We start from the raw sequence: 114,180 nt of genomic DNA on the forward strand, positions 1-114,180 counted from the left end.
TCAGTATTTAACAATAAACCCATACATGTTTTGAAATATAATACAAAAACAGTTCTCAAAAATTTGGGACAATGTACATGATGCAGGTGATTGGTGATATAACACGGTTAACTCTCTGTACCATCAGGGCAAAGTGTACGTGGGACACGTGAACCACAATATCTGATGATTCTGAGTTTGTGGGGTTTAATAGTATCTTTGAATGCAAGCTGGGACGTGGAGATTCAGAGTTAACCCAATTGCAGCTTAAATATCAACTTTCCTTGCTGGCTGACTTACACTGGCTCCTGGTTTTGAGATCCCTGTGTAGCCTCCTCCTATCTCTGTAACTTCCTCCAGCTCGACCATATTCTGAGATCTCTACATTCCCCTTCTGCATCCCTGGCTTCCTTCAACCCTCTGGCAGTCCTGACTTCTCCTTCTGGGGGGTCTCAGCTCTGGAATTCCCTCTCTGAACCTCTCTGCCTTAGAGATGCACTCTTTAATGGGTTTGCAAACTGGAGTTTGTACTTCCAAAGTGAGACTAGTCAGGAATCCATCATGCAAACCAGCCTCCCATCCACTGACTCTGTCCATCATGCAAGCCAGCCTCCCATCCATTGACTCCGTCTGCACTTCCCGCTGCCTCGGGAAAGCAGCCAGCATAATCAAGGACCCCAGGCACTCCGGACATTCTCTCTTCCACCTTCTTCCATCGGGAACAAGATACAAAAGTCTGAGGTCATGTACCAACCCACTCAAGGACAGCTTCTTCCCTGCTGCCATCAGGTTTTTGAATGGACCTACCTTACATTAAACTGATCTTTCTCTACACCCTATCTGTAACTGAAATACTGTATTCTGCACCCTCTCCTTTCCTTCTCCCCTATTGTACACTATGCATGATATGCTGTCTGCATAGCGCACAAGAAACAATACTTCTCACTGTATCCCAGTGCATGTAACAATAATAAATCAAATCGAAATCCTGCAATCAATCTCAGTGAGGAAAACACAGTCACGTATTGGGTAGAAAAGTCATTTGTCCAGAGTAACATGCTACCTACATAATTGATCTGTTTTCAATGGTTGTCACATCCAGAAGGCGAGAGTGAGATGGTTGTTGATGGGTACCTTAGAACATAGAACATAGAACATTACAGCGCAGAACAGGCCCTTCGGCCCACGATGTTGCACCGACCAGTTAAAAAAAAAAACTGTGACCCTCCAACCTAAACCAATTTCTTTTCGTCCATGAACCTATCTACGGATCTCTTAAACGCCCCCAAACTAGGCGCATTTACTACTGATGCTGGCAGGGCATTCCAATCCCTCACCACCCTCTGGGTAAAGAACCTACCCCTGACATCGGTTCTATAACTACCCCCCCTCAATTTAAAGCCATGCCCCCTCGTGCTGGATTTCTCCATCAGAGGAAAAAGGCTATCACTATCCACCCTATCTAAACCTCTAATCATCTTATATGTTTCAATAAGATCCCCTCTTAGCCGCCGCCTTTCCAGCGAAAACAATCCCAAATCCCTCAGCCTCTCCTCATAGGATCTCCCCTCCATACCAGGCAACATCCTGGTAAACCTCCTCTGCACCCTCTCCAAAGCCTCCACATCCTTCCTGTAATGTGGGGACCAGAACTGCACACAGTACTCCAAGTGCGGCCGCACCAGAGTTGTGTACAGTTGCAACATAACGCTACGACTCCTAAATTCAATCCCCCTACCAATAAACGCCAAGACACCATATGCCTTCTTAACAACCTTATCTACTTGATTCCCAACTTTCAGGGATCTATGCACACATACACCTAGATCCCTCTGCTCCTCCACACTATTCAAAGTCCTCCCGTTAGCCCTATACTCAACACATCTGTTATTCCTACCAAAGTGAATTACCTCACACTTCTCCGCATTAAACTCCATCCGCCACCTCTCGGCCCAACTTTGCAACCTGTCTAAGTCTTCCTGCAAACTACGACACCCTTCCTCACTGTCTACCACACCACCGACTTTGGTGTCATCAGCAAATTTGCTAATCCACCCAACTATACCCTCATCCAGATCATTAATAAATATTACAAACAGCAGTGGCCCCAAAACAGATCCCTGAGGTACACCACTTGTAACCGCACTCCATGATGAATATTTACTATCAACCACCACCCTCTGTTTCCTATCCGCTAGCCAATTCCTGATCCAATTTCCTAGATCACCCCCAATCCCATACATCTGCATTTTCTGCAGAAGCCTACCATGGTGAACCTTATCAAACGCCTTACTAAAATCCATATATACCACGTCCACTGCCTTGCCCCCATCCACCTCCTTGGTCACTTTCTCAAAAAACTCAATAAGGTTAGTAAGGCACGACCTACCTGCCACAAAACCATGCTGACTATCACCTATCAATTCATTACTCTCCAAATAACTATAAATCCTATCCCTTATAATTTATAATCCCTTTGTACTTAAGTTTCTAGCTTGTGATGTACATCAGCCACTGCCCCCCCCCATGCCCCCCCCCCCCCCCCCCCCATGCAATTCTGCATTGTTCGAGATGCTGTGTTTCAGGCGAGTCATTTATCAGAGTATCTTTCAGCTCTTTCTACTGCACTGAGTTCATCAAATACTGCGTCACCGTTGGTTCAGCCATCGCAAGCTCATTTTGAATCATCAAGTAACACCTCCCAAATACTTGAGCACAAGATGGAGGCAGAGTTTTGGCGCAGCGCTGAGGGGTGCTGCATTGTCAGAGGGGGTACAACCTTTCAAATCAGACATCAAACCTCTCAGGAGGACGTCAAAGGCCCCACAACATCATTTCAAATATCAGCAGGGGAATTCTCCCTGGTGTAGTGGCCAATACTTATCATTCAATCAGCATAAACCTGTTGGACTTTAACCTGGTGTTGTGAAACTTCTTACTGTTCCTAAGTGTGAGAGATGGGAGACTGTGACTGAGTGCGTGTGAGGAGTGCGACCAGCCACGGTCAAAATGAAAGGTGGAGTAGGCTCAAGGGGCCGAATGGCCTCCATCTGCTTCTATTTCATAGAATCCCTAAAGTGCAGAAGGAGGCCATTCGGCCCATCAAGTCTACACCGACCACAATCCCATCCAGGCCCTATCCCCGTAACCCCATGTATTTACCCTGTTAGTCCCCTGGCACTAGGGTCAATTTAGCACGGCCAATCCACCTAACCCGCACACCTTTGGACTGAGAGGGGAAACCGGAGCACCCGGAGGAAACCCACGCAGGCATGGGGAGAACGTGCAGACTCCACACAGACAGTGACCCGAAGCCGGAATTGAACCCAGGTCCCTGGCGCTGTGAGGCAGCAGTGCTAACCACTGTGCTACCGTGATCAAAATGAATGGCAGGGTAGGCTCCAAGGGCCAAATGGCCTCCTCCTGCTTCTCCTTTCTACACCTCTGTGAAATAATATCTCCGCACAGCCTCTTATTTTCGTACTTTCTAAATTACAAAAATTCTGACATGGTTAAATGAATATATTAGCCAGAATGCATCAGCCATAAACTCCACTCTTAATTTACAGCAACACCAAGCTGGATAAATGTTTTACTACTCACTGTAAATTAAACACCTCGACATCTTATTTTACAAACCAACCACCTGTACGAACAGCTGTGGGTGTGTGTGCAAAGGAACAATCAGTCCCAGTTCTCTGTTAATAGACAGCTGGTAAGTTCTTTTGGGCTGCTTTTGACAGCGACTGGTCCTCCTTTCCAGTCTACCCGCACATCTTTGGACTGTGGGTGGAAACCAGAGCACCCGGAGGAAACCCATGCAGACACGGGGGAAACATGCTGACTCCACACAGGCAGTTTACTCAAGGCTGGAATTCAGCCTGGATCCCTGGTGCTGTGAGGCAGCAGTGCTAACCCACTGTGCCACCCAAAATTGTGGATAGCGACATAGAAGTTATATATTCAAATCAGAGGCTGACAAAATTAAGCCCATTTATTAGGCACAAGTATCTTACATTCACACTGCAATAAAGTTACTGTGAAAATCCCCTAGTCGCCACACTCCGGTGCCTATTCGGGTACACAGAGAGAATTTAGCACGGCCAACGCACCTAACCCGTACATTTTTTGGACTGCGGAAGGAAACTGGAGCAAACCCACACAGACACGGGGAGAATGTGCAAACTCCACACAGACAGTGACCCAAGCCGGGAATTGAACCCGGGTCTCTGGCGCTGTGAGGCAGCAGTGCTAACCACTGTGCCACCATGCACGCTAAAGGGAATTAAGAGATATGGGGATAGTGCAGGAAGATGGAGTTAAGATCAACTATTGAACGGCAGAGGACCAAATGGCCTCCTCTTATTCATAAGAATATGTTGGTCTTATGTTCTCATCTGCCGTAATTAGGCTCAACCTTGAGAACTGCGTCCAGTGCCAGTTAGAAAGACACAGAGGATGATTCAGACCCTTAGCAGGGGTGGAGAGAAGACCCACAAAGTTGATTTTTAGAGTCAGAGGAACAATGAGCAATATTCTTTCAGTCCTAAAAGGAGAGAGGTCCTTATAGAGATACTGAAAAAAATATATAGATTCTTAAAAAAAACTGGAGCAATTTTCCAACTTAAATAGTATTGGGAGCTATTTTGGACCTCGTATCTAAGGAAGGAAGTGCTGGAGAGGGTGCAGAGGAGGTTCACAAGAATGATCCTGGGAATGAAAGGCTTGACGTATGAGGAGCATTTGAGGTCTCTGGGTCTGTACTCGATGGAGTTCAGAAGGATGGTGGGGGGTGGGGGAACAGATATCACTGAAACTTACAGAGTACTGAAAGGCCTGGATAGAGTGGACGTGGGGAAGATGTCTCCATTAGTTGGAGAGACTGGGATCCGAGGGCACAGCCTCAGAGCAAAGTGACGACCCTTCAGAACCGAGATGAGGAGGAATTTCTCCAGCCAGAGGGTGGTGAATCTGTGGAACTCATTGCCACAGAGGAGGCCGGGTCATTGTGTCTTTACAACAGAGATAAGTTCTGGATTGGTAATGGGGAATCAAAGATTACGGGGAAAAGACAGAGAATGGGGTTGAGAAACATATCAGGCATGATAGAATGACGGAGCAGACTTGATGGGCCAAATGGCCTAAATCTGCTCCTATATCTTATGGTCTTAAATCATAAGTTGGCTAAAAGTGAGTTCAGGGCTGATAGCAAGAATCATAAGACCATAAGACATAGGAGTATTAGGCCATTCAGTCTGCTCCACCATTCAACATGGCTGATATTTTTCTCATCCCCATTCTCCTGCCTTTTCCCCATAACCCGATCCCCTTATTAATCGAGAATCTATCTATCTCTGTCTTAAAGACACTCAATGACCTGGCGTCCACAGCCTTCTGCGGCAAAGAGTTCCACAGATTCACCACTCTTTGGCTGAAGAAATTCCTCCTCATCTCTGTTTTAAAGGAACATCCCTTTAACCTGAGGTTGTACCCTCTGATTCTAATTTTTCCTACTAGTGGAAACATCCTCTCCATGTCCACTCTGTCCAGGTCTCGCAGTAGCCTGTAAGTTTCAATAAGATCCCCCTCATACTTCTAAACTCCAACGAGTACAGATCCAGAGTCCTCAACCGTTCCTCATATAACAAGCTTTTTATTCCAGGGATCATTCTTGTGAACCTCCTCTGGACCCTTTCCAAGGCCAGCACGTCCTTCCTTAGATACGGGTCCCAAAACTGCTCACAACACTCCAGGAAGGGAAGTGAAGGAGAAATTCAGGAATCACTGCCATGGAATTTAATGTCTAGGGAAAAGAGGATAACGGTCTTTACTACTGCAATAAATAGGAGAGGTGGGTACAGTTGCTTCCCTCATCACTGAGTCTGGTCCCAATGGGCATTCGGCACCCGGGACCCACCTGCCTGCAGGACTTTATGGTGGATGAAGGTGGAACAAATCAGCCAGGATCGAACTAATTGGTAGAACAGCTTTGAGGAGCTGAACTCCATGCTGCGGTAATAGAACCAAAACACTGTGGATGCTGGAATCAGAAACAAAAACAGATAATGCTGGAAAATCTCAGCACGTGTGACAGCATCAAGTTCTGATGAAGGGTCATCCAGACTCGAAAGGTAGGCTCGATTCTCTCTCCACAGATGATGTCAGACCCGCTGAGATTTTCCAGCATTTTCTGTTTTCGTTTCACACTGCAGTTCCAATATTCAGAGGAAACACGTCGATAAAGAGGCTCGATCAAAGATCAGTCACACACTTGGGTCAGCCCCTGACGATGAATGAAATATCAGAGATTCCCCAATAACTCACTAAAGACACTGCCTTAACCAAACAGTCCTTGCTTAATTACAGAACCGTTTACAGGGAAACTCCAATAGCCTCAAAACTAAAGAGGTGAATCAGTAACGATTCCTATAACAGCAAAATACTGCGGAGGCTGGAATCCGAAACAGAAACAGGAAATGCTGGAAAATCTCAGCAAGTCTGACAACATCTGTGGAGAGAGAATAGAGTGTTGGCTGAGATAGAATCATAGAATCCCTGCAGTGCAGAAGGAAGCCATTTGGCCCATCGGGTTTGCACCGACCACAAACGCACCCAGGCCCTATCCAGTGGTTCCCAAACTTTTTTCACTGGGCCGCACTTTCGGAATAAAAATTTGCTCGCGCCACACCGAATTTTTTTATTGATAAGAAATACATTCAAAAACAAAAAAAAAAACAACTCCTACCAGTGCTTGATTCACAACATAGAACACAACTACTTTATAATATCATGGGACATCCAGAAAGTATAAAACAATGCTTGTTTAAACCATGTTTAAATGTTTCTTTGATTGTCCTTGAATCTTCCCGCCACACTTGCCATCCTCTCTCGCCGCACCAGTGTGGCGCGCCGCACCCTTTGGGAACCACTGACATAATCCCATGCATTTACCCTACCTAGTCCCCCTGATACTAAGGAGCAATTTAGCACGGCCAATCCACCTCACTCACAAACCTTTGGACTGTAGGAGGAAACCCACGCAGACAAGGGGAGAATGTGCAAACTCCACCCAGACAGTGACCCAAGCCAGGGATCAAACCCGGCGGGGGTTCCCTGGCGCTGTGAGGCAACAGTGCTAACTACCGTGCCGCCCCAGGATTTTCTGTTTTTGCGTTCGGATTCCTACCCCTGACTGCTAGCCAATAATCCCTGCTGGATAAGTGTATGGGTGTCAGGTGAGGACACAATTATGACATTGTGCAGTCAAAAGCTTACTGACTCACACATAAAGAATGGTGACCTGCAGGTTTCTGGATAGATACCAATTCCTGGGAAATGACACACCTTCAAGAGGCAACATTTTCAGCAGAAGATTGGGACAGCAGTAAAGGGGGCTGGGAATATCAGCTTGCAACTTGAGCCTTTATTTGAAAAGCACAGGATCAAGTTCATCGGGTTCCCCTGCCATCCTCGGGTTTGTGAGTGAACCTCCAGGTCGTTCTGATCCAGCACCCTTTCAAGATTGGAGCCATTCTCTGCCTCACCTTTTTTTCTACCAAAATGTATCACTTCACGCTTACGCTTCATAAAACTTCATCTGCCTCTTGTTTGATTCCCTGTGGTGAAACTCCTTCGAACCGGAGCGTTCCCTACAGTGCAGAGAGAGGCCATTCAGCCCATTGAGTCTGCACCGACTCGCCGAAAGCGCATCCCACCCAGGCCCTACCCTGCGCACTATCCCCGTAACCCAGCGCATTTAGCATTGTCAATTCACCTAACCTGCACATCTTTGGACACTAAGGGGCAACTTAGCATGGCCAATCCACCTAACCTGTACATCTTTGGACACTAAGGGGCAATTTAGCATGGCCAATCCACCTAACCTACACATCTTTGGAGGAAACCACTCTGAAAGCTCCTGGGTTCCTCCTCCTCCCCCTCCCCTGGGGGAGTTCACTGATGCTGAGGCCTTGGTACCTTCAGCAGTGCAGCAGCTTCCTTCTCCCGTCGCCTGGAGACGGTAACCATGGCGCTGCAGTGACGCCACAACCAGAGGCGGGGCCCTCCATCTGGGAGCGGCGCGCTGACGTCACCCCGCCCGCCGGGCGAGACGGCGCCAGTGCGCATGCGCCCGGCGGCACTTCCCGCTCTTTGGTGGCTCCACCCTCCGGAAGAGCGCGCGCGCACGCGCGGGAGGGCCGCCCCGGCCGCTGCCTCACGGCCCCGGTACCAATCCCTTTCAGCCTCGGAGACCGAATTCGAAGCCACCGGCCGTCCCCATGAAGGTGATTATGAATAAACGTCCTCCCGCTCTCCTGCTGCACAGTGATTGGTTGAAGTGCCTGCCAGTCATTGTGTCCCCGGACAGTGATTGGCTCAGGGACCACGCAGTGGACCAATCAGAAAGCCCATGTACCGGGGTGGGCGGAGCTGATTGGCTCCGAGCCCGGCGGCGCTGGATTTGACTGGTGGGGAGAAGCATCCAATGGGGTGCCCGATCGTGAGCGGCGCTGCGATTGGCCGGTGCGGCAACCAATCGCCTGCCGAATCAGAGACCCAGTCCGGCCCCGATTGGCGGGTGTAGAAGGGGAGGGAGGGGCTAACTGAGGGGGACCAATGGCGGTGCCCGTTGGGTGGGCCTTGGGTGTGACGGCACAATGAGGGGGCGTGTCCGCGCGGCGGGGCGGCGCCCGGAGCGCGTGGCCAAGCAGATGGCGGGCGCGGGCAGCACGCTGGGCAAACCCAAGAAGGCGCCGGGCAAGAGCGCGCCGCCGGCCGCCTCGCAGGCGCGGGCGCCGCACTCGCCCAGCGAGGTGGGGCCATCGCGCGGCAAAAAGGCCATCGGGCCGCCGGGGGCCAGGGTCGAGGCGGCGGCGGCGGGTGCGGGGGCCTCCGCGCTGGACAAGAGCCGGCCGCGCCGGGAGTCGCTCAAGGCCTCGGAGAAGGGCACCCCGCCGCTGGCCGGCGCGCCGGTCAAGGCCGCCGAGGGCATCCCCCTCCGCACCATCAGCAGCAAGAGCCAGTTGGACAGGTTGGTCCGGGAGGCGGGCGAGCGGCTGGTGGTCATCTTCTTCTCGGGCACCTGGTGTGAGACCTGCCAGCTCCTCAAGCCCATCCTGCGGGAGATCGCCCACATCAACGCCCTGGTGCAGTTCTACGAGGTGAACGTGGACGACTCGGAGGACACGGCCGAGGCCTGCGACATCGTCCACATCCCCACCTTCCACTTCTACAAGATGGGCAAGAAGGTGGCCGAGGTCCTGGACGACAGCCGGGAGTCGGTGGAGGAGATGATCAAGGGACTCAAGTAGACCATCTGTCCCTTCCATCAGCACAGAGAGAAGAGGGAACCAAAACAGGACAACCAACCAAAACCCAAAACAGGACAACCAACCAAAACCCAAAGCAGGACAACCAACCAAAACCCAAAACAGGACAACCAACTAAAACCCAAAACAAACCAACCAAAACCCAAAGCAGGACAACCAACCAAAACCCAAAACAGGACAACCAACCAAAACCCAAAGCAGGACAACCAACCAAAAACCAAAGCAGGACAACCAACCAAAACCCAAAGCAGGACAACTAAACAGGACAACCAACCACAAACCCAAAACAGGAAAGACTCAGACGGAATGCAAACCTTTCCCAGTCCAAAACTGCCTTCAACCCTGATGTCCAAACTACCAAAAAAAACTTCACTTGGCCTCCTCCCCTTGTGTCCACATTTTGTTCTAATTGAATCCTCCCTTCTCTTACCCCTCACCCACACTATGGACATTGAACTACATTTTATGGGCAGTGAACCCACATTTTCTTTTAATGGATGCCCCTCCCTTCCCCATCCCACCCAGACCATGGACATTGAACAAAATTGTCGATATGATGTGGAGAAAAGTGTAGGTGGGCTTGGCCTCCCCTTCCTCTTGTGTCCACATTTTGTTCTGATTAAATCCTCCCCTCTCTTACCCCAGACCATGGACATTGAACCACATTTTGTGGACAGTGAACCCACATTTTCTTCTGATTGGTGTACCTCTCTCCCTTGCCCACCCTCCAACCCAGACCATGGACATTGAACAATATTGTCGGTGGAGAAGATCAAGGAACTCAAATAGACTTTTGTCCCTTCCACCAATATATAAAGCAAGAAAAACAACAAAAGAAGGAAAGATCCAGAAGGAATGCAAACCCTTCCCAGACCAAAACTGCCTTCAATCCAAACTACCAAAAAAAAAACTTAACTTGGCCTCCTCCTCCTCCCGTGCACATTTTGTTTTGATTGATGGCCCTTTCCCTCCCCCCCGCACCCCATGGACGTTGAACAAAATGGTAGGTTTACATCCTGCCAGCCATGCCCAGGCGACATCGCCCAAGTGGAGCCCGCGCACGATTGTTCTGTTTGCCCTCCTCTCCGCTGCTCCCCTTGAGAATGTGTCGGGAAGCAAGTGTGAGGAGGCAGAGCCACTCTCCAAACCTCCGACGCCGCGACGTAACCCCAAGTGTTTGATGCTGTGGATCTAATAGAGGTGACCCACCGCATTTGGGATCGTGGTCAATTGACTATTTCCTCCTATTGTGAATGTGGGGAATTGGCACCAACTTATTGGAAAATCCAATAAAATGCTTGTTATATTTCTTGTCTATACTCATGCTTCTCTCCAAATCATTTTTGCACCCTGCAGTGAGAGAAGACTCTCTCCCAAGAGCATTTGATTTCGATCTCAAAAGATGTGAGGTTGGCTTGTGATGCATCGGAAATAAGTGCGGGAGTAGGCCTTACAGCTCCCTGAACTGGCTCCGCCATTCAATAAAATCATGGCTGATGGGATCTTGGCTTCATCTCCACTCTTCTGCCTGTTCCCCATAATCCTCGATTTCCTCTAGTTCAAGAATCTGTCGATTTCATCCTTGAATTCACTCAACCATTGAGCATCCAGGACCCTCGCGGTTGCCATGGATTCACGTCCATCTGTGGGAAGAAAGTTATCCTCCATCTTGATTACTGAAACCATGCCTCATTAAATCTAGATTTGCAAGTTTTTCAGCATCCATTTTGAAACTCTCCCAAAATCTTGCGAATGGCTTTTGATTTTCCACTCGTCGCTGTGGAGGTGTTGCCTATTTGGGATGGCATGACCAACGCCAGGTATTCTCAGCCCGTCATTGTCCTGCTTAGTGTGTTAGATCATCATGACGGCAACTAATGTTAACCAAGCATGCACAGTATTTTATCTGGACCGCTAATATAACAGGGTTCTGCTAATTATTAAAGTACTGTTACATGGGTGAATGTGGAACTGCACATCTCCAAGTGAAGTATTTTATTAATCCCCAGAAAGTACATATTTACTGTGTACTCCACTCACTGGAGATAGATAAATAAATCAGTTTATTCCCGTCATATAGCACTGTTACCTAAATCTCTGCACGCCTTATCAGTGGCAGGATCTCTCGTTCTGTTCTGCCCATCAGTTTAGAGTATTAGTTCTTATAGTCAGGATCAAGAAAAGGTTAATGTTTATCTTTCTTCAACAAAACTCGACAGCAAGAATCCGTAGTGTGAGAAATTCCTGCTTATGTTGACCTGAATCTGGTGGCATGCTGGTTCGCACTGCTGCCTCACAGCTCCAGGGACCTGGGTTTGATTCCAGCAGCCTCGGGCGACTGTCCTCTGCGTTGATTTCCTCCCACACTCCAAAGATGTGCGGGTTGGGTGGATTGGCCATGCTAAATTGCCCCTTTAGTGTTCCAAGATGTGTGGGTTAGGTGCGTTGGCCATGCTAAATTGCTCCTTAGTGTCCCAAGATGTGTGGGTTAGGTGGATTGGCCATGCTAAATTGCTCCTTAGTGTTCCAAGATGTCTGGGTTAGGTCCATTGGCCATGCTAAATTGCCCCTTTAGTGTTCCAAGATGTGTGGGTTAGGTGCGTTGGCCATGCTAAATTGCCCCTTAGTGTCCAAAGATGTGCAGGTTAGGTGGATTGGCCATGCTAAATTGCCCCTTAGTGTCCCAAGATGTGTGGGTTAGGTGGATTGGCCATGCTAAATTGCTCCTTAGTGTTCCAAGATGTCTGGGTTAGGTCCATTGGCCATGCTAAATTGCCCCTTTAGTGTTCCAAGATGTGTGGGTTAGGTGCGTTGGCCATGCTAAATTGCCCCTTAGTGTCCAAAGATGTGCAGGTTAGGTGGATTGGCCATGCTAAATTGCCCCTTAGTGTCCAAAGATGTGCAGGTTAGGTGGATTGGCCATGCTAAATTGTCCCTTAATGTTCCAAGATGTGTTGATTAGGTGGATTGGCCATGGTAAATTGCCCCTTAGTGTCCAAAGATGTGTAGGTTAGGTGGATTGGCCATGCTAAATTGCCCCTTAGTGTCCAAAGATGTGTAGGTTAGGTGGATTGGCCATGCTAAATTGCCCTTTAGTGTTCCAAGATGTCTGGGTTAGGTGGATTGGCCATGCTAAATTGCCCCTTAGTGTTCCAAGATGTCTGGGTTAGGTGTATTGGCCATGCTAAATTGCCCCTTAGTGTTCCAAGATGTGTAGGTTAGGTGGATTGGCCATGCTAAATTGCTCCTTAGTGTCAGGGAGTTCAGCAGTCTAAATACGTTGTAGGGTTGTGGGGATAGGGCCTGGGTGGGATTGTTGTCGGTGCTGGCTCGATGGGCCGAATAGTCTCTTTCTGCAGTGCTTGGATTCTGTGATTTTATGATTCAATTTAAAGCTTTTATTCAGAACCTCTGTCGATGAATTTGAACAGTACTCTGCAAGCCTGGCTGTCTGCAGTCCACTTTTACTGATTGCTTGTAACTCAACGTTCAAACGAAGATTAATAAAATACTAGTGCCTGCCATGACCATTTATATAGTTGGACAGGAAGACATTGGGGGGGAACTTTCCTCTCCTACCCACCATGGGAATTGTAGAGGGCGGGGAGGGGCAGACCATGCAAAGGTCCGTTCACCTCGGGTGGGATTTTCCGGTTTTTGGTGGGGGGGGCGGGGGGTGTTAGTAGGGGGGGAAGAACGTGGCTGGTAAATCTTGCCGTTTGTGTGTTACTGTCCAACTTCCTGGTTTGCGATTGCCTCTTTCTGTCAAACTTTAACATTGAAACTGCCCATGTAAACATTCAAAATCCTCTTGGTGGAAAGTTACCCCATACCGTTCATAGAGTACATAGGGGAGAAGGCAAGGAGAGGGTGTAGAATGTAGTGTTACAGTCATAGCTGGGGTGTAGAGAAAGATCAACTTAATGCAAGGTAGGTCCATTCAAAAGTCTGATGGCAGCAGGGAAGAAGCTGTTCTTGAGTTGGTTGGTACGTGACCTCAGACTTTTGTATCTTTTTCCAATGGAAGAAGGTGGAAGAGAGAATGTCCGGGCGCGTGGGGTCCTTAATTACGCTGGCTGCTTTCCCGAGGCAGCGGGAAGTGTAGACAGAGTCACTGGAGATGGTGCTGGGATGAGGTGGAAGATGAGAATTTTAGTCATGGGGAAAGATGGGATAGGCTAATGATCCCTTTGAAATGTGGAGACCGAGGGGAGACTTAATTTAAATGTATAAAATTATGAGGTGTTTGGATAGAGTGGACAGGAAGGCCCTGTTCCCCTTGGGGTCTGCAATCAGGGTGGATAGATTTAGGGTAAGGGAAGTGTTTTCACTCGGGGTGGGGGGGGATAAGTTGTAGTCTGCAACTCGCTGCCTCCACATTTGAAAACTACTTGAATATGCACTTGAAGTTCCATAATCTACAAGGCTGTGGACCAAGAGCTGGACAGTGGGGTTAGGCTGGGTGGCTACTAATGAGCTGGTGCGGACATGATGGGCTGAATGGCCTTCTACTGTGATGTAAGTTTCTATGATCATTAACATCCAGCAAAAGAAGTTGGCAAGAAATCTCCCTGGAGCCTTTTTTTTTTGGATAATATCCTGGAGAACACAGCTGCTGTGGATAAAATAACGAAATACCACGTGGTTAGGGATGAATGTTGGCCAAGACACTGGAAACAAGTTATCAGAAATGTGAAGTGCATTGTGGCAGACATTGCTTACGGAAGGTGATGAGAGCTGACTCGTCAAAGTACTCGGGCAGTGTGGCCCAATGGGCCATTAGTGGAACAGCCTCGACCAGCTTGGATTCACTGAGAACTTTGAACTGATGGAGCAAGCTAAGTTAACAGCCGCTTCCCTTGGGAGATAGCGAAGTAAGGGCAGTGGTTGAATTGGAAGTGGGTTTGCATTGCATCAGCAGGATCCTCAGGGATGCGAGGATAGGCAAATACATTTCAAAAGAAGGTAAGGGAGGCTTGTTATTCTTTTTATGGATCGCTGGCAGGTCCAGCATTTGTTGCCCATCCCTAGTTGCCCTTGAACTGAGTTGTTTTCTTGGCCATTTCAGAGGGCAGTTGAGAGTCTACCACATTGCTGTGGGTCTGGAGTCACGTGTCGGCCAGACCGGGTAAGGACGGCAGATTTCCTTCCCTGAAGGGGGCATTAGTGAACCAGACGTGACTGTGTGGAGTTTGCACCTGTGCCTGAGTGCTGCCTCACAGCTCCAGGGACCTGGGTTCGATTGCAGCCTCGGGTGACTGTCTGTGTGGAGTTTGCATGTTCTCTGCGTGGGTTTCCCCTGGGTGCTCTGGTTTCCTCCCACGCTCCAAAGATGTGCAAGTCAGGCGGATTGGGGATAGTAAATTGCCCCTTAGTGTCCCAAGATGTGTAGGTTAGGGGGGATTAGTGGGGTAAGTATGCAGGGTTACGGGGATAGGGCCCGGGTGAGATGCTCTGTCAGAGAGTTGGTGCAGAGTCAATGGACCGAATGGCCTCCTTCTGCACTGTAGCGATTCTATGATTGTAGATGGGTTTTTAATAATGAGACATGCTTTCAATTCCAGATTTTATTAATTGAATTTTTTTTCACCAGCTGCTATGGTGGGAAGCATTTTGGGACGTCTTGGGGTTGTGAAATTCAAGACCGTCACTTCATTTCACTGTTAACATTTCTCATCTTTTTCCCCAGAATGAAAGCAAAACACTGCAGATGGCAGGAAATCAGAAATAATCTGAACCTGTCTTTATCCTGTGTTAGAACATAGAACAGTACAGCACAGAACAGGCCCTTCGGCCCACAATGTTGTGCCGAGCTTTATCTGAAACCAAGATCAAGCTATCCCACTCCCTATCATCCTGGTGTGCTCCATGTGCCTATCCAATACCCGCTTAAATGTTCCTAAAGTGTCCGACTCCACTATCACTGCAGGCAGTCCATTCCACACCCCAACCACTCTCTGAGTAAAGAACCTACCTCTGATATCCTTCCTGTATCTCCCACCATGAACCCTATAGTTATGCCCCCTTGTAATAGCTCCATCCACCCGAGGAAATAGTCTTTGAACATTCACTCTATCTATCCCCTTCATCATTTTATAAACCTCTATTAAGTCTCCCCTCAGCCTCCTCCGCTCCAGAGAGAACAGCCCTAGCTCCCTCAACCTTTCCTCATAAGACCTACCCTCCAAACCAGGCAGCATCCTGGTAAATCTCCTCTGCACTCTTTCCAACGCTTCCACATCCTTCTTATAGTGAGGTGAGCAGAACTGCACACAATATTCCAAATGTGGTCTCACCAAGGTCCTGTACAGTTGCAGCATAACCCCACGGCTCTTAAACTCCAACCCCCTGTTAATAAAAGCTTCACCTTGTCCCCAAGGTGCAGGTTTCCAAAAAGATCAAGTCCCTCCTGGTACCTCAAACCCTGACAAAAGGGGGGGGAGGCAGTAGTATTGTCTCTGAACTCGTAATCCAGGGTAATGCTCTGGAGACCTGGGTTCGAATCCGACCCCGGCAGATGGTGAAATGTGAATCCAATTTTTTAAGAAAAGCCTGGAATTGGAAATCAAACGAAGCCATTGTCGTTAAAAGCCCACCTGGTTGTGAGGGAGACACAAGCAGTTTACAAAGAGATACTATTGGGTTAAGCGGGCAAAATGTTAGTAATTTGGAGTATAATGTGGAAAAATGTGCAGTTGTTCATTTTGGAAAGGAGAACACAAGAACAGTGTGTTCTTAAATGGAGAAAGCTGCAGATAAAGGGACTCGGGGAAACTTGTGCATGAAACACAGCAAGCTAGCACACAGGTACAGCAGGTTATCAGGAAGGCTAATGGAATGTTGGCCCTTATTTCAAGGGGGTTGGAGTATAAGAGTTGAGAAGTCTTGCTGCAACTTGCTACAAGCTACTGGTGAGACCATATCTAGAGTACTGTGATCAGTTTTGGTTCCATTATTTGAGGATATATATTATTTCATTAGAGGCAGTTTCAGAGAAGGTTCACTGGGATGATCCCCTGTTTGGAGGGATTGTCTTATGAGGAAAGGTTAAACAGGTTGGGTCTCTACTCATTGGAATTAGAATGAGGGATGATCTCATTGAAACACACCAAATTCTTTAGGGGCTTGACAGGGTAAATGCTGAGAGGATGTTTCCCCGCGTGGGAGAGTGCAGGACCAGAGGGCACAGTCTCAGAACAAAGGGGCGCCAATTTCAGACTGAGATGAGGACGAATTTCTTCTCTCTGAAGGTTGAGAGTCTTTGGGACTCCTTGCCCCAAGGGGTAGAGTCCTTGTGTATATTTCAGGTGGAGATAGATTTTTGATTAGTAAGAGAATTGAGGATTACAGGGAAAGGGCAGGAAAGTGGACAAGAGGAATGCTGGATCAGCCATGATCCTATTGAATGGTGGAGCAGGCTCGAGGGGCCGAATGGCCTATTTGTTATGGTCTTATGGTTCACTAATGTCCAGCAATGTCCACAATGAATGAATTTTTTTTAAAAGCAGGATCTCCCTCCAAGAATAAAGTGTTGACCAGGGAGCTCCTCATAATCCATTCCCCATCTGAACTCCCAGTAGTGGTCACTGGATAGAGATCAGGAACAGGAGTAGCCATTCAGCCCCTCGAGCCTGCTCCGCCATTCAATAAGATCATGGCTGATCTGTGGCCTAACTCCATTACGTGCCCTAGGCTCCCTTGATAGCTCTGGTCAATAAAAAAATGATCTCAGACTTAAACCTAACAATTGAACCAACATTCACCGCTGTTTGAGGAAGAGAGTTCCGAACCCCCACCACTCTCTGCGTGTAGAAGTGTTTTCTAACATCTCTCAACGTCTTGGTCCTAATTTTTAGATTATGGCTCTTGGTTCTAGAGCGTTCAACCAGTGGAAACAGATTATTCTTATCCGCCCTGTCCTTCCCTGGAAATATTTGGTAGACTTCTATCAGATCACCCCTCAGCCTTCCGCATTCAAGAGAATAAAGGCCTAATTTGTCTGATCTCTCCTCGTAACCTAACCCCTGAACTCCAGGTATCATTCCTGTAAACCTGCGTTGAACATTCCTCCAGGGTTCACTAGGGGCCATACCTGCTCACAGTGCTCTGAGTGGGGTCTAGTAGGGTTTTGTACAACCGCAGCATAACATCTGTATCCCGATACTCCAGCTCTTTAGATATAAAGGACAGCATTCTGTTGGCCTTCTCGGCTATTTACAGGAGAAGGTTTAAAAAAAAACTGCCAAGTTCTCTTCCTGGTGTCTTACCCATTTATTCCTTAAAGTATGTCTATTTATTAGTGTCACAAGTCAGCTTACATTAACACCGCAATGAAGTCACTGTGAAAATCCCCTATTATTTATCACAAGTAAGATTATATTAACACTGCAATGAAGTTACTGTGAAAATCCTGGAGTTGCCACACTCCAATGCCTGTTCGGGTACACTGAGGGAGAATTTAGCATGGCTGCCCCCCGCTTGTCAGGGCTGGAATATTCCTGGTCTGTCCACGGTGAATTGATCATAGAAACCCTACAGTGCAGAAAGAGGCCATTCGGCCCATCGAGTCTGCACCGACCACAATTCCACCCAGGCCCTACTCCCATATCCCTACACATTTTACCCTCTAATCCCTTTAACCTACGCATCCCAGGACACTAAGGGGCAATTTTAGCATAGCCAATCAACCTAACCTGCACATCTTTGGACTGTGGGAGGAAACCAGAGCACCCGGAGGAAACCCACGCAGACACGAGGAGAATGTGCAGACTCCGCACAGACAGTGACCCTGAGCCGGGAATCGAACCCAGGTCCCTGGAGCTGTGAAGCAGCAGTACTAACCACTGTGCCACCGTGCCGCCCTTTTTAAATCACTGACCCACTTGTTCACCCAGGGCTACAGGAAGAGAGCCTGCGGATAGACATCATTTATTTTATTATCTCAACTCCTGGGAATTAGAGAGATAGTTAATGCGGAACAGTGCCGTCCGTTCCCCGCTGCCTTGTTGCTTTCATGGCTGCGTGTAGTTTCCTGACAGACAGACAAACTTCCCATTGTATTCCGAGGTCGTCAGGCACTTGAGGAAGAAATGACCTAGGTCGTGCTTGGAGATCACTCGGCCTCCCTTTTCGTTGACTGACACAGTGTAAGTGCCAGTCAGAGGATGTTCACCTGTGGAAGGAACAAAGACAGCTGGAGTGTGGGAGACACACACACGAGCACGAATACTGGGTGAGAGAAGGTTCAAACAGGAGAAAAGGAGGAGGACATTGACAGGAATATCGGGAGGGGAATAAAAAGGAACGGATCGGGAGGATTAAAAAAAGGAACATTGGGATAGAATGGACAGATGGGAAAACTGGGATAGGGAAGCTAAAAATAAACACTGGGATATGGAGGATTAAAACAAAACTGGGATGGGATGCAAACAGGAATTCCGATCGGCACACAATAATATCAGGATAGGGATGATACAAAGGGAGAATTTCCAGTCGGTCGTGTGGCCATGACTCCATCCATGGGGTGGCACAATGGTTAGCACTGCTGTCTCACAGCACCAGGGACCCCGGGTTCGATTCCCGGCTTGGGTCACTGTGCGGAGTCTGCACATTCTCCCCATGTCTGCGTGGGTTTCCTCCGGGTGCTCCGGTTTCCTCCCACAGTCCCAGAGATACGCGGGTTAGTTGGATTGGCCATGCTAAAGTGTCAAGGGGACTAGCAGATAAGTACGTAGGGTTACGGGGATAGGGCATAGATGGGATTGTTGTTGGTGCAGGTTCAATGGGCTGAATGGCCTCCCGCAGTGTAGGGATTCTGAACATTCGTGAAAAGCACACTGGAAAAGGCGCTACGTAAATGCAAGTTATTGTTGTTGACGGGAGATCATGAATGGACACTACAGCAGTGATGGGCAACCTAGGCTAGTGAGTGGGCCACGTGAAGGGTCATCCTTCATCTCAGTGGGACGTAAGCTTGTTCACTCACCGTGACCCCATGAATAAAATTAAACACATTTAATACACACCGAATATTTCAGAATCATAGAACTGCTTCAGTGCTGAAGGCCATTTGGCCCATGAAGCCTGCACTGATGACAATCCCATCCAGGCCCCATGCCCGTAACCCCATGTATTTACCCCACTAATCCCCCGACACTAAGGGGCAATCTAGCCAATCAGCCTAACCTGCACATCCTTTGAACATTAAGCGGCCAATCCACCTAACTTACACATCTTTGGAGTGTTGGAAGGAACCAGGGCACCTGAAGGAAACCCACGCAGTCACGGGGAGAATGTGCAGACTCCACACAGTCACCCGAGACCGGAATTGAACCCAGGTCCCTGGCACTGAGGCAGCAGTGCTAACCACTGTGTCACCCTGAAAATGCTTAATTATGTATGTTGTAATAGAACTCTCATCAACTTCAAATGGCAAAAACAAATTTGATTTGAGTTTTTTGTAGGGTTAACCAAGAAGGTAGATGAGGGCAGTGCAGTTGATGTTGTCTACATGGACTTTAGCAAGGCCTTTGACAAGGTACCAAATGGTAGGTTGTTGCATAAGGTTAAATCTCACGGGATCCAGGATGAGGTAGCTAAATGGATACAAAATTGGCTTGATGACAGAAGCCAGAGGGTGGTTGTAGAGGGTTGTTTTTCAAACTGGAGGCCTGTGACCAGCGGTGTGCCTTAGGGATCGGTGTTGGGTCCACTGTTATTTGTCATTTATATTAATGATTTGGATGAGAATATATGCGGCATGGCGAGTAAGTTTGCAGATGACACCAAGATTGGTGGCATAGTGGACAGTGAAGAAGGTTACCTCGGATTGCAATGGGATCTTGATCAATTGGGCCAGTGGGCTGACAAATGGCAGATGGAGTTTAATTTAGATGAATGTGAGGTGATGCATTTTGGTAGATTGAACCAGGGCAGGACTTACTCAGTTAATGGTAGGGCATTGGGGAGAGTTACAGAACAAAGAGATCTAGAGGTACAGGTTCATAGCTCCTTGAAAGTGGAGTCACAGGTGGACAGAGTGGTGAAGAAGGCATTCGGCAAGCTTGGTTTCATTGGTCAGATCATTGAATACAGGAGTTGGGATGTCTTGTTGAAGTTGTACAAGACTTTGGTAAGGCCACACTTGGAATACTGTGTACAGTTCTGGTTACCCTATTATAGAGAGGATAATATTGAACTAGAAAGAGTGCAGAAAAGATTTACTAGGATGCTACTGGGACTTGATGGTTTGAGTTATAAGGAGAGGCTGGATATACTGGGACTTTTTTCCTCTGGAGCATAGGAGGCTGAGGGGCAATCTTATAGAGGTCTATAAAATAATGAGGGGCATGGATCAGGTGGATAGTCAATATCTTTTCCCAAAGGTAGGGGAGTCTAAAACTAGAGGGCATAGGTTTAATGTGAGAGGGGAGAGATACAAAAGTGTCTAGAGGGGCAATTTTTTCACACAGAGGGTGGTGAGTGTCTGGAACAAGCTGCCAGAGGCAGTATTAGAGGTGGTACAATTTTGTCTTTTAAAAAGCATTTAGACAGTTATATGGGTACGATGGGTATAGAGGGATATGGGCCAAACGCGGGCAATTGGGACTAGCTTAGGGGTTTAAAAAAAAGGCGACATGAACAAGTTGGGCCGAAGGGCCTGTTTCCATGCTGTAAACCTCTGACTATAACAAAACAAACATTGACACTTTGGACACAGAAGGAGCGCAAGGCTCTCACAGTCAGTGTTGTGAGCAATCAGCACACACCTCACTTCACTCACCCTTGCTTTACGTGCGAATCGCTTCAGTCACACCGGTAGGAAAATAACTACACGGATGGAAATCAGCAGAATGTGGCAACCCTGCGTGTGGGTAGTTGTCAACAAAATGCACTCAAAACCCAGATGGGCCGCGTGTGACACCCGGGTCATAGGTTGCCCACTGCTGCTCTACAGGCTCACACGGTGGCACAGTGGTTAGCACTGCTGCTTCACAGCGCCAGGGACCCAGGTTCGATTCCAGCCTTGGATCACTGTGTGGAGTTTGCACGTTCTCCCCGTGTCTGCGTGGGTTTCCTCCGGGTGCTCCGGTTTCCTCCCACACTCCAAAAGATGTATGGGTTAGGTTGATTGGCCAAATTGCCCCTTCGTGTCGGAGATTAGCAGGGTAAATACAAGGGGTTACGGGGATGGGGCCTGGGTGGGATTGTTGTCGGTGCAGGCTCGATGGGCCAAATGGCCTCCTTCTGCACCATTCTATGACTTCCAGAATGGTCACCACGGGGAGATAACTAAGGATGACACACTCCACTCCCTCCCGCCCTCCCCAGCAAGGGCATAACCGTAAAATTAGAGCCGGTCTGTTGAGGGGGTATATCAGGAAGCATTTCATTTGCACGAAGGGTGGTGAAAATCCAGAACACACAGCCCCGAGGTTCAGAGGGGCAACTAAATTCTGTTTGGCAAAGGATTAAAAGTTACACAGAACCAAGGCGGGCAGATGGAAAACACAGAGCAGCCATGATCTCACTGAATGGTGGACAGGCTTGAGGCCTGAATGGCCTCCTCCTGTTCCAATGTAAGTGGAAGAATAGGTGATGCAACGGTCGAGTGGTATTATCACTCGGCTATTAGTCCAGAAACTCAGCTAATGTTCTGGGGACCCGGGTTCGAATCCCGCCACGGCAGATGGTGGAATTTGAATTCAGTAAAAAAATTAATCTGGAATTAAGAATCTACTGATGACCATGACACCATTGTCGGAAAAACCCATCTCGTTCACTAATGTCCCCTTGAGGGAAGGAAATCGGCCTACATGTGACTCACAGCAACGTGGTTGACTCTCAACTGAAATGGCCTAGCAAGCCCCTCAGTTCAAGGGCAACAAGGGATGGGCAATAAATGCTGATGCCGGCGTTAGAACATAGAACATAGAACATAGAACATTACAGCGCAGAACAGGCCCTTCGGCCCACGATGTTGCACCGACCAGTTAAAAAAAAAAACTGTGACCCTCCAACCTAAACCAATTTCTTTTCGTCCATGAACCTATCTACGGATCTCTTAAACGCCCCCAAACTAGGCGCATTTACTACTGATGCTGGCAGGGCATTCCAATCCCTCACCACCCTCTGGGTAAAGAACCTACCCCTGACATCGGTTCTATAACTGCCCCCCCTCAATTTAAAGCCATGCCCCCTCGTGCTGGATTTCTCCATCAGAGGAAAAAGGCTATCACTATCCACCCTATCTAAACCTCTAATCATCTTATATGTTTCAATAAGATCCCCTCTTAGCCGCCGCCTTTCCAGCGAAAACAATCCCAAATCCCTCAGCCTCTCCTCATAGGATCTCCCCTCCATACCAGGCAACATCCTGGTAAACCTCCTCTGCACCCTCTCCAAAGCCTCCACATCCTTCCTGTAATGTGGACTGGGGTAAACACAGTAAGAGTTTTAACAACACCAGGTTAAAGTCCAACAGGTTTATTTGGTAGCTGGTGTTGTTAAAACTCTTACAATAAATGCTGGCCCAGCCAGTGACGCCCATGTCCCACGAATGAATAAAAAAAGAGGCACTGGTCCTTCCACTGCTGTGACCTGAATTCAAAAACAAGAACTAATAGATTGGCCGAAATCTCTGTTGGCCTTGGGCAGGATTTTACGATCTCGTTCAAGTGAGGCCCAAATGGTCTCCTTACTTGAGAAAGGATATGCTGGCACAGGAGTGGGTGCAGGGGAGATTCATTAGGTTGAATATGGAGTTGAGAGGATTGGCTTATGAGGAGAGACTGAGTAGACTGGGGCTATACTCATTGGAATTCAGAAGAATGAGGGGAGATCTTATAAAAACATAAGATTATGAAGGGAATAGATAAGATAGAAGCAGAGAAGTTGTTTCCACTGACGGGTGAAACTAGAACTAGGGGGCATGGCCTCAAAATAAGGGGAAGCAGATTTAGGACTGAGTTGAGGAGGAACTTCTTCACTCAAAGGGTTGTGAATCTGTGGAATTCCCTGCCCAGTGAAGCAGTTGAGGCTCCCTCATTGAATGTTTTTAAGGCAAGGACAGATACATTTTTGAATAGTGAAGGAATTAAGGGTTATGGTGAGCGGGCGGGTAAGTGGAGCTGAGTCCACGAAAAGATCAGCCATGATCTTATTGAATGGCGGAGCAGGCTCGAGGGGCCAGATGGCCTACTCCTGCTCCTAGTTCTTATGTTCTTATTAAATCCCGCCTGTGATATCTATTGAGATTGCGGTACTTGCCTCTACAAAAGAAAAGGCTGACATTTGAGGTCTTTTAAAAAAACATTTGATAGGGTAAATGGAGGGAAGAGCGAGTGCCATGAATAGAAGATAGCTCAGTGGTGAATTCAGGGGAAACTTCTTCACTCAGAGTGGCGAGATGAGCATTTGGAATACTGCGCCCAGTTCTGGTCGCCACACTACCAGAAGGACGTGGAGGCTTTAGAGAGAGTACAGAGGAGGTTTACCAGGATGTTGCCTGGTATGGAAGGGCTTAGTTATGAGGAGAGATTGGGTAAACGGGGGTTGTTCTCACTGGAAAGACAGAGGATGAGGGGAGACTTAATAGAGGTGTATAAAATTATGAAAGGCATAGATAGAGTGAACGGTGGGAAGCTTTTTCCCAGGTCGGTGGTGACGTTCACGAGGGGTCATAGGTTCAAGGTGAGGGGGGGGGGAGGTTTAACACGGATATCAGAAGGACGTATTTTACACAGAGGGTGGTGGGGGCCTGGAATGCGCTGCCGGGCAAGGTGGTAGAGGCGGACACATTGGGAACGTTTAAGACTTATCTAGATAGCCACATGAATGGAGTGGGAATGGAGGGATACAAAAGAATGGTCTAGTTGGGACCAGGGAGCGGTGCGGGCTTGGAGGGCCAAAGGGCCTGTTCCTGTGCTGTATTGTTCTTTGAAGTGCCACAGCATATCAGACTGCAGATCAAGTGCTAGAAAATGGAGAATAGATGGGTGCTTGACGGCCAGCACAGACGCAATGGGCCGAAAGGCCTCTTTCTGTGCTGTATGACTCTATGAGAATGTGGAACTTGCTACCACAGGGAGTTAGGTGAATAATATTGATGCATTTAAGGAGAAGCTGGAAAAAGAATAGAAAGATGATTAATGAGTTAGGTGAAGAGGGCTGGGAGGAGATTTGTATGGAGCATAAACACCTTCATGAGTTTTTTTTAAAGTTTATTTATTAATGTCACAAGAAGGTTTACATTAACACCGCAATGAAGTTACTGTGAAAATCCCCTAGTCGCCACACTCCACGCCAGTTCGGGTTCACTGAGGGAGAATCTAGCACGGCCAATGCACCCTAACCAGCACGTCTTTCGGACTGCGGGAGGAAACCGGAGCACCCGGAGGAAACCCACCCAGACACGGGGAGAATGTGCAGACTCCGCACAGACAGTGACCCAAGCCCGGAATTGAACCTGGGGTCCCTGGCGCTGTGAGGCCGCAGTGCTAACCACTGTGCCACCCTAGTTAGTTGGGTCTAGTGGGGCTGTTTCTGTGCTGTAAATACTTTGTAAACCCAGTGCAGGCTGTCTGCTGTCGGGTCTGAAATATAGGGGTCTATGAGTCAGAAGAAGTGGAGTTGAAGTCCCATTCCTGAGCAGAAAGAACAGGCCGAGGTGTCATCTTCTGAAAGGGACATCAAACGAGGGCCAAATACCCTCTTGGGTGAATGTAAAAGGTGCCACAGTCCCAAATATCCGTAGGCTGCTTCGCCCCCGTTTGAGGGGGAGAGCTGACTGGTGGTGATTTTAACCTGAGGATCACCACGGCTGGGATTTTCCAGCTGTGCTCGCCCCAAAACCAAAAAATCCTTCCTGGGGTCAACAGACCATTGCATGTTCCAACCCCGACCTCCCTCCGCTACAATTCCTGTGGGCAGGTGGGATGGGAACAGATCCTCCCCCCCCCCACACCTCAGGCCAGGGGCAAGGTTGAGAAGATGGGGTCTTGGTGAATAACCTCAGCCTGTCGGGGAACTGAACCCAAGTCGTTGGCATCGCTTCGCACCATGAACCAGCCGTCCAGCCAACTGAGCTAAAACAGCTAAAGAATGGCAGGGGAGTTTTCCTGCTGTCCTGGCCAATACTTTTATCGACCAGTCAACATCAATAAATTCATCATTCCATTGCTGTATTGCGGCTTCCTGCAGGGAAGAGAAGCTGCTTCGTTGCCCCAAGTAACAACAGTGATCACATCCCAGCTGTGAAATAGTCTGGCGCATTCTGAAGGTGGTCTTAAAAACAAAATGCTGTCTTTGAAAAAAAGGGCAAAATTCAACCCAATTCGAGCATGTCTTTTTTTTTGAAGTAACATTTAAAGTAGCTCTTGAATAACACACTGAAAACAGGTATGACACTCACCCTCGCTACCTTCCATTGCCACTAGAGGTCTATAGCACACAGTTTAATCTACACTGTATTGACCTTAAACAGAGCCACCTGGTGACTGAAATTGGATTGTGCAACAACCTGCAGAATACAATCTCAGCCACCAGTGGGCACCAGTGAGTGGAAAGGCTTTGCTTAAGATGCCCAACATCATTCGCACCCTATGGCGCAGAAGGAGGCCGCCTGTTGGCCCATTGAATCTCTGCTGGCTCTTTGGAAGAGCAGTTGTGCCCAGTCCCCACCATCCCCCGTTCTGGCTCATGATCAAGTTCCTCATCCTCAAGTACCTAGAGTCATAGAACATAGAACATAGAACATTACAGCGCAGAACAGGCCCTTCGGCCCACGATGTTGCACCGACCAGTTTAAAAAAAAACTGTGACCCTCCAACCTAAACCAATTTCTTTTCGTCCATGAACCTATCTACGGATCTCTTAAACGCCCCCAAACTAGGCGCATTTACAACTGATGCTGGCAGGGCATTCCAATCCCTCACCACCCTCTGGGTAAAGAACCTACCCCTGACATCGGTTCTATAACTACCCCCCCTCAATTTAAAGCCATGCCCCCTCGTGCTGGATTTCTCCATCAGAGGAAAAAGGCTATCACTATCCACCCTATCTAAACCTCTAATCATCTTATATGTTTCAATAAGATCCCCTCTTAGCCGCCGCCTTTCCAGCGAAAACAATCCCAAATCCCTCAGCCTCTCCTCATAGGATTTCCCCTCCATACCAGGCAACATCCTGGTAAACCTCCTCTGCACCCTCTCCAAAGCCTCCACATCCTTCCTGTAATGTGGGGACCAGAACTGCACACAGTACTCCAAGTGCGGCCGCACCAGAGTTGTGTACAGTTGCAACATAACGCTACGACTCCTAAATTCAATCCCCCTACCAATAAACGCCAAGACACCATATGCCTTCTTAACAACCTTATCTACTTGATTCCCAACTTTCAGGGATCTATGCACACATACACCTAGATCCCTCTGCTCCTCCACACTATTCAAAGTCCTCCCGTTAGCCCTATACTCAACACATCTGTTATTCCTACCAAAGTGAATTACCTCACACTTCTCCGCATTAAACTCCATCCGCCACCTCTCGGCCCAACTTTGCAACCTGTCTAAGTCTTCCTGCAAACTACGACACCCTTCCTCACTGTCTACCACACCACCGACTTTGGTGTCATCAGCAAATTTGCTAATCCACCCAACTATACCCTCATCCAGATCATTAATAAATATTACAAACAGCAGTGGCCCCAAAACAGATCCCTGAGGTACACCACTTGTAACCGCACTCCATGATGAATATTTACTATCAACCACCACCCTCTGTTTCCTATCCGCTAGCCAATTCCTGATCCAATTTCCTAGATCACCCCCAATCCCATACATCTGCATTTTCTGTAGAAGCCTACCATGGTGAACCTTATCAAACGCCTTACTAAAATCCATATATACCACGTCCACTGCCTTGCCCCCATCCACCTCCTTGGTCACTTTCTCAAAAAACTCAATAAGGTTAGTAAGGCACGACCTACCTGCCACAAAACCATGCTGACTATCACCTATCAATTCATTACTCTCCAAATAACTATAAATCCTATCCCTTATAATTTTTTCCAACATCTTGCCGACAACAGAAGTGAGACTCACCGGTCTATAATTCCCGGGGAAGTCTCTGTTCCCCTTCTTAAACAATGGGACAACATTCGCTAACCTCCAATCTTCTGGTACTATACCAGAGGCCAACGACGACCTGAAGATCAGAGCCAGAGGCTCTGCAATCACTTCTCTTGCCTCCCAGAGAATCCTTGGATAAATCCCATCCGGACCAGGGGATTTATCTATTTTCAGACCCTCAGAATATCCTGCACATCCTCCTTATCAACTGTAATACTGTCTATTCTACTCCCCTGCAACCCAGTGTCCTCCTCAGCTATATTCATGTCCCCTTGCGTGAACACCGAAGAGAAATATTGGTTCAATGCTTCACCAATCTCCTCCGGTTCCACACATAACTTCCCTCTGCCATCTATAACTGGCCCTAAACTTGCCCTAACCAACCTTCTGTTCTTGACATACCTATAGAACGCCTTAGGATTCTCTTTAACCCTATCCGCCAAAGTCTTCTCATGTCCCCTTTTAGCCCTTCTAAGCTCGCTCTTCAACTCCCTCTTAGCCAATCTAAAGCTTTCTAGTGCACTACCCGAGTGCTCACGTCTCATCCGAACATAAGCCTCCTTTTTCTTTTTAACCAACAAAGAAACTTTTTTGGTGCACCACGGTTCCCTAGCCCTACCAATTCCTCCTTGCCTGACAGGGACATACCTATCACAGACTCGCAGTAGCTGCTCCTTGAAAAAACTCCACATGTCGGACGTTCCCAGTCCCTGTAATCTCCTAGTCCAACCTATGTTTCCTAATTCTCTCCTAATAGCCTCATAATTACCCTTCCCCCAGCTAAAACCACTGGCCCGAGGTTCATGCCTATCCCTTTCCATCACTAAGGCGAACGTAACCGAATTGTGGTCACTATCACCAAAATGCACACCAACTTCCAAGTCTAGCACCTGGTCTGGCTCATTTCCCAGCACCAGATCCAATATAGCCTCACCTCTAGTTGGCCTGTCTACATACTGAGTCAAAAAACCTTCCTGCACGCTTTGAACAAAAACTGACCCCTCTAACGAGCTAGAGCTATAACAATTCCAGTCAATATTAGTCAAGTTAAAATCCCCCATAACAATTGCCCTATTACTTTCACTCCTAAGCAGGATTGACTCCGCAATCCTTTCCTCAACCTCTCTAGAACTTTTAGGAGGTCTATAAAAGACTCCCAACAGGGTGACCTCTCCTCTCCTATTTCTAATCTCCGCCCATACTACCTCAACAGATAAGTCCTCATCAAACCTCCTCTCTGACACTGTGATACAATCTCTGACCAATAATGCTACCCCTCCCCCTCTTCTACCTCCTTCCCTACTTCGACTAAAACATTTGAACCCCGGGACCTGCAGCATCCATTCCTGCCCCTGCTCTATCCATGTCTCTGAAATAGCCACAACATCGAAGTCCCAGGTACTGATCCACGCTGCAAGTTCACCCACTTTATTGCGAATACTCCTGGCATTGAAGTATACACATTTCAAACCCTGCTCCACCCCACCTCTGCAATGCCGTGCATTGCAGTCCCCATCCATGCATCCCTCACTTTCAGCCCCACTACTCAGGATCCCTCCCCCCCCCCGAATCAGTTTAAACCTCCCTGCATGGCCTTAGCAAATTTACCCCCCAGGATATTGGTCCCCTTCTGATTAAGGTGTAGACCATCCTTCTCATAGAGGTCACACCTTCCCCAGTACGAGCCCCAATTGCTTAAGTATCTGAACCCCTCCCTCCTGCACCATCCCCTCAGCCATGAATTCAAACCTTCCCTCTCCCTATTCCTCTCTAAACTATCCCGTGGTACAGGCAAGAGTCCAGAGATAACCACTCTGTCAGTCTTGGCCTTTAGTTTCCACCCCAACTCCATAAATCCCTGCCTAATATCCCCTTCCCCTATCCTCCCTATGTCGTGTGTCCCCACATGTACAATAACTTGTGGTTTATCTCCCTCCCCCCTAAGAGTCCTGAATACCCTGTCAGACACATCCCGGACCCCAGCCCCTGGTAGGCAACACACCAACCCTGAGTCCCTACCTTTAGTTCCGACCCTCCTATCTGTCCCCTTAATTGTGGAGTCCCCAATCACAAGGCCCAGTCTTTTACAGCCCCTAACCACCTGAGCTTTCTCACTCGGCTCACCCCCAGAGATCTGCTCTCTATGCTCAGTTGATTCCTCCTCAACTGTAGCCTCCAGCACCGAAAACCTATTATGGAGGGGAAACGCCCCAGGGGATTGTCTTCCCGATTGCTTCTTACCCCTCCTCCTGGCATTGACCCAAGCCTCATTTCTAGGAGTTACTATTTCTCTATAACTCCTATCAACTTCCACCTCCGCCTCCCGAATTATGCGGAGTTCCTCTAACTCCCCCTCCATCTCCTTTACACGCTCCTCCAGAAGCTGCAATCTAATGCACTTCTTACAACTAAAATCTCCTGAAACACTACTGGATTTCCTCACCACATACATCCCACAGGAGATGCAGCATACTGCCTGAACTGCCATCCCTGAAGCCATTACCAGCAAGAAAAAAAGAAAACAAAAAAACTTCCCCACACTTATAATTAGGTTAGAGGAGGATGGAAGGGTGGGATCCTCTACCAGTGTAGAGGATCGGGTATCTCCTCTGCACCAATTTATAGGGCTAGGGGCCCGAGAGAAAAAAAAAACTACAGCTACCGGCAGGCTTCGCGATGCGGCCTTCCGGTTTCCGTTAATTACAAAAAACCTCCCGAAAATTAGACAAAAAAAACCCCAGAATTTACTCACAGTCCGCGCTCTCTCTCTCACCGCTCACAGTCTCCACCCCGCAGGTCCGCTCCCAGAGGAACACTGAGGCCGATACCCCGAGGCGAGTACTTATAAGGTAAGTGAGAGAAAAAAAAAAACTACAGCTACCGGCAGGCTTCGCGATGCGGCCTTCCGGTTTCCGTTAATTACAAAAAACCTCCCGAAAATTAGACAAAAAAAAACCCAGAATTTACTCACAGTCCGCGCTCTCTCTCTCACCGCTCACAGTCTCCACCCCGCAGGTCCGCTCCCAGAGGAACACTGAGGCCGATACCCCGAGGCGAGTACTTATAAGGTAAGTGAGAGAAAAAAAAAACTACAGCTACCGGCAGGCTTCGCGATGCGGCCTTCCGGTTTCCGTTAATTACAAAAAAAAGAGATAGAGATATATCATAGAGATATCCAGCACGGAAACAGGCCCTTCGGCCCAACTCATCCATGCCGACCCAGGTTTCCTAAACTGAACTATCCCCATTGGCCTGCATTTGGCCCCTATCCCTCTAAACCTTTCCCATCCATGTACCTGTCCCAATGTCTTTTCAATGTGGGAATTGTAACCGCCTCTGCCACCTCCTCTGGCAGCTCATTCCATACACGCACCACCCTATGTGTGGAAAAAGTTACCCCTCTGGTCCTTTTTAAATCTTTCCCCTCTCACCTTAAACCCAAGCCCTCTAGTTTTGGACTCCCCTACCCTGGGGAAAAGCCCCTGGCTATTCACCTTATCTCTGTCCCTCATGATTTTATAAGCCTCATCCTCCTACACCCCAGGGAAAAAAGTCCCAGCCTCTCAAGCCTCTGCTCAAACCTTCCAGTCCCGGTAACATCCTTGTCAATCTTTTTTGAACCCTTTCCAGTTTAATAACATCCGTTCTATAGCAGTGCAAATCCCTTTTAAAATTACCTTTTCAGGTAAAGCTCCTGACATCTCTCTGTGTGTGAAAATATTTTTCCCTATCTCCCCTCGAGATCTTTTGCCGATGACTTTGGATTCATGACCTCTGGTTTTATTTCCGCAGTGGGAATAATCTTCCTTTGTCTGCGCTCAGAACCTCCCGTTTATCAATATCATTATGCTTCATTTAGATTGGAATGCACCATGATCTGCAGTAATGTGAGCCTAACATAGTAAAGGGGGTCTAACCAGCAATGTGAGGTGGGAATACAGCCACATAGTCCAGCTCCGAAGTCTTCAGTACTTGATACATCCTCTGGTGGTCCTTTGTCACATCCAGCAATTGTGGTGGGATCTTGGCTTCATCCCAAATCAGGAACGCTGTGGAAATGGAAATATCACATCAATTGGCTGCACCTCCCCTTTGACCTCGCTGTGCTCTGATAGACCGTGAAGGACTTGGTGCCACCATCCCCACCAACATCGGAACTGGGGGCAGAAATAGGCAATTCAGCCCTTCGAACCTGCTCCGCCAGCAGTCATTCAATCCCTTACAGTACAGAAGGAGGCCATTCGGCCCATCAAGTCTGTACCGACCACAATCCCCCCCCAGGCCCTATTCCCGTAACTCTCATTTTCCCTGCTAATCCCCCTTACACTAGGGTCAATTTAGCATGGCCAATCAACCTAACCCGCACATCTTTGGACTGTGGGAGGAAACCCACGCAGACACGGGGAGAATGTGCAAACTCTGCACAGTCAGTGACCCGAGGCCAGAATTGAACCCAGGTCCCTGACACTGTGAGGCCATGGTGTGGAGATGCCGGTGTTGGACTGGGGTGGGCACAGCAAGAAGTCTCACAACACCAGGTTAAAGTCCAACAGGTTTATTTGGAACCACGAGCTTTCGGAGCGCTGCTCCTTTATCAGGTCACTCACCTGATGAAGGAGCAGTGCTCCGAAAGCTCGTGATTCCAAATAAACCTGTTGGACTTTAACCTGGTGTTGTGAGACTTCTTGCTGTGAGGCAGCAGTGCTAACCACTGTGCCACAGTGCCGTCCCTACCATGGCTGATTCCTCCCTGGTCTCAAATCCAGCTCCCCAACTGTTCCCCATATCCCTTTAACCCGTTTTTTAAAATCAGAAATATATCTATCTCCTCCTTGAAACCATTCAATGATTCAGACTCCACCGCGCGATGGGGCAGCGAGTTCCACAAATTCACCACCCTCTGCGAGAAGTAGTTCCTCCTCATCTCAGTTTTAAATCTACCGCCTCTCAACCTATACCTGTGACCTCTTGTTCCAGATTGCCCCATAAGAGGAAAGATTTGGTCTTTTTAAAAAAAATTCATTCATTCAACCCTGCCATTTTCCCAAGCGTGGTACACCGCGGTGCATGGCCCCACCATGCCACAGTGTCTCAACCTTTTAACCCGTGCTGTGCTGGGGTGCTTGGTCCTAGCTGGGCCATCAGTTATCTCTGGAACTGTATCCCAACAACAGTGAGGGACCCTTGGAGGAATCAGTGTCTCTGGAATTGTACCCTGGCGATGGGGTCAGCCCTTCCGTGACTGTGTCCCGGTAGATCACTTCCTGGAAGTTTCCCTCCGCTGGTCGGAGTCTTTTTCCCAGGGTGGAAATGTCAATTACTAGGGGACAATGATTTGAGGTAAAAGGGGGGGGAAGTTTAAAGGAGATGTGAGGGGCAAGTTTTTTTTTTTACACAGAGGATGGTAAGTGCCTGGAATTCGCTGCCCAGGAAGGTGGTGGAAGCAGATACAATTGCAACGTTTAAGAGGCATCTTGACAGACACCATGAATAGGCAGCGATAAGAGGGATATGGACTGTGTAGAGGCAAAAGGTCTTTAGAAAGGTGTCATGTGTCAGCACGGGCTTGGTGAGCTGAAGGGCCTGTTCCTGTTCTTTGTTCTAAGCCACTCACCATCCTGACTTGGAAACATATCAGCTGTTCCTTCACTGTCGCTGGGTCAAAATCCTGGTACTCCTTCCCTAACAGCACTGTGGGTGTACCTACACCACAAGGGACTGCAGTGGGTTCACCACCACCTTCTCAAGGGGCAATTAGGAATGGGCAGTGATACACCCTATGAGTGAATTTAAAAAAAAACTCATTCATTAAATTTAAAATGTCGATTATCTCTTGGATAATGAGTTAGGAGATGTCCCGTCTGTCTGTGAAACCCACTCAGTCCACCACCAGGGCTACTGAAACTGAGCACAGCTGTGTGATCCAAGTTTGAATCGGCCATGCTGTGATTAGATTGAATAATTCTTCCCTCGATGGCTCTCTAAATGTTTCACTGACGTGCAGAGCTTTCTGATTCTCCTTGTTAGCTTGTTAAGACGCTGGTTGGTCATTAGACTCGATATTAAGTACACTTGGTGCATTAGTCTGAGCAGTTTTCCATTGAGACAGCAGGGTAGAGAACACTCCCTGTTCAGACAGTTCAATGTGGAGTTGAGCACCACTGCATAGAAGGCAAAACCAGTGACTCAAGTGTCAGCGGTGGCTGTGTTTGTGGCGTTCTCAGCTCTGCATCGGAAGGCTTGACTATCGGATCGGACAGTCCCATTGGGATAGTGAGGGAGTGCTGCGCTGTCAGGACCACTATCTATTGGGCGAGAGGTTAAATCTACCCTCTCGGTTGGGCATCAATGATAAATCCCCCATAGCGCAAAAGGAGGCCACTCGGCCCATCGAGTCTGCACCAACTCTCCAACAGAGCATTTTACATAGGCCCACCCCACGCCCTATCCCCATAACCTCACATTTACTCCGCTAATCCACCTAACCTACACGTCTTCAGTCACTAAGGGGCAAATTTTCCCGTTCCGCCCACTATGGGAATCGAAGCGGGTCAGGAGCGGATCATGGAAAGGACCGTTGACCTTGGGGGGGATTTTCCGCTTTCGGGGCGAGAGCAGTCAGAGAAGCCGGCCCCAAGGGTCAATTTAGCACGGCCAATCCACCTAACCCACACATATTTGGACTGTGGGTAGAAACCGGAGCACCCGGAGGAAACCCACGCAGACACAGGGAGAGAACGTGCAGACTGCACAGACAGGCCAAAATCGAATCTGGGTCCCTGGCGCTGTGAGGCAGCAGTGCTAACCACTGTGCCACCTTGCCGTCCATGAGAGAATTGAAAAATCATTGCTAAGTGGGATCCCGCTGTGCACAATTTGGCTGCCATTTTTTTTACATTAGAGCAGTGGCTACACTTAGAATCACAGAAACCCTACAGTGCAGAAAGAGGCCATTTGGCCCATCGAGTCTGCACCGACCATAATCCCACCCAGGCCCTACCCCCATATCCCTACATATTTACCCACTAATCCCTCAACCTACACATCTTTGGATACTAAGGGGCAATTTAGCATGGCCAATCCACCTAACCTGCACATCTTTGGACACTAAGGGGCAATTTAGCATGGCCAATCCACGTAACCTACATTTCTTTCGGACTGTGGGAGGAATTTGGAGCACCCGGAGGAAAACCACGCAGACACGGGGAAAATGTGCAAACTCCACACAGACAGTGACCCAAGCTGGGAATCGAACCCAGGTCCCTGGCGCTGGGAAGCAGCAGTGCTAACCACTGTGCTACCCACTTAATTGAGTTTAAAGTGTTTTTGGATGTCCTAATATTGTGAAAGGTGCTATATAAATGCAACCTTTTCTTTCTTTGGTTAACAGCTTTAAGCTTACTTGACATACAGGCCACCACCTTCCTCACGTGGTGGGCCTTCATCGCTTCAACAATGTTCTTGGTTCCCTCGGACATCATGGTAGTGGGGCCTGTGGGAGGCAAAAGAGACATCAAAGAGTGAGTTTTTACCGTGGCAACCCAGGCCCAAGAGTCTTTTATCGGCTTTACTCGCCCAGAAGTTCAGAAATGCACAAGACTGCCCCCCCCCCCCCCGCAAGGAATGTAAAGCGACCAACTGACTACTAGGCCCAAGGCCTAACTGTACAACGTGGGGGGGGTGGGGGGGGTGAGGAAGAGAAGTCAAGTAGCCACAAGTGGATCAGGGGGTTACAGGGGCAGCCTCATAAAGCTTGGGGTGCCCCTCCCACCAAATCTCACAACCCCCCCCCCCCCCCCCCCCCCCGCTGCATTTTAAAACATTCAGAAAATTTCACCAGAAGAAAATCAGGCAAAGAAACAAAAGCACCGGGTTCGCCATGGCAACACACGCAACGTCTCAGAATCCCTACAGTGCAGAAGGCAGCCATTTGGCCCATCGAGTCTGAACGGACAAACAATCCCACCCTATCCCCATAATCCCATGTATTTACCCTGCTAATCCCCCTGACACGAAGAGGCAAGTGAGCATGACCAATCCACCTACCCCGCACATCTTTGGAGTGTGGGAGGAAACCCACGCAGACACGGGGAGAATGTGCAAACTCCACACAGACAGTGACCCGAGCTGGGAATTGAACCCGGGTCCCTGGCGCTGTGAGGCAGCAGTGCTAACCACTGTGCCACCCCGTGCTGCTCCCAGCACGTCTTTCAGACTGTAGGAGGAAACTGGAGCACCCGGAGGAAACCTACGCAGACTTTTAAAGTTAAAAGTTTTCATTTATTAGTCACAAGTAAGGCTTACACTAACATTGCAATGAAGTTACTATGAAATTCCCCTAGTCGCCACACTCCGGGGTCTGTTTGGCTCAATGCACCCTAACCAGCACGTCTTTCAGACAGTGGGAGGAAACTGGAGCACCCGGAGGAAACCCACACAGACACGGGGAGAATGTGCAGACTCCGCACGGACAGTGACCCAAGCCGGGAATCGAACCCGGGTCCCTGATGCTGTGAGGCAGCAGTGCGAACCATCCTGGCACCGTGCCCCACCCTTTTAATACATCATTGGACTGATTATTGCCAATTAGCGCTTCAGAAACCTGGATGAATTATGGACAGAAACAGCTTCATGCCGGTGTTATTGCTCTGCTCCAGCCCCTTGGATCATCTCACTTCATCGGGTTATCTTTCGACTCTTTCCTCCCTCCTACGTTTAACTTCTCCTGAATCTCATCTGTGCTAAATTCACCTCAGACACACACAGCGAGTTCCACATGGCTGTCTCAGCCTGGGCAAGACACTTACTCAGGTCGTTCCTGGTTCCCAGAATGATGATGACTCCGTCCTGACCTTTGACTGCCTGCTGGACATCTTCCTTATTCAGGACGTCGCCAACGATGACCTTTAACCCCTTGCATTCAGCGGGCAGTCTGGCTGGGTCACGCACCAGAACGGTGACCTCGTAACCTATGAGAAAACGGACACGCATAATGGACAGTGAATCTGACGGGAGAAACACACTGACTAAGGATAATAATCCACCCTGCATAATCTCTCCACATTTTATCTTGAACTCAGGTCTGCGATGTCTTCCTCTCTTGGCACCTTGTGGCAGGTATTGCAGATTATGCTGAGAGATTATGTTACTCCACCAATTTAACCACAGTGTGATGCAGAATGAAACCAACTGCATGGGTTCAATCCCCGCACAGGCTATGGTAATTCATGGAGACCTTGCTACCTCCCTTTGCTGAGCGGTGCCCCCAAGCTACAAGTAGCCAAGATGCCTCTCACTAATGTATAGAGATGCCTATGATCCTTTGGGATGATAGTCCGATTTGATTTATTATTGTCACGCGTATTGGGATACAGTGAAAAGTATTGTTTCTTGCGCGCTATACAGACAAAGCATACCGTTCATAGAGAAGGAAAGGAGAGAATGCAGAATGTAGTGTTACATTCGCAGCTAGGGTGTAGAGAAAGATCAACTTAATATAAGGTAGGGCCATTCAAAAGCCTGACAGCAGCAGGGAAGAAGCTGTTCTTGAGTAGGTTGGTACATGACCTCAGACTTTTGTATCTTTTTCCCGACGGAAGAAGGTGGAAGAGAGAATGTCCGGGGTGTGTGGGGTCCTTGATTATGCTGGCTGCTTTGCCGAGGCTGCAGGAAGTGTAGACGGAGTCGATGGATGGGAGGCTGGTTTGCGTGATGGACTGAGCTTCGTTTACAACCCTTCGTAGTTTCTTGTGGTCTTGGGCAGAGCAGGAGCCGTACCAAGCTGTGATGCATCGGAAAGGATGCTTTCTGTGGTGCATCCGTAAAAATTCGAAAGTCGTAGTGGACATGCCAAATTTCCTTTGCCTCCTGAGAAAGTAGAGGCGCTGGTGGGCTTTCCGAATTATAGCGTCGACATTGGGGGGACCAGGACAGGCTGTTTGGACAAGTGGCCCTTTGGGACAATGGTCTATTGGGACGATGGTGAGATACAATTTAACCCCTGGACATGACCTGTTCTCAACTGCAAGTGATGGGGGTTTAGGAAAGAGTGCAGTGTAACTGTGCTCAGACCCGAGTTTCGTTCTGCTTCCATGTTTCCTCTCAAGCTCTCCCGAAGGTGCAAAGTGTTAGAATTTGTCCATAGGAAACATCTATTGGCCTCTAACTATTCGGCAGGGTCTCTGGGCAGTCAGCAGTTGCTGAATGTATATCAAATGCAATGGATTAAATCCAGGCGGAGGGCACTAGTTCAGGTTTCACTTGAGTGAATAAAGAGACATGGATAGAAACAGAAGTGTGTTTGAGGTAGGAGGCATACGCTTGTAATGTCCCACTCTGTAAATAAATGTTATACCGAGTAAAAATTGACTCCAGTTCCAGCTTTCCCCAACTGGCTTTCTGGAATATAACAGCAATGTTTAACACAAGGCTCAGATTGAAGATGTGTCTTCTGGGGGCGGTTTGACTCACTGATTTGTCATTCATTTTTTTTTATTTGTTCATCACTTGCAAGGCCAACATTCATCCCTAATTGCCTCTTGAGAAGGTGGTGCCGAGCCGCTTTCTTGAACCCGCTGCAGTCCTTGTGATGTAGGTACACCCACTGTGTTGTTAGGGAGGGAGTTCCAGAATTTGGACCCAGCGACAATGAAGGAACGGCCGAGGTATTTCCAAGTCAGAATGGTGTGCGCCATGGAGGGGGTGGTATTCCAATGCAGCTGTTGCTCTAGTGGTCGAGATTGCGAGTTTGGAAGGTACTACAATCTTGTAAACGATATACATTTCGTTGTGTGGCTGGTGGAGGGAGTGAATGGTTAAGGCAGTAAATGGGTTAATCAGTTGGGCTACTTTGTTTTGAAGGGTGTTAGAATTGTACCCATCCAGGTAAGTGGGGAGTATTCCATCACACGCCTGACTTGTAGCTTGTCGATAGTGGACAGGCTTCAGGAAATCAGAAACATAAGAATGTAGGAGCAGGAGGAGGCCATTTGGCCCTTCGACCCTGCTGCTCCATTCATTATCATGGCTGATCACCCAATTAACAGCCTGATCCCCTGGAGTTTAAGTTTTAAAGTTTATTTATTAGTGTCACAAGTAGGCTTACATTAACACTGCAATGAAGCTACTGTGAAAATCCCCTAGTCGCCACACTGTTTGGGTACACTGAGGGAGAATTTAGCACGGCCAGTGCATCTAACCAGCACGTCTTTCGGACTGTGGGAGAAAACCGGAGCACCCGGAGGAAACTCACGCAGACACGGGGGAGAACGTGCAGACTTAGCACAGACAGTGACCCAAGCTGAGAATCGAACCGGGGTCCCTGGCGCTGTGAGGTGGCTCTGTGCCACCCACGTTACTCACCTCAGGCCTGCCTGTGTAGGCACAATATTTATATGGCTTATCCAGTAGCATTTCTCATCAATGGTGAATCCCCACTGAACGTGGCGGATTCAGCCATGGCAATGCTATCGAACATCAAGGGGAGATGATCAAACTTTCTCTGGTTGGAGATGGTTATCGCCTGACCCTTTCGAGGCCGGGATGTTACTGCTTAACAACCCAGGCCTGAGTGTTGTCCAGATCTTGCTGCATTTAGGCTCCAACTGAGAGTTGGAACTGGAACTGAAACGCTGCAATCATTAACAAACATCCCCCTGTCTGACCTGATGTTAATAACACCTCCCTTCCTGTTGCTGGGAGATAAGGAAGTGAACCCAGGAGCTGCTGCACTTATCTGCCAGTTACAGGCCGGCCTTGACAGCCCAGTGCTGTGTTGTGTGATCAACAACGCAAGGAACCAACCAATGACCCACAGAGCTTGTGAGAACGAGTCAGCAAAAAGCCTTCCCAGCACGTGAGCGTGACTCAGCACAGACAGAGGAACCAACAACTGGGTGCAAGGTTGTCGAAGGTTTGCCCTCTTTTTAGGTCAAACCAAATAAACAAACTCAGATTAAATCAGGACAAAGTAAAAGGGGCAGCTCCCCAAAAAGGAGGGGGAACAGCCCGAACAGAAATCCCAAGCAGTAAGTCTTCTTTCATCTTCGAGAAAAAAAAAGGGATTTTTGCATTTATACAGCACCTTGCACATCCCCAGAATGGTCCAAGGTGCTTTTCAGTCAATCGAGTGTTCCTGGAAATGTTGGAAGGAAAATAGGAGCAGGAGGAGGCCATTCAGCCCCTCAGGCCATTCAATGAGATCATGGCTAACCCACATCCCTTAAACATTCTTCAGTTAATAAAACTCTGATGATGAGGATGATAGTGAAAGCGACTTGACCCTCACGTACTATGTAAATGATGGTGTTTATGGATCATAAAACTCTCTCAAATTCCATTTTAGATCAGTTATCCTTCGCAAATTCCCAATTCCAATTCTCTTCCTGCACCTCGTGGTGCGCTAAGGCAGACTTGCTGTTTCCATAGCTAGTCATTCCCGAAACAGGTCACTAGTCCGTCACCAAGGGCTTATAGCTTGAGGGGCGCCACTCCACATAACGACAAAGGGTCGTGAACGTAGCCCAGTCCATCACGCAAACCAGCCTCCCATCCATTGGCTCTGTCTACACTTCCTGCTGCCTCAGGAAAGCAGCCAGCATAATTAAGGACCCCACGCACCCCGGATATTCTCTCTTCCACCTTCTTCCGTCGGGAAAAAGATACAAGAGTCTGAGGTCACGTACCGACCGACTCAAGAACAGCTTCTTCCCTGCTGCCGTCAGACTTTTGAATGGACCTACCATATTAAGCTGATCTTTCTCTACACCCTAGCTATGACTGTAACACAATGTTCTGCACCCTCTCCTCCCCTGCGAACGGTATGTTTTGTCTGTACAGCGCGCAAGAAACAATACTTCTCACTGTACCCAATTATGTGACAATAATAAATCAAATCAAGTGTGGCTGACCAGGAGTCTCTCCTGCTCACCGTTGGCATGTTTGGAAGGATTTTGCAGGTTGACACTCAACCTAACGTTTGGCCGCATTATGGACATACCTTCCTCGGCCGTCAAGTCCTGGAGTGGGACTTGAACCCGCAGCTTCTGGCTCAGAGTGAGGGACACTAACCCCACTGCGCCACAAGACTTCCATCCTTTGCAACAGTGTTTCAAACTTGATTCACCTTGTGTGTGCAGAACTATTTCCTAATGCCACACCTGAGAAGTCTGGCTCTAACGTTTAGAGCCCCCTCCCTTATCATTTCCTCCTAGACTCTAATCAGCTGAAATAATTTCTCTCTATCTAATCTACCGGTCCCCCGTAATATCCTGAAAATGTCAATCAAATTGCCCCTTAACTGCCTAAATTCCAGGGAATGCAACCCTAGTTTGTGGAATCTCTCCTCCGAGCTGGTTGCTAGCTCCCCATCTCTCTCTCCACATGATTACACTGGGTGTATAACTACCCAGACTAGTACCCATCACAAACCGAGCCTCAGGCCCCAGTGTGGTTAAAGCCATGTGGTCAATCCCCACGACTTCATCAGCCATGGCTTCTTCCGCCTTTCTCCCCCAATGCCCCCCACACCACCTCCCCCCCCCGCCCGCCAACCACCCCATATCTCCCCCACCCACCCAGCCCATTCATGGAATCATAGAATCCCTACAGTGCATAAGGAGGCCATTTGGCCCATTGAGTCTGCACCGACCACAATCCCACCCAGGCCCTATCCCCATAACCCCATGCATTTACCCTAGCTAGTCCCCCTGACACTAAGGGGCAATTTAGCACGGCCAAGCCACCTAACCCGCACATCTTTGGACTGTGGGAGAAAACCGGAGCACCCAGAGGAAACCCACGCAGACATGGGGAGAATGTGTACACTCCACACAGACAGTGACCCAAGCCGGGAATCGAACCTGGGCCCCGAGCGCTGTGAGGCAGCAGTGCTAACCACTGTGCCACCATGCCGCCCACTCCTCCTGGAAAGGGTGCAGGGGGAAAGAGGTAAAGGAGAATTAGGAAGGGAGCCAGTGGCAATCTCCTGGATTGAATGACCGACACTCCCAGGGCAGTACTGAGGGAGTGCTGCACTGTCAGAGGTGCCGACTTTCAGTTGGAAAGATAACTGAATCCCCGTCAAGTGGACATAATTTCAAATGAGAACCCCCACCCCCCCAAAAAAAATTCCAAGGCCAATAGTTATTCCCCCAAGCAAGATCACAATAAAGTTATCTCGTCGTTCACCTCACTGCTGTTTGTGGGATCTTCCTGTGCGCAGATTGGCTCCATCACAACAATAACCAGACGACAAAAGTCCCTCCTTGATTGTAAAGCACTTTGGGATGTCCTGGGGCTATTTAAATACAACTCAACACTTTAAACAAAAAGTTCATGAACTATAGCAAATATTGATGTGTTTTAATAAAGACAACTCAAACAGCAAGAGCAGAACTAGTTCTGTGTGACCCACCGTGAACTTAAAATTAGAATTGAATCTTGGAAATGAAATTCCAGCCAGCGTTGGCAGTGTAAAAGCCACACTGTAGCCGGTATATGTGAGCAATTTAATATTAAACAGAGACCAACCATCCCCCCAGAAATACCCGAATGTCCTTGACTCGCTCTCTGGTTGAGAACTGTTACACATTCCCCCCTCGCCAAGAGGAGCCAGAGAATGAGACAGAGACAAGTGACCGCTTAACTAACAGACCGAAATAGATTCCCAAACTGCAGCTGAACCAAGCTGCCCTCACAGCTCTGCTCAGTCTCACTGCTCAGCGTCCCGGGTCTCACTGCTCAGGGTCTGGTCAGTTTTCCAGCTCTCACTGGTCAGTATCCCGGGTTTCACTGGTCAGTTTCCCAGGTCAGTTTCCCAGCTCTCACTGGTCAGTTTCCCAGCTCTCACTGATCAGTGTCCTAGCTCTCACTGGTCAGTTTCCCAGCTCTCACTGGTCAGTGTCTGATCAGTTTCCCAGCTCTCACTGGTCAATTTCCCAGGTCAGTTTCCCAGCTCTCACTGGTCAGTTTCCCAGTTCTCACTGGTCAGTGTCCTAGCTCTCACTGGCCAGTGTCTGATCAGTTTCCCAGCTCTCACAGGTCAGTGTCTGGTCAGTTTCCCAGCTCTCACTGGTCAGTGTCTGGTCAGTTTCCCAGGTCAGTTTCCCAGCTCTCACTGGTCAGTTTTGCCCTTTCTCACCTGCAGCGATTGCCTGCGGCAGGGTAGCGAGTCCCGTCATCCCGGTGGATCCGAATATCGCCACCTTGATGCCCATGCTTGCTCCCCAGTCTCTCTCAGCTTGACTCTGTTTCAGTCTCTCTCTTGTTGTGTTTCAGTTTCTCCGCGATCTGTTACATTCCCTTCGGCTTCCGGGTGAGTCTCCGCCCCCGGCCACTCAGAACCAACCGAGTTCTCTCCCTCCCTCTGGACCCATTAGAGGCTCTTCCCGGCGAACAAGGTAGTTTTCCAATTCAACAGCCACGCATTATCAACATACTCTGCATCATAGAATCCCTACAGTGCAGAAGGAGGCCATTCAGCCCATCCAGTCTGCAGCGACTCTGATACACTGACAGAATATCTTGCCCAAGCCATCTCCCCACTCTATCCCCGTAACTCCACACATTTACCATGTCTAATCCATTTAACCTACACATCTTTTGGACTGTGAGAGGAAACCGGAGCACCCGGAGGAAACCCACGCAGACACAGGGAGAACCTGCAGACTCCACACAGACAGTGACCCAAGCTTGGAATTGAACCCGGGTCCCTGGCGCTGTGAGGCAGCAGTGCTGACCACTGTGCCACCCTTGGATCCCGGTCTGCCAATCCATGGACCTCATTTCTTGGCCATCACCCTGAACATGCAAACAACGCTTAGGCTTGCTGGTAGCTTTTCCTGCACTCCGCACATTGCAACCCTCCATTCACCAGACTTCTGGAATGTAGGCTGCCCGAGTTCCGATTCTAGAGGGAAAAGGAAGCTCAGTCACTCTCAGTATTGCTGCCTGCGCTGTACAATGGGTACATCGTACCAGGGCAAAATCACAAATGTCCCGGCACAGGCAGAGGTGGGCCACTGTGATGCCATATCTACTGGTCTAGCTGTGTACCCCTGGGTTGGAGTTGTTGCGGGTGAGGACACCATCGGTGGCATGAGGTTTTAACACAGTGGCCGAAATTTTACCGTCCCGCCCGTCCCACAGGAATCGGAGCGGGCGAGGGGAGGACAGTAGGAAGGTCCGTTGACCTCAGGCAGGATTTTACGGTTTCGGGACGAACGAGACTGTAAAACCCCACCCAATGAGCTGTTGTGTTCTGGAATGCACTAACTGAACTGGGTGATGGAAGAAGATTCAATATTAATCAAAGGAAATAAGTAAGTTTATTTATTAGTGTCACAAGTAAGGCTTATATTAACGCTGCAATGAAGTTACTGTGAAAATCCCCAAGTCGCCACACTCCGGCGCCTGTTCGGATACACTGAGGGAGAATTTAGCACGGCCAATGCATCTAACCGAATTTTACCTTGGGGGACGGGACGGTAAGATTCTGGCCACTGTGTTAAAACCTCATGCCACCAATGGTGTCCTCACCCGCAACAACTCCAACCCGGGGGTACACGGCTAGACCAGTAGATGACATCACAGCGCCCCCTCCCCCCCCGCCTCCCCCTCTGAGGCTGAGAATTGTTTAGGTAATCTCTGCCTGTGCCGGGACATTTGTGATTTTGCCCCTGGTACGATGTACCCATTGTACAATTCAGGCAGCAATACTGAGAGTTACTGAGCTTCCTTTTCCTCTTGGAACCCGGGCAGCCTACACGTCTTTCGCACTGTGGGAGGAAACCGGGAGCGCCCGGAGGAAACCCAGGCAGACACGGGGAGAACGTGCAGACTCCGCACAGGCAGTGACCCAAGGCCAGGAATTGAACCCGTTTCCCTGGCGCCGTGAGGCAGCTGTGCTAACCACTGGTGCCACCAAACCAATGGGACAATTACAGAGCCAAGGAGAATAGGGGACAGTGGAGAATTAGCATTCTCTAGGTTTAATACGATGGGCTGAATGGCCTCTTCCTTGGGCTGGATGACTTTTGATTGTCTTTGGGGCTCTCCCCCCCCGGGTCCGTTTAATTCCTGTCCCCCTGGTTGACAGGCTACTGTCCCAGGCTGACCTGGGTTAGACAGGGTTATTAGAACCATAGAAAATTACAGCTCAGAAACAGGCCCTTTGGCCCTTCTTGTCTGTGCCGAACCATTTTTTGCCTAGTCCCACTGACCTGCACTTGGACCATATCCCTCCACACCCCTCTCATCCATGAACCCGTCCAAGTTATTCTTAAATGTTAAAAGTGACCCCGCATTTACCACTTTATCCGGCAGCTCATTCCACACTCCCACCACTCTCTGCGTGAAGAAGCCCCCCCCCTAATATTCCCTTTAAACTTTTCTCCTTTCACCCTTAACCCATGCCCTCTGGTTTTTTTCTCCCCTAGCCTCAGCGGAAAAAGCCTGCTTGCATTCACTCTATCTATACCCATCAAAATCTTATACACCTTATTGTTTGGTGAACAGTTATGAAGGTTCCTTCCCCGCACATTCGAACCTCCCACAGCCGCCCCCTCCCTGGCCACAGCCCGGAGAAACTGACCTCTGCATCCCAGCAGCACTGGAGATTCTCCAGACCCCCCCAGGAGAGACCCACTGAGGGCCAAGCGGACCAGGGCCAAGCTCAGTCTGGTGAGCAAACTTTGGACCTTCTCTCCTTCTCTCTCCATCAAGCCATCATTTAACCTCATTCCCCCTCTACCCCTTTTAATCTCCCCCAATTCCTCCTTCCTTTCCCAAAGAGACAGATCCCTGGCTTCCATTCATTCTGTCTCATTCACTCTCACCGATTCTCTGATTCTCACTGACTCTCACAGATTCATTCTCACTTTGATTCATTCTCCCACAGCCTGGGACAGTAACCTGTCAACCAGGGGGACAGGAATTAAACAGACCCGGGGGGAGCCCCAAAGACAATCAAAAATCATCCAGCCCAAGGAAGAGGCCATTCAGCCCATTGTATTACACTTTGAGAATGCTAATTCTTCACTGCGCTGTTCCCCCATCCTCCTTGGCTCTGTAATTGTCCCATTAAGAAACTATACTGGCACGGTGGCACAGTGGTCAGCACTGCTGCCTCACAGTGTCAGGGATCCAGGTTTAATTCCCAGCTCGGGTCACTGTCTGTGTGGAGTCTGCACATTCTCCCCGTGTCTGCGTGGGTTTTCTCCGGGTGCTCCAGTTTCCTCCCACAGTCCAAAAGATGTGCAGGTTAGGTGGATTGGCCATGCTAAATTGCCCCTTAGTATCCAAAGATGTGTAGGTTAGGCGGATTGGCCATGCTAAATTGCCCATTAGTGTCCAAAGATGTGTAGGTTAGGGGGATTGGCCATGCTAAATTGCCCCTTCGTATCCAAAGATGTGTAGGTTAGGGGATTGGCCATGCTAAATTGCCCCTTAGTATCCAAAGACGTGTAGGTTAGGCAGATTGGCCATGCTAAATTGCCCCTTAGTGTCCAAAGAAGTGTAGGTTAGGGGGATTGGCCATGCTAAATTGCCCCTTAGTATCCAAAGATGTGTAGGTTAGGGGGATTGGCCATGCTAAATTGCCCCTTAGTATCCAAAGATGTGTAGGTTAGGGGGATTGGCCATGCTAAATTGCCACTTAGTGTCCAAAGGTGTGTAGGTTAGGGGGATTGGCCATGCCAAATTGCCCCTTAGTGTCCAAAGATGTGTAAGTTAGGGGGATTGGCCGTGCTAAATTGCCCCTTAGTATCCAAAGATGTGTAGGTTAGGGGGATTGGCCATGCTAAATTGCCACTTAGTGTCCAAAGGTGTGTAGGTTAGGGGGATTGGCCATGCCAAATTGCACCTTAGTGTCCAAAGATGTGTAGGTTAGGGGGATTGGCCATGCCAAATTGCACCTTAGTGTCCAAAGATGTGTAGGTTAGGGGGATTGGCCGTGCTAATTGGCCCTTCCTCTCCTGAAGAGACAGATCCCTGGCTCCCATTCATTCTTTCTCATTCACTCTCACTCTCACCCTGATTCTCATTAACTCTCACTGATTCATTCTCACTCTCATTCATCCTCACTCATTTATTCTCACTCACTGGTTCTCATTCACTCACTGATTTTAATGAATTTCCACTGTTTCTCAGAGTCACTTATTCTCACTGACTTTTATTGCTGATTCTCATTTACTGTTACTGACTTTCACGAATTTCCCCTGCTCTAACCGGGGGTCACTGATTCTCACTTATTCTCATTGAATCTTCTTTTCATTCTGACTGATACTTACTGTGATTCTCGCTCTTTTCCATTGACTGATTCTTATTTGATTCTCACTAATTCTCATCAACTCCCACCCCACCCTCCCACCCCCCCAGCGATCTCTCACCAGTTTTTGACGCCCCTCCCCGATCTCTGTTAGCTTTCGCTGATTCGCTAACACTTACTGATTTGCATGTGTCCTCACTGGTTCTTGTTGAGATCTCACTGATTCTCACTGGGATCCGCCACAGGCGTGCGAGCATCTGAAACTATTTTCTTTCATGCACCCTCTCCAGGCAGCCGGGTGTAAAAGAGGAAAACCTGTCTTAAAAGGGTCAGGCTATTCAACCATATGAGGCATTCCAGCCAAGATGAGTCTTCATCTCAAGCTCGCACTCACTCACTCACGTTCCAGCTATGGGTTTGTGAGGGACGCTGCTTAATGTCTAACCCCTCCCTAACCCAGTGAGAATGAATGTAATATACGGAGCAAATCGTGGGTCTACCTTTGATCTTAGAAATCCTACAGCACAGAAAGAGGCCATTCGGCCCATCGAGGCTGCACCGACCACAATCCCACCCAGGCCCTACCCCCATATCCCTACATATTTACCCACTAATCCGTCTAACCTACACATCCCAGGACACTAAGGGCAATTTTAGCATGGCCAATCAACCTAACCCGCACATGTTTGGACTGTGGGAGGAAACCGAAGCACCCGGAGGAAACCCACGCAGACACGGGGAGAATGTGCAAACTCCACACAGACAGTGACCCAAGCCGGGAATCGAACCCAGGTCCCTGGAGCTGTGAAGCAGCAGTGCTAACCACTGTGCTACCGTGCCACCCTTTGGGTTGAGTTGTGGTGGCAGTCCGTGTATCTTATGTCGAGGACGATGCGTAACGTCCAAGTAATAGTGAGAGCTGTGTGAAGGAAGGATTGAAAAGGCCTCTCCATGAACTGGATACCTTGTTGATCCACACCTGCTTTCATATCATTTTCCAGTGTGCAGACTGGGAACATTTTAATGAGGTGAAGCCAGATACAAATTGTTAAGGTGCTTTATTCAGCAGACATCAAATGAAAGGACTGACCGTAACTCCAGAGACCACAAGACGCAGGAGCAGAAATAGGCCATCGAGTCTGCTCCGCCATTCAGTGAGCCCATGACATGATCAGAACATGACAGATCTGGGGCAGCCCGGCGGCACAGTGGTGAGCACTGCTGCCTCACAGAGTCAGGGACCCGGGTTTGATTCCCAGCTTGGTTCACTGTCTGTGCGGAGTTTACACATTCTCCCTGTGTCTGCGTGGGTTTCCTCCGGGTGCTCCCGTTTCCTCCTACAGTCCGAAAGACATGTAAGTTAGGTGGATTGGCCATGCTAAATTGCCCCTTAATGTCCCAAGATGTGCAGGTTAGATGGATTGGCCATGATAAATTGCCCCTTAGTGTCCCAAGATGTGCAGGTCACGTGGATTGGCCATGCTAAATTGCCCCTTAGTGTCCAAAGATGTGCAGGTTGGGTGGATTGGCCATGCTAAATTGCCCCTTAGTGTCCAAAGATGTGCAGGTTAGATGGATTGGCCATGCCAAATTGCACCTTAGTGTCCCAAGATGTGCAGGTCAGGTGGATTGGCCATGCTAAATTGCCCCTTAGTGTCCCAAGATGTGCAGGTTAGGTGGATTGGCCATGCTAAATTGCCCCTTAGTGTCCCAAGATGTGCAGGTCAGGTGGATTGGCCATGCTAAATTGCCCCTTAGTGTCCCAAGATGTGCAGGTCAAGTGGATTGGCCATGCTAAATTGCCCCTTAGTGTCCAAAGATGTGCAGGTTGGGTGGATTGGCCATGCTAAATTGCCCCTTAGTGTCGCAAGATGTGTAGGTTAGGTGGATTGGCCATGCTAAATTGCCCCTTAGTGTCCAAAGATGTGCAGGTTAAGTGGATTAGCAGGATTAATGTGTGGGGTTGCAGGGATAGGACACTGTGTGGGCCTGGGTAAGATGCATTGACGGAGAGTCGGTGCGGACTTAATGGGCTGAATGGCCTCCTTCTGTCGGAATTCTATGATCTTATGATCTCCTCGACTCCACTTTCCCGCATCATCCCCATAACCCTCGATTCCCTTACTGAATAAAAATCTCAGGCTTGAACATACTTAACGCCCCAGCCTCCACAGCCCTCTGCGGGAAAGAATTCCACAGATTCACTCCCCTCTGAGAGAAGAAATTCCTCCTCATCTCTGGCTTCAATACTTGAAAGCCGTTTTCCCCTACACTATTCCCACGTCTCTTTAGGGCATCAGTATTTAGAAATCCGCCCATCTTGTCTTTAAACAGACTCAGTGACTGAGCTCCCAAAGCTCTCTGGGATAGAGAATTCCAAAAATTCACAACAGTTCCATTTTGAGTACAGAGTGTTCTTATCAGCTTCTTTCTCCTGTGTAACACATCTGTTGAGTGTTCTGAGCATGTGCAGGGCTTAGGTGGGTTTTTCAGTCTGCAAGAGGGTGACATGTAAGTGAGACCTGTTTTTCTAGTGCTCCTGTTTTCATAGTTGTTGCTGTTCTGCTGGGTTACTGTTGTTACATTGTTACTTATTTATATATAGAACATAGAACAGTACAGCACAGAACAGGCCCTTTGGCCCACGATGTTGTGCCGAGCTTTATCTGAAACCAAGATCAAGCTATCTCACTCCCTATCATCCTGGTGTGCTCCATGTGCCTATCCAATAACCGCTTAAATGTTCCTAAAGTGTCTGACTCCACTATCACTGCAGGCAGTCCATTCCACACCCCAACCACTCTCTGCGTAAAGAACCTACCTCTGATATCCTTCCTGTATCTCCCACCACGAACCCTATAGTTATGCCCCCTTGTAATAGCTCCATCCACCCGAGGAAATAGTCTTTGAACGTTCACTCTATCTATCCCCTTCATCATTTTATAAACCTCTATTAAGTCTCTCCTCAGCCTCCTCTGCTCCAGAGAGAACAGCCCTAGCTCCCGCAACCTTTCCTCATAAGACCTACCCTCCAAACCAGGCAGCATCCTGGTAAATCTCCTCTGCACTCTTTCCAGCGCTTCCACATCCTTCCTATAGTGAGGTGACCAGAACTGCACACAATATTCCAACTGTGGTCTCACCAAGGTCCTGTACAGTTGCAGCATAACCCCACGGCTCTTAAACTCCAACCCCCTATTATAAAGAAGTTCTTTCTTTTTAACACATTGGACTACTTTATTTGTGATCTCAAGTCGTCACAACAACCCTCCGAGTAAACCTTCCCGCCTCAATGGTGAAAATCGAGCCCTTTCTATCATTTTAAACCCTCACTCCTCTGTACTCGAGGGAATTCATGTCTAGTTTATGCAGCCTGTCCTTGTAATTTTATCCATGTAGCCAAGGTATTGTTCTTGTGAATCTGCTGCATTTCTAACCAGGCCATTGTATCCTTGGTGGTTTCTAGGTGTCCAGATCACCAACAACCTGTACTGGTCCCTGCATATCGGCATTATAATTAAGAAAGCCCATCAGTGCCTCTACTTTCTCAGGAGGCTAAGGAAATTCGGCATGTCCACTACGACTATCACCAATCTTTACAGATGCACCATAGAAAGCATTCTTTCTGGTTGTATCACAGCTTGGTATGGCTCCTGCTCTGTCCAAGACCACAAGGAACTACAAAGGATCATGAATGTAGCCCAATCCATCACTCAAACCAGCCTCCCATCCATTGACTCCATCTACACTTCCCGCTGCCTCGGAAAAGCAGCCAGCATAATTAAGGACCCCATGCACCCCGGACATTCTCTCTTCCACCTTCTTCCTTCGGGAAAAAGATACAAAAGTCTGAGGTCACCTTCCAACCAACTCAAGAACAGGTTCTTCCCTGCTGCTATCAGACTTTGGAATGGACGTACCTTGCACTAAGTTGATCTTTCTCTACACCCTAAGCTATGACTGTAACACTCCATTCTGCACTCTCTCCTTTCCTTCTCTATGAACGGTATGCTTTGTCTGTATAGTGTGCAAGAAACAATACTTTTCACTGTATACAATACATGTGACAATAATAAATCAAATCAAATCTATGAAATGACCATCTGATGGGCCTCTTGGTGACTGTCTACTTGAGCTAAAGAACTCCTATTAAATCCAGAGTTGCCAACTCTCGTTAAAAGTCACCCCTGATTGCCCTTCTCTGGCCAAGGGGCAAGGATTTTGCACGAAGCTGAAGCTTGAAATGTCACCCAAACAGCCATTTCTCCAACCCACTCATCCTTAATGAGTGTTCAAAGACTTGACACTCCTAGAGTTCTTCAGAGCAGTGTCGTGGAGATTAAGCCTCAAATGCTGGCAATACCAGGCCAATCCTGGAGGGTGCGCAATCAAATGTTAAATGCATACTCTTCCTGGGACCTTTGTTAAAATAAACAAGATGTTTGTCACTGTAATTTAGTAAACTTTGCAAGGTATTTATTGAAAATGTCAGTGATATTTCCGGAGGTTTCACCATTCATATTCCAGTAAAACCACCCAGTGCCCGCCCCATTCTGCCACTTGCACCCTGCAATGAGACGTTACAACAGGGTGATGGGATCGCCAGGAAAACTCCAAAGATGTTTGGGCGGCACAGTGGTTAGCACTGCTGCCTCACAGCTCCAGGGACCCAGGTTCGATTCTCAGCTCGGGTCACTGTCTGTGCGGAGTCTGCACGTTCTCCCCGTGTCTGCGTGGGTTTCCTCCGGGTGCTTCGGTTTCCTCCCACAGTCCAAAGATGTGCGGGTTAGGTGGATTGGCCATGCTAAATTGCCCCTTAGTGTCAGGAGGACTCGGAGGGTAAATATGTGCGGTTACGGGGATAGGGCCTGGGTGGGATTGTTGTCGGTGCAGGCTCGATGGGCCGAATGGCCTCCTTCTGCACTGTAGATTCTATACCACTGAAGGTGAGAAACATCTGCTCATTCGAACACAAGAGGGTGACGGGCCAGAGGGAGGCTGTTCGGCCCACTGGTTCAAAGTCATCCTTTGCCAGTGTGATCTGAAGCCATTGTGCATGCTTGTGAGGGTCCGCAAACTCTCACTGTGCTGGGCCGTGGGTCTGTCTCTGAACTAACTCCACTCCCCCCCCACCCCCCCCCCCCCCCCCCCCCACCCCCACCTCTCCCCAGCATGCAGTGAGTTTCAATCAGGAATTCTGTGGGTAATTGCCAAGTGGAGAGACTGGGCATCATGTGGCAGAAAGAGGAGAAAGGAACCTCCAACAGGTTTGGCCTCACCCGCTGTGTGTGAGCTGGGGTATTCTGTATCCACTCTTCCTGCCCCCTTCACTTGAGGGCAAGTGACAACGGAGAGCAAGACCATCGAATACACCTCAGTCAAGAGCCCACCGCAGGACAAGGTGTGAACTTGTCAGTGAATTAGTCCATAGGCCGTGCTAAATTGCCCCTTAGTGTCCCAAGATGTGCAGATTAGGTGGATTGGCCATGCTAAATTGTCCCTTAGTGTCCCAAGATGTGCAGATTAGGTGGATTGGCCATGCTAAATTGTCCCTTAGTGTCCAAAGATGTGCAGGTTTAGCCATGGTAAATGCGTGGGGTTATGGGAATAGGGCAGGGGGAGTGGGCCTGGCCAATGGTCTTTTGGACAGTCAGTGCAGTTTTGATGGGCCGAATGGCCTCCTTCTACACTGTCGGGATTCCATGGATTCTAATTCCCCCTAAACTGCACATTTCTGGAGTGTGGGAGAATACCCACGCAGACACGGGGAGAACGTGCAGACTCCACACAGACAGTGACCCAAGCTGGGAATTGTACCTAAGTCCCTTGTGCTGTGAGGTAACAGTGCTAACCACTGTGCCACCGTTATGGAGGACAGGCCATGACCCATTGAAGGCAGCTGCCTTTCAGCCTTCTCACCTGCCGCCGCTCTGGTTCCTTGCTGGATGTCTGTAAGAGATCGGCGTCCTCTGAACCTTACTCTCAGGAACCGTGTAATCAGGGGCCAGACATGGAAGCCACGCTGTCTCTCTGTGTTTCTGAGGCGCACGATCCCAAGTACTTGTGTTTACTGCCGTGGGCCTGGTCTCAAACACAAAGCCGAGGGTAGGTTGCAATCGACTCGCCACGAATTTCGAGACAAAAAGACTAAAGGCTTATCTGAACAAGACAATTAGGATGATTAAAGGGTTGGACAGGGTTAATTGGAAAGCAATTATTACCAAAGCGAGGTGGCCCACCCTTACAATTCAAGCTAGGCCCTTCAGACGGCATGGGGTTAAAGTTGAAAGTTCAGGAGAACAGGAACAAATTATTTAGCCCCTTAAACCCCGTCATCCAATGAGATTATGGCTAATCTGCAATCTCGTTCCATAGTCCACCTTTTCCCCCCTATCCATTAATACCTTGGGTTAATCATCAATCTATCTCAGATTTAAAAAGAACAATTGCTTTGACATCAATGGAAGAGATCCTTTATGTGTAGAAGTTTCACTCCTGAAAGGTGAGGCTCCAGTTTTTAGACTATTTCTCAAGTCTTCGACCCTCGAACCATTGGAAGTAGTTGCTCCCTATTACTTGACTGTTTCCCCCTTTGTATCTTGAAAGCTTTGATCAAATCACCCCTTAACCTTTTAAATTTCCTAAATTTGCGTAATCTCCTCGCCTCTCCGTTCTGGATAAACTACACTCTACGGCTGGGGGCGGCAGTGGTTAGCACTGCTGCCTCACAGCGCCAGGGACCCGGGTTTGATTCCCGGCTTGGGTCACTGTCTGTGTGGAGTCTGCACGTTCTCCCCGTGTCTGCGTGGGTTTCCTCCGGGTGCTCCGGTTTCCTCCCGAAGTCCAAAGATATGAGGGTTAGGTTGATTGGCCATGCTAAATTGCCCCTTAGTGTCAGGGGGACTATCAGGGTAGATACATGGCGATACAGAGATAGGGGTTGGGTGGGATTGTGGACAGTGCAAACTCAATGGGCCAAATGGCCTCCTGCTGCACTGTACGGATTGTATACTGTGTTGGGGATTGATAGCCTCACAACGCCAGGGACCCGGGTTCAATTCCCGGCTTGGGTCACTGTGCAGAGTCTGCATGTTCTCCCCGTGTCTGCATGGGTTTCCTCCAGGTGCTCCGGTTTCCTCCCACAGTGCGAAAGATGTGCTGGTTAGGTACATTGACCATGCTAAATTCTCTCTCAGTGCACCCGAACAGGCGCCGGAGTGTGGCCACTAGGGAATTTTCACAATAACTTCACTGCAGTGAAGCCGACTTGTGACACTAATAAATGAACTCAAACTTAATCTATCCTTCTCAAGGTTATTTTAAAGTTCCAGGGGCTATGCCTGGGGTGTGATCCTGGCTGGGATACAGTTCCATTGGGCATGCTGAGTGTCTATATAGGGTAATTGGACCATCACAACCAATTCTGATCTCCGAAACATCCCCAGTTCTCAGTTGAGGGTCACTGGACAACATCAGGATCCAAATCGCAATGTATCCTTGGAATTGAAGCACACAAAGACTGGATTAGATCATCTCGCCCCTCAAGGCTGTCGTCCCACCATTTGATAAGATCATGACTGATCCTTGAATCCCAATCCACTTTCCCACCTGATCCCCATATCCCTTAATTTCTTTTGAGTTCACGAACCTCTGTCTTGAGGGCAGCACAGTGGATAGCACTGCTGCCCCACAGCTCCAGGGACCTGGGTTTGATTCCCAGCTTGGGTCGTTATCTGTGTAGAGTCTGCACATTCTCCTCGTGTCTGCGTGGGTTTCCTCCGGGTGCTCCGGTTTCCCCCCACAGTCCAAAGATGTGTGCAGGTTAGGTGGATTGGCCATGCTAAATTGCCCCTTAGTGTCAGGGGGACTAGAAGGGTAAATACATGGGGTTATGGGAATAGGGCCTGGGTGGGATTGCTGTCCGTGAAGGCTCAATGGACCGAATGGCCTCCTTCTGCACTGTAGGCATTCTATGAATCTTCCCAATGATTGGGCATCCACAGCTCGCTGGGATAGAGAATTCAAAATATCCACAACCCACCCAAAAGAGGGACATTTCTGTGAAATAGTTGACCTCTTGCCCTGAGGCTGTGCCCCATATTGTCTCTATGATTCAAATTCACACCTTCTGCATTGGTTATTGAGTGTCTTTGAGACAGAGATAGATAGGTTCTTGATTAATAAGGGGATCAGGGGTTATGGGGAAAAGGCAGGAGAATGGGGATGAGAAAAATATCAGCCATAATTGAATGGTGGAGCAGACTCGTTGGGCCGAGTGGCCTAATTCTGCTCCTATGTCTTATGGTCTTATAGGTCAAGCAAGCAAGTGAAATATATGGTGTTGTGCCAGTGATCTCCTTGAAGGGTAGGGCACAGAAGGAGACCATTTGGCCCACTGTGCCTGTGCCAGCCCTTTGAAAGATGAGTCCCACTTTCCACCCATAGCCCTGCAAATCTATCAAGTATCTATCCAATTCACTTTCAAATATACTCTGAACTACTTCCACCGCCCTCTCAGGCAAAACATCCCTGAGAACAACTCGCTGCATTGAAAAAATGCCCCCTTTTGTTCTTTAGCCAATTCTCTTAAACATATGTCCTCTGGTTACCAGTTGCCAATGGAAACAGTTGTTTTTATTTCTTTTTCATCACAACTCCTCATGATTGTAACCATCCCCATCACAATCTCCCCATCGCAATCTCCCCAACGCAATCTCCCCATCACAATCTCCCCATCACAATCTCCCCATCGCAATCTCCACTCCAAGGAGAACAAACCCAGCTTCTTCTCTTTCCCCACTTTACAGAGGTTCAGAGATTCATAGAACCCGACAGTGCAGAAAGCAGCCATTTGGCCCATCGGGTCTGCACTAACTCTCCGAAAGAGCATCTTACCCAGTCCCACCCTATCCCCAAGACCTCATGCATTTACCCCGCTAACCCTCCTAACCATCTTTGGACACTAAGGGACAATTTAGCGTGGCCAATCCACCTAACCTACACATCTTTGGACACTAAGGGGCAATTTAGCATGGCCAATCCACCTAACCTACACATCTTTGGACACTAAGGGGCAATTTAGCATGGCCAATCCACCTAACCTACACATCTTTGGACACTAAGGGGCAATTTAGCATGGCCAATCCACCTAATGCGCACACCTTTGAACACTAAGGGACAATTTAGCATGGCCATTCCACCCTAACGTACACATCTTTGGACACTAAGGGGCAATTTAGCATGGCCAGTCCACCTAACCTACATAACTTTGGACACTAAGGGGCAATTTAGCATGGCCAATCCACGTAACCCACACATCTTTGGACACTAAGGGGTAATTTAGCATGGCCAATCCACCTAACCCGCACATCTTTGGAGTGCAGAAGGAAACTGGGAGCACCTGGAAGAAACCCACACAGACATGGGGAGAATGTGCAGACCTCACACAGACAGTCACCTGAGGCCGGAATCAAACCCAGGTCCATGGCGCTGTGAGGCAGCAGTGCTAACCACTGTGCCACCCTCAAGTAGATTCCTCATCCCTGTTACCATTCCAGTAAATCTCCTTTACTATCTCCAAAGTATTCACATCCTTCCCAAAGTGTGGTGCCCAGAATTGGGGACAATACTCAAGTTGAGGCCTAATATTGTGACTAGTGAGGGGACATCCTAACATGTTCTCTGATGTCTTTAGTATCAAGAACACAAACTGACTCCAACTGCCAATACATCCAGTTCAGCAGCCCACAGGCCAGATTGAAATGCTGAGCCAGGAGTCCCTCTTGTCCTCACTCAGATCTCCCTCTGGGTGCACGACACATCACTAAAACCACCCACACCAACACCACTGCCCAGCAGAGCTCCACCATCTCTTTATTTGGAAGAAATAGGGATAGAGATCTTATCAAAGAACTCAGCAGGCAAGCATGGTCCTCAGTGACAGAGACTGAAAGACCCAAGGATCCAGTTCTGGTCTGTGATCAGTTCATAGAATCCTTACAGTGCAGAAGGAGGCCATTCGACCAATCGCGTTTGCATCAACCGAGTATCTTACCCAGACCCACCTGGAGCCCTAGTCCCATAACCCCACTAATCTCCCTAACCTGCACATCTCTGGATACTAAGGGACAATTTAGCATGGCCAATCCACCTAACCTACACATCTTTGGACTGTGGAGGAAACCGGAGCACCCGGAGGAAATCCACGCAGACACTGGAAGAGAGTGCAGACTCCACACAGACAGTGACCCAAGCCAGGAATCGAACCCGTGTTCCTGGCACTGTGAGGCAGCAGTGCTAACCACTGTGCCACTTGTTTAGCTTGGTTCAGTGAATACTCAGCAAAGTAAATTTAGTGTGTGTGTGTGTGTGTGTGTCGGAGAGCAATTGTGTGCATCTGTGCCTTAGTGTGTGATTGCTAATGTCTGTGTGTGTGTGTGTGTGTGTGATGTGTGTCAGAGAGTAAGAGTGTGTGGTGTGTGTGTGCTTTATGTACGAGGGTTAGTGTGTGTGTGAGTGTTTGTGCAAGTGTTGGTATGTGAATGAGCGTGTAAATAAGAGTGAGACTGCTGGTGGGTGTCAGTGTATGTTTATGTGAGCTTTAGTTGACTGAGTGTTAGTATTTATGTTACTGTGTGTGAGAGTATGTGCTAGATTGTGGGTGAGTTGAAGTTTGTGTGTCAGTGTGTGAACGAGTGCTTGTCTGTGTGGATGATTGAGTGCATGTGTGTGAGTATGCATGCGTGTGAGTGTACATGTGTGTGTGTGCACGTGTGTGTGTGCATGTGTGTGCACATGTGTGTGCACGTGTGTGTGTGTGCACATGTGTGTGTGCACGTGTGTGTGTGTGTGCATGTGTGTGCATGTGTGTGTGCACATGTGTGTGCGCATGTGTGTGTGTGCACATGTGTGTGTGCACGTGTGTGTGCATGTGTGTGTGCACGTGTGTGTGCGCACATGTGTGTGTGCACGTGTGCATGTGTGTGTGAATGTGCATATGTGTGTGCACATGTGTGCATATGTATGTGTGTGTGCATGAGTGTGCATACGTGTGTGCATATGTATGTATGTGTGCATATATGTGTGTGCGTATGTGTGTGAGTGTGCATATGTGAGTATGCGTGTGTGTGTGTGTGTGAGTGAGTGACTTGTGGGGCCTCCTGATATTAGGGCTCCATTCAACACCCAGAATCTCCAAATTCCAATGTTAATGAGTGAAGCTGCCCATTTGACGGAGCCACGTTGCTCTCGTGTCGAGTGGCCAGTTTGATTGAGGATGGGAGGCCCAGCCAAGCCCATTGGAGGCCTTTCAGAAGATAAAAGGCCAAAATCACTGCGCATAAATAATCTCCAGGAAAAACAGGGAGTGAAAGAGGGAGCCACACTGTGGAATGTTACAACGCGCGGAAAATACAAATAAACTGTCCACTCCCTCGCAGTACAAAATGGTGCCTTCCACACAGGGACAATTCACACACAGCGAGGTCCTCCCACGGGCTAATACCAGCTTGCCTCTGAATAAGGAGGCAATGAATGCCCAGGAACATTCGCTTAGCTCCGTTCTACTGCTGTCTTCCTTTGTACAGGTGAGTCCAGCAAACCCTGGGCCAATCCAGTCAGCTCATCTGCAGGGTAATAGCTTCCTGTGCCACCATTCCTGTGACGTGCTCTCAATTCCAGAGTTTTTTGTAAAATCAATTCATTTAATCCAAATTCCACCAGCTGCCAGGGTGGGATTTGAACCCGTGTCTCCCTTGCTGGATGACCAATCCTGCGGCATTACCACCAGCGCCCCAGAATCAGAGCTAAAGATGGGAACTCAACTCGTGTCCTGGAGGGAGGGGGTTTTAAAAATATTCTTCTCAGATGCTTACTCACAGTGGAGAGTAAAATACCGACCGCCCATTTCGTGCGCCATCCTATGCTCAAGAAAGACTTGCATTTATATAGCACCTTTCACACCCCGAAGCACTTTACAGCCAATGAAACGCTTCGGTGTGGTTGCTGTTGCAACGCGGCGGTGGATTGGTGCACAAGCTCCCCCTCAAGTTCAGTCGCATTCTGATTTTGTGTCTGGATCTGTCCCCCTGCCCTCAACCCGTTCCAGGAGTTCCCCCGTCCCCAAAATAAAAACTAAAACAGCCCCGTTAAATAATGACAGACATGTCCTGGAGGCAGAGTTGGAGGCCTCGCAAAAAAAAGACTTGATGGAGAAAGAGGCAGAGTCGCAGAGCGTGGCCTCTGGTCCACTAGGCCGTGAAGTTCTTATTGAAGTCGTACGAAGTCTTGCTTTTCCCATTCCTGTCGGCCTGTGTCCAGTGGTAAAAGAAGGCCTGGATACGGTGGGTGGGGCTGAGGCCGTTCTGGAGCGGAGGGACGGAGTTCTGGAACAGAGAAGGACAGAACGGTGATGCCCAGCGATGACGCTGCCTCAAACCCCCACACACTCCCGCCCCCCCCGGTGTCCAATGGCCGGTGGTGCACAGAACCTAAAATTCACCCCTGACTTCCCACCACCATCATCCCCTCCTCCCCCCCCCCCCCCACCCCGAAAGCCACTCCATCCCAATCTCCCTTGGGGAGGGGCCACTGTGGGAAATGGGCAAAAGTCACAATGTTACAGGATGGGGTGTTCTTTTTGAGATGGAGGCCTGGCAGTGTTGTCAGGACATATTTACTCTGTATCTAACACGCGCTGTATCTGCCCTATGAGTATTTAACAGGACATATTGAAGGAGTTTTCAGTCCTGAGGCGCAGTGGGGTTAGCGTCCCTGACTCTGAGTCAGGGGTTAGATACAGAGTAAAGCTCCCTCTACACTGTCCCCATCAAACACTCCCAGGACAGGTACAGCATGGGGTTAGATACAGAGTAAAGCTCCCTCTACACTGTCCTCATCAAACACTCCCAGGACAGGTACAGCACGGGGTTAGATACAGAGTAAAGCTCCCTCTACACTGTCCCCCATCAAACACTCCCAGGACAGGTACAGCACGGGATTAGATACAGAGTAAAGCTCCCTCTGCACTGTCCCCCATCAAACACTCCCAGGACAGGTATAACACGGGGTTAGATACAGAGTAAAGCTCCCTCTACACTGTCCCCCATCAAACACTCCCAGGACAGGTATAACACGGGGTTAGATACAGAGTAAAGCTCCCTCTACACTGTCCCCCATCAAACACTCCCAGGACAGGTATAACACGGGGTTAGATACAGAGTAAAGCTCCCTCCACACTATCTGTTGGTTCGAGTCCCACCCCAGGACTTGGCGACCAACGAAGATGCGTTCATAACGCGACCAAAAAGGCTGAGAGTCAACCTGTAAAATCCTTCCAAATAAGGCAATAGACTGGCGATAAGAGCGGGAGAGACTCCTAGTCAGCTATGCTTGATGTGGAGAGGAGCCCCTCAAGTTGTAAGCCTCCTGGCAACAGACTAGCGACCTGCTCTGGGAATTACCAGCTTTGGAAACAGACAAACGTCTACCTTACTGTGCCACTAGGAGGGGGAAGAGAATTGGAATGGAAGGAGCTTTAACCCCTATCTAACCCCGTGCTGTCCCTGTCCTGGGAGTGTTTGATGGGGACAGTGTAGAGGGAGCTTTACTCTGTATCTGACCCCGTGCTGTCCCTGTCCTGGGAGTGTTTGATGGGGACAGTGTAGAGGGAGCTTTACTCTGTATCTAACCCCGTGCTGTACCTGCCCTGGGAGTGTTTGATGGGGACAGTGTAGAGGGAGCTTTACTCTGTATCTAACCCCGTGCTGTACCTGCCCTGGGAGTGTTTGATGGGGACAGTGTAGAGGGAGCTTTACTCTGTATCTAACCCCGTGCTGTACCTGTCCTGGGAGTGTTTTAATGGGGGACAGTGTAGAGGGAGCTTTACTCTGTATCTAACCCCGTGCTGTACCTGTCCTGGGAGTGTTTGATGAGGACAGTGTAGAGGGAGCTTTACTCTGTATCTAACCCCATGCTGTACCTGTCCTGGGAGTGTTTGATGGGGACAGTGTAGAGGGAGCTTTACTCTGTATCTAACCCCGTGCTGTACCTGTCCTGGGAGTGTTTAATGGGGGACAGTGTAGAGGGAGCTTTACTCTGTATCTAACCCCGTGCTGTACCTGTCCTGGGAGTGTTTGATGGGGACAGTGTAGAGGGAGCTTTACTCTGTATCTAACCCCATGCTGTACCTGTCCTGGGAGTGTTTAATGGGGGACAGTGTAGAGGGAGCTTTACTCTGTATCTAACCCCGTGCTGTACCTGTCCTGGGAGTGTTTGATGGGGACAGTGTAGAGGGAGCTTTACTCTGTACCTAACCTGTGCTGTACCTGTCCTGGGAGTGTTTGATGGGGACAGTGTAGAGGGAGCTTTACTCTGTATCTAACCCCGTGCTGTACCTGTCCTGGGAGTGTTTGATGGGGGACAGTGTAGAGGGAGCTTTACTCTGTATCTCACCCCGTGCTGTACCTGTCCTGGGAGTGTTTGATGGGGGACAGTGTAGAGGGAGTTTTACTCTGTATCTAACCCCGTGTTATACCTGTCCTGGGAGTATTTGATGGGGACAGTGTAGAGGGAGCTTTACTCTGTATCTAACCCCGCGCTGTGCCTGTCCTGGGAGTGTTTGTTGGGACACTTTGATCCAACTGAGGAAATCCCAGGCCTTTTCAGGAATCTGTTAAAAAACAGCCAGTTCAGATGGAGGGAATTCCAGAGCTTGGGGCCCAGGACAGCTGGAGGCATGGCCGCCAATGGTGGAACGATTATAATTAGGGATGCCCAAAATTGGTTGAGTGCAGATATCTTGGAAGATTGAGTGAGATTACAGAGATAGGGAGCGGTGAGGACACAGTGCGATTTGAGTACAAGAATAAGACATTAAAATAAAAGCAAACTCCTTCTGGAAATCAGAAATATCAATCGAAAATGCAGCAGGCGGCACGGTGGCACAGTGGTTAGCACTACTGCCTCACGGCTCCAGGGACCCGGGTTCGATTCCCGGCTTGGGTCACTGTCTGTGTGGAGTTTGCACATTCTCCCTGTGTCTGCGTGGGTTTCCTCCGGGTGCTCCGGTTTCCTCCCACAGTCCGAAAGACGTGCTGGTTAGGTGGATTGGCCGTGCTAAATTCTCCCTCAGTGTACCCGAACAGGCGCCGGAGTGTGGCGACCTAGGGGATTTTTCACAGTAACCTCATCGCAGTTAATGTAAGCCTTCTTATGACACTAATAAATAAACTCTAAAACAATCTGTGGAGAGAAACAGAGTTAACGTTTCGAGTCCATAGAAACATAGAAACCCTACAGTGCAGAAGGAGGCCATTCGGCCCATCGAGTCTGCACCGACCACAATCCCACCCTGGCCCTACCCCCACATATTTACCCGCTAATCCCTCTAACCTACACATCCCAGGACTCTAAGGGGCAATTTCTAACCTGGCCAATCAACCTAACCCACACATCTTTGGACTGTGGGAGGAAACCGGAGCACCCGTAGGAAACCCACGCAGACACGAGGAGAATGTGCAAACTCCACACAAACAGTGACCCGAGCCGGGAATCGAACCCAGGACCCTGGAGCTGTGAAGCAGCAGTGCTAACCACTGTGCTACCGTGCCGCCCTATTGCTACCGTGCCGCCCTAAGTCCGTATGACTTCTTCTTCTGCTCTGAGGGTGGGTCAGGTTGGACTGGAAACTGTACCTTTGTGTCCCTCTCCACAGACCTGTTGAGATTTTCCAGCATTTTCTGTTGATTGTTGAAGAATTTTATAATGGAGATTGGCGCCAACGTTGGTTGGTAAGCACTGAGGGTGATGGGCGAACGGGGGTTAGGAGGTTTGAGAAAGTGGTACAAGGCTTAACCATCTCTCTCACTACTTTGTGCAGAGAGTGCCCCTTTTTTTTATTCATTTGTGGGACATGGGCGTCGCTGGCTGGGCCAGCATTTATTGCCCATCCCTAGTACCCCGAGGGCAGATGAGGATCAACCACATTGCTGTGGCTCTGGAGTCACATGTAGGCCAGACCCGGTAAGGATGGCAGATTTCCTCCCCTACAGAACACTAGTGAACTAGATGGGTTTTTCCACCAATCGACAATGCTTAAAGTTTATTTATTAGTCACAAGTAAGGCTTACATTAACACCGCAATGAAGTTACTGTGAAATTCCCCTAGTCGCCACACTCCGGCGCCTGTTCGGGTCAATGCACCCTAACCAGCACGTCTTTCAAACTGTGGGAGGAAACCGGAGCACCCGGAGGAAACCCATGCAGACACGGGGAGAATGTCCAAACTCCACACAGACAGTGACCCAAGCCTGGAATTGAACCCGTGTCCCTGGCGCTGTGAGGCAGCAGCGCTGACCACTGTGTCGCCCCATCAGTAGATTCTTAATTTCAGATTTTGAATGCAAATTCCGCCACCATCTGCCGTGGCGGGATTCGAACCCGGGTCCCCCAGAACATTGGCTGAGTTTCTGGATCAATAATCTAGCGATAATGCCACTAGGCCATCATCGCCTTCCCATTTAATTAGGGAGGCATTTTGAGAGGCAACCTGTAGCTTTAAACTGCCATACCTTAATGAACATTAACTCCTTGTAATCCCGGTCCGAGGTAACGGGGGAAGACTGCAGCTCCATCGTTGTCTCTCTGGAGAGCAGGGGGGAAGAGTCCAGTGTTCTCATGTGAGCTGCGAGTGTCTCCTGGAACATTGGAATGAGAGGAGAGAAACCGAGAGGTTTGGCAAGGAAATGTCGGAGAGAGAATTCAGCAGGAGAGGGAGTGCAGAAAGAGAGGGAAAGGAGAAAAGAATAAGGATGGGGAGAAGAGAGGAAAGAAAGAAGAGAGCGTGACAAGAGGAGAGTGAGAGAAAGGGAAAAAAGAGTTGAAACAGGGGAAAAGAGCGCATAAAAAGCTAAATAAAACCTCGGTTAGGCCCCATTTGGAGTGTTGCGTACAGTCACCACACCACCAGAAGGATGTGGAAACTCTGGAGGGAGTGCAGAGAAGGTTCACCAGGATGTTGCCTGGTCTCGAGGGTGTTGGCTATGAGGAGAGGTTGAATAAACTAGGATTGTTTTCACTGGAAAGACAGAGGTTGAGGAGAGACCTGGTCTACAGAACTATGAGAGGCACAGACAGGGTGGATAGTCAGAGGCTTTTTCCCCAGGGTGGAAGTGTCAATTACAAGGGGGCACAGGTTCAAGGTGAGAGGGGGAATGTTTAAGGGAGATGTGCGGGGGAAGTTTTTCACGCAGGGAGGGGTGGGTGCCTGGAACGCGCTGCCAGGGGAGGTGGTGGAAGCAGGAACATTAGCAACATTTAAGAGGCATCTGGACAGGTCCATGAATCGGGAGGGAATAGAGGGATACGGTAAGGGAGAAGGTTTTATTTTTAGTTTAGTTAGGACATCATGGTCAGCACAGGCTTGGAGGGCCGAAGGGCCTGTTCCTGTGCTGTACTTCTCTTTGTTCTTTGTTAAAACCGATTGGAGTAGGAATAGGATTAGAACAGGAATAAGAGGCAGAAAGAAAGAAATTGTCAGCTGAAGTCAAACACCTGATAATTAATTGGATGGTACAGTGTTTTTGAGATCATCTCAGCCTCAGGGTATTATGCCTCAGTCCAGGGCACCACCCCCAAAACCCCACGTTCCTGGGCAACCCCTCTCCAAACCAATGGATGGCCAACATCCAGGTATCTCAACCTTTAGATCACAGGATATCAACCACCACCCCCCCCCCCCCCCCACCCCCGGCTCCCTGGGACCCTCCTCCATCCCTCATTCCCTCTTTTCCTCCCTTCCTCCCTCTCTCCCTCCCTCTTTCCCTCCCTCGCTCCCTCCCCACTCCCTCACTCCCTCCTTCCCTCCCTCCCCACTCCCTCTCTCCCTCCCTCGCTCCCTCCTTCCCCCACTCCCTCTGCCCCTCCCTTCTTTCCTCCCTCCCTCCTCCACTCCCCCTCTCCCTCCGACCTTCCCTCCCTTTCTCCCTCCTTCCCCCACTCTCTCCCTCCCTCCTTCCCTCCCTCCCCCCCCCCCCACACCAAGGTGCCACCCCCAGCTTCTGGGACATCTCCCCCCGCTCAGGGGACCTCCAACAGCACCCCCCCCCCCCCCCCCCCCCCCACCCCCACCACCCCCTCCCAAGTCCTGGGCAAACCTCCACTAGATCCCAGGCAGCCCTTCCTGCACCCCCCACAACAAGCCCAGGGCATGACCCCAACTCCCAGGGCATCCCCTCAGCATGGGAACATCTCCCCATCCCAGGGACCCCCAGCATCACCTCCCTCCCTGCCCCTTGCCAAATCCCAGGCAACATTTCTACACCCCATCCCCCCCCCCCCCCTCACCCCCAGTCCCCGTCCCGGGGTGGGGTGTCACCCCACAATTCCCGGGGCAACACCTCTCCTTCTGGGTAATGCCTGCCCAGGTGTCCACCCCCTCCCCCCCCCCCAACCCAGTCACTGCCCCAAGCCAGCAGACTCCCGCACAGCTCCAGCACAACCCCGCAGCCTCGAGCGGCCTACATTTCCCAGCCGTGGGCAGCACTCCCTGCCCCCCGCACCCTCCCCCCTCCCCTTGCCCACCCCCAGCCGAGAGAACTTCCAGCCCCGGGTACCCCACAGCCCTGGCATCAGCACCTGCCTTCAGGGCATCCTCAGAGAATGGTGAGAAACGAGATTAGCTTATCCAAACCCAGTGGCTGGAAGCAGTGAAAGGACCTCTGCTCTCTGCGGTGTCACCACTCACCGTGTGTGCGGGGTCCACGCACAGCGACGCAAGGAGGTGTTTGCGACTCTGACACTCCGACCATCTATATTTCAGCCCGACAGCCTGATCAGCATTTTGCAGTGAATCCCAGAGATCCCGGGCCTGTACGCTGGAACAGAACCAAAGCAAAGTTTAAACTTTATTTATTAGTGCTTACAGTAGAAGTTACAGTGAAAACCCCGTAATCGTCACACTCTGCCACCTGTTCGGGTACACTGAGGGAGAATTTAGCATTGCCAACTCAGCTCGCCAGCATATTTTGGATACCAAGGGGCAATTTAGCATGGCCAATCCACTTAACCTACACATCTTTGGACACTAAGGGGCAATTTAGCATGGTCAATCCACCTAACCTACACATCTTTGGACACTAAGGGGCAATTTAGCATGGCCAATCCACCTAACCTGCACATCTTTCAGACTGTGGGAGGAAACCGGAGCACTCGGAAGAAACCCACGCAGACACGGGGAGAACGTGCAGACTCCGCACAGACAGTGACCCAAGCCGGGAATCGAACCCGGGTCCCTGGTGCTGTGGGGCACCTAAGGCCTGAGTTGCAGTGCCCCAGAAATAGAAACATAGAAACTAGAAGCAGGAGGAGGCCATTCCGCCCTTCGAGCCTGCTACACCATTCATTCTGATCTTGGATGATCATTAAATTCAATATCCTGATCCTCCCTCCCCCCCCTCAATGAAGACAGTACTCTAAACGTTAGCAATGGCACTGGAGGGAACATCCCATATAAGCCGGCCGTCGGGAATGCTGATAAGACCCACCACCTAACGTAATGCATGAGAGAGAGGCAGCCTGCATTCTGTGCTCAGGTTTTTGTGGTGGGACCTTTAAACCCACAACCTCCAGACTCAGAAGTGACAGTGCTACCACTTGGCTACGGCTGGCATGGTTGGCACGGTGGCACAGTGGTTAGCACTGCTGCCTCACGGCTCCAGGGACCAGCGTTCGATTCCCGGCTTGGGTAACAGTCTGTGTGGAGTCTGCACGTTCTCCCTGTGTTTGCGTGGGTTTCCTCCGGGTGCTCCGGTTTCCTCCCACACTCCAAAGATGTGCAGGTTAGGTGGATTGGCCATGCTAAATTGCCCCTTAGTGTCCAAAGATGTGCGGGTTAGGTGGATTGGCCATGCTAAATTGTCCCTTAGTATCCAAAGATGTGCGGGTTAGGTGGATTGGCCATGCTAAATTGTCCCTTAGTGTCCAAAGATGTGCGGGTTAGGTGGATTGGCCATGCTAAATTGTCCCTTAGTATCCAAAGATGTGCGGGTTAGGTGGATTGGCCATGCTAAATTGCCCCTTAGTGTCCAGAGATGTACGGGTTAGGTGGATTGGCCATGCTACATTGCCCCTTAGTGTCCAAAGATGTGCGGGTTAGGTGGATTGGCCATGCTACATTGCCCCTTAGTGTCCAAAGATGTGCGGGTTAGGTGGATTGGCCATGCTAAATTGCCCCTTAGTGTCCAGAGATGTACGGGTTGGGTGGATTGGCCATGCTACATTGCCCCTTAGTGTCCAAAGATATGCGGGTTAGGTGGATTGGTCGTGCTATATTGCTCCTTAATGTCAGAGGGATTAGCCGGGTAAATACGTGGGGTTACGGGAATAGGGCCTGGGTGGGATTGTTCTCGGTGCAGGTTCGATGGGCCAAATGGCCTCCTTCTGCACTGCAGGGATTCTATTCTATGATTCTCTGCGGTGTAACAAAACTCTGTGTATGCAGCAAAGTGAGCTCCCTGACAGATAGGATGAGGTGCCCCATAAATACCACCTCGTGTGAGGCAGGAGGAATAAATTAATGGAGCAGTTCTGGGGACCACATCTCAGGAAGGATATTTTAGTCTTGGAGGGAGTGCAGCACAGTTTACCAGAATAATATCTGGAACCCAAGCGAAGGGGAGGGATTACACCAACGAGGGGCATGTTCCCTCATACTTACAAAGTTAAATGATGCTTAGATGAAAGTTTTTGAGATTTTCAGGGGAACAAGTACTCCCGTTGCCTTGGAGAATCTCAGGCTGGGGTGCAGAGTCTTAAGTTTCAAGCCCAAATATTTCAGTAGAGAACGCTTTCTTTCACACAAAGGCTGGCAGATGTTTGGAACTTTTTTAAATTATTCATTTGTGGGACATGGGTGTCGCTGGCTGGCCAGCATTTCTTGCCCATCCCTAGTTGCCCGAGGGCAGTTGCGAGTCAACCACATTGCTGTGGCTCTGGAGTCACATGTAGGCCAGACCAGGTAAGGATGGCAGATTTCCTTCCCTAAAGGGACATTAGTGAACCAGATGGGTTTTTCCGACAATCGACAATGGTTTCATGGTCATCAGTAGATTCTTAATTCCAGATTTTTAAAAATTGAATTCAAATTTAATTAAATTCTGCCATGGCGGGATTCGAACCCGGGTCTCCAGAACATTAGCCGAGTTTCTGGATTAATGGTCTAGCGATAAATCCACAGGGTCATTGCCTCCCACAAAATAGCAACTGATCATAGAATCCTACAGTGCAGAAGGAGGCCATTCAGCCCATTGGGTCTGCACCGACCACAATCCCACCCAGGCCCTACCCCCATGCATTTACCCTAGCTAGTCCCCCTGACACTAAGGGGCAATTTAGCATGGCCAATCCACCTGACCCGCACATCTTTCGGACTGTGGGAGGAAACCGGAGCACCCGGAGGAAACCCACGCAGACACGAGGAGAAAGTGCAAACTCCCAGTCAGTGACCCAAGCCGGGAATCGAACCCGGATCCCTGGCGCTGTGAAGCAGTGTTGCTAACCACCGTGCCACCCTGATACTAGAACAATTGTTAATTTTAAATCAGAGATAGATTAGGGATTAGGGGATTATGAGGGCAAAGGTCGCAGATGTAGGTCACAGGTCAGCCATGATCTCATCGAATGTTTTGTTCTGATGACTGTGTGATGAAATCAAGTGTTTTGAGTTGAGGCTTCGTGCACGGGTCAGAAACATTGAACTCTTTTCTCTAGAAAAGTGAGGGCTGAGGGGGGTGACCTGATAGAATTATGAAGGGGTTTGATACGATAAATGTGGAAATGTTTCCACTTTAGTGGAAAGTCCAGAATGAGGGGGACATTAATAGTCTGTAATAAATCTAATTTAAAAAATCAGGAGAAACCTCTTTATCCAGAGGGTGTTTAGAATATGGAACTTGTTACCAGAAAAAGTTGAGGTACTTTGACGGAGAAAGGAAAGCGGGAGGCGGTGGCATCGGACCCGATGGGGTAACGCTCTGGAGACCAGGGTTCGAATCCCACCACGGCCGATGGTTAAATTTGAAATCAATAAATAAAAACCTGGAATGTTGACCAAAGAAAAATTATTGTAAAAACCCATCTGGTTCACTAATGTCCCTTTAGGGAAGGAAATCTGCTGTCCTTTCCCGGTCTGGCCTACATGTGACTCCAGAGTCACGGCAATGTGGTTGACTCTTAGGTGCCCTCTGAAATGGCCGAGCGAGACACTCAGTTCAAGGGGCAATTAGTGATGGGCAGTAATGGCCCTGCCAGCGACGCCCACATCCCACGAGTGAATAATTAAAAAATAATCGAAGGTCAAGTTGATAGGTTGAGGTGGAGTGGGGTGAAGCGTGGATTCTGTTGGGACGATTGGCCTCTTTCTGCGATGTTAACTCGATGTAACGTGTCCCGCAAACATGGGACATGTGACCAGGGCTAGCAGCCTCCTGTGATGCTGTAACTGTAATTATTTTTAAATTCTTAATTCATTTTATAGAACATGGGCGTCGCTGGCTGGGCCACCATTTATTGCCCATCCCTAGTTGCCCGAGGGCAGTTGAGAGTCAACCACATTGCTGTGGCTCTGGAGTCACATGTAGGCCAGACCGGGTAAGGACGGCAGATTTCCTTCCCTGAAGGGGGCATTAGTGAACCAGATGGGTTTTTCCGACAATAGTTTCATAGTCATCAGTAGACTTTTTAATTCCAGATTTATTTTTATTGAATTCAAATTTCACCAGCTGCTGTGGCGGGATTCGAACCCGGGTGCCCCAGAACATTATAGAGTCATAGAGGTTTACAGCATGGAAACAGGCCCTTCGGCCCAACTTGTCCATGCCGCCCAGTTTCTACCACTAAGCTAGTCCCAATTGCCCGCATTTGGCCCATATCCCTCTATACCCATTTTACCCATGTAACTGTCTACATGCTTTTTAAAAGACAAAATTGTACCCGCCTCTACTACTACCTCTGGCAGCTCGTTCCAGACACTCACCACCCTCTGAGCGAAGAAAATTGCCCTCTAGACCCTTTTGTTTCTCTCCCCTCTCACCTTAAACCTATGTCCTCTAGTTTTAGACTCCCCTACCTTTGGGAAAAATGTTGACTATCTACCTTGTCTATGCCCCTCATTATTTTATAGACCTCTATAAGATCATCCCTCAGCCTTCTACGCTCCAGGGAAAAAAGTCCCAGTCTATCCAGCCTCTCCTTATAATTCAATCCATCAAGTCCCGGTAGCATCCGAGTAAATCTTTTCTGCACTCTTTCTAGTTTAATAATATCCTTTCTATAATAGGGTGACCAGAACTGTACACAGTATTCCAAGTGTGGCCTTAGCAATGTCTTGTACAACTTCAACAAGACGTCCCAACTCCTGTATTCAATGTTCTGACCAATGAAACCAAGCATGCCGAATGCCTTCTTCACCACTCTATCCACCTGTGACTCCACTTTCAAGGAGCTATGAACCTGTACCCCTAGATCTTTGTTCTATAACTCTCCCTACCATTAACTGAGTAAGTCCTGCCCCGATTTGATCTACCAAAATGCATCACCCCGTATTTGTCTAAATTAAACTCCATCTGCCATTCGTCAGCCCACTGGCCCAATTGCTCAAGATCCCGTTGCAATCCGAGATAACCTTCATCACCCTGGGTCTCTGGATCACTAGTCCAGCGACGATACCACTACTCCACCGCCTCCCCTGATGTAGGCCTGGTATGGAACGTTCGAACGGACAGTTCACCGTACCTCATGAATCCTTCGCCCACCTTCTCCGCGCCTAGCAGCTGTCCCAGGGGTGGGATTGGGTCTCTCGAGCTTGTGGACGAGACAGCGGGAAAACAGCACTGAAACACCGAGTCCAACCCGGGCTGCAAAACAAACACAGGCCACTCAGTACAGGCAGACGAGGCAACAATCGCAGCAAGTTCAAGGGCACCCTGAGAATGAGAATCCCTCTCTGGTTCCAATTTACACCCTTGTGTAGCAAAGGCAGGTTATCCACAATGGCACGGTGGCACAGTGGGTTAGCACTGCTGCCTCACAGCGCCAGGGACCCAGGTTCGATGCTCGGGTCACTGTCTGTGTGGAGTTTGCACATTCTCCCCGTGTCTGCGTGGGTTTCCTCCGGGTGCTCCAGTTTCCTCCCACAGTCTGAAAGACATGCTGGTTAGGGTGCATTGACCCGAACAGGTGCCAGAGTGTGGCGACTCGGGGAATTTCACAGTAACTTCATTGCAATGTTAATGTAAGCCTCACTTGTGACACAAATAAATGAGGGGCATAGATAAGGTGAATAGTCAAGGCTTTTCCCCAGGGTAGGGGAGGTCAAAACTAGAGGGCACAGGTTTAAGGTGAGAGGGGAAAGATTTAAAAGGGAAACTGAGGGGTAACCTTTTCACTCAGAGGGCGGTGCGTGTATGGAATGAGCTGCCAGAGGAGGTGCCAGAGGCAGGTACAATTACAACATTTAAAAGACATTTGGACAGGTACATGGATGGGAAACGTTTAGAGGGAAATGGGCCAAACGCAGGCAAATGGGGCTAGGTCAGTTTAGGAAACCTGGTAGACATGGACAAGTTGGGCCGAAGGGCCTGTTTCCGTGCTGTATATCTCTATGACTCTATCTCTTTGACCTCCTCCAGCTCTCCAAGAATTCTGCCTTTCTACAATCCTGACCGCTTGACAATGACCTTCAACCCACCATTTGCAGCCATACCTTCAGCTGCCAGAGCCCTAATTATTGGAGTCCCTCCTACAACCTCTGCACCTCACTCTCCTCTTTACCACCTCCCTCCTTGACCAAACTTTCTGGTCACCTGTCGCGAACATCTCCAATGGCTTGGCACCATTTCCTTCTGAGTGCACCCCTTGACACACCTTGGGACATTTAGCCAAGTTACAACTGAAGTTGCTGTGACTCCTTAAAGAACTTTTCCCAATATAGCTTTAAATTGAGGGGTGATAGATGTAGGACAGATGTTAGAGGTGGAATGCCCTGCTTGCAGCAGTAGTGAACTCGTCAACATTAAGAGCATTCAAATGGTTATTGAATAAACATATGGATGATATTGGAATAGTGTAGATTAGAGGGGCTTTAGATTGGTTTCACTGGTCGGCGCAACATCGAGGGCCGAAGGACCTGAACTGCGCTGTAATGTTCTATGTTCTATGTCTATAAGCAGAGTAATGGCATCTCATGAAGCTTGATCCTTCACCCTTGTGTCTGTTGACGTTCTGCTCTAGTTCACTGCTTTATCAAAGTCTCCAAGGCATTGGATGAACACTCAGGAAATTTGGCATGTCCGCTACGACTCTCAGCAACTTTTACAGATGCACGATAGAAAGCTTTCTTTCTGGTTGTATCACAGCTTGGTATGGCTCCTGCTCTGCCCAAGACCGCCAAAAATTACAAAAGGTCGTGAATGTAGCCCAATCCATCACGCAAACCAGCCTCCCATCCATTGACTCTGTCTACACTTCCCGCTGCCTTGGAAAAGCAGCCAGCATAATCAAGGACCCCGCGCACCCCGGACATTCTCTCTTCCACCTTCTTCTGTCGGAAAAAAGATACAAAAGTCTGAGGTCACGTACCAACCGACTCAAGAACAGCTTCTTCCCCGCTGCCGTCAGACTTTTGAATGGACCTACCTCGCATTAAGTTGATGTTTCTCTACACCCTGGCTATGACTGTAACACCACATTCTGCACCCGCTCCTTGCCTTCTCCCCTATGTACTCTATGAATGGAATGGGGTAACTTTCCACCAAGAGGATTTTGAATGTTTACGTGGGCAGTTTTAATGTTAAAGTTTGACATAAAGAGGCAATCGCAAACCAGAAGGCAGGATTTACCAGCCACGTTCTCCCCCCCCACCAACCCCCCGCCCCTCCCTCCCCCCCCCCCCCAACCAAAAACCGGAAAATCCCATCCAAGGTCAACGGACCTTTGCATGGTCTGCCCCTCCCCGCCCTCTACTATTCCCATGGTGGGTAGGAAAGGAGAATTCCCCCCAATGTCTTCCCCCCATTCTCTCTTCCACCTTCTTCCATTGGGAAAACGATACAAGAGTCTGAGGCCACGTACCAACCGACTCAAGAACAGCTTCTTCCCTGCTGCCGTCAGACTTTTGAATGGACCTACCTCGCACTAAGCTGATCTTTCTCTATACCCTAGCTATGACTGTAACACTACATTCTGCACCCTCTCGTTTCCTTCTCTATGAACGGTGTGCTTTGTCTGTAGAGCAAGCAAGAAACAACACTTTTCACTGTATACTAACCCCGCGCACCCCGGACATTCTCTCTTCCACCTTCTTCCGTCGGGAAAAAGATACAAAAGTCTGAGGCCACGTACCAACCGACTCAAGAACAGCTTCTTCCCTGCTGCCGTCAGACTTTTGAATGGACCTACCTCGCACTAAGCTGATCTTTCTCTACACCCTAGCTATGACTGGAACACTACATTCGGCACCCTCTCCTTTCCTTCTCTATGAACGGTATGCTTTGTCTGTATAGCGCGCAAGAAACAATACTTTTCACTATGTTAATACATGTGACAATAATACATGAATTCAATCAATCAGGAGACAGAGCTCGCACCAGCCAATCTGATTGGCTGCTGACTCCCTTCGGGAGGAGGAGTTGCATAATGGTATAGAAGGATACACTGATAGGTCAGATGAAATGGGATAGGAGGAGGATCAGAGACAAGTTGGGCTAAATGGCCTATTTCTGCACTGTTAATTCTAAGTAACGGGGTTCTTATGTTTAGCATGTGTGGCACACAACACTTACCTTGCCCAGTGACGATTCTGGAGATGCTTTTGGCTGAACTGTGTGCTGTGCCAGTGCAGGTAACCACCACTTCTCTCCAGCACTCCACCGTGCATCTTCCCATCTGTGCAATGGGAAAGCTTCAAAGCTCGCCTCCTGGGTTTGCGTGCCGTCGCTGTGGAAAGCCCTCCAGCCACCTTCGGAAGCAAGGGTAGGACCGGCTGCGGTGCTGCTGGGGGGACATATGCTTTCTGCTGCTCCGTTTGAAGGCCCTAAAAGGATCGCACATCAGAGTAAAACACCCAGTACAACAGCTTCCAATTCCTGTAGCTCTACACAAAGCAGCAATCGGGATTCCCTGTTCACTCAATGAGTGGCACGGTGGCACAGTGGTTAGCACTGCTGCCTCACAGCGCCAGGGACCTGGGTTAGATTCTCGGCTTGGGTCACTGTCTGTGTGGGGTTTGCACATTCTCCCCGTGTCTCTGTGGGTTTCCTCCGGGTGCTCCCGTTTCCTCCCGCATTTCAAAACATGTGCAGGTTAGGTGGATTGGCCATGCTAAATTGCTCCTTAGTGTCAGGGGGACTAGCTAGGGTAAATACATGGGGATAGGGTCTGGGTGGGAGAGAGGGCAACCACATTGCTGTGGCTCTGGAGTCACATGTAGGCCAGACCAGGTAAGGACGACAGATTTCCTTCCCTAAAGGGACATTAGTGAACCAGATGGGTTTTTCCGACAATGGTTTCACGGTCATCAGTAGATTCTTAATTCCAGATATTTTTTATTGAATTCAAATTCCGCCATCTGCCGTGGCGGGATTCGAACCAGGGTCCCCAGAACAATAGCTGAGTTTCTAGCGATAATACCACTAGTCCATCGCCTCCCCTTTAATCTTTTAAGGTTATGCCTGCTTTCCTGAATCTTCCGCTCCAAAGGGAAGGTGATGGCAGAGTGGTATTGTCACTGGACTAGCAATCCAAGGACCAGGGAGGAGGACCCAGGTTCGAATCCCACCAAGGCAGATGCCAAAATTTGAATTCAATCTGCAATTAATCACTGTTGATTGTCTATTAGGGAAGGAAATCTGCTGTTCTGGCCTACATGTGACTCCAGAGCCACAGCACTGTGGCTGATTCTCAACTGCTCTCTGAAATGACAGAGTGAGACACTCAGTTCAAGGGCAATAAAGTGAATTTTAAAGAAGGAAAGTTATCTCCCCTATTGAATATTTCTGTTCAGCACCTCCTCCATCTTTTAACCATAACGAAATGGGAACCAAGTCTGTCCTCAAAATGTAACTAAACTACCAAAACTAGAAGCCAACTTCAATCTCTGTTCTGTCTGATCTGATGTGGAGATGCCGGCGTGGGACTGGGGTAAACACAGTCTGATCTGACCAGGGCAATAGTCACCTCCATTTATTGGAAAGGGTACAGGAGGCCAATCCAATAATAGGCTTGCGAATGGCAATTGGAAAAATGGGAATAAAGAAAGAGTGGAGGAGTTAGACTGATTGGATAGCACTTTCAAGGGCCAAATGGTCTCCTTCTGAGGAAGGATGCCCTTGCCATAGAGGGAGTACAGCGAAGGTTTGTCAGGCTGGTTCCTGGGATGGCAGGTCTGTCATATGAGGAGAGACTAAGTCAGTTAGGATTATATTCACTGGAGTTTAGAAGAGTGAGAGGGGGTCTCATAGAAACTTATAAAATTCTATTTAGACAGGGTAGATTCAGAAAGAATGTTCCCGATGGTGGGGGGAGTCCAGAACTTGGGGTCATAGTTTGGGGATAAGGGGTAAACCTTTCAGGACTGAGGTGAGGAGAAATTTTTTCACCCAGAGGGTGGAGAAAGTGTGGAATTCACTACCACAGAATGTAGCTGAGGCCAAAATGTTGTGTGATTTCAAGAAGAAATTAGATATAGCTCTTGAGGCTAAAGGAATCAAGGGATATGGGGAGAAGGGGGAGGATCAGGATATAGAATTTGATGATCAGCCATGATCAAAATGAATGGTGGAGCAGGCTCGAAGGGCCTCCCAGTTTCTATGTTCTAAGATTCCATGAGGGAGGAATTCCTCAAGAGGCTTTGCTTGGGATTGGCAGTTCCTTTCACCTGCCCTGGGACCATGTTTTTGCCATCGGGGCACAAGCTGGAGTTGGCAATGCCATCAGGGCCATTAAATCATAGAATCCCTGCAGGACAGGAGGAGGCCATTCAGCCCATCGAACTGGCACTGACAACAATCTCACCCAGACCCTGTAACCCCACGTATTTACCCTCGCTAGTACCCCTGACGCTAAGGAGCAATTTAGCAGGGAAAATCAGCCTAACCAGCACATCTTTGGACTGTGGGAGGAAACCGGAGCACCCGGAGGAAACCCACGCAGACACGGGGAGAACATGCAGACTCTGCACAGACAGTGACCCAAGCCGGGAATCGAACCCGGGTCCCTGGCGCTGTGAGGCAGCAGCGCTAACCACTGCGCCACCGTGCTGCCCCGTTTTAAAGCAGAGCTAGATAGATTCTTGATTATCAAGGGGGTGAAAGGTGACCGGGCGTGGGCAGGAATGTGGAGTCGGGTTAGTCAGATCAGCCATAATCTTAGTGAATGGGGTAGCAGGGTAGAGGGGCTGAATGGCCTACTCCTGCTCTGAATTTGCATGTTCGCAGCATCCCAGAATGATAGAATCTTGCAGAAACAGGCTATTCGGCCCATCATCTGCTGCTGACTCTTGGAAAGACCTTCTTCCCCTATCGCTCTTCCAATCTTCCCTCTTCGGGGGTATTTTAATTCAGCTGCTTCAGGGCACTTGCCCTGCTGCCCTTCTAAATAGAACGTTGCTGGTAGATGCTGGGTCCTGAAAGGCGGCACATCCGACAGACAGAGACCAGCGGTGAGAATTTGTGCTGACTTAGGCAATCACAGCTGAGGCAGTAAACATTGCTGAGCTGGTGGTGAGGGTGGGGTGGGAGACAGTGGGGGGGGAGACAGTGGGGGGGAGGTGGGGGGAAATTTGGGGAGAGTAAATCAGCCAGGGTTCCTGTGTTGGTGTCAAAGGTGGTTCAGTTGTGATGCTCCCACAGCCAAATATCCTGTCGACTTTCGTGGTCACAACTCCCAAACGAAGACCAGTTGCTTGGCCGGCTATGGGCATCGTCCCTGGAACCGTGGGCGGCACGGTAGCACAGTGGTTAGCACTGCTGCTTCACAGCTCCAGGGACCTGGGTTCGATTTCCAGCTTGGGTCACTGTCTGTGTGGAGTCTGCACATTCTCCTCGTGTCTGCGTGGGTTTCCTCCGGGTGCTCTGGTTTCCTCCCACAGTCCAAAGGTGTGCGGGTTAGGTTGATTGAGATGCGTAGGTTAGAGAGATTAGCGGGTAAATGTGTAGGGATATGGGGGTAGGGCCTGGGTGGGTGCAGACTCGATGGGCCAAATGGCCTCTTTCTGCACTGTAGGGTTTCTGTGATTCTTTCTACAACCTGCTTACTGGGCAGGGTGAAGGGAAAGAGGTAGGAAAGGCAATTCTTTTGCAGAAATCTTTTATGTAAAAATCAATCCGATGGGAGATGGTGAGTTAAAGGATTATTGCTCCGTGCTGAGAAGGAGATAGACTAGACTGACAGCCTGAGTGGGTGCGATCAACTATCTCCAGTCACCACAGAGTCTCACACTCAATCATAGAATCCCTACAGTGCAGAAGATGCCCATTCAGCCCATCAAGTCTGCACCGACAACAATCCCACCCAGACCCTATCCCCGAAACCCCACGTAGTTCCCCTGACACTAACAGGCAATTTAGCACGGCCAATCCACCCAAACTGCACATCTTGGGACACTAAGGGACAATTTAGCATGGCCAATCCACCTAACCTACACACCTTGGGACACTAAGGGACAATTTAGCATGGCCAATCCACCTAACCCGCACATCTTGGGACATTAAGGGGCATTTTAGCATGGCCAATCCACCTAACCTACACATCTTTGGACACTAAGGGACAATTTAGCATGGCTAATCCACCTAACCCGCACAGCTTGGGACATTAAGGGGCATTTTAGCATGGCCAATCCACCTAACCTACACATCTTTGGACACTAAGGGGCATTTTAGCATGGCCAATCCACCTAACCTACACATCTTTGGACACTAAGGGACAATTTAGCATGGCCAATCCACCTAACCCGCACATCTTGGGACATTAAGGGGCATTTTAGCATGGCCAATCCACCTAACCAACACATCTTTGGACACTAAGGGACAATTTAGCATGGCCAATCCACCTAACCCGAACATCTTGGGACACAAAGGGGCAATTTAGCATGGCCAATCCACCTAACCTGCACAACTTTGGACTGTGAGAGGAAACTGGAGCACCCGGAGGAAACCCACGTTGACACGGGGAGAACGCACAAACAGTGACCCAAGCCGGGAATCGAACCCCGCTGCCTAGCGCTGTGAGGCAGCAGGGCTAACCACTGTGCCACCCTCCCCTTTTTTTGGGGTGGATTTTGCGAAGGCAAAGTGAGCGTAGACCTCTCGGCCGGAACCTCCTGGCCCACAGCTGTTGGTCCACTTGAGTTGTCCAGTCTGCTCCGGCTGATAAAACAACTCAGGAAAGAGCGGGAAGGCAACGCGGCTTTAAATTGGCAGCTGGGACCGACTTCCGATTCACAGCCGAACACCTCTGCCACCAGACGTCCAGCTCCATCCCTCCCCCGCCCCACGAATTGGCCAACATTCCCACCAGCCTGCTGCTAATTGGCTTGATTCAACATGATGTGCCGGCGGGACAGGAGTGGTAGAGAGTGGACCATGTATTACCCCTCCCTTTGCACCGCCATTAGGGGTAAAATCCAGCCCATGTGACCTCAACCCCCACCAGGATGCCCAGTTCAGGGGGTACTCGCTGTTTACCACGCAGGCTTTCCCCACCGTCCGCCCACCCCCCCCCCCCCCCCCACCCTACCCCCCAGCCGCAGGGTTTTGCGCCCCCCCACGTGGTTTGGTTGCCATGTCCTGGGACCCTGGCTTCCACGTTCCACCTCCTCACCTGGTTCTTGACTCCAGCCAGCCGTCGCCTCGCTCTGTTGGTGCTGGCTGTCCCACTCCGGCCCCAGGGGGCCTGGAAACTCTGCCCAGTGCACCAGGTTCCCCGCCTTCTCGAAACTCCCAAACTCATCGTCCTGTTCCTCCGCCTTCTTCTTCTTCTTCTCCTCACAGCCACTCGCGGTGGCTCGCTCCCCGGCCCGGGCGGCATCACACAGCTGGGCCTGACCTCCCACCGTGACTGTTGCCATAGTTACCAGGCCTGCAAACCCAGTTCCCTCCTGGGCTTCTGACAGGCCCGTTGCTTTGGTAACCGTCCCTCCTGTGGCCTGGTTGCTCTGCTCCCTCCATTGATGGTGTTGATGGAGTTCTGTCTGTTCTTTAAATCCATCATCTTTGCAAACACATATCGCAGGTGGTGTGTTCCCACCTTGCCCAGCCCCATGATAGGCCCTACCCTCTGCCTCCACTGTGGGACCAGTTCCAATATATGGCCTACCCTCTGCCTCCACTGTGGGACCAGCCCCATGATAGGCCCTACCCTCTGCCTCCTCTGTGGGACCAGCTCCATGATAGAGCCTACCCTCTGCCTCCACTGTGGGACCAACTCCAGGATATGGCCTACCCTCTGCCTCCGCTGTGGGACCAGCTCCATGATAGGCCCTACCCTCTGCCTCTGCTGTGGGACCAGCTCCATGATAGGCCCTACCCTCTGCCTCCGCTGTGGGACAAACTCCATGATAGAGCCTACCCTCTGCTTCTGCTGTGGGACCAATTCCATGATAGAGTATACCCTCTGCCTCCACTGTGGGACCAACTCCATGATAGAGCCTACCCTCTGCCTCCACTGTGGGACCAACTCCATGATAGAGCCTATCCTCTGCCTCCACTGTGGGACCAACTGCATGATAGAGCCTACTCTCTGCCTCCGCTGTGGGACCAACTCCATAATATTGCCCAACGCATGCCTCTGCCGTGTGTCCAGTTGGACGACTGGGCCCATTCTCTGCCTCCATTGTGCGGCCAACTCCACGGCAGGGCCTATCCTTTCCTCCCACTGCGGGTCTAGTGGCAGCCCCACCTGGGCGGATTGGCCTCTGGGTGTCCATGTTGCCAAGTCCCTCGAGGCTGTCCCGGGGGTGACGACCGGGCAGCTGCCCGGTCCGGGAACCGTCCTCGGCCAGTTTAAGAGGGCCCCGTCGCCGGCGGCAACCACTGCCTTGCCGTTGTCCGTTCCCAGCCGGGCCGAGGGGGATCCACAGGCTGCGTTCGGCCTGGGCCGGGGGAGGGAGCCGGCCCACCAAGTCCCCGGTGCCGGGTACCAGGCGGCCAGCACTGAAGAGCGGGCGACCCGACAGCATCATTTCCCTGGACACCCGGGTCCCTCCTCCGTTTAAAACCAGAAAGGGCCCCGAAACTCCATCCCCCGCCGTGCTGGGGTCTCGCCCAGTGCCCTCTGAACGCTCTGCTTGCTTCCCTGTGCTGGCATCCACCCCCACGGCTACTCTTACTGCGGCGTGGCAAAGAACCTCTCTCACATTGCCCACCAACGCCCCCCCATGCCCACCCCCCACCCTTTGCTCACTCACAGTCTGCAAGCACTGTCTGAATTCTGTCCCTCAAGCACAAGGAAGCCCCCCCACTCCTTCCCCACACTCTGAGAGACGGGATAACTGCTTCACTGCTGAGGACAACTCGAAACACTTTTCCTCCCCCGCCTTCTTCAGTTCAGTTCTCAGGTTTCCAAGGGAAGATACTCCGTCTCCGCTGACCCCGGGACGTTGCGAGCGTTGCAGGGAGTGGGGGGGTCACGTTCTGCACTGTGCAACACCAATCGAAACACACAGCTGTCCGGGAGAAACAGTACCAGGCAGTGTTACATATCAAGGTCAGCATGGCTAACGTCTCCAGCCCATTCAACTCTCACCCACCCCACCCTCCTCAGAGGAAGAGAAGATTTGCATTTAGATAGCAACCGGGATCCACTGATAACATACGCCAACCCCCCACTCGCCCCCACTCCCCCCCCCCCCCCCCGCCCCGCCACCGCCTGCCAGCGAGAACTTGGCGCTCAGCCAAAGTTTCATTCACTGCAGTGGGTCTGGAGAATCCCAGCCGCGGGGGGCGAGATCGGAGAATCCCAGCCGCAGGAGGTCAGAGAATGCCGGCCAACATCTTTGATGACTTTCAAGCGTCACCAAATGCTTTATCACTGCACCCCCCCCCCTCCCGCCCCCCCCCCCTGTCCTCCCCCCATCCCCCGGTCCCCGCAATTAAGGATCTCACTGTCGTAGGAAACCTAACAGCCAATTTGCGCACAGCAAGCTCCCACAAGCAGTGCCGGGAGAAGTGCCAGGGTATTACCAATCCAACCCTGGCTCAAGAATCATCCTTCACCCTGTGAGGCTGGGCTGAACAAATCGCTTGTCTACGGAGGGACATCGCAGACACATCTGATCCCACTGGATCACTATCAGGAACCGGAACCTTCCTTCTTCAGGCCCCAGCTGAGGTCAGCTAAATAAGCAAAGACCTGGGATGGGACCTTTCTGGTCTATGAGGCTCGATGTTGTTGATACAAGACAGAGAGAGAGATAGAGAGAGAGAGAGATAGACAGAGAGGGATAGAGAGAGAGAGAGATGGAGAGAGACAGAGAGGGATAGAGAGAGAGAGAGAGATGGAGAGAGACAAAGAGAGAGAGAGACAGAGAGAGAACAAAGAGAGAGACAGAGAGGGATAGAGAGAGAGAGAGATGGAGAGAGACAGAGAGGGATAGAGAAAGAGAGAGAGAGATGGAGAGAGACAGAGAGAGAACAAAGAGAGAGACAGAGAGAGACAGAGAGGGATAGAGAGAGAGAGAGATGGAGAGAGACAAAGAGATAGAGAGAGAGAGAGAGGGATAGAGAGAGAGAGATGGAGGGTGACAGAAAGACAGAGAGTTAGAGAGAGATAGGGATAGAGAGAGACAGAGAGGGATAGAGAGAGAGAGAGATAGAGAGTGACAGAGAGATAAAGACAGCGAGAGATTGAGAGTGACAGAGAGAGGGGGAGAGACACAGAGAGATAGAGAGAGACAGAGAGAGAGATAGAGAGAAAGAGAGAGAGCGAGAGAGAGAGTGAAAGAGGCAGAGAGGGATAGAGAGAGACAGGGAGAGAGAGAGAAACAGGCAGAGGGAGATAGAGAGAGAGTGAGACAGAGAGAGAGAGACAGAGAGTTACAGATATCACCTAGCAACAACCAACGCATTCAGCATTGAGTAACAAAATGTTCCAGCAAAATGTAACACCAGCAACAGAGACACATTCACGCATACCAATCAAGACAAGATTTTTAAAAATTGTTCTTTGAATGTGAGCGTCGCTGGAAAGGAAATATTTACCCCCTAGTTACCCCTTGAGGAGGCGGTGGTGAGCTGCCTTCTTGAAAACCCTGCGGTCCCCGTGGTGTAGGTACACCCACCGTGCTGTTAGGGAGGGAGTTCCAGGATTCTGACCCAGCCGACAGTGAAGGAACGGCCGATATATTTCCAAGTCAGGATGGCGAGTGACTCGGAGGGGAGCGTGCAGGTGTTCCCCAGGTATCTGCTCCTTGTCTTTCCAGGTGGCAGAGCCTTGGGTTTGCAGGGTGCTGTTAAAGGAGCCTTGGCGAGTCGCTGCAGTGCCCCTTTTGTAGATGGTGCAGACAGCTGGCACGGCGTGTCAATGCCAAAGGGAGTGGATGTTAAAGGAGGACCTAAACTGGCTGCCAGTCAAACAACTTCCTGATGTTAGAATTCCCCCTCCTAGTTTTCAAAACCCTCTGAGGCTTTGCCCTCCCTCCCTATCTCTAACCTCCTACCCACCTCTGAGATATCGGTGCTCCTCTAGTTCTGGCCTGAAGAGCATTCCCAATTTTAAACACTCCAACACTGGTAGGCAAGCTTCAGTTGCCTGGGGGCCTAAGCTCTGGAACACCCTCCCTTCACCTGTCCGCCTCTCTACCCACTCTCCCTCCTTAAGACACTCCTTTAAACCTATCGCTTTGACCAAGTTAACAGGGGGTTGGAGTTTAAGAGCCGTGGAGTTATGCTGCAACTGTACAGGGCCTTGGTGAGACCACAGTTGGAACATTGTGTGCAGTTCTGGTCACCTCACTATAAGAAGGATGTGGAAGTGCTGGAAAGAGTGCAGAGGAGATTTACCAGGATGCTGCCTGGTTTGGAGGGTAGGTCTTATGAGGAAAGGTTGAGGGAGCTAGGGCTGTTCTCTCTGGAGCGGAGGAGGCTGAGGGGAAACTTAATAGAGGTTTATAAAATGGTGAAGGGGATAGATAGAGTGAACGTTCAAAGACTATTTCCTCGGGTGGATGGAGCTATTACAAGGGGGCATAACTATAGGGTTCATGGCGGGAGATATAGGGAGGATATCAGAGGTAGGTTCTTTACGCAGAGAGTGGTTGGGGTGTGGAATGGACTGCCTGCAGTGATAGTGGAATCAGACACTTTAGGAACATTTAAGCGGTTATTGGATAGGCACATGGAGCACACCAGGATGATAGGGAGTGGGATAGCTTGATTTTGGTTTCAGATAAAGCTCGGCACAACATCGTGGGCCGAAGGGCCTGTTCTGTGCTGTACTGTTCTAAGTCTAAGTCTAAACTTTTGGTCACACCCTATCCCCTTATGTGGCTCACTGCCATGCTTTATTCCAGTGAAACCGTTCTATATAAAAGTAAAAGTTAAAGTTTATTGATTTGTGTCACAAGTTGGCTTACATTAACACTGCAATTAAGTCACTGTGAAAATCCCCCTAGTCGCCACACTCCTGTGCGGGTACACTGAGGGAGAATTCAGCACGGCCAATGCGCCCTAACCAGCACGTCTTTCAGACTGTGAGAGGAAACCGGAGCACCCGGAGGAAACCCACGCAGACACGGGGAGAACGTGCAGACTCCACACAGACAGTGACCCAAGCCAGGAATCAAACTCGGGTCCCTAGCGACGTGAGGCAGCAGTGCTAACCACTGTGTCACCGTGCCACTCTCTGATCCTAAATCATGGAAACACTACAGCGCAGAAGAGGCCACTCGGCCCATCAAGTCTGCAGCGAATCTCTGACAGAGTAGCTTACGCAGGTAGGCCCCACGCCCTATCCCTGTAATCCTGCACATTTACCATGGCTAATCCATCGAACCGACACATCTTTGGGCACTCAGGGGCAATTTAGCATGGTCAATCCACCTAACCTACGCATCTTACAGAGGGATCAGGGCGCACCGGTCCACAGATCCCTTAAAATTTTAAAGTTTATTTATTAGTGTCACAAGTAGGCTTACATTAACACTGCAATGAAGCTACTGTGAAAATCCCCTAGTCGCCACACTCCGGCGTCTGTTCGGGTACACTGAGGGAGAATTTAGCACGGTCAATGCACCCTAACCAGCACATCTTTCGGACTATGGGAGGAAACCGGATCACCCGGAGGAAACCCACGCAGACACGGAGAGAACGTGCAGACTCCGCATAGACAGCGACCCAATCCGGGAACTGAACCCGGGTCCCTGGCGCTGTGAGGCAGCAGTGCTAACCACTGGGCCACCGTGCTGCCCAAGGCGGCAACACAAGTGGATAAAGTGGTCAAGAAGGCATACAGCATGCTTGCCATCATTGGCTGGGACATCGAGCAAAAAAGTTGGCAAGTTATGTTACAGCGGAATAAAACTTTAGTTAGGCCGCATTTGGAATATTGTGTGCAGTTCTGGTCGCCACACGACCAGAAGGACATGGAAGCTTTGGAGAGGGTGCAAAGAAGGTTTACCAGGATGTTGCCTGGTCTGGAGGGCTTTAGGAATGAGGAGAGGTTGGATAAACTCGGAATGTTTTCACTGGAAAGATGGAGGCTGAGGGGAGACCTGATAGAGGTCTACAAAATTATGAGGGGCATAAACAGGGTGGATAGTCAGAGGCTTTTTCCCCAGGGTGCAAGGATCGGCTACAAGAGGGCACAGGTTTATGGCGAGATGGGGAAAGTTTGAGGGAGATGTGTGGGGGAAATTTTTCACACAGAGGGTGGTGGGTGCCTGGAACGCGCTGCCAGTGGAAGTGGTGGAGCCAGGCGCGTTAGCAACGTCCAAGATGTTTCCTGATACGATACATGAACGGGAGATGAACAGAGGGCTAGAAACTGCATATCGGTGCAGGCTTGGTGGGCCGAAGGGCCTGTTCCTGTGCTGCATTGTTCTTTGTCAACCTCTCGATTCCATACCATTCTTCTTCAGAACTGAAGAGGGATAGGAATGTGATTGATACTGTAGCTGGAAGTGAGGGGGGGGCGGGTGGGAGAGGGTGGCGGAGGCAGTGGGGCAGAATAGAAGGTCAGGGGGAGGTCGGAGCGAAGTAGAAATTGACCAAGGTGTCAAGGACACAAGCCAAAGCGGAAAGGTGAGTGTTGATGGTAGCGTTAAGGACTAAAGTAGGTACTGATAGCGACATAGATACAGAATGTGTTAATAGGAGAACAGTGAGGGCAAAACTGAAAAACAATTGACAGCAGAATCTATCTATTGTGGGCGGCACGGTGGCACAGTGGTTGGCGCTGCTGCCTCACAGCGCCAGGGACCCGGGTTCGATTCCCGGCTTGGGTCACTGCCTGTGTGGAGTCTGCACGTTCTCCCCGTGTCTGCGTGGGTTTCCTCTGGGTGCTCCGGTTTCCTGCCACCCTCCAAAGATGTGTAGGTTAGGTGGATTAGCCGTGCTAAAATTGCCCCTTAGTGTCAGGGAGGCTAACGGTGTAAATACGTGGGGTTATGGAGATGGAGTCTGGGTGGGATCATAGAAGTCATGATGTGGAGATGCCGGCGTTGGACTGGGGTAAACACAGTAAGAAGTCTCACAACACCAGGTTAAAGTCCAACAGGTTTATTTGGTAGCAAAAGCCACTAGCTTTCGGAGCGCTGCTCCTTCGTCAGGTGAGTGGGAGTTCTGTTCAATTGAGTTTGTGTCTTTATTTGCCCTGTTTGTGAACAGAACTCCCACTTACCTGACGAAGGAGCAGCGCTCCGAAAGCGAGTGGCTTTTGCTACCAAATAAACCCGTTGGACTTTAACCTGGTGTTGTGAGACTTCTTACTGGGATCATAGAAATCATAGAATCCCTACAGTGCAGAAAGAGGCTATTTGGCCCATCGAGATTGTGCACCAACCACAATCCCACCCAGGCCCTATCCCCGTCAACCCACATATTTGCCCTGTTAATCCCCCTGACACGAAGAGGCAACTTAGCATTGCGAAATCCACCTAACCCACGCATCTATGGACTGTGGGAGGGAACCGGGGATTGTGGTGGGGGCAGGCTCAATGGGCCGAATGGCCTCTTCCTGCACTGATTCCACCTCCATCTTAAAAATATTCAGTGACTTGGCTTCCGTCAACTTCTGAGGCAGCGTTCCAAAGCCGCACAACCCTCTGAGAGAGGAAGTGTTCTCCTCATCTCGGTCCTGGAAGGGAAACCCATAATTTTAAGCCAGTGCCCCTCTGAAAGAATCACAGGACCCCCTACAGTGTAGAAGGAGGCCTTTGGGCCCACCGAGCCTGCACCGACCCTCCGACAGAGCACCTTACCCCATTCCCGTAACCCCAGGCATGTTGATACACGAGAAAGGGGAAGAGAGAGAGAGTTACAGATTGGCCTAGCAACAGCCAGTCTATCCACGATTGAGCAAGAGAATTTTCCAATTGTAACAGCACAACAGACAGGATGAGACATGCTGAGTAAGATCAGATACTGCGAATTAGGCTGGCTGGAAATGTCCATATAAGGCAACAGGCTATTAAAAAAAACCAACCAGACAGAAAAGAATTAAGAAAGGAACAGCAGGTGACCAATTTCTGCTACTGAATGGTCAGAGGCCTACATTCAATGATGTTTGAGTTGCGTCAACTGCAACTCGATATTTTTAATGTTAAAGATTAATTAATTATAAATAATGCATAATCGTAAGAGAATAAGGAACGGTTGATTGGTTCACTTTGTCATCACGCAAATAAGCAAAGTAAGGTTTCTCCTCTAACGAGTGGCTTTCGCATGGGACTTGAGTAGGTATCATAGAATCCCTACAGTGCAAATGGAGGGCATTTGGCCCATCTGGCCTGCACCGTTCTTTCCGGTTGTATCACAGCTTGGCGTGGCTCTGCCCAAGACCGCAAGGAACTACAAAGGGTCGTGAATGTAGCCCAGTCCGTCACGCCAACCCAGCCTCCCGTCCACTGACTCCGTCTACACTTCCCGCTGCCCCGGGAAAAGCAGCCAGCTTAATCAAGGACCCCGGACATTCTCTCCTCCACCTTCTTCCGTCGGGAAACAAAAGTCTGAGGTCACGTACCAACCGACTCAAGAACAGCTTCTTCCCTGCTGCTGTCAGACTTTTGAATGGACCTACCTCGCACTAAGTTGATCTTTCTCTACATCCTAGCTATGACTGTAACACTACATCCTGCACTCTCTCGTTTCCTTCTCTATGAACGGTATACTTTGTCTGTATAGCGCGCAAGAAACAATACTTTTCACTGTATGTTAATACATGTGACAATAATAAATCAAATCAAATCAAATCAAAAATCCCACCCAGACCCTAACCCCGTAACCCCATGTATTGACCCTGCTAATTCCTCCAACACTAAGAGTCAATTTAGCGTGGCCAATCCACCTAACCTGCACATCTTTGGACATTAAGGGGCAATTTAGCATGGCCAATCCACCTAACCTGCACATCTTTGGACATTAAGGGGCAATTCAGCATGGTCAATCCGCCTAACCCGCACATCTTGTGACCGTGGAAGGGAACTGGAGCACCCGGAGGAAACCCGCGCTGACACGGGGAGAACGTGCAGACTCCACACAGACAGTCAGTCACCCAAGGCTGGAGTCAAACCCGGGTCCCTGGCGCTGTGAGGCAGCAGTGCTAACCACTGTGCCACTGTGAAATTAGAAATTTTTTGCAGGTCTGGGGAGCTGGAGCAGCCAACTTGCTTTCGCAGAGAGCTAGAATGGACATGATCGCTGGCCCTGCCCTCTCTGGCCACTCCCCCTTGGCACTGCCCGGTGCCCGGTGATTATGCGGGAATAAAGGGCCTAGGAGACTCGCAATCAACCGGATGCCAGTCGCGAGTCCCGTTGGGTGGGATGGTTGTCGGTGCAGGCTAGATGGGCTGAATGGCCCCCTTCTGCACTGTAGGGATTCTAGGAGTATAGAAAGTGCAAGGGGGTAGAGCCATCGAGCGCTCACCCCAAAGTCAATGGACCCTTGCATGGTCTGTGCCCATATAGTCATAAAGCAATACAGCACGGAAACAGGCCCTTTGGCCCATCCGATCCATGTCGACCACGCTGCCCTCCCAGCTAGTCCCAATAGCCTGCGTTTGGCCCATATCTCTCTCATCCTTTCCCATCCATCTACTTATCCAAATGCTTTTAAGTTGTTGCTATTGTACCTGCTTCAACTACTTGAAAAGAAATTCGGAGGGTGGAGTGTGGGAGGAGGAGGGTGGCATGAAAAAACACTGGTGGGCAAAACTAAGGAAAATCCCAAGGTGTTTTATAAGTATTTTAAGGACAAGTGGGTAACCAGGGAAAGAGTGTGGCCCATTAGGAACCAAAATGGCGTCGCTGTGTGCAGCTGAAAGATTTGATCAGCTTGGTGTGGCTCCTGCTCTGCCCAAGACCGCAAGAAACTACAAAGGGTCGTGAATGAAGCCCAGTCCACCACGCAAACCAGCCTCCCATCCATTGACTCTGTCTACACTTCTCGGCAAAGCAGCCAGCATAATCAAGGACCCCACGCACCCCGGACATTCTCTCTTCCACCTTCTTCCATGGGGAAAAAGATACAAAAATCTGAGGTCAAGTACCAACTGACTCAAGAACAGCTTCTTCCCTGCTGCCTTCAGACTTTTGAATGGACCTACTTTGCACTAAGTTGATCTTTCTCTACACCCTAGCTATGACTGTAACACTACATTCTGCACTCTCTCCTTTCCTTCTCTATGAACGGTATGCTTTGTCTGTATAGCGCGCAAGAAACAATACTTTTCACTGCATACTAATTAATACATGTGACAATAATAAACCAAATGAAATTTTTAAAAAGCCCAGATGGGCTGAATGGCCTCCTTCTGCACTGAGGGGATTCTGCGAGATGTATCCTAGGCTGCTGTGGGAGGCAAGGGAGGAGATTGCAAGGCCTTTGGTGCTAATTTTCAAATCCTCCCTGGCCGCAGGAGGGGTAAACACAGTAAGAAGTTTAACAACACCAGGTTAAAGTCCAACAGGTTTATTTGGCAGCAAAAGCCACGCAGGAGGGGTGCCAGAGGACTGGAGGGCAGCTAATGTGGCACCGTTATTCAAGAAGGGATGTAGGGAAAAACCAGGAAGTTGTAGATCAGTGAGTCTGACATCAGTGGTAGGGAAATTATTGGAAAACATTCTGAGCGGCAGAATCAATCTCCACTAGGGGAGGCCAGGAATAATCAAGGATAGTCAGTATGGCTTTGTCAAGGGGAGATCATGTCTAACAAATTTGATTGAATTTTTCGAGGAGTTGACTAAGTGTGTAGATGAGGACAGTGCAGTTGATGGACTTGAGTTAGGCTTTTGATAAGAGCCCATGAGATCCAGGGCAATTTGGCAAATTGAATCCAAAATTAGCTTCATGGCAGAAGGCAAAGGGTGTTGGTCAAAGGTTGATTTTGTGACTGGAGGCCTGTGTTGAGTGATGTACCGCAGGGATCGGTGCTGGCTCTCTTGCTGCTGTAGTGTACATTAATGATCGAGAAAGGAATGTGGGGGGTATTATCAGTAAGTTTGCACATGACACAAAAGTTGGTGGTGTGGTAAACAGTGAGGACAAAAGCCTTAGATTACAGGGCAATATAGATGGGCTGATCAGATGGGCAGATCAGTGGCAAATGGAATTTAACCCTGAAAAGTGTGAAGTCATGCATTTTGGGAAGACTAACAAGGCAAGGGAAGACACAATGAACAACAGGGCGCTAGGGAGTACAGAGGACCAGAGGGATCTTGGGGTGCAAGTCCAAAGATTCCTGAAGGCAACAGGACACGTAGACAAGGCGGTTAAGAAGTCATATGGGATACTTGCCTTTATTAGTCGAAGAATAGAATATAAGAGCAGGGAGGTTATGATGGAGCTGTATAAAACACTCATTAGCTAACAAGGGAATGTGTGCAGTTCTGGTCACCACGCTATAGGAAGGATGTGATTGCTCTGGAGAGGGTACAGAGGAGATTCACCAGGATGTTGCCCGGGCTGGAGCATTACAGCAATGGAGAGAGGCTGGTTAGACTGGGGTTGTTTTCCTTGGCCATGATGTGGAGATGCCGGCGTTGGACTGGGGTAAACACAGTAAGAAGTTTAACAACACCAGGTTAAAGTCCAACAGGTTTATTTGGTAGCAAAAGCCTCACTCACCTGAAGAAGGGGCTTAGAGCTTCGAAAGCTTGTGTGGCTTTTGCTACCAAATAAACCTGTTGGACTTTAACATGGTGTTGTTAAACTTCTTATTGTTTTCCTTGGAGCAGAGAAGGCTGAGGGGGGGACCGGATTGAGGTGTATAAGATTATAAGAAAAATAGATAGGGTGGTTAGGAAGAAGCTTTTCCCCTTAGTAGAGGGGGCAATAACCAGGGGGCAAAGATTTAAGGCCAGGGGCAGGAGATTTAGAGGGGATTTGAGGATAAGCGTTTACACCCAGAGGGTGGTGGGAATCAGGAATGCGCTGCCTGAAAGAATGGTAGAGGCGGAACATTTAAGAAACATTTAGATGAGCAACTTGAAACGTCCTGGCCATACAAGGCTACGGGCCCAGTGCTGGAAAACGGGATTAGAATAGATAGGTGTTTGATGGCCGGCATAGATATGATGGGCCAAAGGGCCTCTTTCTGTGCTGTGAAACTCTGTGACTCTATGACCTTGGAGTGTGTGGCTTGGCCCTGTCTCTTAGCGAGTGATGGGGAGGGGGACCAAGAGGGACAAATTTGATCCAAGGCTGGATTGGACCCCCTGCAGGTCGGTGAGTGTCGGTGAGCAGGACTTGGTGCAAGATGGGATTTGCGCAAAAGAGTTCCAGATGAGCTGAGGTTTACGTAATGAGATCGAGGTGGAGACAGATGGAGAAACTGCTCGTAATGTACAGGAGGTCCCATCAGCATCTGAGAGGGGAAATTTCACTGTCAATGTTCCGCTCGAACTCTGTCACTATCAGCCTGCGTTTTCTCTTCCTCAAGCTGAAAACCCTGCTGTGAGCTTCCAGCATTCCCTGTTGTCACTGATGTCTCTCCCTTGCCAATCGCAGGCCAGTGAGATGCACGGGAATTGATGCATCTTAACAGAGGTGCCCTATAACTGAGCCTGAGAAGTGTTTGTGCGCCTGCTGCAAATCCATTTACAGGGACTGGATTTGGAAAGAAGTGGATGAGGCTGATTTTCTGCTGCTGAGTGTAGGATTACCCAGACCCCAGTTCCCTCCGCTACCTTCCCCAAATGGCGAGAGTGAGCCGTCAGAGTGAGGAGGCTTCAGTGACAAACAGATCTGTCCTCATTTGGTGTTCCCACATACCCACACACACACACTCACACATACACTCACACACACACACACACACTCTCTCACACACACTCACACACTCTCTCACACACACACACACTCACACACACACTCACACATACACATCCACACACACATACACACACACATACACTCACATACACATACTCACACTCTCACACACACTCTCACGCACACTCACACACACACTCACACACACACACACTCTCTCACACACACACACTCTCTCACACACACTCACACACACTCTCTCACACACACTCACACACACACACTCTCGCACGCACACACATACACTCACACACACATACACTCACACACACACACAATCTCTCACACACACACACACATTCTCACACACTCACACACCACACACACACATACACACACACACTCACACACACCACACACACACTCTCACACACTCACACACACCACACACACACATACACACACTCACACACTCACTCTCACACACACATACACTCACTCACTCACACACATTCACATACACACACTCACTCACACACACACACACACACGCTCACACACACACACCCATACACTCACTCACACACCCACACACATACACTCACTCACTCAAACACACATTCACATACACACACACATACACTCACATACACTCACACACACACACACACACTCACACACACTCACACACACACTCTCTCACACACACTCACACACTCTCTCACACACACTCGCACACACACTCACACAGACACACACACTCTCTCACACACTCTCACACACACTCACACACACACACACACATACACTCACACACACATGCACTCACACACACACTCTCTCACCACACACACACACACACTCACACACACACTCACACACCACACACACTCTCACACACTCACACACACCACACACACACACATACACACACTCACACATACACACACACACTCACACACACACGCTCACACACGCTCAAGGGGCATCGCTCCGAAAGCTTATGGTATTTGCTACCAAATAAACCTGTTGGACTTTAACCTGGTGTTGTGAGACTTCTTACTGTGCTTACCCCAGTCCAACGCCAGCATCTCAACTTCCTGTCTACATCAACAGGGACAAAGTAGAAATGGTCGAGAGCTTCAAGTCCTTAGGTGTCCAGATCACCAACAACCTGTCCTGGTCCCCCCATGCCGACACTATAGTTAAGAAAGCCCACCAACGCCTCTACTTTCTCAGGAGACGAAGGAAATTTGGCATGTCAGCTACGACTCTCACCAACTTTTACACATGCACCATAGAAAGCATTCTTTCTGCTTGTATCATAGCTTGGTATGGCTCCTGATCTGGAGTCATACCAAGAAACTACAAAGGGTCGTGAATGAAACCCAATCCATCATTCAAACCAGCCTCCCATCCATTGACACCATCTACACTTCCCGCTGCCTCGGAAAAGCAGCCAGCATAATTAAAGATCCCACGCACCCCGGACATTCTCTCTTCCACCTTCTTCCATTGGGAAAAAGATACAAAAGTCTGAGGTCACGTACCAACCGACTCAAGAACAGCTTCTCCCCTGCTGCTGTCAGACTTTTGAATGGACCTACCTTGCACTAAGTTGATCTTTCTCTACACCCTAGCTATGACTGTAACACTACATTCTACATTCTCTCCTTTCCTTCTCTATGAACGGTATGCTTTGTCTGTATAGCGCGCAAGAAACAATATTTTTCACTATATCCCAATACATGTGACAATAATAAATCAAATCAGATCAAAATAGGGCGGGATTTTCTGTCCGGGCTCGCCCCGAAATCGGAAAATCCCACCAGAGGTCAACGGGCCTTTCCATGGTCCGACCCCCTCGCCTGCTATGATTCCCGTGACGGGCGGAATGGGAAAATTTGCCCCACAGACACTCAGTTTGCTCTCGGCTTTTCGGCGAAGATCAAGCATGGGATCCAGCCTGAGATCGAGTGTAAAGCCCGGTTCTCGTCAGCTTGGATCTAGTCTGTCCCTCTTGTGGGGACAATGAGTTGGATTGAATTTGAATTTGAATTGGTTTTTGGAGGAAGATGGATTCTACACTGGGTGTTGGCTTCGTCACTCTGAGGAAGGAAAATCTGGGTTTTTTTTAACATTAATATACAGTGGAAAACTCGAACGTCATCTCACTTTCTGCAATGGCCATTTCAAATAGATGTTTTACGAATAAAGTATATTTTTGCAACAAAATAAATTAAACTTTGTAGGATGGTCAGGTGGTTAAAAAAAATTACATTTTTAAATCCTTTAAAGAGATTTATTCAGCAGAATACAAGTTGTCCTCACAGTGAATCTCCAACACTATATAACTAAATGTTTAAAAGTATATTTATTAGTGTCACAAGTAGGCTTATATTAACACTGCAATGGAGTTACTGTGAAAATCCCCTAGTCGCCACACTCCGGCGCCTGTTCGGGTACACTCAGGGAGAATTTACCATGGAGGAAACTGGATCACCCAGAGGAAACCCATGCAGACACGGGGAGAATGTGCAGACTCCGCACAGACAGTGACCCAAGCTGGGAATCGAACCCAGGTCCCTGGCGCTGTGAGGCTCTATCAATCTCCAACACAGTATAGAATCCCTACAGTGCAGAAGGAGGCCATTTGGCCCATCGAGTTTTTGCACCGACCACAATCCCTCCCAGGCCCTATCACCATGTATCTACCCTGATAGGTCCCCCCCCCTGACACTAAGAGGCAATTTAGCACGGCCAATCAACCTAACACGCACATCTTAGGAGGACTGTAGGAGGAAACCGGAGCACCCGGGGGAAACCCACGCAGACACGGGGGGAGAACGTGCAGACTCCGCACAGACAGTGACCCAAGCCGGGAATCGAACCCGGGTCCCTGGTGCCGTGAGGCAGCAGTGCTAACCACTGTGCCACCGTGGCGCCCACATATTAACTAACCCCTGTGTGTGGTGTTTATCAGACACTGGGTTGATTAATAAGAGATGGTAGCGCTTTTATTCTGTGCCAAATGGGTTTAATATTTTTGATTTGCTTTCTTAACAGTGTACAGAGCTCTCCCTGTTTGGGTCAATCCTATCCTTGTGTGTGTTTGGGGGGAGGGAGTTCCCCAATGTCCCACGTAGATCTCTAACTCTCCTCCTGTCCATTGCTATTTAATTCAGAGAATGCGGGAACAGCTCGGGGTGGGGGGCGGAGATTGGATTAATACAAACTAGCCTGGTGACCTGATCAACTGCAACAACCACCAACACAGCACAGACACACACACAGGAATAGATCCACACTGAGCCAGCCAGAGAGATAAAAGCATAGCCTGGGAAAAATAAAGGACTAGATACATATGCGTGTTGAGTGTTAGGTGTCTGCAAGGACACCACAGAGACACACACACAGAACAAGGGACTGATGGCGATGGGAGATTGAGCCAGAGAGAGAGGCATTTCACATTTTTAATCCATTTGGATTGAGATTGACCCTGAAATATCCCGGGGAGCTGCTCAGAGGCGAGGGGAGGGGAGTTTTTTGGTCTATCCAGGGCTGTCTGGGTTACCTACACCGTAATCAGAATTGGCGAGCGCATTTTATCAAACCGCATTGGCGCAGACTTACCCACTCGGTCTGGAGCTGGTCCGGATCCCTCCGTCTGCCTGTCTGACTTGTCTGTCTCCCAATGAGAGGCGGAGTCACATCCCAGAGCTGCAATAATACAGCCTGCATCCCAGCTCTGTCACCCCACACACAGCCTGTATCCCAGCTCTGTCACTCCACACAGCCTGTATCCCAGCTCTGTCACCCCACACAGCCTGTATCCCAGCTCTGTCACTCCACACAGCCTGTATCCCAGCTCTGTCACTCCATACAGCCTGTATCCCAGCTCTGTCACTCCATACAGCCTGTATCCCAGCTCTGTCACTCCACACAGCCTGTATCCCAGCTCTGTCACCCCACACACAGCCTGTATCCCAGCTCTGTCACCCCACAGACAGCCTGTATCCAAGCTCTGTCACCCCACACAGTCTGTATCCCAGCTCTGTCACTCCACACAGCCTGTATCCCAGTTGTCACTCCCTCCACAGCCTGTATCCCAGCTCTGTCACTCCACACACAGCCTGTATCCCAGTTCTGTCACTCCATGCACCCTGTATCCCAGCTCTGTCACTACACACACAGCCTGTATCCCAGCTCTGTCACTACACACACAGCCTGTATCCCAGCTCTGTCACTCCACACAGCCTGTATCCCAGCTCTGTCACTCCACACAGCCTGTATCCCAGTTGTCACTCCCTCCACAGTCTGTATCCCAGCTCTGTCACTCCACACAGCCTGTATCCCAGCTCTGTCACTCCATACAGCCTGTATCCCAGCTCTGTCACCCCACAGACAGCCTGTATCCCAGCTCTGTCACCCCACACACAGCCTGTATCCCAGCCCTGTCACCCCATGTAGCCTGTATCCCAGCTCTGTCACTCACACAGCCTGTATCCCAGCCCTGTCACTCCATGTAGCCTGTATCCCAGCTCTGTCACTCACACAGCCTGTATCCCAGCTCTGTCACTCCATGTAGCCTGTATCCCAGCTCTGTCACTCCATGTAACCTGTATCCCAGCTCTGTCACTCCACACAGCCTGTATCCCAGCTCTGTCACTCACACAGCCTGTATCCCAGCTCTGTCACTCCATGTAACCTGTATCCCAGCCCTGTCACTCCACACACAACCTGTATCCCAGCCCTGTCACTCCACACAGTCTGTATCCCAGCCCTGTCACTCCACACAGTCTGTATGCCAGCCCTGTCACTCCACACACAGCCTGTATCCCAGCTCTGTCACTCCACACACAGCCTGTATCCCAGCTCTGTCACCCCACACACAGCCTGTATCCCAGCTCTGTCACTCCCTCCACAACCTGTATCCCAGCTCTGTCACTCCATACAGCCTGTATCCCAGCTCTGTCACTCCACACAGCCTGTATCCCAGCTCTATCACTCCACACAGCCTGTATCCCAGCTCTGTCACTCCACACAGCCTGTATCCCAGCTCTATCACTCCACACACAGCCTGTATCCCAGCTCTGTCACTCCACACAGTCTGTATCCCAGCTCTGTCACTCCACACAGCCTGTATCCAGCTCTATCACTCCACACAGTCTGTATCCCAGCTCTATCACTCCACACAGCCTGTATCCCAGCTCTGTCACTCCACACAGCCTGTATCCCAGCTCTATCACTCCACACAGCCTGTATCCCAGCTCTATCACTCCATACAGCCTGTATCCCAGCTCTGTCAATCCACACACCTGTATCCCAGCTCTATCACTCCACACAGCCTGTATCCCAGCCCTGTCACTCCACACAGCCTGTATCCCAGCCCTGTCACTCCATGTAGCCTGTATCCCAGCCCTGTCACTCCATGTAGCCTGTATTCCAGCTCTGTCACTCCACACAGCCTGTATCCCAGCCCTGTCACTCCATGTAGCCTGTATCCCAGCCCTGTCACTCCATGTAGCCTGTATCCCAGCCCTGTCACTCCATGTAGCCTGTATTCCAGCTCTGTCAATCCACACAGCCTGTATCCCAGCTCTATCACTCCACACAGCCTGTATCCCAGCCCTGTCACTCCACACAGCCTGTATCCCAGCCCTGTCACTCCATGTAGCCTGTATCCCAGCTCTGTCACTCCATGTAGCCTGTATCCCAGTTCTGTCACTCCATACAGCCTGTATCCCAGCTCTGTCACTCCACACAGTCTGTATCCCAGCTTTGTCACTCCATACAGCCTGTATCCCAGCTCTGTCACTCTCTCCATCCACCTCAGCACAGCCTGTAAGCAGAGTGAGTCCTTCCTGCTGGGAGACAGAGGCTAAGTGGTTTGATTTGATTTGATTTGACTTATTATTGTCACATGTATTTACAGTGAAAAGTATTGTTTTTTGTGCGCGATACAGACAAAACATACCGTTCATAGAGAAGGAAAGGAGAGGGTGCAGAATGTAGTGTTACAGTCATAGCTAGGGTGTAGAGAAAGATCAACTTGGTGCGAGGTAGGTCCATTCAAAAGTCTGACGGCAGCAGGGAAGAAGCTGTTCTTGAGTCGGTTGGTACGTGGCCTCAGACTTTTGTATGTTTTTCCCGAAGGAAGAAGGTGGAAGAGAGAATGTCCGGGGTGCGTGGGGTCCTTGATTATGCTGGCTGCTTTTCCGAGGCAGTGGGAAGTGTCAATGGAAGGGAGGCTGGTTTGCATGATGGATTGGGAATTGGTAATGCCATGACTGGTAATCCACAGGCCTGGACCACTGCTCCCTGAGCTCAAATCCCAACATTGCAGTGGGAGGCACTGAAATTCAATTAATGAATAAATTGGGAATGAAATGTTTGTCACAATAATAATGGTCTCGAAATAGCCAGCTAACTTAAAAAACCCATCTGGTTCACTTACGTCCTTTAGGGATGGAAATCTGCCTGTACAAGCGGGAGGGGTCACAACTAAGTTGGAAGGGCACAAATATCCTGGCTGGGAGCTTTGCTAGTGCAGTTCGGGGGAGTTTAAACTAGTATGGCAGGGGGGTGGGGATCAAAATATTAGGTCTACAAGTGTGGAGGCTGGGGACGAGATTGGGGCTGGGACAAGGCTGGCAAAGAAGAAGAGCACTCTGGGGGAGGACGACCTCACTGGGCCTGGAGGTCTGGAGTGCTTATACTTCAATGCAAGGAGCGTAGCAGGCTTCATTCTATGATCATCTTGCTGGTGCCAGTACAGAGCGAGACTGCGGATAGTTGGGAACCTGTCTCGGGGGCAGGGAATTCAGATGGTGTTCGTAAAGCAGAAGTGGAAATGAATAGGGTTGGGAAGCATTTTCTGATCAGGGCCAGTGTGATCTCCTGGACTCGTTTCGATCGCCACAGGGGGTCGGAGAGGAATTTCCCAGATTTTGTTTTCCCCATATTGGCCCTGGGGTTTTCACTCTGGGTTTTCGCCTCTCCCTGGAGATCACATGGTCTGGAATGGGGGGGGTGGGGGTGACTTAATAGGTTGTGATGAACAAAGCATCGTAGCTGTGAGGGACAGCTCGGTGGATAGGATATTAGGATGTAGATAGGCTGGAAAATTGGGCGGGGATCCTGGATTCAGGATTCAATCCTGGACCGGGGAGCGGCGCGGGCTTGGAGGGCCGAAGGGCCTGTTCCTGTGCTGTATTGTTCTTTGTTCTATCCTTATCCGGTCTGGCCGACATATGACTCCAGAGCCACAGCAATGTGTTATTGACTCTCAACTGCCCTCGGAAATGGCTGAGCAAGTCATCTGCTCAAGGGCCATTAGGGATGGAAAAAGATGGGCGGCACGGTGGCACAGTGGTTAGCGCTGCTGCCTCACAGCGCCAGGGACCCAGGTTCAATTCTGGCCTCGGGTGACTGTCTGTGTGGAGTTTGCACGTTCTCCCCATGTCTGCGTGGGTTTCCTCCCACAATCCAAAGAAGTGCAGGTTGGGTAGATTAGCCACGGTAAATGTACGGGGTTATGGGCGGCTGGTGGGCCTGTGTAAGATGTTCTTTTGGAGAGTTAGAGCAGACTTGATTGGCCGAATGGCCTCCTTCGATATGTAGGAATTCCCTGGATTCCAATACAGGCCTTGCCAGCGACACTCACATCCCAAGAATTAATTTGAAGTTCCCGGTTTGTCACTGTACCAATCCATCAATCCCACTCGATCCCACTAGAACAGTACATTTCCCCTCCAACTCGATTTTCAGGTTTGCTGGGTCGGATCTCAAACAATGACGAGGCAGAGTACAGGAAAGAGATAGAGAATCTGGTGAACTGGCGCGGCAACAATAATCTCTCCCTCAAAAAGGAGATAGTCATCAACTTCAGGAAGCGTAAAGGAGGACATGCCCCTGTCTACATCAACGGGGATGAAGTGGAAATGGTCGAGAGCTTCAAGTTTCTAGGTGTCCAGATCACCAACAACCTGTCCTGGTCCCTCCAAATCGACGCTATAGTTAAGAAAGCCCCACCAACGCCTCAACATTCTCAGAAGACTAAGGAAATTTGGCATGTCCGCTACGACTCTCACTAATTTTTAGAGATGCACCATGGAAAGCATCCTTTCTGGTTGTATCGTAGCTTGGTACGGCTCCTGCTCTGACCAAGGTCACAAGAAACTACAAAGGGTTGTGAACATAGTCCAGTCCATCACACAAACTGGCCTCCCATCCATTGACTCTGCCTACACGTCCTGCTGCCTCGGGAAAAGCAGCCAGCAAAAGTGCCCTCGCACCCTGGACATTCTCTCTTCCACCTTCTTCTTTCGGGAAAAAGGTGCAAAAGTCTGAGGTCACGTACCAACCGACTCTAATAGATCTAATAGAGGTGTACAAGATTATGAAGGGGATAGATAGGGTGAACGGTGGGAAGCTTTTTCCCAGATCAGAAGTGACGTTCACGAGGGGTCACGGGCTCAAGGTGAGAGGGGCGAAGTATAACTCAGATATTAGAGGGATTTTTTTACACAGAGGGTGGTGGGGGCCTGGAATGCCATGCCAAGTAGGGTGGTGGAGGCAGGCATGCTGACATCGTTTAAGACTGACCTGGATAGTCACATGAGCAGCCTGGGAATGGAGGGATACAAACGATTGGTCTAGTTGGACCGAGGAGCGGCGCGGGCTTGGAGGGCCGAAGGGCCTGTTTCCTGTGCTGTACTGTTCTTTGTTCTTTGACTCAAGGACAGTTTCTTCCCTGCTGCTGTCAGAGTTTTGAATGGACTTACCTTGCATTAAGTTGATCTTTCTCTACACCCTAGCTGTGACTGTAACACTACATTCTGCACCCTCTCCTTTCCTTCTCTATGAATGGTATGCTTTGTCTGTGTAGCACGCAAGAAACAATTCTTTTCACTGTATGTTAATACATGTGAGGATAATAAATCAAATCAAATATTAATTGAATTCAATATATCTGGTGAATTGTGGACTCACACTGCACAATGTCAATGAAAGCTCCCAGATCACCATGAAAACACAGCCAAAGCCCCAGTACATTTTGGGAATGGAGATCAGACCAACTCAGCTCAGCCGACAGAGGACTCGGGACACAATGTTTTGAGTCTAAACATCCCCACAGCAATTAGAGCAATAATTGCTCCCTTCCTTGTGTTGAGCACACTCTAAGTAATAATGGAATGTAGGAAGAAAGGTCATGGGATGGGAACTGAAACCAACACAACATGAAGTGTGAATGCCCGACCTGAACTAGCAAATATAATGAGTGTTTCCTGACCTATTGCGTCAGAGATAATTATAGAATCCCTACAGAGCGGGAGGAGGCCATTCAGCCCATCAAGCCTACATCGACAACAATCCCACCCAGACCTAACGTCTTAACCCCACGTATTTATCCTGCTAATCCCCCCCCGACAATTTAGCAATCCACCTGACGTTGGGTGGCACAGTGGTTAGCACTGCTGCCTCACAGCGCCAGGGACCCGGGTTCAATTCCGGCCTCGGGTCACTGTCTGTGTGGAACTTGCACATTCTCCCCGTGTCTGCGTGGGTTTCCTCTGGGTGCTCCAGTTTCCTCCCACGCTCCAAAGATGTGTGGCTTAGGTTGATTGGCCATGCTAAATTGACCCTACTGTCAGGGGGATTAGCAGGGTAAATATGTGGGGTTACGGGAAAAGGGCCTGGGTGGGATAGTGGTTGGTGCGGACTCGGTGGGCCAAATGGCCTCCTTCTGCACTGTAGGGATTCTATAATTCTATAATAATTCTATAACTTCTACATCTTTGGACACTAAGGGGCAATTTACCATGGCCAATCCACCTAACCTGCACATATTTGAACACTAAGGGGCAATTTACCATGGCCAATCCACCTAACCTGCACATTTGTGGACACTAAGGGGCAATTTAGCATGGCCAATCCACCTAACCCTACACATCTTTGGACCTAAGGGACAATTTAGCATGGCCAATCCAACTAACCTGCACATATTTGAACACTAAGGAGCAATTTAGCATGGCCAATCCACCTAACCTACACATCTTTGGACACAAGGGGCAATTTAGCATGGTCAATCCACCCAACCTCCACATCTTTGGACACTAAGGAACAATTTAGCATGGCCAATCCACCTAATCTACACATCTTTGGACACTAAGGGGCAATTTAGCATGGTCAATCCACCCAACCTCCACATCTTTGGACACTATGGGACAATTTAGCATGGCCAATCCACCTAACCTGCACCACATATTTGAACACTAAGGGGCAATTTACCATGGCCAATCCACCTAACCTGCACATCTTTGGACACTAAGGGGCAACTTAGCATGGCCAATCCACCTAACCTGCACATCTTTGGACACTAAGGGGCAATTTAGCATGGCCAATCCACCTAACCTGCACATATTTGAACACTAAGGGGCAATTTACCATGGCCAATCCACCTAACCTGCACATCTTTGGACACTAAGGGGCAACTTAGCATGGCCAATCCACCTAACCTGCACATTTGTGGACACTAAGGGGCAATTTAGCATGGCCAATCCACCTAACCTGCACATATTTGAACACTAAGGAGCAATTTAGCATGGCCAATCCACCTAACCTACACATCTTTGGACACTAAGGGGCAATTTAGCATGGTCAATCCACCCAACCTCCACATCTTTGGACACTAAGGAACAATTTAGCATGGCCAATCCACCTAATCTACACATCTTTGGACACTAAGGGGCAATTTAGCATGGTCAATCCACCCAACCTCCACATCTTTGGACACTATGGGACAATTTAGCATGGCCAATCCACCTAACCTGCACCACATATTTGAACACTAAGGGGCAATTTACCATGGCCAATCCACCTAACCTGCACATCTTTGGACACTAAGGGGCAACTTAGCATGGCCAATCCACCTAACCTGCACATCTTTGGACACTAAGGGGCAATTTACCATGGCCAATCCACCTAACCTGCACATATTTGAACACTAAGGGGCAATTTAGCATGGCCAATCCACCTAACCTACACATCTTTGGACACTAAGGGGCAACTTAGCATGGCCAATCCACCTAACCTGCACATCTTTGGACACTAAGGGGCAACTTAGCATGGCCAATCCACCTAACCTGCACATCTTTGGACACTAAGGGGCAATTTACCATGGCCAATCCACCTAACCTGCACATCTTTGGACACTAAGGGGCAATTTAGCATGGCCAATCCACCTAACCTACACATCTTTGGAATGTGGGAGGAAACCGGAGCACCCGGAGGAAACCCACGCAGACAAAGCGGGGGGGGGCGGTGGGGGGTGGGGGGGGGGGGTGGGGGGGGGTGGTGGCAGGGTGCAAACTCCACACAGACAGTCAGCCGAGGCCGGAATTGAATCTGGGTCCCTGGCGCTGTGAGGGCACTAGCCACTGTGCCACCGTGCCGCCCACAACATGCAAGCTAACTCACATCTGAATCTGCCAGGCGTCCCTGATTGTGTACTGGGAATGGAAGCTGTATTACGAGGATTAGAACATAGCCTGATCTTGTTTAAACCAATAAGCCGGACTAATTACTTGGATAAAGAACTTCAAAGGAGCCAACGTCAGTGACAATGAGATGTGAGGTTAAACAGGTCAGTCGTGGCTAATAAGAAGAAAATCTCCAGTTGAGGGCAAATGGAACTTTCATTACATATTATTCAGCATGTAAAACTCTACGTGTTAATGACTCATCACCTATAACTCCAGGAGGGAATTCAGGAGAAACGTCATTGCTCAGAGAGTGGTCAGAATGTAGAACTTGTTACCACAGGGAATGATCGAATCGCTTGGCTGCATATTCAGAAGGCTAATGAAACGCTATCCTTTATTACAAGATTTTGATCTGATTTGATTTATTGTTGCCACGTGGGCGGCACAGTGGGTTAGCACTGCTGCCTCTCTGCGCCGGGGACCCGGGTGCGATTCCCGGTCTTGGGTCACTGTCTGTGTGGAGTCTGCACGGTTCTCCCCGTGTCCGCGTGGGTTTCCTCCGAGTGCTCCGGTTTCCTCCGAAAGACATGCTGGTTAGGTTGCATTGGCTGTGCTAAATTCTCCCTCAGTGTTACCCAAACAGGAATGTGGCGACTAGGGGATTTTCACAGTAACTTCATTGCATTTCAAGCCTACTTGTGACACTAATAAATAAACTTTAAACTTTAAACATGTATTGGTACACTGTGAAAAGTACTGTTTCTTGCACGCTAAACAGACAAAGCATACCGTTCATAGAGTACATAAGGAGAGGGTGCAGAATGTAGTGTTACTGCCATAGCTAGGGTGTAGAGAAAGATTAGCTTAATATAAGGTAGGTCAGTTCAAAAGTCTTAATGGCAGCAGGGAAGAAACTGTTCTTGAGTCGGTTGGTACGTGATCTCAGACTTTTGTATCTTTTTCCCAGTGGAAGATGATGGAAGAGAGAATGTCCGGGGTGCATGGGGTCCTTGATTATGCTGAGGAATGGAATATAAAAGTAAGGATTTTAAGCTTCAGTTATACTGGACATCGATGAGACTACATCTCGAATACTGTGTGCAGTTTTGGTCTCTTTAGTTAAGGAAGGATGTAAATGCGTTGGAGATGGTTCAGAGGAGGTTTATTAGATTGATACCTGGAATGAGTGGGTTGTCTTATGAGGAAAGGTTGGACAGACTGGGCTTGTTTCCATTGGAGTTTAGAAGAGTGAGGGGGGAGGGGGGACTCGATTAAAGAATGTAAGATCATGAACAGTGTAGATAAGGTGGAAGGGGAAAGGTTGTTTCCTCTTGTGGGCAAGTCCAGAACTAGGGAGCACTGTTTTAAAATTAGGGGTCGCCCTTTTAAGACAGAAATGAGGAGAATTGTTTTCTCTCAGGGGGTTGTGCGACTTTGCAACTCTCTGCCTCAGTAAGTGGTGGAGGCCGGGACATAAAATCATAGAATCCCCACAGTGCAGAAGAAGACCATTCGGCCCATCGAGCCTGCACCGAGCACAGGCCCTATCCCTGTAATCCCTCGTGTTTACCCTGCCAAACCCCCTGATACTAAGGGGCAATTTAGCATGGCCAATCCATCTAACCCGCACATATTTGTACTTGGGAGGAAACCCACGCAGACACGGGGAGAACGTGCAAACTCCACACGGACAATCACCCTGAGGCTGGAACTGAACCCGGGTCCCTGGTTCTGTGAGGCAGCATTGCTAACCATTGTGCCACTGTGCCAAGTTGTGGGGGAGGGCCGGGGGGGGGGGGGGGGGGTGGGGGGAGCGGTGGTGGTGAGGTTCACTGAATATTTTTAAGATTCTGTTAAGCAAGGGAATAAAAGGTATCAGGGGATTTATTATTGACACACTTATTGGGATACAGTGAAAAGTGTTGTTTCTTACGCGCTATACAGACAAGGCATACCGTTCATAGAGAAGGAAAGGAGAGAGTGCAGAATGTGGTGTTACAGTCATAGCTAGGGTGTAGAGAAAGATTAACTTAATGCGAGGTAGGTCCATTCAAATGTCTGATGGCAGCAGAGAAGAATCTGTTCTTGAGTCGGTTGGTACGTGACCTCAGACTTTTGTATCTTTTTCCTGACGGAAGAAGGTGGAAGAGAGAATGTCCGGGGTGCGTGGGGTCCTTAATTATGCTGGCTGCTTTTCCAGGGCAGCGGGAAGTGTAGACGGCGTCAATGGATGGGAGACTGGTTTGAGTGATGGACTGGGCTACATTCACGACCTTTTGTAGTTTCTTGCGGTCTTGGGCAGAGCAGGAGCCCCATACCAAGCTGTGATACAACCAGAAAGAATGCTTTCCATGGTGCATCTGTAAAAGTTGATGAGAGTCGTAGCGGACATGCCAAACTTCCTTAGTCTTCTGAGAAAGTAGAGGCATTGGTGGGCTTTCTTAACTATAGTGTCAGCGTGGGGGAACCAGGACAGGTTGTTGGTGATCTGGACATCTAAAAACTTGAAGCTCTCGACCATTTCTATTTTGTCTCTGTTGATGTAGATAGGGGTGTGTCCTCCACTATGCTTCCTGAAGTCGATGACAATCCCCTTCATTTTGTTGACACTGAGGGAGAGATTATTGTTATCGCTCCCGCGCAGCAGATCCTTTATCTCTTTCCTGTACTCTGTCTCGTCATTGTTTGATGGGGCTGTAGAACTTGAAACACAAACAGATCAGCCATGATCTTTACAAATGGCAGCACACATTTGGGGGTTGAATATCGTGTGGATTTCCTGAATATTACTTGCTTTGGAAAGCTTCTAGCAATTGTCAGCCGGGGTGGGCCTAGTTGTTACCACTGTGCTGTCCCTGTCAATTCCATTTGTTTTTCTGAAGGCCTCTTGTTACAGAATGTCAGGGGATTAAGTCTCCTGGGGACAAGTTGCTGTCTCCAATGTGGCAACGAGGCAGTGCTTGCACTGTCAGAGGTATTGTCTTTCAGATGAGACATTGAACTGAGCTCCTGTCTGCCTTCTTAGATGGACATAAAAGATCCCACGGCACCCTTTCGAAGAAAAGTTGGGAAATCCTCTGTAGTGTCCTGATCCTACAACACTTTAGAAGCTCGACACCATCCAGGACAAAGCAGCCCACTTGATTGGCACCACATATCTTCAACATATTTAACAAACTAACCCCAATGGCTTTCTGTGGTAGAGAATTCCACAGGTTCACAACTCTCTGAGTTCTTCCTCATCTCAGTCCTGAGTGGCTTGCCCCTTATTTTGAGACTGTGACCCCCTAGTTCTGCATTTCCCCAACATCGGGAACATTCTTTGGAGAGGGTACAGAAAAGATTTACCAGGATGTTGCCTGGTATGGAGGACATTAGCTATGAGGGGATAGGTTTAAGGTGCGAGGGGCAAGTTTTAAAAGAGATTGATGCGCGATTAATCCACTCGGGAGGCTAGATCGTACCCGGGAATAAAGGCTTTTATTCGCAACAAGAATAGAGCATACTGCTTAACAATACAATCCCAGACTAAGGGTCACTAGGAAGTGCAGTGTCCTTTATACTCCTATAGGAAGGCGGAGCCAAACAGAGTGTACCACAGAACAATGCTAACAGGTGGAACACCCCAACCCTAACCCCAACAGTAACAAGAGTAACATATGTACAAGTACCCATAGTGATAACCATCTATGGTTCAGTCCCCAAACTGGTAACCATCTATGGTTCAGTACCCATAGTGGTAACCATCTATGGTTCAGTACCCATAGTGGTAACCATCTATGGTTCAGTACCCATAGTGGTAACCATCTATGGTTCAGTACCCATAGTGGTAACCAACTATGGTTCACCACAGAGATGTACAAGGCAGATTTTTTACACAGTGGTGGGTGCCTGGAACCCGTTGCCGGGGGAGGTAGTGGAAGCGGATACGGTAGTGACTTTTAAGGGGCGTCTTGACAAGTACATGAATGAGATGGGAATAGAGGGATATGGTCCCCGGAAGCGTAGGGGGTTTTTGTTAAGTCAGGCAGCATGGTCGGTGCAGGCTTGGAGGGCCGAAGGGCCTGTTCCTGTGCTGTAATTTTCTTTGTTCTTTGTTCACATCTACAAACATTCACTCCCTCCACCTCCGACGCACAGTAGCAGCAGTGTGTACCATCTACAAGATGCACTGCAGCAACTCAACAAGGTGCACCCATAGTACTGCTAGGGAGGGAGTTCCAGGATTTGACCCAGTGATAGTGAAGGAACAGCCGGTATGTTTCCAAGTCAGGATGGTGAGTGACTTGGAGGGGAACGCCCAAGGTGGCGGTGTTCCCATATGCCTGCTGTCCTTGTCCTTAGAACATGGAACCATACAGCACAGGAACGGGCCCTGCGGCTCACAATGTTGTGTCGGGTATGACGCTAAACTAAACTAATATTCTAGATGGAAGTGGTCGTGAGTTTGGAAGATGGTGTCTAAGGAGCCTTGGTGAGTTGCTGCAGTGCATCTTGTAGATGGTACACACTGCTACCACTCTGCGTTGGTGGTGGAGGGAGTGGATGTTTGTGGAAGGGGTAGCAATCAAGTGGGGTTGCTTTGTCCCGGGTGACTTAGTGTGGGGTCCTCTCCTGACGTTACATAGTTCAGTGCTCCCAAAAAAGATTTCTCTGTAATTTCAACAAGACTGCTTCATGGTGTCGGAGCAGCACACAACACTGCATCAGTGACAACAGAACAGATCCTACACCGGGGGGAGGGGCAAATGCGATTGACAGATCACACGGCTCTGGAGATGAACATTGCCATTGGTCACTTTGATCCCATTTCCAGAGTATGCCGTCAGGATTCAGAGGAAGCACATTGACCTCCTCTGAATCGAAGCAAAGGATGCCTTGGGTCTCTGCTTCTACCTCTCTGGTTTAGGAGGGATGTCCTGGCTACGTTGTGCCTTCACACCCAGGGTGCCCTGCTGAGACAAGTGGAGGCTTGTCCTAGCTCAGCAGTGAGCTAACCTTTCAGCGTGAAGTTTTGCTGGGCTTTTGAATTCGTCATTATTTTCTCAGCTTTTAGAATCATATAGAATCCTTACAGTGCAGAAAGAGGCCATTCAGCACCTGCACCAACAACAATCCCACCCTGGACCTATCCCTGTAACCCCACATACTTACCCTGCTAATCCCCCTGACTCTAAGGGGCAATTTGGCATGGCTAATCCACCTAACTGCCACATCTTTAGCGTGTGGGAGGAAACCAGAGCCCCTGGAGGAAACCCACGCAGACACGGGGAGAATGTGCAAACTCCACACAGACAGTGACCCAAGCTGAGAATCGAACCCGGGTTCCAGGCGCTGTGAGGCAGCAGTGTTAACCACTGTGCCACCGTGCCGCCCAAACAAAGAATGTAAAGCATATTCTCACCCTCTTCTCAGTCGCTGCCCTAATTAGGATACTTCGTTTAAAAAATGATGCTTCAAATTGTACTCCATGAAGTCCGAGATGTTCTCCTAATGAATCAGACCTGAAAATGTGGCACGGTGGCACAGTGGTTAGCACTGCTGCCTCACAGCACCAGGGACCCAGGTTCGATTACGGCTTCATGTCACTGTCTGTGTTGAATTTGCATGTTCGCCCTGTGTCTGTGTGGGTTTCCTCCAGGTGCTCTGGTTTCCTCCCACGTCCAAAGATGTGCGGGTTAGGTGGATTGGCCATGCTAAATTGCCCCTTAGTGTCCAAAGATGTGCAGGTTAGATGGATTGGCCATGCTAAATTATCCCTTAGTGTCCAAAGATGTGTAGGTTAGGTGGATTGGCCATGCTAAATTGCCCCTTAGTGTCCAAAGATGTGCAGGTTAGGTGGATTGGCCATGCTAAATTGTCCCTTAGTGTCCAAAGATGTGCAGGTTAGGTGGATTGGCCATGCTAAATTGTCCCTTAGTGTCCAAAGATGTGTAGGTTAGGTGGATTGGCCGTGCTAAATTGTCCCTTAGTGTCCAAAGATGTGTAGGTTAGGTGGATTGGCCGTGCTAAATTGTCCCTTAGTGTCCAAAGATGTGTAGGTTAGGTGGATTGGCCGTGCTAAATTGTCCCTTAGTGTCCAAAGATGTGTAGGTTAGGTGGATTGGCCGTGCTAAATTGTCCCTTAGTGTCCAAAGATGTGTAGGTTAGGTGGATTGGCCATGCTAAATTGTCTCTTAGTGTCCAAAGATGTGTAGGTTAGGTGGATTGGCCATGCTAAATTGTCCCTTAGTGTCCAAAGATGTGCAAGTTAAATGGATTAACCATAGTAAACATGTGGGGTTACAGGGATAGGGTGGGGAATAGGGCCTGGGTAAGATGCTCTGTCAGAAGGTCAGTGCAGACACGATGGGCCAAATGGCCTCCTTCTGCGGTGTAGGGATTCTATGGTTCTGCAAAAACCCCTGACATTCACTGTCCACTTTTCATTTTTACCTTGGCGTTCATTTTTCAAAGGGAAAAGGAAAACTAATTCCTGGCCTTGTCTCAACTTGCTGCTTTTTAAAGATTGTTCGTACTTCATGTATGGTTGGAGTAACGTGCAGCATCCCATGCGAGGCATTGCAAAGCGCAATGTTTTGACAACTCACGCTGTCTGCTTGTAAATTGGTGGATGTGAATATGCCTAGGCTGATAGATGTTATTTCAAACTGAAATCAATCACTGACATAGATCAGTGTAATGATTTTAATGTTTCACTATTTTCCATAATCAATTAACTAATCGTTACCACACAAGGCAGCTCGGTGGCCACATTGTGAGCTCCCATTGGGCGGAGAAATGGCAGATGGAATTTAATCTAGATAAATGTGAAGTGATGCATTTTGGAAGAACTAATGAGCCATCAAGAGTATAGAAACACAGAGGGACCTAGGTGTGCAAGTCCACAAATCCTTGAAGGTGGCAGCACAGGTGGAGAAGGTGGTGAAGAAGGCATATGGTATGCTTGCCTTTATAGGACGGGGTATAGAGTATAAAAGCTGGAGTCTGATGTTGCGGCTGTATAGAACGCTGGCTAGGCCACATTTGGAGTACTGCGTCCAGTTCTGGTCGCCGCACTACCAGAAGGACGTGGAGGCTTTAGAGAGAGTGCAGAGAAGGTTTACCAGGATGTTGCCTGGTATGGCTTGTTCTCCCTGGAAAGACGGAGAATGAGGGGAGACCTAATAGAGGTGTACAAAATTATGAAGGGTATAGATAGGGTGAACAGTGGGAAGCTTTTTCCCAGGTCGGAGGTGACGATCACGAGGGGTCACGGGCTCAAGGTGAGAGAGGCAAGGTATAACTCAGATATCAGAGGGATGTTTTTTACACAGAGAGTGGTGGGGGCCTGGAATGCGCTGCCAAGTAGGGTGGTGGAGGCAGATACGCTGGCATCGTTTAAGACTTACCTGGATAGTCACATGAGCAGTCTGGGAATGGTGGGATACAAACGAATGGTCTAGCTGGACCAATGAGCGGCACAGACTTGGAGGGCCAAAGGGCCTGTTTCCTGTGCTGTACTGTTCTTTGTTCTTTGTTCATTGGTCAGAGGTGGCCCGCATCCATATTTTGCTCCCCTCTGGTAGAGATGTTGCCATGGAGATGACTTTACCAATCAAAGTCCACTTGCCAACCAATCAGCACTCTCCTCTCACACAGTACAAAGTTGTTAGAATCATAGAATCCCTACAGTGCAGAAAGAGGCCATTCGGCCCATCAAGACTTCACCGACAACAATCCCATCCAGGCCCTGTAATCCCATGTATTTACCCTACTAATTCCCCTGCTCCTTAGTGTCCAAAGATGAGCAGGTTAGTTGGATTGGCCATGCTAAATTGCCCCTTAGTGTTGAAAGGGACAATTTAGCATGGCCAATCCACCTAACCTACACATCTTTGGACACTAAGGGGCAACTTAGCATGGCCAAATAACATAATCTACACATCTTTGGAAATTAATGGACAATTTAGCATGGCCAATCCACCTAGCCAGCACATAACCTGCTCCTGGGCCTGGCGAAACTCGCCATTAACAGGTCCAGGCAACGGGCGATCGATGGGGTCGTCCATCCTGACTGTCTGCCCCTCTACCGCGGTTATGTTCACGGCCCGGTGTCCCTGGAGAGGGAGCATGCAGTGTCCACGGGCGCAGTTGACGCCTTCCGCGCCCGTTGCATTATAGACCCCGATAATCACATTATAATTTGATGTTTTAAGTTTCCTTTGCACTTCTGTTCTGTTCAGACTGGTCCCCCTCCTTTTGGGGAGCTGCCCCTTTTACTTTATCCCTGAGTTAATTTGAGTTGGTTTATTTGGTTTGCCTTAAAAGAGGCCTAACCTGCACATCTTTGGAGCGTGGGAGGAAACTGGAGCACCCGGAAGAAACCCACTCAGACACGGGGAAAAGGTCCACACAGACAGTCACCCAATGCCAGAATCGAACCCAGGTCCCTGGCGCTGAGAGGCAGCAGCGCTAACCACTGTGCCACCCTGTCCTTTCCCCTGACATTGGTTATCATGATGTGGAGATGCCGGCGTTGGACTGGGGTAAACACAGTAAGAAGTCTAACAATACCAGGTTAAAGCCACCTTTTGCTACCAAATAAACCTGTTGGACTTTAACCTGGAGTTGTTAGACTTCTTACTATTGGTTAGCATGCCATTGTCCTGATGAGTGCATGATCAAAAACTTCGACAAAATGTCTCTTTTTGGGCTTCATTCAATCCTCGTTCCTGGATCTGAATTAAAGTTTAAAGTTTATTTATCAGTGTCACAAGTAAGGCTGACATTAACACTGCAATGAAGTTACTGTGAAAATCCCCTAGTTGCCACACTCCGGCGCCTGTTCGGGTAACATCAACACATTGCAAATTTTAAATATTGTAAAGATATCAAATTAGTTTAAAAGCAAGAATTAAAATCTGAATGTGTTCATATTTAAAGTGTTTTGATGTGCTTATTGCCTGGACAAAGCTCTGGATAAAACACAGATAAAACTGGATAAACACAAGGCTTCATAGCAAAATAATTCACCAACTTTAACAATCTGCCCAGCAACAGGCCGCCCAATCAGAATTCAGGTCGCAGTAGGATTGACAGGCGGCTTGGGAGGAGAGGATGGGCGGGGCCGCCACGCGCGCCCTTCAGCTGATGCTGCAACACGTGACTGAGCGGTCATGTGATCCAGCTGTCGATCAGCCCCCGCCCCAGCCCCAGAGGGACAAGGAGCTGGAGCCAGGGAGGATGTGGCTGCTGGTGGTTACTGTGCTGCTCCTGTTGGGGCTGCAGACTGCACTCAACCTGGGCACTGGGGGTAAGAGACTGGGAGAGGAGGAGCAGGGGGGTGAGAGACTGGGAGAGGAGGAGGAGGAGGGGGGCGAGAGACTGGGAGAGGAGGAGGAGGAGGGGGGCAAGAGACTGGGAGAGGAGGAGGAGGGGGGCGAGAGACTGGGAGAGGAGGAGGAGGAGGAGGAGGGGGGCGAGAGACTGGGAGAGGAGGAGGAGGAGGGGGGCGAGAGACTGGGAGAGGAGGAGGAGGAGGGGGGCGAGAGACTGGGAGAGGAGGAGGAGGAGGAGGGGGGCGAGAGACTGGGAGAGGAGGAGGAGGAGGGGGGCGAGAGACTGGGAGAGGAGGAGGAGGAGGAGGAGGGGGGCGAGAGACTGGGAGAGGAGGAGGAGGAGGGGGGCGAGAGACTGGGAGAGGAGGAGGAGGAGGGGGGCGAGAGACTGGGAGAGGAGGAGGAGGAGGGGGGCGAGAGACTGGGAGAGGAGGAGGAGGAGAGGGGCGAGAGACTGGAGGAGGAGGAGGAGGAGGGGGCGAGAGACTGGGAGAGGAGGAGGAGGAGGAGGGGGGCGAGAGACTGGGAGAGGAGGAGGAGGAGGGGGGCGAGAGACTGGGAGAGGAGGAGGAGGAGGAGGGGGGCGAGAGACTGGGGGAGGAGGAGGAGGAGGGGGGGCGAGAGACTGGGGGAGGAGGAGGAGGGGGGCGAGAGACTGGGGGAGGAGGAGGAGGAGGGGGGCGAGGGACTGGGGGAGGAGGAGGAGGAGGGGGGCGAGGGACTGGGGGAGGAGGAGGAGGAGGGGGGCGAGAGACCGGGAGAGGAGGAGGAGGAGGGGGGCGAGAGACCGGGAGAGGAGGAGGAGGAGGGGGGCGAGAGACCGGGAGAGGAGGAGGAGGAGGGGGGCGAGAGACCGGGAGAGGAGGAGGAGGAGGGGGGCGAGAGACCGGGAGAGGAGGAGGAGGAGGGGGGCGAGAGACCGGGAGAGGAGGAGGAGGAGGGGGGCGAGAGACCGGGAGAGGAGGAGGAGGAGGGGGGCGAGAGACCGGGAGAGGAGGAGGAGGAGGGGGGCGAGAGACCGGGAGAGGAGGAGGAGGAGGGGGGCGAGAGACCGGGAGAGGAGGAGGAGGAGGGGGGCGAGAGACCGGGAGAGGAGGAGGAGGGGGGCGAGAGACCGGGAGAGGAGGAGGAGGAGGGGGGCGAGAGACCGGGAGAGGAGGAGGAGGAGGGGGCGAGAGACCGGGAGAGGAGGAGGAGGAGGGGGGGCGAGAGACCGGGAGAGGAGGAGGAGGAGGAGGGGGGCGAGAGACTGGGAGAGGAGGAGGAGGAGGGGGGCGAGAGACTGGGAGAGGAGGAGGGAGGAGGGGGGCGAGAGACTGGGAGAGGAGGAGGAGGAGGGGGGCGAGAGACTGGGAGAGGAGGAGGAGGAGGGGGGCGAGAGACTGGGAGAGGAGGAGGGGGGCGAGAGACTGGGAGAGGAGGAGGAGGAGGGGGGCGAGAGACTGGGAGAGGAGGAGGAGGAGGGAGGGGCGAGAGACTGGGAGAGGAGGAGGAGGAGGAGGGGGGCGAGAGACTGGGAGAGGAGGAGGAGGGGGGCGAGAGACTGGGAGAGGAGGAGGAGGAGGGGGGCGAGAGACTGGGAGAGGAGGAGGAGGAGGAGGAGGGGGGCGAGAGACTGGGAGAGGAGGAGGAGGAGGGGGGCGAGAGACTGGGGGAGGAGGAGGAGGAGGGGGGCGAGAGACTGGGGGAGGAGGAGGAGGAGGGGGGCGAGAGACTGGGAGAGGAGGAGGAGGAGGGGGGCGAGGGACTGGGGAGGAGGAGGAGGAGGGGGGCGAGAGACTGGGAGAGGAGGAGGAGGAGGGGGGCGAGAGACCGGGAGAGGAGGAGGAGGAGGGGGGCGAGAGACCGGGAGAGGAGGAGGAGGAGGGGGGCGAGAGACCGGGAGAGGAGGAGGAGGGGGGCGAGAGACCGGGAGAGGAGGAGGAGGAGGGGGGCGAGAGACCGGGAGAGGAGGAGGAGGAGGGGGGCGAGAGACCGGGAGAGGAGGAGGAGGAGGGGGGCGAGAGACCGGGAGAGGAGGAGGAGGAGGGGGGCGAGAGACCGGGAGAGGAGGAGGAGGAGGGGGGCGAGAGACCGGGAGAGGAGGAGGAGGAGGAGGGGGGCGAGAGACTGGGAGAGGAGGAGGAGGAGGGGGGCGAGAGACTGGGAGAGGAGGAGGAGGAGGAGGGGGCGAGAGACTGGGAGAGGAGGAGGAGGAGGAGG

General features: G+C 49.8%; 2 protein-coding genes across 2 annotated transcripts; both read right to left on the bottom strand.

Moving 5' to 3' along the window:
* Nucleotides 1-18,226: 18,226 nt before the first annotated feature.
* Nucleotides 18,227-42,742, bottom strand: blvrb (biliverdin reductase B). The gene is made up of 5 exons (XM_078241697.1): nt 42,576-42,742; nt 36,244-36,405; nt 34,839-34,928; nt 31,354-31,485; nt 18,227-18,480 (listed from the first exon to the last, which is right to left on the bottom strand). Exons 1-5 carry the CDS (start codon nt 42,649-42,651, stop codon nt 18,320-18,322), a joined length of 621 nt encoding a protein of 206 aa, XP_078097823.1. The 5' UTR covers nt 42,652-42,742; the 3' UTR covers nt 18,227-18,319.
* Nucleotides 42,743-51,866: 9,124 nt separating this feature from the next.
* On the bottom strand, nt 51,867-80,099 carry LOC144511380 (uncharacterized). The gene is made up of 7 exons (XM_078241681.1): nt 78,570-80,099; nt 73,535-73,785; nt 70,488-70,609; nt 65,443-65,572; nt 63,269-63,394; nt 57,657-59,083; nt 51,867-57,402 (listed from the first exon to the last, which is right to left on the bottom strand). The coding sequence occupies exons 1-6, from the start codon at nt 79,927-79,929 to the stop codon at nt 58,949-58,951; spliced, it is 2,124 nt and encodes a 707-aa protein (XP_078097807.1). The 5' UTR covers nt 79,930-80,099; the 3' UTR covers nt 51,867-57,402; nt 57,657-58,948.
* Between the last annotated feature and the right edge of the window lie 34,081 nt (nt 80,100-114,180).

This window comes from Mustelus asterias, chromosome 24 (assembly GCF_964213995.1).
Source record: "Mustelus asterias chromosome 24, sMusAst1.hap1.1, whole genome shotgun sequence".
In the NCBI taxonomy this organism is placed as follows: Eukaryota; Metazoa; Chordata; class Chondrichthyes; order Carcharhiniformes; family Triakidae; genus Mustelus; species Mustelus asterias.

What these genes read in the sequence shown, in the direction of transcription:
- blvrb (XM_078241697.1), bottom strand. Translation starts at nt 42,651, where the DNA reads ATGGGCATCAAGGTGGCGATATTCGGATCCACCGGGATGACGGGACTC. An exon ending in GCCGCAGGCAATCGCTGCAG is followed by an intron (nt 36,406 to 42,575) that starts GTGAGAAAGGGC and finishes GTTTTCTCATAG; the next exon opens with GTTACGAGGTCACCGTTCTG. An exon ending in ATTCCCACCTCACATTGCTG is followed by an intron (nt 18,481 to 31,353) that starts GTTAGACCCCCT and finishes TTCCTTCCACAG; the next exon opens with GTGAACATCCTCTGACTGGC.
- LOC144511380 (XM_078241681.1), bottom strand. Translation starts at nt 79,929, where the DNA reads ATGATGCTGTCGGGTCGCCCGCTCTTCAGTGCTGGCCGCCTGGTACCC. An exon ending in CAGAATCGTCACTGGGCAAG is followed by an intron (nt 70,610 to 73,534) that starts GTAAGTGTTGTG and finishes TTTGTTTTGCAG; the next exon opens with CCCGGGTTGGACTCGGTGTT. An exon ending in GTGGGCGAAGGATTCATGAG is followed by an intron (nt 65,573 to 70,487) that starts GTACGGTGAACT and finishes GTTCTGTTCCAG; the next exon opens with CGTACAGGCCCGGGATCTCT.